At 48.0% G+C, this 143,316-nt stretch overlaps 2 protein-coding genes across 5 annotated transcripts; one reads left to right on the top strand and one right to left on the bottom strand.

Moving 5' to 3' along the window:
- The first annotated feature begins 32,427 nt into the window (after positions 1 to 32,427).
- On the top strand, positions 32,428 to 97,460 carry WDR20 (WD repeat domain 20). Its single transcript, XM_055418566.2, is given in 5 exon segments — positions 32,428 to 32,731; positions 75,888 to 76,070; positions 86,976 to 87,875; positions 87,877 to 88,236; positions 96,656 to 97,460. Coding segments are annotated over 5 exon segments (1,746 nt in total). The 5' UTR covers positions 32,428 to 32,482; the 3' UTR covers positions 96,710 to 97,460.
- Positions 97,461 to 98,858: 1,398 nt separating this feature from the next.
- MOK (MOK protein kinase) lies at positions 98,859 to 143,091 on the bottom strand. 4 transcript variants are annotated; one of them, XM_055418574.2, is made up of 12 exons: positions 142,951 to 143,091; positions 129,974 to 130,088; positions 114,819 to 114,908; positions 113,566 to 113,636; positions 106,153 to 106,231; positions 105,978 to 106,026; positions 104,283 to 104,461; positions 102,842 to 102,943; positions 101,918 to 102,091; positions 101,186 to 101,306; positions 99,846 to 100,012; positions 98,859 to 99,744 (listed from the first exon to the last, which is right to left on the bottom strand). In XM_055418574.2, exons 1-12 carry the CDS (start codon positions 142,955 to 142,957, stop codon positions 99,711 to 99,713), a joined length of 1,188 nt encoding a protein of 395 aa, XP_055274549.2. In that variant the 5' UTR covers positions 142,958 to 143,091; the 3' UTR covers positions 98,859 to 99,710. The 4 variants fall into 4 exon arrangements, with proteins under 4 accessions (XP_055274549.2, XP_055274548.2, XP_088685966.1 ...); XM_055418573.2 differs by having other exon boundaries at positions 98,860 to 99,740; positions 99,824 to 100,012; XM_088829840.1 differs by having other exon boundaries at positions 98,864 to 99,744; positions 99,824 to 100,012; positions 104,283 to 104,458.
- Positions 143,092 to 143,316: the final 225 nt, after the last annotated feature.

Raw genomic sequence — 143,316 nt, 5'->3', positions numbered from 1 at the left:
TGACCTTGGGATCAAGTCCAAACTCCTCAGCACATCTACCAGGCCCTGCCGTCACCCCCTTCCCCACTTAACCTCCTGCCAGCACCACTCTCCTCCCCAGATCCGGTCACTCCAACCTCCGCCCCGCTGCCCCTCGCCCCGCCAGCCATCCCTGCAGCTTCCCTAGTGAGCAGGTGCTCAAGGGGCCACCCAGAGCTGCTTCTTCTGGGAGCCCAGGGGGTCGCGTGACTTTCCCCTTTGCCCAGCACTCTTCTCTAGCCCTGGATTGTGGCCGAGTGCCACCTGGACTCAGGCAGGGACCTGGCACCTCTTGGGCACTGCTTGGGCCCTAGTGGCCCTCAAGGAGATGCTGGTGCAGTGAAGGAAGAATGGGCAGACAAGGGAAAACAGGTTTGCATTCTGGGACCCTCGCCCCTCACCGAGGCTGGTGTGGAGGGCTGGGGAGCTGACTAGAAATGCTTGGGATAGGAATTGTAAACCTTAGTCCCCTCACCCCTAACCATATAACTGTACAAGTGGTGGCCGCCTCATTGCAAGGGGGTCTGTCCCGAGGGAGCCCAGAGAACTGGGGAGGGGGCTATTCCCAGAGACAGACAGAATGATGGATCTAGACATACATGCCTCATACCTGGGGACAGCCGGGCCCTTTTTTTTCCCTTCTTAATATTTATTTGGTTATACCCGTCCCCTGTTGCGGTGTGTGAGATCTAGTTCCCTGACCAGGGATTGAGCCCGGGCCCCTTGCACTGGGGGTGAGGAGTCTTAGGCACTGGACCACCAGGCAAGTGGCTGGACTTTTCCTGGGTTCGAGTGACCGAGCACCCCGCTGATGACACAAACACCATGTTCCAGGCCAAACCTGCACAGTCAGCTCTCGGTAAAGGCAGAGCCCACGGGAGATCTGAGCCAGGGTTTCTCCAGGTGTCAGGAGGGAAGCTGTCTGAGCCAACACAACAGTGATGGGAGCGACATGAACACCTGGAAGCTGACCCGGGGATCAGCCATCAAGTCACCCAGACACAGGCTGGCGGGAGAGAGCAGCAGGCGAGAGAGGCTTCGCGGGGTGGAACCCCTGAATGAGGTAGAAACGCATTGAACACACACGTGCCAAGCACCTGCTTCCTGCCAGGACCTGTGGGGGGCGCAGGATGAACCTGGACCTGCCAGGTAGGACATGCTGGGCTTCCTTAGAAGCCCTGCCACTGTCTAAGGGATTAGAATACATGGTGTGTTCTTGTCCTGCTTGGAAAGCCACCGTGGGGGTCCGAAAGGCAGGACAGAGAGGACAGGGAGCTGGGCGACCTCCAAGGTCGTCAGCTCATCCCCAACTCCCATTTCCCAGGAAGGCATGTCGACTGGTGGTCGTGGACTGGGCTAGAGGGCCCGCGGGAAAACTGGAACCTGGGGCGGCTTTTCCCCAGGCTCTGAGCAACACTGTGTGGACGGTGCTGGTGAGCTGAACTGGAGCGTCTGAAGGTGGGTTGGGTGCACAGTTGGTGACCTGGGGGGCAATCCCTCTTGAAATGCCCCCCGGGAGGATGTGTGTTTGTAGATGTGTGCTATGGGTTTTGCTCCAGCCTGGAACAGGTGCTGGCTCTTCTTTAAGCACTGGATGGGGTGGTTAATGTGACTTAGGGGCCAAGTTGTATGGAAAACAAGGCACTTCACTCATTGGAATCAGGTGAGGGTACAGATGTTGGTGACCAGCTGTACAGACACAAGGGCAGGCATAATTCCTGCACTGGTTAGACGCACAGAGACAATCAGGAAGCTGTTCCCAGGGTCCAGGCAGAGAAGCGAGAGTCCCGTGAACTCGGCACCTGGCAGGCCAGGCGTTCACACCACATCCGTGCCCGGGTGTGAGCCGAGTCTGCTTTCTCCCTTACTCGCTCAATTACAGCCCTCAGATCAATTATCCTGACCTCTGAAAGTATCCACCCAAACAACTGCTCAACTGCTCCTGGAAGTTTTCTGTTTTCATTTTGGTTAAAGTATTTCATTAGCTTTTGCCTTTCAGGGAGCAGAAAGGAGCCACCCTTTAATGGAGAACCTTTAATTCTGTCAGCTAATAGCAAGTAGGGAGCTTCTTTAAAAAGCCATCCTGATTATGCAATCATGAATAATCATATGATGATCATATGAATAATAAAATGATGAAGATGAGAAGAGGTAGCCGTAGTAGAGATCAGCCTGCAAGCCCAAGCTGCCTGATGTGAGAAGATGGACAAAACACAGATGAAGGAAATACAGAGATGGGTCCTGGGAAATGACACCATGCCCGAAAAACAGCATCGGGAAGTGCTGCGGCTTGCCAAAACCCCGAGGAAGACGAGGGAAAAACGAAAAGGTCGTCAAAGTTATTCTTAGAGCAAGAATTAACCCCCCCCATGAAAGGGATGATGAGGGGACAGTTCCAAGTGGAGTGATGCTGAGAGAAGGCAGAGATGCTGACCTCCAGGGACAGAAAAGCTGCTGTCTTATGCAGTAATTTCAGCAAAGTATAGGCCATGTCCCCTGATGAAATCGGCTGGCGGTCCAGTGGCTGAGACTCCACGCTCCCCATGCAGGGGGCATGGGTTCAATCCCTGGTTGGGGAACTAAGATCCTGCAGGCTGTACAGCAGTCTAAAAACAAAACGAACAAAGAACACTTGAAAAGTCTGGGAATGGGGACTCTGAAACTCCAGTGCTGCTGGTGGGGTACGGTCGGTCACAGCACTCTCATAGTTTCATGGGAAGGACTTCAGCTTCAATAACTATACGCAGTTCTTAACCTTTGCAGGGTATGTGTGGCTGCTGAAACAAATTATCACGACTGGGGGGCATAAATCAGAAGTCTCCGGAGGCCGGGAGTCTGAGACCGAGGTGCGGGCAGGACCTCACTCCCTCCCCGCCTCGCCCCGCCTCTGCTGGCTCCAGGTGTTCTTGACTTGTGGCCACATTGCTCCAGTCTCTGCCTCCATCTCCATGTGGCTTCTCTGTGTGTCTCTTTAAGGGTACTCGTCATCGGATTTAGAATAATCCAGGATGATCTCATCTTAAAATCCTTAATTAGTCTACAGGACCTTTTTTCCAAAGGGGGTGACATTCACAGGATCCAGGGTTCAGGACATGGATATATATCTCTGGGGGTCACTATACAACCCACTGGGCTTCCCAGGTGGCACCAGCGGTAAAGAACTCAGCTGCTGATGCAGGAGATGTAAGAGACTTGTGTTCCATCCCTGGGTTGGGGAGATCCCCTGGAGGAGGAAACGGCAACCCACTCCAGTGTTCTTGTCTGGAGAATCCCGTGGACAGAGCAGCCTGGAGGACTACGGTCCATGGGGTCGCAGAGGCGGACACAACTGAAGCGACTTAGCACGCATGCGCGTACGCACACACCCTCCCCCACGCCGCTACGGGATCTTAAACCACTTTCAGAATCTGATGAGAGCTAATGAGCCTTGAACTGGGTCGAGCTCTTGGAAGCAGAGCCTGAGACAGGGGTTCTTGTACGAGTGATTTTTGGAGGGATGGCTCCAAGGAGAAAGAGACTGAGGGAAGCAGGCTCAGGCAGGGGAGGACTAAGCTGGACGGTGGTCTCAGCGGCAGGTAAGCTCGGCCTGACCTCAGGAGAGGTCCTGGAACGTGAGCTGCGCTACACGGTTGTTCCCACCTTGAGGCCAGGGGGCAGCCTTTGATGCAGTCTGTTTCCCCTCCTGTGGGCAAGTATAGCCTCTGCGGCTGGTAGCTTTATGGCCAAAGAAAATTCATCAGAGAATGGGGCCTGCATGCCTGCTAAGTCACTTCAGCCAGGTCTGACTCTTTGCAGCCCTACTGACTATAGCCCATCAGGCTCCTCTGTCCATTGGATTCTCCAGGCAAGAATACTGGAGTGGGTTGCCATTTCCTCCTCCAGGGGATCTTCCTGACCAGGGATTGAACCTGTGTCTACTTACATGTACCTGCATTGGCAGGTGGGTTCTTTACCACTAGGGCCACCTGGGAAGCCCAGAGAAGGGGGGTACCTGTGATCCCTTTAGCCCCAGGGCTGCGGTGTCTGTTGGCTGTTATCATCGAGAAGGGGGCAGCTGTGATTAACAGACGACACTCATCGCAGCCCTGGGGCGAAAGGGATCTGGTCAAGGTGCCCACAATACCTATTATAGACTATCTGGAAAAATATCACACACACAGCTCCATTTCAGGGACTTCACAGATACTCAGAAGCCATGGATGCAGGTTTAGGCCCTCTCATCCCACCTTGTACCTTTTCCTCCGCTCTCAGAGGAAATGATGGGTGATGTTTGGGAGGAGAATTGAATGCCTTCAAACCAATCCTTTTCTGATCACCTACCTGCAGGCTGCATGCCTCCTGGTTGGCTCTCTGCCCTGGGGAGGGGTCAGTTACGGTCCCACCAGACTGGGACATGGTGGGTGAAATGAATTCAAAGGGAATTTGAACTCACAGTGAAGTGCCTTGGGCCACAGATGTATAACTCAGCTTTCTAATCAGCTTTTCAGTAATAAAGCTAATAGCTTAATCTACACCCGTCCAAGAAGTCCTGTGTCTCTCAAGTAATTCTGAACTTAGGCAGGGAAGCGAGAGGTTATTTACAAACCTCCTGAGACTGTAAATCATCTCCTCAAAGATGGTGCTGCTCAAAGTATGACCTGTGGACCGGGTGCCCATTCATACACTCTTACCTGACTGCATGCCACAGGGCAGACTCAACACCCTGCTTCCTTGATAAGTGCTAGTCACTCAGTCGTGTCCAACTCTTTTTGACACCATGGACCGTAGCCCACCAGGCTCCTCTATCCATGGGATTCTCCAGGCAAGAATACTGGAGTGGGTAGCTGTCTCTTCTCCAGGGGATCTTCCTGACCCAGATATCGAACCCAGGTCTCCTGCACTGCAGGTGGGTTCTTTACCGTCTGAACCACCAGGGAAGCCCCGTGATAGAGCTTACTACAAAGGAAAGTCAGCTGAGCTCAACCGAGTGTGCAGGAGTGAAGCTGGTTTGCAAGCTCTTCTCGTAGACCGGCACCTTGACCAGCACTGATGTAACCACCGGCTGACAAACCCAGACTGATGGATAAGACAGGTGCGAACTATTGGAAGGGCTCTCATCTGAACCACGGAGAAGGCAATGGCAACCCACTCCAGTGTTCTTGCCTGGAGGATCCCAGGGACGGGGGAGTCTGGTGGGCTGCCGTCTATGGGGTCACACAGAGTCGGACACGACTGAAGTGACTTAGCAACATCTGAACCAGGAGGACAGGACGATGAGTCGAGCTTACAGAGAAGCAACATTTGACTCAAAACAGTGGAATTATTAAGGCAAAATGTTCAGAGCCTTTGCCGCTGCTGCATGGCCAGTTTGGATCCGGGAGGCCCAAACAGGGTGACGCAGCGGCTCCATCCCGGGGAAGTGGGGGTGCTTGCGGAAGGAGCTGGTGGCGCCTGTGGGAAAGAAGGAGGAGCAGAGCAGAGAGAAGGGAGGCGGTAGGAAGAGGAGTCTCCTGGGCTAGCTGTGGGAGTGGGTTCCTGATTGGGAGTCGACGGGGTCTGGCGTGTTTTCAAGAACAGCTGCCATTCACGGGGCAGAAGTTAAGCAGAGGTGGGCCCAGCACGAAGGTCCCTTGTGTGCAAGGGCCCCCTTGGATGGGCCTAGCACCATGCTCACAGTTTGGTAGGTTTTGCACACTTAAGCCACATCACCACAAATGGTTCCGACTCCTTTCTGCTCCACTTCCACTGTCGCCCTCCACCCTGTGTCTGAGCGCTACCCTTGGTTTGGGCTCCTGGGTGGCGTGGATGTGGTTGGGTCACTTCTCTGTGAAGTCAGGGGTCACTAGCTCATCCTGGGAGTCAAGGGTTCAGGACCAGCAGTTCCCACGGATCCTACAGTGCATGGCAACGTGTGGAGAAATGACGTTGGAAATACACGAAGCCGGGAGTTTGCTGGTGAAAATTCTTCCAGTTACCAGAGATGTGAGAAGTCAAAGGAGGATTCAGTTCTCATCAATACTTGGCCAGAACAGAGGTCTTCTCTGGTAGGGATACACTCTGGCATGCAGTGAAAACAATTACAAACACATCACATTTTTTTTTCCGTTTTGATAAGAAATACATGAAATAGACCTGATCAGAATTCCCGTGTCCTCTCCAAGTACTGGCCGCGATATGGCAAATAGCCAAGTCCACCCACGTGGACTGCAACGCCCTGTGTTTTCTACATCTCTGCCCTGCCAAGTTGCTCCAGTCATGTCTCCCTCTTTGCGACCCTGTGGACTGCAGCCCGCCAGGCTCCTCTGTCCATGGGATTCTCTGGGCAAGAATACTGGAGTGGGTTGCCATTTACTTCTCCAGAGGATCTTCCTGAACCAGGCATCGAACCTGCATCTCTTATATCTCCTGCATTGGCAGATGAATTCTTTACCACTAGCGCCACCTGGGAAGCCCACATCCCAGTCTGTTGGAGTGCAAATTTGCATATCTGATGCATCTTATCCTGATGAAGTGTGGTTGGCAAAACTGTGCCCGAGGCAGCAAAAGAGCCACAGAAACAAGTGTTCCTGAGGTAAGGCTCCCACACATTTCCATCGATGAGTATGGAAGTATACACCAATGTCTGAAGCATACAAACAATCTGATTATAATGATGGATGCAACACATCACAGCAGCTGAAACACATTTGAGTTGTCATTTGTATGCCTTCATTTCAGATTAATTGTATAGATTCTTTCTGAATTGTTGATCACATCAAAATTCAGATACGGTAAGGCAGTAACCTAGTGGACGTGAAATACCTAAAATGAAAGAAAGTGAAATACCTTTCTTTAGGTGCAGAAAGTTTGGAACATTAAAAGGTATCATTTTATGGTCAAAGTCATGAAGATAAAGAGAAGAATCATGACAGCCAAGAAAAACAGGTAATAAACCTTAAAGCAGTAGAGATAAGGAAGATTATGAGAACCAGGACATTCCCAGACAGAAAACAAAAAAAGCAGAAAGAAGATGATAAAGAAAGCATTCGATGGAAGGTCAGCAACAGGGATCCCCTGGTGGCTCTGAAGGTAAACAATCTGCCTGCAATGCAGGAGACCCGGGTTCTATCCCTGCATGCTAAGTGCTTCAGTCATGTCCCACTCTTTGTGACCCCGTGAACTGTAGCCCACCAGGCTCCTCTGTCCATGGGATTTTCTAGGCAAGCATACCGGAGTGGGATGCCATGCCCTCCTCTTGGGGATCTTCTCAACCCAGAGATTGAACCATGTCTCTTGCATCTCCTGCATGGGCAGGAGGGTTCTTTACCACTAGCGCCATCTGGGAAGTCCCAAGGTCGGGAAGACCCCCCCGAGGAGGAAATGGCAACCCACTCCAGTATCTTGCTTGGAGAATCCCATGGACAGAGGAGCCTGGTGGGCTACAGTCCACGGGGTCGCACAGAGTCAGACACGACTGAGTGACTAACACTTTCACTTTCAGCAACAGTGTTTTTATTTCCCCTTTGGTTGAAGCCACTCGGCATGTGGGATCTTAGTTCCCTGACCAGGGATTGAACCAGCACCCCCTGCAGTGGAAGCATGGCGTCTTAACCACTGGGCCACCAGGGAAGTTCACCAGGGCTTCACCGTGAACATCGCTTGTGTGTATACGCTTGGGCGTCCACGTGACCATTCCCCTTGGGTGAGTGCCCAGGAGCAGGATCCCTGGGTCAGAGGCTTCATGTGTTCTTCAAGTTCCTGCCTCCTTCCCATCTTTGGTAACTTCTAGTTATTCCACTAATAACTGCCTTGTACTTACATTTGCACTCCCCCCCCCAATTTTTTCCCTAAAGTCTCCAACAGGTTCTTCAAATACCTATCAATATAGTATTTTCTGGAGAAGGAAATGGCAACCCACTCCAGTGTTCTTGCCTGGAGAATCCCACGGATGGGGGAGCCTGGTGGGCTGCCATCTATGGGGTCACACAGAGTCGGACACGACTGAAGTGACTTAGCAGCATAATATTTTTAAACCACTTAAATGCAGTGGCTCCACTATTAATTTCCTGGAAGCCTCCTTCCCACAGCCTCACATCATCTTACCACACATCCTGGGAATTCCTTTCCCTGCGTTCCTGGGTTAGAATCTTTGCTTCCTAGATCCCGTGTCATCCTCTCTCTTGGTTCAGCCCCTACGTTGCAGAAGGACGTTCTCCAGGCATGTGGCAAACACTCACGAGGATGCTGGTGGGTGTGTCAGCTGGTGCAGCTGTCCCAGATGGCCATCTGGCTGTGTCAATCAAATGAAGAACACATGAAGCCTCTGACCCAGGAATCCTGCTCCTGGGCACTCACCCAAGGGGAATGGTCACGTGGACGCCCAAGAGTATACACACAAGCGATGTTCACGGTGAAGCCCTGGTGTATTTGTGTGCAGGAAGTTTTCTGACTTCAGTAGATAATTTATGCCCTATCACTTCACTGAACAGTAGCTTTTTAGTCGATTCTCTTGGGTTTTCTAAGTATTTGATTATATTATCAACAAATAGTAAAAGTGTTATGTCCTCTTTTCTAATTTCTATACATCTAATTTCTTCTTTTCTGATTGCTCTGGTCAGTACATTCAGAACCATGGTAAATGGTAGGAGAGTCAATGGCCGGTCCTGTCTTATTCTAAAAATGTAATTAGTTGATGAATTTTGGGTTTGGCTGAGTCTTTGTTGCTACGTGCAGGTTTCCCCAGTTGCGGGGCTACTAGTGGCTCCTCCCCATTGCGGTGTGCAGGCTTCTCACTGCGGCGGCTTCTCACGCGGACCACAGGCTCTAGGTGCACCGGCTGCAGTTGCTCCGAGGCATATGGAATCTTTCCGGATCAGAGTTTGAACCCACGTTCCCTGCATTGGCAAATTCTTATCCACTGTACCACCAGGAGAGTCCCCATCCTTTCTCATCCTGACTTTAGTCAGGTTATGGATGTTATGTTTTATTTTAATTAGACCATTGGATTTATTTATTTTTACTTTTTTATTAAAGTAAATGTACGGTGCTCAGATCCTAAGTGTGGAGCTTGATAAAGTTTTACAAATGTACAGATCCAGATTAAAACACGGAGTTTCCATGGCATTTCCCTGGTGGCCCAAGGGTTAAGAATCCAACTTCCAATGCAGGGGAAGAGAGTTCAATCCCTGTTCGTGGAACTAAGGTCTCACGTGTCTCGGGGCAAGTAGAGAAGCCCCCACATACCACAACTAGAGAAAGCCTGGATGCTGCAACCAAGACCCAGTGAAACTAAAATTAAAAAAAAAAAAAAGAATTTCCAGCACTCTGGAAGGGTCCATGTAGCTCCTGTTAATCATTATCTCCCTCGAAGAGAACCAGTGTTCTGATACCGTTCACTAGTTGTATTTGTTTTTGAACTTCATAGCAATGGAATTATACAATCTGTACTACAGTCAGCTCCTTCCACTCAATATTGTGTCTTGAAATCACCCATGTTGAGTATGTAGCACTGGTTATGTTTTCATTGCTATGTGGAATTCCACAGGAATATATGAATATACCACAACCCATTTAACCATCCCATGCTGATAGACGTTGGGTTATGTCCAGTTTTGGCTATTATAAATAAAGTCACTGTAAAAACGTGTGTACGCATCTTAATTAGGTCTGTATCCAGGAGTGGAACTGCTGGGTCACAGGGCAAGTGTGTCTCAAGCTCACGTGTGTGTTAGTCGCTCAGTCGTGTCCAACCCTTTGCAACCCGTAGATTGTAGCCCGCGGGGCTCCTCTGTCCATGGAATTTTCCAGGCAAGAAGACTGGCGTGGGTTGACATTCCTTCTCCAGGGTTTTAGCTCATACATGTGCTCCACTTAGCACACACTGCAGAACCATCTTCCAAAGCGGTTGTGGCCAATACGCACTTTCAGTTGTTCCAGTTCCTTCCATTTCCTCACCGACACCTGGGTTTTCAGTCCTTTCAATTTTAGCCACTCTCTTGCGAGTGCAAGAGTATTACTGTGGCTTTATTTTGTATTTCCCTGATGAGTGACAACATTTAGCACCTTTTCATATAGATTATTGGCCATTGGAATGTTACCTTTTTTAAAGTGTCTGTTCAAATCTTTTGCTCATTTAAAAAATTGGGTTGTCTTCTTCTTGTTGATTTCCTCTATATATTTAAAATTTTCATACATTATGTAACATTATACTCAAAAATGTTTAGGTCAATTTACCTTTCTATTGAAATTTAGGAAGATGCTAGTTTTGCCATACACACTCCAATGTTGAATATTATCAGACTTTTTCAGTTCAGCTCAGTCGCTCAGTTCAGTTCAGTCGCTCAGTCGTGTCCAACTCTTTGCGACCCCATGAACCACAGCACGCCAGGCCTCCCTGTCCATCACCAACTCCCGGAGTTCACTCAAACTCATGTCCATCGAGTCGGTGATGCCATCCAGCCATCTCATTCTCTGCCGTCCCCGTCTCCTCCTACCCCCAATCCCTCCTAGCATCAGACTCTTTTCCAGTGAGTCAACTCGTCGCATGAGGTGGCCAAAGTATTGGAGTTTCAGCTTTAGCATCAGTCCTTCCAATGAACACCCAGGATTGATCTCTTTTAGAATGGACTGGTTGGATTTCCTTGCAGTCCAAGGGACTCTCAAGAGTCTTCTCCAGCACCACAGTTCAAAAGCATCGATTCTTTGGCGATCAGCTTTCTTCACAGTCCAACTCTCACATCCATACATGACCATGGGAAAAACCATAGCCTTGACTAGACGGACCTTGGTTGGAAAAGTAATGTCTCTGCTTTTTAATATGCTATCTAGGCTGGTCATAACTTTCCTTCCAAGGAGTAAGTGTCTTTTAATTTCATGGCTGCAATCAGCATCCGCAGTGATTTTGGAGCCCCCAAAAATAAAGTCTGACACTGTTTCCACTGTATCCCCATCTATTTCCCATGAAGTGATGGGACCAGATGCCATGATCTTCGTTTTCTGAATGCTGAGCTTCAAGACAGCCTTTTCACTCTCCTCTTTCACTTTCATCAAAAGACCTTTGAGTTCCTCTTCACTTTCTGCCATAAGGGTGGTGTCATCTGTATATCTGAGGTTATTGATATTTCTCCCAGCAATCTTGATTCCAGCTTGTGCTTCTTCCAGCCCAGCATTCCTCATGATGTACTCTGCATATAAGTTAAATAAGCAGGGTGACAATATACAACCTTGACGTACTCCTTTTCCTATTTGCAACCAGTCTGTTGTTCCATGTCCAGTTCTAACTGTTGCTTCCTGACCTGCATACAGGTTTCTCAAGAGGCAGGTCAGGTGGTCTGGGATTCCCATCTCTTTCAGAATGTTCCACAGTTTACTGTGATCCACACAGTCAAAGGCTTTGGCATAGTCAATGAAGCAGAAATAGATGTTTTTCTGGAACTCTCTTGCTTTCTCCATGATCGAGCGGATGTTGGCAATTTGATCTCTGGTGCCTCTGCCTTTTCTAAAACCTGCTTGAACATCTGGAAGTTCACAATTCACATATTGCTGAAGCCTAGCTTGGAGAATTTTTGAGCATGACTTTACTAGCGTGTGAGAGGAGTGCAATTGTGCAGTAGTTTGAGCATTCTTTGGTATTCCCTTTATTTGGGATTGGAATGAAGACTGACCTTTTCCTTTATTTGGGATTGGAATGAAGACTGACCTTTTCCAGTCCTGTGGCCATTGCTGAGTTTTCCAAATTCCTGGCATATTGAGTGCAGCACTTTCACAGCATCATCTTTCAGGATTTGAAATAGCTCAATTGGAATTCCATCACCTCCACTAGCTTTGTTCGTAGTGATGCTTTCTAAGGCCCACTTGACTTCACATTCCAAGATGTCTGGTTCCAGGTGAGTGATCACGCCATCGTGATTATCTTCGTCGTGAAAATCTTTTTTGTACAGTTCTTCTGTGTATTCTTGCCACCTCTTCTTAATATCTTCTGCTTCTGTTAGGTCCATACCATTTCTGTCCTTTATCGAGCCCATCTTTGCATGAAATGTTCCCTTGATATCTTTAATTTTCTTGAAAAGATCTCGTTTTTCCTATTCTGTTGTTTTCCTCTATTTCTTTGCATTGATCACTGAGGAAGGCTTTCTTATCTCTCCTTGCTATTCTTTGGAACTCTGCATTCAGATGCTTATATCTTTCTTTTCCTCCTTTGCTTTTCGCTTCTCTTCTTTTCACAGCTATTTGTAAGGCCTCCTCAGACAGCCATTTTGCTTTTTTGCATTTCTTTTCTGTGGGGATGGTCTTGGTCCCTGTCTCCTGTACAGTGTCACGAACCTCCGTCCAGAGTTCATCAGGCACTCTATCTATCAGATCTAGACCTTTAAATCTATTTCTTACTTCCACTGTATAATCATAAGGGATTTGATTTAGGTCATATCTGAATGGTCTAGTGGTTTTCCCTACTTTCTTCTATTTAAGTCTGAATTTGGCAATAAGCAGTTCATGATCTGAGCCACAGTCAGCTCCTGGGCTTGTTTTTGCTAACTGTATAGAGCTTCTCCATCTTTGGCTGCAAAGAATATAATCAATCTGATTTCGGTGTTGACCATCTGGTGATGTCCATGTGTAGAGTCTTCTCTTGTGTTGTTGGAAGAGGGTGTTTGCTATGACCAGTGTGTTCTCTTGGCAAAACTCTATTAGCCTTTGCCCTGCTTCATTCCGTGCTCCAAGGCCAAATTTGCCTGTTACTCCAGGTGTTTCTTGACTTCCTACTTTTGCATTCCAGTCCCCTATGATGAAAAGGACATCTTTTTTGGGTGTTAGTTCTAAAAGGTCTTGTAGGTCTTCATAGAACCGTTCAACTTCAGCTTCTTCAGCATTACTGGTTGGGGCATAGACTTGGATTACTGTAATATTGAATGGTTTGCCTTGGAAACGAACAGAAATCATTCTATTGTTTTTAAGATTGCATCCAAGTACTGCATTTTGGACTCTTTTGTTGACCGTGATGGCTACTCCATTTCTTCTAAGGGATTCCTGCCCACAGTAGTAGATATAATGGTCATCTGAGTTAAATTCACCCATTCCAGTCCATTTTAGTTCACTGATTCCTAGAATGTCTATGTTCACTCTTGCCATCTCCTGTTTGACCACTTCCAATTTGCCTTGATTCATGGACCTAACATTCCAGGTTTCTTTGCAATATTGCTCTTTACAGCACCGGACCTTGCTTCTATCATCGGTCAGATCCACAACTGGGTACTGGTTTCGCTTTGGCTCCATCCCTTCATACTGGGCAACTACCGACCTGGGGAATTCCTCTTTCAGTATCCTATCATTTTGCCTTTTCATACTGTTCATGGGGTTCTCAAGGCAAGTATACTGAAGTGGTTTGCCATTCCCTTCTCCAGTGGACCACATTCTGTCAGACCTCTCCACCATGACCTGTCTGTCTTGGGTGGCCCCACACGGCATGGCTTAGTTTCAATGAGTTAGACAGAGCTGTGGTCCATATGATCAGATCAACTAGTTTTTTGTGATTATGATTTCAGTGTGTCTGCCCTCTAATACCCCCTCCCAATACCTACCGTCTTATTTGGGTTTCACTTACCTTGGTTGTGGAGTATCTCTCCACAGCTGCTCTAAAAAAGCGCAGCCGCTGTACCTTACCTTAGAGGAGGGGTATCTCCTCAAGGCCGCCCCTCCTGACCTTGAATGTGGAGTAGCTCCTCTCGGCCCTCCTGTGCCAGCACAGCCACCGCCTCTTGGACGTAGGACAGCTCCTCTCGGCTGCTGGCCCTGACCTTGGGCGTGGGGTAGCTCCTCTCGGCCGCGCTTCTGTGCGTGGTCGGTTGTGCCAAGCCGGCGCCGCCGGGGCCAGCGTCTCTCGCATCTCAGTCACTCAGTCATGTCCAATTCTTTGCAATGCCAAGGACTGCAGCACACCAGGCTTCCCTGTCCATTACCAACTCCGGGAGCTTATTCAAACTCATGTCCATCGAGTCAGTGATACCATCCAACCAACTCATCCTCTGTCATCTGCTTCTCCCACCTTCAGTCTTTCCCAGCATCAGGGTCTTTTCCAGTGAGTCAGTTCTTCGAATCAGGTGGCCACAGTATTGGAGCTTCAGCTTCAGCATCAGTCCTTCCAATGAATATTCAGGACTGATTTCCTTTAGGATTGATTGGTTTGATCTCACAGTCCAAGGGACTCTCGAGAGTCTTCTTCAACACCACAGTTCAAAAGCATCAATTCTTCACTGCTCAGCTTTCTTTGTGGTCTAACTTGCACATCCATGTATGACTACTGGAAAAACAATAGCTTTGAGTAGATGGACCTTTGTCAGCAAAGTAATGCCTCTGCTTTTTAATATGTTGTCTAGGCTGGTCATAGCTTTTCTTCCAAGGAGCAAGCGTCTTTTAATTTCATGTCTGCAGTCACCATCTGGAGAGATTTGGGAGCCCAAGAAAATAAAGTCTGTCACTTTCCATTGTTTCCCCATCTATTTGTATGAAATGATGGGACCGGACGCCATGATCTTAGTTTTCTGAATGTTGAGTTTTAAGGCAGCTTTTTCACTTTCCTCTTTCATCTTCATCAAGAGGTCTTTAGTTCCTCTTCACTTTCTGCCATAAGGGTGGTGTCGTCTGCATATCTGAGGTTATTGATATTTCTCCCGGCAACCTCAGTTCCAGTTTGTGTTTCATCTGGCCAGCGTTTCTCATGATGTACTCTGCATATCAGTTAAATAAGCAGGGTGACAATATTCAGCCTTGACTTACTCCTTTCCCAATTTGGAACTTCATGCGACGAGTTGACTCACTGCAAAAGACTCTGATGCTGGGAAAGGCTGGGGGCGGGAGAAGAAGGGGACGACCGAGAATGAGATGGCTGGATGGCATCAACGGCTCTGTGGACATGAGTTTGAGTGAACTCCGGGAGTTGGTGATGGACAGGGAGGCCTGGCGTACTGTGATTCATGGGGTCGCGGAGAGTCGGACACGACTGAGCGACTGAACTGAACTGAATTTGGAACCAGTCTGTTGTTCCGTATCTGGTTTTAACTGTTGCTTCCTGACCCGCATACAGATTTCTCAGAAGGCAGGTAAGGTGGTCCAGTATTCCCATCTCTTTCAGAATTTTCCACAGTTTGTTGTGGTCCACACAGTCAGAGGCTTTGGCATAGTCAATAAAGCTAACACAGATGTTTTTCTGGAACTCTCTTGCTTTTTTGATGATCCAACAGATGTTGGCAATTTGATCTCTGGTTCCTCTGCCTTTTCTAAAATCAGCTTGAACATCTGGAAGTTCTCAGTTCATGTACTGTTGAAGCTTCACTTGGAGAATTTTGAGTACTACTTTGCTAGCATGTGAGATGAGTGCAATTGTGTGGTAGTTTGACCATTCTTTGGCATTGCCTTTCTTTGAGACTGGAATGATAACTGAACTTTTCCAGTCCTGTGGCCACTGCTGAGTTTTCCAAATTGGCTGGCATACTCAGTGCAGCACTTTCACAGCATCATCTTTTAGGATTTGAAATAGCTCAACTGAAATTCCATCACCTCCACTAGCTTTGTTCATAGTGATGCTTCCTAAGGTCCACTTGACTTCACATTCCAGAATGTCTGGCTCTAGGTGAGTGATCAGACTTTTTAATGTTTGCCAATATGGCAAGCTTCAAAAGGTATTTAGTTATTACTCTATTTTTAACATTTTAGAACTTTAGGTTGATTCATGCAAACATATATACATTCAAAAGAGTGTGTATTTAAAAGAATAAGAATGAAACCAGGGACTTCCCTGGTGGTTCAGTGGCTAGAACCCCATTGTGATCCCAATGCAGGGGGTTTGGGTTTGATCCCTGGTCGGGGAACTAGATCCAACACACTGCAACTAAGACTTGGTACAGCCAGATGAATAAATAAAAAATAAAAAATTTTAAAGGAATAAAACCAATCAATGCCAGCATACCCCTCACTCAGGTTAAGAAACAGTACTGTTGGATCTTAGAAGCTCCCTATGTGCCTCTCCTTGAGGTAGCTACAACCTTGTCTTCTGTGTTATCATTTTGTATTAGTTGGGGTATGGAGAGAATAAAGTGTTGAAATAAAGATATTCAACACTGCATTAAGAAATAAGTCATTGGTGTTTTTCTTTCTGGCTTACTTCACTCTGTATAATAGGCTCCAGTTTCATCCACCTCATTAGAACTGATTCAAATGTATTCTTTTTAATGGCTGAATAATACTCCATTGTGTATATGTACCATAGCTTTCTTACCAATACAGTATACTAACGCATATATATGGAATTTAGAGAGATGCAAATGATAACCCTGTATACGAGACAGCAAAAGAGACACAGATGTATAGAACAGTCTTTGGGACTCTGTGGGAGAGGGTGAGGGTGGGATGATTTGGGAGAATGGCATTGAAACATGTATGTTGTTATATGTGAAACGAATCACCAGTTCAGGATCGATGCATGTTATAGGATGCTTGGGGCTGGCGTGTGGGGATGACCCAGAGGGAGGATAAAGGGAGGAGGGAGGTGGGAGGGGGGTTCAGGAGGGGGAACTCATGTACACCTGGGGCGAATTCATGTCAATGTATGGCAAAACCAACCAATATAATATTGTAAAATAATTTGCCTCCAATAAAAAAATAAAAAGTCATTCCCATGCCAGTCCGAGGTGAACAGTTCAGGTTGGTGGGACAGCTCTTGTCTACATAATCATTTGGGAGACCTGATTCCTTACATTTTTGTTTTCCGCCAGCACCAGGGCATTTCACCATCTCTTTGGTTGAAACTGTGTCATTGATGCGTCAAGGTGACAGCCGGCAGGAATGGGGAAAAGAAATGATGGAAGAGCCACCCAAAAGTCTTAGATCCAGACCCTGAAGCAGTGCATCACTTCTACTAGGCTCCGTAAGCAAGACCACAGTCAGTACTCAACACCCCAGAAACGCAGTCCACCTGGGCAGCCGTGTCTCCAGTGTCTTCTGTTATCACAGGAGAAGGGTCTGGGTTTTGTGGTTTCAAAATCATGGCTCCCAGTCCCATCACTTCATGGCAAATAGATGGGGAAACACTGAGACTCTATTTTGGGGGGCTCCAAAATCACTGCAGATGGTGACTGCAGCCATGAAATTAAAAGACACTTGCTCCTTAGAAGAAAAGCTATGACCAACCCAGACAGCACATTAAAAAGCAGAGACATTACTTTGCCGACAAAGGTCTAAACTATGATTTTTCCAGTAGTCACGTATGGATGTGAGAATTGGACCACAAAAAAAACTGAGTGCTGAAGAATTGATGCTTTTGAACTGTGGTGCTGGAGAAGACTCTTGAGAGTTCCTTGGACTGCAAGGAGATCCAACCAGTCCATCCTAAAGGAAATCATTCCTGAGTATTCATTGGAAGGACTGATGCTGAAGCTGAAGCTCCAGTACTTTGGCCACCTGATTCGAAGAACTGACTCACTGGAAAAGACCCTGATGCTGGGAAAGATTGAAGGCGGGAGGAGAGGGGGACGACAGATGATAAGGTGGTTGGATGCCATTACTGACTCGATGGACATGAGTTTGAGTAAGCTCTGGGAGCTGGCGATGGACAGGGAAGCCTGGAGTGCTGCCGTCCATGGGGTCGCAGTCAGACACGGCTGAGCGACTGAACTGAACTACCTTGGTGTGGACCTTGCAACAAGCTGTTGTTGATGTTCAGTTGCTCAGTTGTGTCTGACTCCTTTGCAATGCTGTGGACTGTAGCCCGCCAGGCTCCTCTGCCCATGGGATTTCCCAGACAAGAATACTGGAGTAGGTTGCCATTTCCTTCTCCAGGGGATCTTCCCAAACCAGGGATAAAATATGGGTCTAATGCCTTTTCTGCACTGCAAGCAGATTCTTAACTATCTGAGCCACTGGGGAAGCCCTAGTTTCCTGAGCAGGGATCAAACCTGGGCCCTCCTGCATTGGAAGCATGGAGTCTTAGCCACTGGACCACGAGGGAAGTCCCTTTTCATTTATTTTCTTGCCTTTTCCAAACAAATATCATGTGTAAATAATGATGTTTACCTTTTTTCCCCCAATTAGCATGTTTCTCAGATCTAAAATTCACTTGTTTTTAGATATTCTGATTATCTACAGCATCTGTATTCATTTCTTAGGGCTAATGCGACAAAGTACCACAAACCAGGTGACTTAAAACATTTGCTGTCTCACAGATGCGGAAGTTCAATGTCTGACACTGAGGTACAGACAGGGTCTGCTCTTTCTGAAACTAGTAGGGAAGAATTCTTCCTGCCTCTTGCTACTTCGGGGGGTTCGCTGGCAACCCTGGGGCTCCTCCAGTCGCAGCCGCAGCACTTTGCTCACTGCCTCTGTGTTCTGTGCCTCTCTTCTTCTCACAAGGACACCAGTCATTCTGGATCAGGGCCCATCCTAATGGTGTCATCATAATTTATTAATAAGTACATTTGCAAAGCTTGTATTTCCAGAAAGATCGCTCACAACCACCGAGGGCCAGAACTGTAACATCTCTTGAGTGGGGACACGGGTCAACCCATAAAAGCACTGAATTGATTTCCTCTTTTTAAAAAATGTATTTGGCTGCACCAGGGCTCAGCTGCAGCATGTGGGATCCAGTTCCCTGACCAGGGATGGAACCCCAGGCCCTGCATTGGGAGCGAGACGTCTTAGCCATTGGACCACCAGGGAAGTCCCTGTTTTCCTCTTCTTGAGGCACCTTGAAGAGTAGGGTTAACAGCAGAAATCAATGGAATTAGTTTTTCATTTTGAAGAAGTGTCTGCTGCTGCTGCTGCTAAGTCACTTCAGTCGTGTCCGAGTCTGTGTGACCCCATAGACGGAAGCCCACCAGGCTCCCCCGTCCCTGGGATTCTCCAGGCAAGAACACTGGAGTGGGTTGCCATTTCCTTCTCCAGTGCATGAACGTGAAAAGTGAAAGTGAAGCTGCTCAGTCGTGTCCGACCCTATGAAACCCTTAAAGTTGTTCACAATCGGGTACAGGTACGCATTTGGGTTGGGGAAGGGGGTTTAAGACATCCATAGGATTTCCACAGGGTTCTTTCACCCCAAAAAACTCAAGACTTACTCATGCAGACCAAAAAGGTAATAAGCATTATGTTATTAAATCAAGTTCAAAAAATTAAACTTCTATTATACTGTAGATTACGGAAGTTATCTATGTTTAATGACATTTGACTAGCATGTACAGTGTATGGCCATTTACAGACAGCTTTTACATACATTTTGTCTTTTGAACCTCTTTACATATGTAAGAGGTACGTATATAATACTCTAGATTTAGGCACAAGAGAGTAGATTCAGAGAAGTTACTATCAAATGAAAAAGTAAATAACAAGTCAGTTCTTAAACTCAGGTCTTTAAAAATATACATATATGTATACATGTGTTTTAGCTTTTCAAATATGAAATCATATTGTGTACACTTGTCGACAACTTGTTTTTCAAGCAGTACATAACATGGGTTTATATATCTATTTTTTAACAGTTGCAATGTATAGCATTTCCATAATTTATCTAATTCCTTATTATTCATGACTATTTAGGTAATTTTCAATTTTCCACTATTAGGAACAATGCTTCAGTGAAAATCCTGATATACCTATGCTTTGTACATTTGTGCAGGAATTGGAGATTTGCTGAGTCAAATTGCGTCAGTCCATCAGGTACTTGGACAGTGATTATCAAATTTCCCTCCAAACAGTAGCACTTCACACTCATCAATGGACACTGAAAGTGCCAATTTCACACTTTTGCCAAGAAAAGTCTGAGGCGACACTACTAAGTTTTTTGGTGTTGTTTTAAAATTTTTGGCTGTGCTTCGTCTTCATTGCTGCACAGGCTTTTCTCTAGCTGCGCCCAATGGGGGCTACTGTCTAGTTGCAGTGCATGGGCCTCTCATTTCGGTGGCTTCTCTTGTGGCTGAATGCGGGCTCCAGACACACAGGCTTCCACAGTTGCAGCACATGGGCTCAGCAGTTGTGGCTCCTGGGCTCTGGAGCACAGGCTTGCTTAGTTGCTCTGAGGCATGTGGGACTTTCCTGGATCAGGGATCGAACCCTGATTGCACTGGCACCCAATTCTTAACCACTGAGCCACCAGGGAAGCCTTTTTATCAAGTTTTTATTGATAACTTATATTTTCCAATGTGACATTAAAAAAAAACCCACTTTAATTTGCATTTATTATTAGAAAAGCTGAGCATCTTAGAGTGCAGAAGTTTTTTCTAGGTATGACAAGAAACTCAGAAATCATAAAATGTCTAATAAATACAACTTTGTGAATTGTTTATGTCTTTTGCTTACATATTAAAAAAATGATTATTTTTCCTTATTGATTTAAAGCATTTTTATTTTTAGGGATAATATCCCTTTGCCATATGTGTTACGAATATTTTTTCCAAGGTTGTTATCTTTTTAAATGGTGTTTTGTGCCATGCAAAATATAGAATAAAAATAGCCTAAGGCTTCTGAGTTTGGGGCTATATTTAGAAAAGCCTTCCCTATTTCAAGATTACCAATATAAATATTTATTGAAGTAGTTTCTTTTTGGACTCTTAGGTTAATTTTTATATTTAAGTCTTCAATCCATCTGGAGCTTATTTTGGATTGAGAAAGGAATTAGGAGTCCATATTTAACTGGCTAGTTGATTATTCCAATCCCTTTTATTAAATTAACCCTGTCTTTATTATATGTCTACTTTTACTGGGGTCTGATCCTATGCTCTATTGTACTCCATTGATTTTTAAAATTAATTTAATTATTTCTGGCTATGCTGGGTCATTTTGCACAGTTGCAGCGAGTGGGGGCTACTCTCCAGTTGCAGCTCAAGAGTTTCTTGTGGAGGTGGCTTCTTGTGTTGCGGAGCACGGGCTCTAGAGCATGAGGGCCTCAGCAGTTGGCAGTTCCCAGGCTCTAGAGCACAGATCCAATAGCTGTGGCACAGGGTCTTAGCTGCTCACAGCATGTGGGCTCTTCCCACATTAGGGATCGAACCGGTGTCTCCTCCATTGGCAGGCAGATTCTTTACCAATGGGCTACCAGGGAAGTGGAATTAAAACACCACTGATGTTTTAATTAAAGAGGTTTCAAAACATGTACTAATATGCACATTAGTGCAACACAAAGTCATTCCCCAACATTACTCTTCTTTTTCAGAATTTTCCATAGTGATTCTTTCTTATTCTTTTAAGTGAAATTTAGAACAATTCTGACAAGTCCCTTTTTAAAAAAATTATTTGGCTGTGTCAGGTCTTAAGTTGCGGCACATGGGATCTTCGCTGCACCTCTGGGGATCTTTTCTTGAGCACTGACTCTAGTCGTGGCCCGAGGGCTCTGGAGTGTGCGCGCTTGTTACCCCTCAGCATGCGGGATCTTAGCTCCCCAAGCAAGGAACGAACCTGCATCCCTGCACTACTGCAAGGTGGCTTCTTAACCAACGGACAGGGTGTGAGTGAAAGTCGCTCAGTCGTGTCCGATTCTTTTCAACCTCATGGACTACGAAGTCCATGGAATTCTCCAGGTCACAATACTGGAGTGGGTAGCCTTTCCCTTCTTCAGGGGATCTTCCCAACCCAGGGATCGAACCCAGGTTTCCCGCACTGCAGGCAGATTCTTTACCACCTGAGCCACTAGGGAAGCCCAAGAATACTGGAGTGGGTAGCCTATCCCTTTTCTCCAGGGAATCTTCCCAACCCAGGAATCGAACCGGATGGACCACCCTGGAAGTCCCTAATTCTGACAAGTTCTAAAGAAAATTCTGTTGATTTAGATTGTATTCAGTACATATACTGATTCAGAAAGAACTGGCATTTTTACATTGGTGAGTCTTCTTAACGAGGAACAAGGTGTTTTCACTGAATTATTTTATTCAGTTTCTTCATAGAGTTTTATAGTATTCTTCAAGCAGTTCTGAAAACTTTCTGAATATATTCAGAGACTTTGCACAGTTCAACCCCAGGGGGCGCCATTCACATTGACGTCAATGATTGAGGTCCCTATTCACTGTCATGAGTTCCTTTCTATACCTTACTTTCTTACTGTGTGATATTTTCTTCTGCTATATTTAAATTAGTCACTATTTTGACACGAGAAAGTTACTGATGTTTGAATATTCACTTTATAACCTGCTACGCTTGTTGTTTCTTCACTTTTTCAATTGATCCTCTTAGGTTTTCAACATGTAATCATGATAACTAATGATAATTTCACCTTGGACTTCTATGTTCTGTACTGGCTAACACTTCCAATATAATATCAAGTGATGGAATCAAGTGAAGAACTCACATCAGGTCTTTTGACCCTAAGTCCTGATGCTCTTTTTCACGTACGTATTCATTAAATGGTTGCTGAGCCCCAGTCACATAAAAAGCATCATTCTATACAAGAAAGATATGTTAAAAATAAACTGTTCAGTGCTCTGGTTCATAATCTTTTCTTATCCCAATAAAGAGATCTAAGTAAATATCCAGTTGATAATTCTTATGCTGTTAAAAACCTGACAAATTCAGTATTCTATACCACTAAATAGAAATGTGACCCTCAAGAAAGATTATTCTCCAAAAACAGGACATGGTTTTGCTTTCATTTTTTGAGGTGAGGTAAGTGGCCCAAAGGGCATGACCGATATTTACATGAAAGCCATACACAGAAAGGAAACAAAGGACCAAATCCCCTTTGAGATGCTGGAAGCAGAGGTAACGGACAGCACACGCAATGAGGCCCCGAAGCAGAGTTTAACCTTGGGGGTAAGGTTTAACCTTGGGGGTAAAGAAAGCATGAATGAGCATGTTCTCAAGCACGTGAGCTGCAGTAATGTGTAGCTAACTATCTGGTGGGATGAGACTGCAGTGTAATAAATGTCATAATCAAGTTAAGTATTACCATCAGGTGCTAAAAGTTAGAGGTTGTTTCTCAAAATGGGTGAGTCATTCACTTGGCAAATCTACACGGGGTGCCTCCTGTGTGTCAGGACCCAACCTGGACACAAAATGCTGGATGAAGACAGCATCCCTGTTCTCAAAGAGCCTACAGTCTACCCGGGAGTAAACACATTAATATGTGTGGATGTATTATTAGGAATTGGGATAGGCGCTCTATAGCAGTGGTCCCAGCCTTTTTGGCACCAGGGACTGGCTTCATGGAAGATAGTCTTTCCATAGACGGGATGGGGCGGATGGTTTGGGGATGATTCAAGTGTGTTACATTTACTTCTCACTTTATTTCTATTATTATTACATCAGCTCCACCTCAGACCATCAGGCATTAGATCCCGGAGGCTGGGGATCCCTGCATCTGAAGGATGTAACGATGTGCAGAAAACGATGTGCTTGTGTGTTAGTCACTCAGTCGTGTCCAACTCTTTGCGGCCCATGGACAGTAGCCCACCAGGCTCCTCTGTCCATGGAATTTTCCAGGCAAGAATACCGGAGTGGGTTGCCATTCCCTTCTCCAGGGGATCATACCCACCCAGGGATCGAACATACATCTCCTGCATTGCAGGCAGATTCTTAACCATCTGAGCCACCTGGAAAGCCCTTCAGAAAAGAATCCGGTGCCATAATTTAAATTTGGAACATCTAGGAAGCCTCCCTGAGAAAGCAGCGTCTAAGTTGAAACCTGAGAGCATGCCAGGCAGGGGCAGTTTCCCAGCGAAGGTTCACAGGATGAGGCGGCCTTCTATCCCCTCTGAGAAGCAGAGGAGGAAGGGACTCCAGCTTGTGCAAAGGCACGAAAGCTTAGGTGTGACAGGCATGAGGAATTACAAGTATCACAGCTCAGGGAGGGAAGGTATGTAAGTGGAAACACCAGGAAAATAAAGAAAAAATAACGACAAAAATATGAGGAAGGTGGAAAAGGAGGCTTCCCTGGTGGCTCAGTGGTAAAGAACTCACCTGCCAATGGGAGATGAGAGTTTGATCCCTAGGTTGGCAAGATCTCCTGGAGAAGGAAATGGCAACCCACTCCAGTATTCTTGCCCGGAAATTTCTGTACCCTGGCAGGCTACGGCTCATAGAGTCACAAAGAGTTGGACATGACTTAGTGACTAAGCGTGCATGCATGGAGAAAGCTAGAAATTTATTGAGTCCGTGAGTCATGCTGTATGAGGGAGAGGGGATCCTCCTCATGCTAAAGAGGAAAAAGAATGGCTTGCCCTCTCAGTCAACTTGGAGTCTAACTGAATGGATAACAGGAATATCCATACTTAACAATAATCTTTCAGAGAATACTCTACCCTGTCTGAGACCAGATCTTTTTAATATAAATTGCATTTTTGCTTTCAGTTCAATCGCTCAGTCGTGTCCGACTCTTTGCGACCCCATGAATCACAGCACGCCAGGCCTCCCTGTCCATCACCAACTCCCGGAGTTCACTCAAACTCATGTCCATCGAGTAGGTGATGCCATCCAGCCATCTCATTCTCTGTTGTCCCCGTCTCCTCCCGCCCCCAATCCCTCCCAGTATCAGAGACTTTTCCAGTGAGTCAACTCGTCGCATGAGGTGGCCAAAGTATTGGAGTTTCAGCTTTAGCATCAGTCCTTCCAATGAACACCCAGGATTGATCTCCTCTAGAATGGACTGGTTGGATCTCCTTGCAGTCCAAGGGACTCTCAAGAGTCTTCTCCAGCACCACAGTTCAAAAGCATCAATTCTTCGGCAATCAGCTTTCTTCACAGTCCAACTCTCACATCCATACGTGACCATGGGAAAAACCATAGCCTTGACTAGACGGACCTTGGTTGGCAAAGTAACGGTAACTCCTAAAGTGGATTTTTAATTTAGGGCCATGCTGCTAGGCTTGTGGGATCTTAGCTCCCCAACCATAGCTTGAACCTGGGTTATTGAAGTGAAAGTGCAGTCCTGACCACTGGACCACCAGGGAATTCCCCAAAATGGATTTTTTTTTTCCAGGCCGCACTGTGAGGCATATGGGATCTTAGTTCCTTGACCGAGGATCAAACCCGTGCCCCCTGCATTGGGAACCTGAAGTCTTATCCACTGGACCACTAGGGAGGTCCCATGGATTTTTAAACCAACAAATGCATCTTACTTCCTACCATAGGCTCCCAAACACTGCTTTACAGCAGCCGATGGCTAGAAATCACTCAGCTTTGCTGGCTGTTTCTCAACAGCCTAATAAAATGTTGACAAGTCTCTCCAAAGAGTCAAGTTCTTCCAACCGTGAGTTAGCAGCATGTTAATTTTTTCTTTACAGATAGCATACCAACTCTTTTTTCAGTCTCCTTTTCTCTTTCCTGTTTAAGGTTCTCAGAAAACATCAGAAATTGTTATTGAGGCTACTAAGCTTGAACATCCTTGCTCTAATCTCTAAGAGATAAAACATGTTTGTTGGGCTGCTTGGACAGGCTGTCATTGAACCCGCTACCAGGGGAGCTTCATAATGAAAAACAAAGCCGGCACAAGCTCCAACCGCAAAAAACTGATGTTCGAATTTGGGTGCAGTTCTAAGAATGCCTTAAATCATTCCACTGGTTCTGGGTCTGTGCGTGACAGAGACAATGTCACAGCCTTGTGACAGATGACTCTCTCATTCTCTCCCTGTAGTTTTTCCTTCTTACTATGGCTTGAAACCCACATTTCTGTCTTATCCCAAGAGTCTAAGACATTTAAAATAGCATGTGTGGAATTGAATACATATATAAGGGGGGGGAGACAGCTGGGCGCTGAGAGACTGGGCATTAGATAGAGTGTTTTGTTTCTAAACAGAGAAAAAGAGCACCTCTGTTGAGTACTATTCCTTGCTCAGCAAGTTTGCGCTGCCGGGAAGGAGGCAGTGGCGGCAGCAGTGTGCCCGGGAGCCAGGGAAAGTAAGCATGCTGTCCTGAGCACACAAGAGGGACTCCCTACAAGAGCAAGCAGGAGAAATTTGTTTTGAAAAGGAGAGGCACGCACAGAGAAAAATGCAGGTACAACTTGGAGACTGGGGGAGGCTCACGCCTTATGGCAGAGATTCCCAAACTTGCTTGGTTCTCAGTCTCAGCCTATCAGCAATTTCTTTAAGTCACTTGTCACCGCTTAGAACAAAACACCTAACAGCTGTTGGTTAAGTCCAAACAGCCTAACATGTACTTATTCCTAATAAATTAGTAGCTGTTTGAAAAATAAACTGGACCCTGTGAAGGTTGCTCTAGTTTTGACTCAATAGCACACACAACTTACCCATGCAGAGGGTACACAATTCAGTGGGTTGTAGTATATTCACAACTAGGCAACTATGCAATCAATGTTAGTTTTGTCACCTTAAAAAGACGCTCCAAACCCACTAGCGGCTGGTCCTGCTTCCCCCTCCCCCTTCCAGCTTTAGGCAACCACTAACCTATTTTCTGTCTCTATAGAATTGCCTCTTCCTGACATTTCCTATAAACGCAATCATAAGACACGTAACCTTGTGTGTCAGCCTCTTCACTCGGCACGTTCTCAACGTCCGTCCATGACGTAGCACACATTGGTGCCTCATTTCTTTTTGTGGCTAAAAAAAAATCTGACTGCATGGATACACCACATTTTGTTTCTTCATGTATCAGTTAGTAGACTTCTGGACTGTTTCTAATTTTCAGCTATTATGACTAATGCTGCTATGTATGTTCATGTACAAGTTTTTGTGTGGACATGTTTTCACTCTCTTGGGTCTCATACACCTGAAAGAGTAACTACTAGGTCACTGGTAACTGTCTAAACTTTTGAGGAACACGAGATTGTTTTCCAAAGTGGCTGCGCAGTTTCCCATTCCTACCAGCAGGATACGAGGGTTTGGGTTGCTCCACATACTCATCACCTGGTATTACCTGGTATTACTGATCACAGCCATCCTAGTGGGTGTCAAGTGGGATATCACTGTGGCTTTGACTTGCATTTGTCTGATGACAGTGATGTTGAGCATCTTTTCATGTGCTTACTGGCTTTTTTGTATATCTTCTTGGAGCAATGTCTGTTCAAGTCCTTCACCCCTTTAAACACTAGGCTGTTTTTTACGTTGTAGGAGTTGTCTATACATTATACACACAATTATCTTATCAGGTACCTGATTTGCAAATATTTTCTCCCATTCTCTGGGTTGTGTTTTCCAGTTGAGTTTTTAAAAAAAATTTTTGAATTAAAAAAAAATACGTTGTTTGCTAGAGAACGGACTTCTGGTTGTCAAGGGGGAGGGCAATGAGGGAGAGATGGAATGAGCGCTTGGGATTAGCAGATGTAAACTATTTACATAGAATGGATTAACAACAAGGTCTTACTGTATGGCACAGGGAGCTATATTCAATATCCTGTGATAAACCACAGTGGAGATGAATATAAAAAGAATGTGCATATGTATACATATACATATATAACTGAATCACTGTGCTGTACAGTGGAAATTAACACAACATTGTAAATCAACCATACTTCAACTTTTTTTTAATTTAAAAATACATGTTTGCTTCATCGGAACTGCTATTCTTCCCCCTTCAGTAATGTATGGTTTAAAGATGAATATATTCTGTTACTTTACTCCAAGATGTTTCTCTTTTTAAGATCTAAATTCAAGTTTTGTTTCTGGTAACACCTAATTGCAGAGCAGTAATTTGGACAAGTCACTTCACTGCTCTCTTTTGTCACGTGTAGACAGGAGATAAGGGTGCCTCCATCACCAGGTGGTACATGAAGACCAGGGTGAGTGTGAGCACTTGGCAAAATGCCCACAGAGTATGCACGTCCTTTAGGCTGCACTGTTGCTGTTCAGTCACTAAGTCGCGTCCAACTCTTTGCCATCCCATGGATTGCAGCATGCCAGACTTCCCTGTCCTTCACCATCTCCCGGAGTTTGCTCAATTTAAGTCCATTGAGTCAGTGATGCCATCTAACCATCTCATCCTCTGTCACCACCTTCTCCTTCTGCCCTCAGCCTTTTTCAGCATCAGGGTCTTTTCCAATGAGTCAGCTCAAGTGGCCAAAGTATTGGAGTTTCAGCACGTCCTTCCAGTGAGTATTCAGGGTTGATTTCCTTTAGGACTGACTGGTTTGACCTCTTTGCAGTTCAAGGGACTCTCAAGAGTCTTCTTCACCACCTTCTCCAGGGGATCTTCCCAACCTAGGGACTGAATTTGAGTCTCCTACATTGTAGGCAGATTCTCTAACATCTGAGCCACGAGGGAAGACCCTTAACTATATTAGAAAATGCTACAAGAGCTCTTTAAAAAGTAATTTTACTGCAAAGCATGTGTGAAATATTAAGTACTGCATCCACTTGATAATGGTTATTTAGAGAAGAATAAGATGCTTTACACAAGATCAATTTGTACATACCATAATTGAACAATTCCAATGGTGTGTCAGTTTAACCAGTCTACACATCTGAAATACAAAGCTGGAGTGGTGTATTAGGGACACACGTTACGTGATGTTTTCCCAAAATTTTTTCCCCATAATAGTGTTATAAGGAAGTACCAAATTATGATGTAATAATAAAATAAGCTCACCAACAAGATAAATTTGAGATTGGCAACTGTATATAATGAGTCAGTAAAGAATTCCAGTGTAGTTTCTAAAGACACTTGTCTGTGCCCATTTTTCTTTATAAGGTCACTGAGCATGCATGCTCAGTCATGTCCGACTCTTTGCAACCCCATGGACTAGTCGCAGCCTGCCAGGCACCTCTGTCCATGGAATTTTCTAGGCAAAAATACTGGTGTGGGTTGCCATTTCCTCCTCCAGGGAATCTTCCTGACCCAGGGATTGAACCCGCATCTCTCGGGACTCCTGCACTGGCAAACAGGTTCTTTACCTGGGCAATCTGGGAAGCCCAAGGTCACTGTGGCAAACACTGCTTCTCTTCAATGTTAAAAAAAAAACACTGCTTTTCAGCGTCTTAATGAACCAATCTCTGAATTGGAAAAAAAAAAAGTTTGGTCTAAATCCTATGTATTAAGTTGAAAAAAACACAGCATGCTCTTTTTCATCAACAAATATTCCTCTTCTCTTTCACCTCCTAGATTGTCCCGCTGTCCCCATTCACTCCCTTGGTGACAGGATCCAGGCTTTGGAGGCCATCTATCAGCTAAGGACTGCTGAATACATGCACTTGCCAGTGGGCTAGACTTCTATCCAGACCCGATCATTCAGCAGCCTCTTGGACATTTCCTATTAATGCCTCACAGATATCCCACACCCAACATGCTCAAAACTGAGCTCCTGGTCCTTCTCTCATTTATTTTAGAATTTTATTTTCCGTTGTACCGGGTCTTCGTCACTGCCCGGGCTTTTCTTTGGTCGCGGTCAGCAGAGGCTCCTCTCTAGCTGCTGTGCTCAGGCTTCTCACTGCAGTAGCTTCTCTTGTTGCAGAGCTCAGGCTCTAGGTGTGTGGGCTTTAGTAGTTTTGTTGCTCAGGCAGTAGCTTCGGCTTGTGGACTCTGGAGCGCAGGCTTGATAGTTGTGGCTTACGGGCTTAGTTTTTCTGTAGCATGTGGGATCTTCCTGGATCAGGGATTGAACCTTTGTCTCCTGCACCAGCAAGAGAATTCTTTACCACTGATTCGCCAGGGAAACCCTAATTCTCCTTTCCAAACCTGCTCTTCACCAGCCTTTTCATCTCAGTTCATGGTACTTCCATCCTCCAACTGCCTATCATGGGGTCATTCTTGACTCTTTCATTTCTCCCACAAGTCACCTCTTATCTGCTGGGAAATTCCGTTGAATTTACCTTCAGAATGTAACTAGGATTCTCTAGTCTTTCTTAACCTCAACTGCCACCACTCCTCATCCAAGCCTCCATCGTCCTTGGCCTGGATTACTACTGTTAGCCTCTGAAGTGGCCTCCCTGTCCACTCATGTCTCCCTGAGTCTACTCTCAAACCAGCAAGTAAATGGATTCTTTTGAGTTTTGTTAATTAAAAACAATTTTTTTTGGCCATGTCACGCGGGACCTTAGTTCTTCGACCAGGGATTGAACCCAGGTCCCCTCCATTGGGAGTGCAGAGTCCTAACCACTGGCCATGAAGGAAGTTCCCAAACGGCTTCTTAAAGCCTGCAGTGGCCTCCTCACTCACTTGCTCTGGCCACACTGTCTTGCGACTCCTTGCACATGCTATGCACACTCCTGCCTTGGGTACCCTGTGGGGGCTTTTTCCTCTGCTTGGTCAGCTCTACCTAGATCTTCCCACGGTAGGGCAAAGACCTAAGGGTGATGGCAGAAGAGTTTGATTGGAATGGAGGAGTCATGCAAAACAGAATAGTATGGATAATCAAAGTCATTGAGAGTTCTGGGGGCAAAATAATGTAATATCTAAAACATTGTTTTAAGAAAATTAACTTGGCAGTTGTCTATTCGAGGAAAGTTCAGAGGAAAAAAAGTGAAATGAAGGAAAGGTATATTGCTAAGGAAAGCTATATTCAAGAAGCTATAATGACTCAACTTTAAGATGTGGATAAGATTTAGAGGCTAACGATTCTGAGGCACAAATCCCTGTAAAAATGCCTGGTTTGAAACCGAAAATCAGTCAGGTCCAGTTATATAAATTTGGTGTTATTTACTGAATTCAGTGTGTAGCAGGGTAAATGAAAAGAAGAAAACTATTAAAATTTTCAAAGGACTTGGATGGGACAAAGTGAACAACCTATTATTACTGTGATCACAATCAAAAGTTAAATTTATATAGCATAAAACCTTAATAGAAGACTAAGGTTATAGGTATTATTGGTAATCAAAAGTTGTGGTTAATTTGAGGATTAATTTCTGCTAGCTTAGGTTTTGTTTTTTTTTCTCCAAGAAGTATTATTATGTTTTCCCTCCTTGGTAACTAAGGAACACAGCTGAATTATTTTTAGATGATTCAGGATGTCACTATCCTTCAAGGAGATTATCCACATTCTCAACCTAAAATAACATGGTTACAGGAAACTGGGATAAATCCATGGGACCCAGAATACATTGTGCCGTTTATAACGACTTCTGATGCCTATTCGACTTTTAGCAGAATACATAATAACATCAAAACAATTGTTAACACAAAATTTTAGGTGTTTCAGTAATCTATTCTTTAAGTAGGATTTTATTCTAGAGCTTTTCTGCCAACATGTACATTGGATACGGGATGTCAGTGTCAAACGCATTATTACATCAGTGACACCGTCTGCACTGGCATCTGCTTGCTTTGTGATACATAAAATGTTTATGATTTAAACTCCTCTTTACAACTTACCTCCCTCTACTTCTTTCGTGACCCTCCATCTATGATTTGTACTGAGGAACAGAACATTGTCGATGTTACAAATAGCCTCGCACTCCAACTCCGCGAAATTCTATCAGAATGTTTATCACTTGAGAACTCTCACTCTTAGCAATATGCTAAGAAACCCAGAGATAAAAGGGTGATGGTTTAGTCCGCGTGCCTGCTTTACAATCGAGACCTACTACAGCACATCCCCACAACTACGCGAACCATTCTGCAGATTCCACTTGAGCCTGATTAAAAAATCAACAGCCTCCAACTTTATGGAGAGCTCTTAATAAACTGTGACGCAAGAGAAGGGAATCTTGCTTCGATTCAGTATCTGGTTCCCCAAGTCATTTCCCCGACCCGACGCCGCCCCTTTTCTCTAAACACCTGGTGGAGACAAAATTAAGAAACAGAAGCGCCGACACAACCTGCTTTCCTGCAATTAGCCAATGCTCACCACAGACAGGTATGCAGATATCTGACTAGCAAGCACTGATGCTACGTATCTGTACGTCCTCTCCCCGCCAATCCGTCTAAAAAAAAAGAAAAAGATGAAGCGGCAGGCCGAGGTGCTTCAGGACCTCGTCGGAAACGGCCTCTGGGACGCGCAGAGGGGCTTCCTGACTCGCGCTCCAGCCGGTCGCGCGGGGCAGCCTAGCGCAGGCTCAGGACAGGGGCCCGCCCCCGCCAGCCTCGGGGCTGCCCCGCGCCCTCCTCTGGGTCACAGCCCTGGGGCTTCCGCGCTCGTTCGCCGCACCCCACGCGCCGACCCCGACTCGCCGGCTGCCGAAGCGGCTCCCGCCTCAGCCCCTAAAGGTCTCGGGACCGCTCAGGGCACGGCCCGCGGCAACTGAGGAGGCCGTCCCGAGTTTCCCTCGGCGCCGCCGACCGAAGCCCGGCCGCGGCTCCCGCTCGCCAGCCCGGTCCAGTCAGCCCGGCCGCCCCGCCACCCGCCCGTCGGCCCCCGCACCGCAACACCTGCGCGGCTCCGGGGTCGCGCCGAGGCCGCGCCCGGCGGGGGGCGGAGCCTGCGGACGCCCCGCCGCGTGCAGCGCGCCGGGGGAGCACGCGTGCGCAGTCCGGCCGTAAACAAGCCCGCCCCTTCTCCTCGCCGGCCTCCGCGGGGCCGCCGCGCGGGTGGGCGGGGCCAGGAGGAAGGGGCGGGGGCGGGGGGGCAGGGAGGAAAGAGCGAGGGCCCCGCGACGGCGCCTGCGCGGTGGGCGTGATCCGGGCACTTGGGGCAGGATGAACGCTGCTTTCCAAGATGGCGACGGAGGGAGGAGGGAAGGAGATGAACGAGATTAAGACCCAGTTCACCACCCGGGAAGGTCTGTACAAGCTGCTGCCGCACTCGGAGTACAGCCGGCCCAACCGGGTGCCCTTCAACTCGCAGGGCTCCAACCCCGTCCGCGTCTCCTTCGTAAACCTCAACGACCAGTCTGGCAACGGCGACCGCCTCTGCTTCAATGTGGGCCGGGAGCTCTACTTCTATATCTACAAGGGGGTCCGCAAGGTACCGACCGGGGCGTCGGCGGGACTTCGCCCCGGCGTGGGCCGAGGCCGGGGGCAGGGCGCTGGCAGCGGGGCCCGGGCTGGCCGCCGCTCTCACTCTGGAGCGGGCCGGTAACTCCACCGGAGTGCTCCTGAGGACGCGGGGATTCGGGAGCAGGAGGCTGGCGGCGGCGGCGAGGGCCCGCGGGGCCCCGCGGACGTGCGCGGCCGGCTGCCGCCCCTCCGGCAGGGTCTGTCAGGTCCTGACACGGCCGGGCGGCCGGGCCTGCGAGTCCCCGGAAGAGGCGGGCTGGCCGTCTGGTGGCGGCTCGGCCGCCTCGCCTCCCGGTGAGGGTTGCGAGTCCGGCTCTGGGTGAGAGACCAGCGGCGGCCGGGGGCAGGTCTGTAAGGCGGAACCCGGCCGGGAGGCGCAGGACTCGGTCAGAAATGGACCGGCTCGGCCCCAAGGGCCACCTCACCTGCTGCCGCACCGCCACTCACTAGGAGCCTCTTCTGCTGTGAACACTTGGCCGTTTCCAAAAAAAAAAATCATCCGAGGGAGGCCGGCTGTCACTTGTCTCCGCGGAGGGAACCTCCTCCTCAGAGGTTAAGGGAGGGCTCATCTTGCCCCTTACAGTAAGGAAAGGGCTGAGGACCACACTTGGGAGCGGAGATGTTTTCAGTGGACTGAGCTGGTTCCTAGGGATGCTGTGTGAGCGTGCCCAGATCCATCCTCGTCCAACAAGTCAGACTGTATGTGCCCAGCAAGGGAGAGGGATATGCCTTAAAAGCTGCTTCACAAGAACCATTATTCTGGCCGGGCGATTTTAACAGTAATTCTGGCAAGCATATAATCATCCTCTTAAAGTATCTCTTTGAAAGAAGCAACTTACTAGAACTTTTCTTTCATTGGCTACGTAACTGTGTTCTCATTGAGAACTGCTTGCTTTTGAGGTACGCCGTCTGGGAGTTGACTCTTGGAAAAATGAGGAAATTAATGCCCCCCCCCCCAGCACCTGGGCGTGGGAAGAGGTGTTAACAGATTAATTTATAAATGGTCAGTTAGTGTGAAAATAAATGGTATGTATTGAAGGGTGAACGTTTCTCCGGATGTACTGTATCCAGAAGCAGTGGGTTTTTGCTTGGTTACAAGATCTAGGAATGTGGCATCTAGATGGAGCAGGAGCAGGTTGTCTCATTTGTTCCAGGTGAGCCTTTCTGTTAGTGTTCGCGCGAAGTGTACTACTGTGTTTGAGGTATCCTGTTATAAATTACTGCAGGTAAATCGCTTGACTTTGTTCTCTTGCAGAATTGGAAAAGTCAGAATTAGTTAGTAGTCTAGGAGTTGAAGTTTTTAAATCCTAACCTCAACTTTGTCACTGACTTGTTGGGTGACCTTTGACGAGTTACTTAACTTCTATCTGCAGCTCTTTAAAAGAGTATTGCAGTACTGCTGTTGTGATTTTTAGCATTATGACGATAATGAACTTGAAAGGCCGGAAACATTCAGTAGATGTAAAATACAGTTCAAATAAGCGTTAAGAGCATCTGTCAAACAGGAGCGTTTATCTTGACATTGATATAGTGACTGAAAGGATCAGCTTTTTCTCTGAAAATAAGTTTAGAATTTTAAGTTATTAAGTTGATTTACAGAAAAGTTTAAAAGTGCCTAAAAGCTAAATATATTAAGTTACTAGTGTAGACATTACCTTTAAAATTTTTTTTTCTTTCGAAGTATAGTATTTCTGAAGCATTCTAGTGGCAAACTGTATCTATGCCTGGTAGCTCTGGTTTGCATCATAAAAATAGGTCTCTTGCCTGGAAGTATCATAATGGTGCCTACTTTTAGTTCTACTCAATGAAGGATGAATTAGGAGACCTTTTAAAAACTACACCAAAAGATTATTTTAAACAAGACAAATCTTAAACATGTAAGTTTGCCTTCAGCTGTATGATTTACTTGAGCACATTAACCTTTCTGTAAAATTTCATTTTCATGTGGTAATATCTTGTAGATACATTTGCATTATATCTTGGACATTTAAGCTCTTTTCTAGCCATTGTAATTTTTTAAAAAAAAGCATGTCCATGAATGAGTTTGCATTTATTTTTTATTTCTGAGTATAAGTGATTGTTTTTATGACTCTGTTTTCTGATTTTAAAACAAGCAGATATTTTTCCTTAATTAAAAAACCTTAATTAAAGTTGGATTAAACCTTAATTTAAAAACTTCAAAGTTTACTTTTTGGGGTTAGAAGTTATAAATCTGTTTTTGACATTTCGTCTTTTTGACTCTTTAAAATTTTTTCCTTTGGGGCATATAAAGTTTTACAATTAATCAGATCATTTACATCATTTAGAAGATTTAAATTGGATGAATACATTCAACTTAAATCTGATTGTGGATCTTTTATACTATTATAGTTCGTTTGTAGTATAATATTAGTTTCAGGTGTAAGGCATAGTGATTCAGTATTTTTACAGATTATACTCCATTAAAAGTATAAGATAATGGCTATAATTCCCTGTACCATACAGTATATCCTTGTTTCTTATTTATTTTATACATCGTTTGTATCTAACATCCTGTACCCGTAACTCGCCCCTTCCGCCTTCCCTCTTCCCTTTGGTAACTGCTAGTTTGTTTTATCTGTGAGTCTGTTTATGTTTTACATAGATATTCATTTGTATTATTTTTTAGATTCCACATATAATATGTGATGTCATACAGTATTTGTCTTTTTCTGACTTATGTCACCAAGTGTAATATTCCCTAGGTCCATGCACACTGCTGCAAAACTGGGTCTTTTAAAACCTTAAATTGTGAGCTCTGTGCTGTCATTCCTGAAAGCAGGTGTGGAGTCCTGGGGAAACAGAGTAGATGAGGAGGTAGGCAAAGACCTAGGCTGAGGAGTGTTGTCTTGGCCCCTTGAAAATACAGGTCAGTTGCTCGAGCTGAAAGGGACCTTCAGTTTATGGAGTCTCACCCCTTCGGAGAAAGCCGAGGCTAGAGAGGATGTGCAAACTGTGAATCAGTTTTTTTCTCGAGGTAAAGAATTCATGACAAAGAAGCACAACTGAGTCTAAACAGCTGTCTTAGTGAGAAGAGACTGATCTAGCTTTTTGGTTGCACAGATAACCGTATACTTCAAGCTCTTCAGAATTTACCCCAGCATCTTGCCCTGTGTAAGTTTATTGAATCTTGCAATCCTGTTAGGTAGATGAAAGCATCATTTCTTTTTGGAACCAAAGTTCCGAGTAGTGTTTTTTGTGAAACCTTAGATGAAAACATCTAGTTTTATAAATTTATTTTGCTGAACTAAAAATGATGTGGACACTGATTTAATACTGAGGGTAAACTCATTGTTTCAGCAAAGATTTAAGTGACTACTATGATAATTCTACTCAGCAAGGTAATGTGGGATACTCAAAGACGAGTGAGACCCTACCCTTCTCCCCAAGAACTTTCAGCTACTAGCTTTCTTTATGGCATACTTTGGTTTCCTTTTTTTAAAAAAGAGGTTTTAGGATAAAGATGCCAAGGTGCTGGTCTTGTTGTACCAACTCTTTGATTTTATGGAGATCTGTTTTAGCGTAAATGTGAATGCCGCCACTCAGATCCCTGCTTAAGCATCACTTCTCAGCATATCCTTCTTTGAATTCCCGGTCTAGATTAGTTTTCCCCACCATATGTTTTTCATAGCATCCTATACTTTGCCTTTCTAGAACTTTTCTCAATTTGTAATTCTCTATCTCTTCCAGAAACAAAGCTCCCTTAGAATAGGATATGTTTTCTGTTTTCTTTGTCTTCCTACATGGAGTAGACCCCTACAGTTAAATTTGTTGAGTGAATGACTGGGTAAAGCGTCCATGTCCATCTGTGTCCTACTTTAAAAAGATGTTTAGGGACTTCCCTAGTAGTCAAGTGGTTAAGAATATGCCTGGCAATGCAGGGGCCCTGGGTTCAATCCCTGGGCCAGGAACTAAGATCCCACATGAACTGGAGCAGCTTAGCCCTCGTGCCACAACTAGAGAGAAGCCCGTGCACAGCAACAGAAGATCCTGCATGTGGCGGCTGAGACCTGATGCAGCCACAGCCACATACGTTAGTTTAAAGGAAGATCTTTTGGTGCTGGAAGATGTATTCAGTTTTTGGCCCCAAATTACCAGGTATCTTTAGTAGCTCATATCTTTTAAAAGACACTTTTATTTTATTTTTTTTTTAATTAAAAAAAATTTTTGTTGTTGTTGGACTACACATCTTACAGGTTCTTAGTACCCTGATCAGGGATTGAACTCAGGTTTCTGGCAGTGAAAGAACCGAGTCCTAATCACTGGACTGCCAAGGGATTCCCAAAAGACATTTTATTAAAAACTGAAAGTACTTTTTCATATTTCTGTTTTATTATTTATTTGGCCATACAGGTTTTAGTTGCAGCAGACCAGGTCTTCCATCTTCACTGTGGCATGTGGGATCTTTAGTCGCAACTTGTGAGCTCTCAGTTGGAGCAAGTGGGATCTAGTTCCCTGACCAGGGATCACATCTCGGCCCCCTACATTGAGAGCCACCAGTGTTAGCCACTGAGCCACCAAGGAAGTCACCTCAAAAGATGTTTTAAATCATTGTTAGTTGGTAACAAATTTACCTCTTTATAACTGGGAAATGATGTAGCAAGAGACAGTGAAGTGGTGGAAAGGAGCCAAATGGTGCAGGTTACTTTTGATCTGCTTCTGTTAAACCATGTTGCTTACTAGACCTATGTGCTGTCAAACTTTTCAGATTTTTAAAAATTATTTTATTGAAACATTGATTTGCAGTGTTGTTTTAGTTTCTGGTGCTTAGCAAAGTGATTTGGTTATACATATATGTCTATATGCTTTTTCATATCTTTTTCCCTTATGGCTTATTATAGGCTATTGAGTATAGTTCTCTGTGGAGGGCCTTGTTTACCCTAATTTATGCCTTCCTGACCCCCCTGTAAACTATTGGTTTGTTCATGGTTGCTCTGGGTCTCCGTTGCTGTGCGTGAACTCTCTCTAGCCGCTTTAAGCAGGGCTGCTCTCTGGCTGCGGTGCTCTGGCCTCTCCTCCTCTTTCTGCAGAGCTCAGACTGTAGGTGCCCAGGCTTTAGTAGCTGCGGCTTGGAGGCTTACAGCACGCGGAATCTTCCCAGACCAGGGAGGGGACCCACGTCTCTGTCCTGCATTGGCAAGCAGATGCTTAACCACTTGGCCACCAGGGAAGTCCTCCTTCTTTTTAAATTGAATCAAACAAGTTTATAAAGCTACACTCAGAATTACTTAACATTCAAAGCAAAAAGCCTTTACATTTTGCCCACCATCTTAAGATTCTGGGCCATAGATGTACTGCCCAGAGATTGAAGCAATTCCTACAAGAGATGAAAAGTAGAATTAGATGGTGTCCAAGGCCTTTTCGGTAAAGAATCTGCCTGCAATTCAGGAGGCCAGGGTTTGATCCTTGGTTCGGGAAGATTCCCCTGGAGAAGGAAATGGCAACCCACTCCAGTGTTCTTGCCTGGAGAATTCTATGGACAGAGAAAACTGGCAGGCTACATACAGTCCGTGGGGTCGCAAAGAGTCGGACTAAGCGACTAACACCCATACAAGGCCTTTTCAGTTCTTAAGATTGTATGATTCTGTGCTCAGTGATTTTTAAATGTAAATTTATCTTTGTATTGGGGAAATGTCTTCCTGACTTGGATTCATTGCCTACTTTTTGAATGGGAATTGGGAAGAGTGGGGTGTGTACTGAAAACTGGTTGAATGTATAGTGATTCTAGGTCTTTATTGCTAGAAAAAGCTTGGGGTACTCACCGTGCTGAGATGAAGCTGGGGTCAGAAGATCAGTTAATAGCCAAAATGTTTTTTGAGATGGAGTTATCCAGGAGAGTTATGGGTTGACTTGAGAGACAACGAGTGTTCCGTAGGAAATATCAAAGTCTCTTTGTTAAAGACTGCAGGACCACCTGTTGGTGACCGGGGGGATTCATGCTTCATGTGGGAGGGTGAACTACATGCCTTTTAAAGCTTTTTATCCACAGACTAGTTTTAGATACTAGATTGCTCTAAAGAAGGTCATGTTCACACCCTTCTCCCCATTTGTATTTTTACACCACTCTGCCCCCCATTTATTATTTAGAAGAGGCTTAGAAGTTCAGAATTTTTTTTATATCAAATTCACTTTGAGAAATTTTGTACTTAATTTAGTAGAGCACATATGGAATTGGATGGAAATCTTTTCTTCCCCCCATTAAGGGCCACTTAATGACTTCTGAAGTATTCATATTAAGGTTAATTTATTTGACTATAGAATCATCTATACTGAGGGGGAAGCATGTTAGTTTATCGCCTAAAACAGGCTTGAGAAACTTGCATGTGATACCTTGGTTCCCTTGGCCTTGAAGAGGAGGATGGTGCTGATACTTGGAGAGGCTCCATGGGTGGATGTGAGCCGTGGTGAGACGATCGCAGAGCGAGTCAGTGAGAGCCAGGAGCAAGGATGATTGTCATTCTTTCAGCAAATATTTGTGGGGCGCACCTCCCAGATACGTGGTGCTAGATCTGTTTTTGTTGTCGTTCAGTCGCTAAGTCACGTCCAACTCTTTGCGACCCCGTGAACTGCAACACGCCAGGCTTCCCTGTCCTTCACTCTAAGAGTTTGTTCAAACTCATGTCCATTGAGTCAGTGCTGAGTGTAGACAAAGTCTATGCCCTCAAGAAACTTATATCACCTATATGTATTATCATTGAGTTAATCATCTAGTAACTCTAAGTATTTATTGTACCCTGGTAAAAAACTTGAGCAACAATCAAAATGTAGTGGATTTTGTCACTGACTAGTTTGGCTATAGGCCTAAAGAACCTCATTTTTAAAATAAATGTACAGATTTTCATAGTCTGGTGTTGTCTTAGAGACCATTTTAATTTATGTCTCAGCTAGTTTAGTTTGTGCAGAAATATGAAATGTGGTCCTGTTTGTTATTTAGGAATAGACATCAAAAATGGAAATAACTTTATTTGGTAGACAGTCTCAATTTTAATTTTCAGGTGCATTTAAAATTGAGAGTATCAATGACAGGTTATCCTCTGAACATTTGGCATCTGTTTTTCATAATAGAGTTCAGGATATGTCTTGTTTTGAAAAAATAATCCTCATTTAGCAAGCGTTTTTTGCTGAATTGCTATATACAAGTTACTGCTATCTCTCGTGGTGACGTGAAGGTAAATTAAGATACTTCCTATCTGTACGGAGCTTGTATTTTTGTCTTGATAATTGTAATAAAAGTAGAAAGTGTGTGCTCGGCACATGGCATAAGCAATACACGAATCAGATGAAATTAAGGGGTAAGGGTGAAGTGGAGAAGTGTTTCTCTGCCTAGTGGAAGAATTCTGGGTTGGATTTCAAATAGATGATTTGTCCTGAAATGTTGTGTACAGATCACATTTTTGTAAATTTCAAAATGGGTAGCCTTGTTTTTCTAATTTCAGAAATGCTTTGTCTTCATTTCTGATTGACCCTTAGTTGGCAGTTACTCTTACCTTTTCTAACCCTTTCCACTTATTTATTATTATTACTTTAAATTTTTTATTGGACTATAGTTGACTTACAGTACTTTGTTTCAGGTATTCAGCAAAGTGAATGTGTTACACATGTATCCACTCTTTTTTAGATTCTTTTCCCAGATCAGCCAGTACAGAGTATTGAGTAGAGTTCCCTGTGCTATATAAAAGGTCCTTAATTAGCTGTGTTATATTTGGTAGTGTGTATATGTCAATCGCAATCTCCCAGTTTATCCTGCCCCCCAGTCTTACCTTTCAGCATTTTTACCAACTTCACTGCTTCTTTGACAGTTGGTAATTTGTTAACTGAGTAATGTCAGTTCTGTAGTATGGAATTTTAAACAGTAGGGTAGATTGTATTAATACTAAAAACAAGTCAAATCAGCCTGTGCTACATTAAAAAACTTATACTGTTTTATTTTGTTTTTTATATAGTATAGTTGCTTTACAATGTTGTCTTTTTGTTTTTTATTTTAATTTTTTTGGCTCTGCTGGGTCTCTGTTGCTCTTGCGAGGGCACTCTCTTCCTGCCCTGAGCAGGGGCTGTTCTTTGGTGTGTGCTCAGGCTTCTCCTGTTGCAGAGCACAGGCTCAGTCGTGCTGCGCGGGCGTAGTTGCTCCGCGGCATGTGGAATCTTCCGGGATCAGGGATCCAACCTGTGTCCTCGGCATTGCGGGTTCTTATCCACTGCACCACCAGGGAAGTCTTGTGCTACATTTTATCTTGTTTCGTAGCAGCAGGAGAATGTACTTGAAACTGTGGATTTTTATGAGAAAGAAGCAAGAACCATTCATGAGGAAGGAATATGTAAGGTTTTTGTATTTTTAAATGAAGAATGGGAATATTTTTAACATATTTTCCAGTACCCACATTGTAGTTTATCCCTGTGACATTAAGCTGTTTTTCCGTTGGTCGGTTCATAGCCCAGCTCACCATTGCAGGGGGTGGGGTGGGATAGTGTGTGTGTGGGTGTGTGTGTGTGTGTGTGTGTGTATGTGTGTTCCTGCTACAATAAAACTGGTCCAGGTGCTCATTCTCTACTTTAATTTTTGTTTCAGAGGCTCTGTCTTGTCTTAACGTTTCATTTAATAAATGTTTGAGTGGTTTGGGGGGCTTTCTTGGTGGGTCCAGTGGTTAAGACTCTTGAGTTTGCACTGCAGAGGGTGTGGGTTTGATCCCTGGTTGGGAAACAAAGATTCCACATGCCACATGGTGCTGTCAAAAAAAATTTTTTTTGAGTGGTTTTATGTGAGAAGCAGTATACTGGACTCTGGGAAATCAAAGACGTGTGAGTTGATCCCTGAGCCCAGGAGGATTATCATCTAACCAAGGAGACAAGATATTCACACGCTTACTCTTTCAAGATTCCAGTGCCTGCTGTCCATTGTTGTTGAGACCGAACCTCTGTGGTCAGGGCGCTCACAGTCCGGTAGGATGATAGACTGCTTGTTCATTCATCTAGTATGTGTTGGACCTGTAAGCCCAAAGACAACTAAGACATGGTCATCTGTACCCAGGTGTTAAGATTGAAGAACTAGTAGTGGCGAGACGTGCGGTGTCTGCTGTTTTAGACAATACTCACTTCCTGGGGCTTTTCTTTATGGCTACAGTGTGAGGCTTGCAGGGTCTTAGTTCCCTGGCCAGGGACTGAACCCCTGGCCCTTGGCACTGAGAACGCAGAGTCCTAACCACTGGACTGGCAGGGAATTCCCTGGGGTTTCTTACTCTGATTAGAATTTAGGAGGTATGTCAACCTAGATGGGAAGAAATATTTTACATCTTTATTTTTAACTGAACTTCTGAGGTTTTTTTTTTTTTCCTAACTGAGTTTTAATGTGTTCTTCAATTATGAGCATGGGCAACAAATCACACAGTAACAGACGTGTGACTTTATCACCAGTGAAAATCACAGGTGTTTGCATCACATTATGGTTGTTGCAGACATATCAAATATCATTTATACCCATCACTGCTTTGAAGTTACAGTAGTTAGTGGATCTAGAACCTGTTATTCAGTGTGAAATAAACTTTAAAAAAACCTAAATTTATGTAGTATTACTATTTTAATATAATCCATCTCCTTGTAATCTTTTTTGTTTGGATCTTCGTTGCAGTGCACAGGCTCTTTGTTGCCGCATGTGGACTTCGCTCTGGTTGTGGTGTGTGGGCTTCTCGTTGCAGTGGCGTCTCTTGTGGAGCATGGGGTTTAGAGCTTGTGGACCTGGTAGTTGTGGCTCACGGGTTTAGTTGCCATGGGGCGTATGGGATCTTAGTTCCCAGATCAGGGATCGAATCCATGTCGCCTGTGTCACAGGCAGATTCTTAACCTCTGGACCACCAGGGAAGTCCCTCCTTTATACTCTTTTGTATTAAAAACATTATTATGAGGAGTCCATGGTACAGAAAGTTTAAGCATCCTGATTAGATCATCTTGGCTTGCCTTCTTCAAAGAGTATTGTATGTGCTTCACTGTGAGGAGGGTAGCTGGTCTCTTCTGTTCGGTGGAACTCTTCTCTCCTGAGGAGGTCTCTGTGGCGCCTGTGGTGGCTGCTGTTTTGCTCAGCAGTTGAGCGTCCAGGATTCTGAGTTGGCAGTGTTGTGTGCTGCTTTTCCTTGTCCTCCTCCTGGTTCTGTGCCCTTACTGCCCTAAATGAGGGAGAGGCACAGGAACTGCTCCACAAGATGGACTGTTTCTTTTGGTTTCTGGAGTAGCAGATTGCAATGTTTCCTTGTCTCAAATGCAGTGGGAACTTAGGTTTTAACAGGTTACATTTGAACTGAATTCTGATGGGTGGGCGGGCTGAAGATGGAGAAGATCCTGAACAAGGGACCTGGGAGCCCAGCGCCAAAGGATGTGGCATTTGATGGCTCCTCCTGAAAGTGGTGAGCGGCTCCTGAGGGTTGAAGCTTGTGCAGTCTTGGGAGGACGGGATTATCTTCCTTAGTGAGTGATGGTTTAAATGTTGGATATATCCTAGCTTCTAGAACTTTCAGTATGACTTTTTGAAAGTTTTTTTTTTTACTGTATTTTCATTCTTTTAACACTGCTTCTGCCGGAACGGATTCGTCCTGTTTTAGTCAGTCCTTCTTACAGTTCCTGGAGTGTTATCCTCTTCCAGGACTCGAGCCATCAGATCATGTCATGCCAGCCCTCATTTGCCCACTTTGCTTCAGTTCTCAGCGATTCTAAGTCCTGCCGCCCTGCTGCTCTCCCCAGCACACTCCTGTCTTAAATGCTGTGACTAATAGTTTTAACTCCCTTTGCCCACACTCTCCGTTCTAGCCCTGATTGAATCAAATTCTACAGCAATCATGTTGTTATTCCCGCCATCTTGAAAAAGGAAGGGAGAACCCTTTCTGGCCCCTACCCACTCCCTACAGGTTCTTTGCCTGGGGCAGCTTGTTGTTCAGTCACTCAGTCCTGTCCAACTCTTCGTGACCCCATGGATGGCAGCACACCAGGCTTCCCTGTCCTTCAGTATCTCCCAGAGTTTGCTCAGACTCATGTCCATTGAGTCAGTGGCAGCATCCAGCCACTTTATCATCTGTCGTCCCCTTCTCCTCCTGCCTTCAATCTTTCCCAGCATCAGGGTCTTTTCCAGTGACTCAGTTCTTCACATCAGGTGGCCAAAGTATTGGAGCTTTAGCTTCAGCATCAGTCCTTCTGGTGAATATTCAGGCTTGATTTCCTTTAGGATTGACTGGTTTGATCTCCTAGCAGCCCAAGGGACTCTCAAGAGTCTTCTCCAACACCACAGTTAAGAAGCGTTAGTTCTTCAGCTTTCTCTACGGTCCAGCTCTCACATCTGTACATGACTACTGGAAAACCATGGTTTGGACTATACTGACCTTTGTCGACAAAGTAGTGTCTCTGCTTTTAATACACTGTCTAGGTTTGTCATAGCTTTTCTTCCAAGGAGCAGGCATCTTTTAATTTCATGGCTGCAGTAATTTTGGAGCCCCAAAAAATAAAGTCTGTCACTGTTTCCATTGTTTCCCCATCTATTTGCTATGAAGTGATGGGACCTGATGCCATGATTTTAGTTTTTTGAATGTTTAGCTTTAAACCAGCTTTTTCACTCTCCTCTTTCATCTTCATCAAGAGGCTCTTTAGTTCCCCTTCAGTCTCTGCAATAAGGGTGGTGTCATCATACCTGAGGTTATTAGTATTTCTTCCGGCAATCTTGATTCCAGCTTGTGCTTCATCCAGCCCGGCATTTCGCATGATGTGCTCTGCATAGAAATTAAATAAGCAGGGTGACAATATACAGCCTTGACGTACTCCTTTCCCAGTTTTGAACCAGGCTTGTTCCATGTCCGATTCTAACTGTTGCTTCTTGACCTGTCTACAAGTTTCTCAGGCGACAGAGATAAGGTGTCTGATATTCCTATCTCTTTTAAGAATTTCCCACAGTTTGTTGTGACCCATACTGTCAAAGGCTTTAGCGTAGTCAGTGAAGCAGAAGTAGATGTTTTTCTGTAACTCTTGCTGCTTCTATGATTCAATGGATGTTGGCAATTTGATCTCTGGTTCCTCTGCCTTTTCTAAATCCAGATTGAACACCTGGACATTCTCAGTTCAGGTACTGTTGAAGCCTTGCTTGGAGAATTTTGAACATTACTTTGCCAGCATGTGAGATGAATGCAGTTGTATGGCAGTTTGAACATTCTTTGGCATTGCCTTCTTTGGGATTGGAGTGAAAACTGACCTTTTCCAGTCCTATGGCCACTGCTGAGTTTTCCAAATTTCCTGACATATTGAGTGCAGCACTTTCACAGCATCATCTTTTAGGATTTGAAATAGCTCACCTGGAATTCCATCACCTCCACTAGCTTTGTTCGTAGTGATGCTTCCTAAGGTCCACTTAACATCACACTCCAGGGTGTCTGGCTCTAGGTGAGTGATCACAGCATCATGGTTATCTGGGTCATTCAGATCATTTTTGTATAGTTCTTCTGTGTATTCTTGCCACCTCTTCTTAACATCTTCTGTTCCTGTTAGGTCCATACCATTTCTGCTCTTTATTGAGCCCATCTTTGCATGAAACGTACCCTTGGTATCTCTGATTTTCTTGACGCGATCTCAGCCCCATTTCTCAGCTACTTCTTGGGCTTCCCTGGTGGCTCAGATGGTAAAGAATCTGTCTGCAATGCAGGAGACCTGAGTTCAATCCTTGGTTTGGGAAGATCCTTTGCAAGGAGGACATGGCAATCCACTCCAGTATTCTTGCCTGGAGAATCCTGGTGGACAGAGGAGCCTGGTGGGCATAGTCCATGGGGTCACATAGAGACTGAGCGACTAAGCCCAGCTTCCTGCAAAGCTGCTTTGAGTTGTCTGGACCCTTCAAAGTGTGGTCCGCAGACCAGTACCATCAGTGTTTTCACCCGGGAACTTGTTGGGCTCAGAATTGTGTCCCGCTCCAGACTTACTGAGTCAAAATCCGCCTTTTACAAGAGTCCCTAGGTGACTCAAGGGCTTTTCTGCTGACTCAGTTGGTAGAGAATTCACCTTCAGTGCAAGAGATGCAGGTTTGATCCCTGGGTCAGGAAAATCCCCTGGAGAAGGAAATGGCAACCCACTCCAGTATTCTTGCCTGGGAAATTCCATGGACACCAGAGCCTGACAGGCTACAGTCTACGGGGTCACGAGTCGGACACGACCGAGTAACTAAACCACCAGGTGATTCGTGTGCTCAGTAAAGTTGGAGAGGTGGCGGTGGTTACAGCTTTCTCCAATTCTTCCACTGTCTCTTCACACTTAATCCAGTCAGATTATTGTATCTTCCTGCGACGGGGGAGCCTGATGGGCTTCCGTCTATGGGGTCACACAGAGTCGGACACGACTGAAGTGACTTAGCAGCAGCAGCAGCCCTCTATTGTAAGTGTCCAATTCACTGGGATTTTTTTTTTTTTTAGTAAATTTACTAAGTTATACAACTATTACTCTAATCCACTTTCAGTACCTCAGGGATTGTTTTAAATTTTAATTTTGTGTAAGTTTCAGTTGGGGCTTCCCAGGTGGTGCAGTGGTAAAGAATCTGCCTGCTGATGCAGGAAACTCAGGTTTGATCCCTGGCTCAGGAAGATCCCCTGGAGTAAGAAATGGCAAGCCATTCCAGTATTCTTGCCTGGAAAATTCCATGGCTGGAGGAGCCTGGCAGGCTGCAATTCAAATGGGGTTGCAAAAAGTTGGACAGGACTGAGCACACACGTAGTTAGTATTAAAGCCTCAGTCATGCTTGATGAATGAATTCTGGAGGTCTGCTGCACAGCACAGTGACTGCAGTTAGCAGTCCAGTGTCGTGTGCATCAGCGTCTGTTAAGAGAGTAGATCTCGTGTTAAGTGTTCTTACTCAAAAACAAAAGTGAAGTGACAGAAGGAAACGTTGAGATGTGTTAGGTTTGTCTGTTACCTCGATTGTGGTCACAGTATTATGGGTTCTTGCATGCGTCCCTGCAGGAAACCCCAGTTCAATTCCTGGGTCAGGAAGATCCACTGGAGAATATTCTTGGGCTTCCCTTGTGGCTCAGCTGGTAAAGAATCTGCCTGCAACGCAGGAGACCTGGGTTCAATCCCCTGGAGAAGGCTACCCAAGCTCATCAAATTGTAAATGTTTAACACGTGTAGTTCTTTGTATGTCAATTATACCTTTATAAAGCTGTCAGAAATACATTTATTTTTATATTTTAATTATGTAAAACATTTACTGGCTCTAATATTAAAACTATAAAACACGATTATGTTCAGAACCCTCTAGCTTCCGATCCTTTGTGACCCCTTACTCCATTTCCTTCCCCTCCCTGTAATCATTTTATTCATTTCTGACTTATCCTTCTGTTATCATAAGAAGAAGATGACATTTGAGCAGAGATCTGAAGGAATTAAGGGAAACTACTATGTATGGTATTTTGCATCTTTGTTTGTTTTTTTGCTTAACGATATATACTGGAGATCTTTCCATATTAGTAAATCGAGAGCTTCACTCTTGTCATTGCTTTATACTCCATGCTGTGGGTGTACCCTAATTTATTTAACCAGATGACTCTCGACTGTTAATGTTTTTTAAATTACAAATCAGGCTGCAGTGAATAAGTTTGCATCTGTATTATTTTGCATGGAGGCAGGTATATTTGTAGTGTGTATTTCCAGAAGAGATACTTCTGAGTCAGAGGGTAAATCTGTGCATGTTTTTAATAGATGTGCATGTTTTTAATAGATGTCGTCAAGCCTTTGTCGGAAGGGCCTGCTCTGATTTATACTGTACCACAGCCTCACCAGCAGTGTGTCCCCAGACTTCTGCATTTGATATGATAGGTGAGAAATTAGTATGTTTCTTTTCTCCTTGTAGCAAGTGAGGTTGAGCATCTTTCTATATATGTAGGGTGAAATAGGTTTCCTTTTCTATGACTGTTTCATATCCCTTACCCAAGTCTCTTTTGGGTTTTTGAACATCTTGATTTTTCTAAAAGCGGAGTTCCTTATACATTAAGGAGGTTAGTCCTTTGTCTATGATAATAAAAGGTATTTTTTTCTTCTCAGTTTGTCATCTGTCTTGTAACTTTGCTTAAGGGTGTGTTTGTGTTTGTTTTTGCCATAAAGAATTTTCATATTTTTGCAGTTAAGTTTATAAATCTGTAAACTTCCTTTTATAATTTTGAGCCACAGCTTTTTTATTTAGGTGTTAATCAGTTGCTGTTCTGCAAGGTTTAAATAAGAGGGAAATTTTACATTTTAAAATTTAGGTTTAACAAGACTATGCTGGAAGCAAGAGATGAACATCAGAGTGTATTTTACAAGAAACTGATGTAGATAGTGGTTCACCAGTGATTTTAGGATTTAGCATACCTTGAATATATTATAAGGTTAGGTGTGTTTTGTTTTGCGAGTAACAGGAAGCCAGACTCAAGTTTAAACTTTAAAGGGGGATGTATTGGCTTATGATACTAAAAATTCCAGAAGTAAGGTGGATTTCAGATGTGGGTTGACTGGGACACCAGCTCTGTTTTGCTGAACATCTGTGTATTTTGCTTTCTACTGTGTGTCGTCCTGGCTTCGGTGGCAGAATAGTGATAGGGGTTCTAGGCTTCAGATTTCTCTACCGCATGGCCCACAATGACAGCCAACATCCAGGACAAGAATAAACAATTTTAAGCACTTTCTCAGAATAAGGACTATTGTTTCGTAGAAGCCCCCAGCAAACCTCCTTTGTCTCCTTGCCCCAAACTGGGTTACCAGCTCATTCTTGAGGCCAAGAAAATATGCAGTGTTCAATTGGGAGTCCTGACTGACTCACGACTTTGTTAAGGGGATTGGATTATATGATATCCTGATTGCTCTGGAGCTGCAGTATGAGTAGATTCCAGACAGGAGAATAGGTCTGTAGATAGATACAGGGTGGGCAGCCACGAGATGCAGGCCACACTGAAGTCAAGGTGGCCCAGATGTAGTACACACAGCTCTTTGCTCTGGAGAAGAGCTCACAGTGAGATGAATCAGTAAAGCAAGGAACACAACACACTGTAGTTGCACGCTGAGCACGGCTTGGGCTGTGCAGTATTTCTGCATGCTCTCGAAACCTCTGTTTCCCTTGCTCTCACTGTTTGACTGCTATGACTGTCCTCCCACCTTTTCACAGTCTTGGAGATTTTTGTATGAATCTTTGTTTTCTCCACCGGACGGTGAATCTTGAGGACAGAAATCATCTTTTTCAACTTAGATCCATTGCAGTGTCTGTAATTGTTGTTCAGCCACTCACTCGTGTTTGACTCTTCGTGACCCCATGGACTGTGGTATGCCAGCCTTCCCTGTCCGTCAGTATCTCCCAGAGTTTGCTCAAACTCATGTCCATGAAGTTGGTGATGCCATCCAACCATCTCATCCTCTGTCGTCCCCTTCTCCTGCCTTCAACCTTTCCCAGCATCAGTATCTTTTTCAGTGAGTTGGCTCTTCTCATTAGCTGGTCAAAGTATTAGAGCTTTGGCTTCAGCATCAGTCCTTCCAGTGAATATTCAGGGTTGGTTTTCTTTAGGATTGACTGGTTTGACCTCCTTGTAGTCCAGGGGACTCTCAAGAGCCTTCTCCACCACCATAATTTGAAAACATCAATTCTTCGGTACTTAGCCTTCTTTATGGTCCAACTCACATCCATACAGGACTACTGGAAAAACCATAGCTTTGCCTATGTGAATCTTTGTTGGCAAAGTGACGTCTCTGCTTTTTAATACGCTGTCTAGGTTTGTCATAGCTTTTCTTCCAAGGAGCAAACATCTTTTAATTTCGTGGCTGCAGTCACCATCCACAGTGATTTTGGAGCCCAAGAAAATGAAGTCTCTCACTGTTTGCAGTTTTTCCCTGTTTACCATGAAGTGATGGGACCAGATACCACCATCTTAGTTTTTTGAATGTCAAATTTTAAGCCAGCTTTTTCACTGTCCTTTAATCTTCATCAAGAGGCTCTTTAGTTCTTCCTCGTTTTCTGCCATTAGGGCAGTGTCATCTGCATATCTGAGGTCATTGGTATTTCTTCTGGAAATGTTGATTCCAGCTTGTGCTTTTTCCAGCCCAGCGTTTCTCATGGTGTACTCTGCATATAAGTTAAATAAGCAGGGTGACAATATACAGCCTTGACGTATTCCTTTCCCAGTTTTGGACCAGTCAGTTGTTCCATGTGTGGTTCTAACTGTTGCTTCTTGTCCTGCCTACAGCTTTCTCAGGAGGCAGATAAGGTTGTCTGGTAGTTCCATCTCTAAGAATTTTCCGTGGTTTGTTGTGACCCACACAAAGGCTTTAGTGTAGTCAATTAAGCAGAAGTAGATGTTTTTCTGGAAGCCTATACATGGTAGGCACATTGTGTTCAATTTTAAATGAATGAGTTGGTTGAAATTGCCCTCTGCTAAGGACTTACTGGAGTAATTCAGTAATCTCTCAAAATCCCTGTCACAAGACAGGCCTGGTTCGTGTTTGTTGCCAAAGCTCACAGAGGTAGGCCTGCCAACCCCATTTGCATTGGTTGAGAGGCTCTTAGAAATCAGTCACAGCCTCGGATCTTGTGCTGTTAGAGTTCCTCCAGGCTAACCCAGGAGGCAGTTGTCTGGTGTCTTGATTGCCTGGAGCTTGCGTTGTGTTCGGAAGCAACCACTTCCTTGTCCTGGTGTCGTGAAGGAGTGCTCACCCTCTCCCTTCCGTCCCTTCTTATGTCCCATTTACTTCTAGGAATTACACAACTCCTTACATTTTTTCCCCCCTTCTGGATTTTGGAATAGGTAGGTGTACAGGTAGCTAGCAAAACTGAGGGTAATATTAGCTCAGCTATTAAAAAAAAATGGGGGTTGTTCTTGGGACTTCCCTTGGTGTGGCTGCAGTTTGCAATCCGAGACATCTCAGAGGGCGCGGCACAGGTTGAGCTGGAAAGGCTCTGTCAAATCCCTGCACAACAGGCTCTGGATTAGGCCTCCGTCCAGTTGCCATCCCTCCTGGCGTCCCTCTGGAGTCTCTGCTCTTGGATTCAGGCCACCTTTCTCTGTCTTCCTCGTGGCCACGAGCTGACTGCCTGCTGTCTGCTCATTGAACGCCTTGGTACCTGCCTCACAGCCTCCCTTTCCCCTCCAGTTCTGGCCGCCATCCTGGGTGGTTTCCTGTCCACTGCGTAACCCATCAGGCACCGCGGTGCCTCGGTTTCTTGCCTTTCGTGTCCACCTCCTGTCACCTTCTGTAGTCCACTCTGGCACTCCCTTCCAAAGTGACACTCCAAGTCTTGCCATCAGCTGAAACAGCTTTAGCTCCAGAATCACTAGTCCAGGTGGAAACAGTTGTTCTTCTGCCCCAGTGTGACCTTGGCTCCCACTTCTTTGATTTCTCCAGCGTATAGGTTACTCCGCGTCACACTGCCAAAACCGTCGAGCGCCACGGAGCCTGAAGCTTCGTTGACCTCTCAGCAGCACTGGACACAGTTGATCGTCTTCTCTTCATTGAAGCCCTCCTTGTCACGCGTGACACTTTTAGCCGTGACTTTCTTTCTCCTTCTCTGGACCACGTCTGTCTGGCCACTCTGCGTCACCTTTGTCTGTCCCTTCTGTTCCTCCTAGTCTTTAACTGGGTTTCCCTGTGGCTCAGTCCTGTTCCTGTTCCTTTACTTGCTCCCATGATATGGACTACAGATCCTTCTCTGTACCTTTTGTTCCTAAAATTGTTTATGCCTTTTCTCACCACCCCCAAAGGAAAAAGTGTTTACTGCAACAGGTTAATCCAGTGGGTATTCCCCCGGGAGCACAGATATGTTGAAGGCAGTTAAACAGATGGGGCTTCCTTGGTGTGGCCTGCGCGGCAGCAGAGCGGCATCTTTGTCGCTGAACTCTCTGGAGCCTCCTTGTAGTGGCTTCTGCCAGTCCCTCCTCCTGCTCTGCTGTCTTCAGCTCTCCAGACCGTCTGTCAGCCATCATGCATGGAACCGTGGGTGGAACTGTGGCCCCTCTGCAGAGCAGGGACCTGCCCTGGAGGTGCTGGGGTACCTGTGTTTCTGCCATTCTTAGGGAGTCCCTGGCCGTAGTCACCAGCTGGAGCTGCATCCCTCATTCATATTTTACTTTTTTCTTGAACAAACTTGTAAGAGTTTGTCAAATTTTGTTTCACAGAATCAGGTATTTCTTTGCTTTCTATTTTTTATTAATAAGATCTATCTTTACCTCTGTTTTCTTTGTTCTTTCTTTATATTTCTGGCTTGAAGACATAGGTTATTAGCCTTTCTTGCTTTTTATGATGTGTTCAAACTGTGGAATTCCCTCCTAGGCGTCACCTTGTCACCCATGCGTGTCATCGTCGTTGTGCTCAGCCTCTCGGTCGTGTCCGACTCTCTGCCACCCACAGACTACAGCCCCCAGGCTCCGCTGTCCATGGGACTCTCCAGGCAAGGATCCTGGAGTGGTTGCCGTGCCTTCCTCATCATTGTCATTAAGATCTAAATATTTTGTTATTTCCATTTTTATTTCCTTTTTAACCCTGAATTTCTAAACGTGCATTTTAAAGTTTCTATTTGTGGTGTTTAGTTTTGTTATTAATTAACTTATTCTCATGATATCATCATAGAATTTTTTTTTAATATCAGTTACTTGAAAGGTAATGTATCTTTTTTCCTTGTAACCTAGTTAAAATGTTTCATGTATTTTTAAAAGAATGTATATCCTCTATTTGTTAGGCTCAGGGTGACATATCTCTGTATGTATGTTTGATAAAGGTTTTAATGCTATTCACATTGCCCATATCTTTACAGTTCTTACAACTGCCTTATTTATCAATTTTTGGTAGGTGTGCGTTAAACATCTCACTGTGATATTCTGCTTTCAGGGTTGGAAATTCTGTTTCCAAAATTCTGTTTTGAGGGTTGGAAAATCAGTTTATTTTTGTTAATATTGGCATGGAATGTTTCCCTATCCCTTATCTTCCTCTTTAGTGTGTAGCTTTGTTTTTGATGTTTTGGTCCTTTGAAATGTTTCTTGTTTCGTGGTTATCTGTGACGCTTTCTTCTCGGCCTCTCTTCCTCCTCCACCTGCTCTGTCAGGAATTTTTTGGTTTTATCTCCAGAACAGGTCTTGAGTGCGTCTGCTCTTGTTTCCACTGCCCTCGCTCGTCTCACCCGGGCACGTGCAGCCTCTGACGGGTCTATTCTGAGGCAGGGCTGCCTTGCCAGGGCTCGCAGGGTCGCAGTTGTGACCTGCACCCCGCAGTGCTCGCGAGGCATGCTAACCACCGGCCTGGGCAGCCCCTGGCTGGGCTTTTGCTTGGCTCTGGCTCCCCTCATTTATTCTCTGTACAGTAGCCTGAGTGATCTTTAAAAATGTAAATCTGATTGTTGCTCCCTGGCTTAACGTCTTTCAGTGTTAAAATGTGTTCACTGGTTCTTGTTGCTTTTAGCATGAAAAACAAACCTATTAACATGGCCCACTGGGCCCTGCTTGAGCCAGCTCTGGCTTCTTCATCACCCTCTCTCCCCTTTACTGGGTCTTTCTGACTCAGTGGCGTGCTTTTTAATTCTTATGGCCAGCTTTACCTTCTTGCCACAGATTCTTATATGCCAGCTTCCTTTGCACGGAATGCTTCCACTCCCTGCCCCTTCACCTGTTTAATTCCTCCTCCTCAAATCTTAACTTTCATGTCCTTTTCTTCCAAGCTTCTTACCCTGACAGCTGACTAGGCCAGGTCTCCTGTTATACTCTACCAGGTCTTTCATCTTTCTAGCACATGTCACAATCATTTAAAGAAAAATTGATTTTGAAATTTAATGTCACTCTTCTTCCCACCACGTAAACTAGATTGTGAACTCAGCAGGGCTGACTTCATCCAGTTCTTTCCTAAACCCCCATGTTTAACTCAGTGCCTTTGATGCGTTAAAGGCACTTTACAAATACTTGAATGATTTGGATAAATGTATAATGACTGTCATGTGTGTATTGACAGTGGGTAGACTGTGGTAAGCATGTTGTCTTGTGTGCAGTTGGCACTTGGTTAAACACTCTGATCTCCCTCATCGTGTTTTGTGAGAGATATCTGAGGAACAGCAAGCTGTGCCCATCTCACTTTCACTTCGTGCTGTCTTTTCCCCCTCGTCCCCGCACACCTTACCTGAGCACGGGCAACGGGTAAAGGCAGGAAAGAGACTTGAGGATCCTGTTCAGTGTAAAGGGTTTTGTTTTTAAACTGTGTTTTATTTGCTTGTCTTGGCTGCGTTGGGTCTTCACTGCATACTGGCGCTTCTCTAGTTGCAGTGAGTGGGTCCCTCCTCTCAGTGGCGTCTCTTGTGGAGCACGGGTTCGAAGCACGTGGCCGTAGTAGCTGCGGTGCATGGAGTTAGTTGCTCCACAGCACGTGGGATCTTCCCGGACCAGGGATTGAACCCATGTTCCCTGCACTGGCAGGTGGACCACTGGACCACAGGGAAATCCCTGAAAGGTTTTCCTAGAAGGAAAGTCTGTTGATCGTTCAAATTACTAATGAGTTTGTCCTGTAGGAGTTTTTCCTTCAGCAGCAGTAAAAAGGAATGATTTTTTTCCTCCCTTTAAAGTTAAAAGTAAGAGGTGTTTACGGTGGAAATTTTGAGAGTATCATGGAAGGAAAGCAGCCCTCACCCACCTGTGACACTTCGGTGTTCCTCCAGTCCTGCTTCAGGTGCTCAGTTATGTGCTTTAAGCACAACTGAGGCCCTTGGTCCCTAACACTGTGCCTGGCGCGGCGTAAATACTCATTAAGTATTCAGAGAACGTACCCAGGTGTCTGTTCTGTTTGGTATGTAGCTACGGATTGCTTCTTGTTGATGGTATTTATAACCCATTTTAGAGTAGTTGAGCTTTGTGTGAGTGTGAGACTTTTTAAAAAAATGATCCTGTTAAGATCATGGTAGAAAGTTGCTTGGGCTGAATACTTTGGAGTCATCTGTGACTTCTTTCTCTTAGTCTACTTCCACCTCTTCAGTGAAGTCTACTGGCTCTGCCTTAAATTAATATCCAGAACCTGATCACTTCCCATCTGCACGACTGCCCTCCTGGTTTCAGGAAACAGCATCTATCATCTGGACCGTTGCAGTGGGCTCCCTGCGTCTACCCTTGCCTCTAACAGTCTCTTCTCCCAGTGGCAGCCAGAGCAGGCTTTGAAACAGTATCGGTCAGAAGACATTTCTCCTGTTTAAAATGTCTGATGCTTTTCCATATCCCTTAGAGTAAGACCTTCATTCTTTATTATGATCTGGTACCGCCTCCCCCCACACACACCCGTGAGGCTTTCCGCCACTCTCTCTATCACTCCTTCCATTCATTCTGCTCCTTGAATAGGAGCCCTTTCCCCCTCTGAGCCATTGTGTGTGCTGTTCCTTCTGACAGGAGTCCTTTGGGTTCCTTCTGCCCACCCTGTGCAGCCACTGGGCTCCCTCACTTCCTCACGTCTCCGCCCAGGTGTCTTCCTGTCAGCTTTCTGTTACCTCTACCCAGAAGGGCTCTGTAATCACCCTTCCCCCTCAGTCCCACCTCTCCCCTTTCCTGACTGGACTTTCCACATAGCCTTTTCCACTCTCATACTCGTTTTGATTATTTGTTTACTGGTGGTATCCCTCCTAAGTAGACGAGAGGAGGAGTTTATTCTCTCTTCTTTGCTGAGACTCGGTGCCTGAAACAGTGCTTGGCGCATGTAGAACTCAGTAAATATTAACTGGATAATGAAAGGAATTTATTTCCTCAAGTAACTCAGTGAGAAAATCTTCATTGACAACATAGGTCCTTCATTTAGGACATAAGTACATTTAGAACATCACCCCAGTGCTATTTACAGTTGCCAGGACATGGAATCAACCTAAATGTTGGTCGACAGATGCGTGGATAGAGCTGTGATATATGTGAATCCGTGTGTGCAGTGGAGCAGCGCCCAGCTGTAAAGCAGAGTGAAGTGATGCCACTCGCAGCAACATGGAAGCACCGCGAAATGAGCGCCAAGTGAAGTCAGTCGGAGAGACAAAGACGCCATGTGATACCGCTTACTCATTTACAAAACAGAAACATACTCACAGACTTAGAAAGGAGAGTTGTGGTTGCCAAAGGGTAGAGGTGCGGTGGGTGATAAATCAGGAGTTTGGGATTAACACATACACATGCTGTGCTTAGTCACTCAGGCCTGTCCGACTCTGTGACCCCATGGACTGTATTCCGCCAGGGCCTCTGCCTGTGGGATTTCCCAGGCAAGAATACTGGAATGGGTTGCCATTCCCTTCTCTAGGGGGTCTTCCTGACCCAGGGATCAAACCTGGGTCTCCTGCGTTGCAAACGGATTCTTTACCATCTGAGCCACCAAGGAACGCCACTATGTGTAAAATAATCAACAGGGACCTGTATAGCACAGGGAACTCTGCTATTTTATAGTAGTCTAAATGGAAAAGAACCTGGAAAAGAATAGATGTGTGTGTGTATATATATGTATGTATATACATAAACTGAATCATTTTGCTCTACACCTGAAACTAACATATTGTAAATCAGTTATACTCCAATATAAAGTAAAAATAAAAAACATAGGTATTATGACTTCTCGTAGGCATATTTTATCTTTTATATAGGTAATGCATGCACATGATTCAAAGTTCACATGGCACACAATGAGAAGTCTCTCATACCCTGTCCCCTAGCCACCTTGTCCCCAGGCTCAGAAGTAACCAGTGTTAAGTTCATTTGTATATTTCCAGAGACAGCCTGTGGTTCTACATGTAAAATCACGGTATATTCCTCCCTCCTTAAAAGAAAAATGTAACTTTTAGCATCTGTGCTGTTGGGTACCTTCTTTCTGTTTGGTTTGTTTTATAAAATGTATTTTGGAGATTATTCTTTGTCAGCATGTAAAAAGCTCTTTATTTGTGAACAGCTGCACAGTATCCCATTGTATGACTGTATTGTATGTAATTCCTTCTTTGATGAACACTGAAGTTGTTTCCAGTCTTTAGCTGTTACAAACTATGCTGCAGTAAATATTGATAACCTTGTGTGTCTATCATTTGCCATGTTGCTAGTATTTGAGGAATACGATCCTGTGAGTGGAATTGCTGGGTCAAAGGAATGGGTTTGTACTTTTTACAGACACAGCTTGTCTTCCGCAGGTTATGCCGATTTACACCTCTGGCACAGTATGCTGTTACTTGATCATTGACAATTTGACAGGTGAAAAGTGATGTAAGTGTCATCATATATTTAAGTCAGTTTGTATTTTCTGTGAGTTGTCCATGTCCTGTGCCCATTTTTCTACTAGGACTTTTGGTCTTTCTTTTGTTAAAAATTGACTAGTAGGAGCTTTCTTTTATGTAAAATTGGCCTTTAATTTGTGATCTCAGTTGCAAACATTTGGTTCCATTGGCCAGTTGTTTTCTGATTTTGCTCATGGTGGTTTTTCCTAGGTAGAAATTTATCTTTTATAGGAAAACATACTGATCTTTTCCTTTTTATGGGTTTGGAGTCATACTTAGCCCTTATAATTTTATTTTTTTAAAAGCATCATGTTGTCTTCTTATACTTCTGAGGTTTCATTATTTACATTTGCTATCTCTTTAGTACTGCTCAAATTTTTTCTGGAATAAGATGTGAGATGGAATTTTAATCCGTTTTATTTATTTTAAAATCTTAGGATTTTTAGAATTTCATATATCTTACTTGAGAAATAATCTGTCAGCAGTTTTCTGCTGAACTCTGAATGGATCATGTTGAGCTGTGTAATTTTTCGTTATGAATTGTAGTTATTATTATTTTTGGCTATACCATGCAACTTGGTTCCCTTACCAGGGATTGCACCTGGGCCCTCAGCCGTGAAAGCACGGAGTCCTAACTGCTGGACCTCCAGGGAATTCCCAAGTTGTAGTTATCTTTGTCTTACCAGTGTGGACCTGAAATAATGATTGAGATTCAGTCTGTTGGTGAGCATTGTTTTGAGATAAATTTTGTAGAATTTTCAATTGATAAGTAAAGATTAAGATTAGTAATAATAGATGCAGTGAAGCTAATTAATATGTACTACACCTGAGGAACATATGTTCAGTAAATGACGTAAAACTGAAGAAATCAGAGAGTTTACCCCCTCCTCTGAGTGAATCATGCTTGAGGTCTCTTGGCTCCCTTGATGAATGCCTGGCTCTGCCAAGTTAATAAGAGTTTACTGGGGCTTGATTCTCGTGTCTCGTTGACCGCCTTTGTGGGCCGCCATCGTGCGGAATGGCAGTCCAGAAGACCCTGGCTGTGGTGCCAGGGGAGGCTCTGGGTTACCGGTGCAGAAGTGAGGCCTTCACACTTCTGCTCTCCGCTGTCTCCATGCTGCTTGGCCTGACCTCTTGTTGCGTCTCTGCGGGCAGCTGGCATTTTCACCATGTGGTTAACTTTCTCAAGGTTTGTAACAGCTCGCTTTTCTAAACTGTCAAAAAATCCAAGCTGGGCCTAGTGAAAAAGTTAGCCTGCCCACAGCCTCTTCAGACTCTTTCTGTTGGTTCTGACAGTGAGACACGTAACTGGCCAAGCTGACCCCTTGTTGCCCCCGTACCCTTGTTTGGTGTATCACGGTCTCGATCTTTCCTTAAGCACCATCCCACACCTTTCTGCTCAGCCATGCCATTGCCTAAATATTCGACTTCTCACATTCTCCAAAACTGTCGGGTTCCTGTTCCTTCCCTCCTCCCTTATATAGAGGTTCTCCTGGATGTGGTCCTCAAGCAGCAGCAGCAGCTCCTCAGAACTGGTGAAAATGTAGGTTTCCAAGCACACATCTTGACCAGCTGAAACAGGAACTCCAGGGGTGTAGCCCAGCACGGTGTTTAGCTCACTGGGTTTTATCTGCCTGCTCTTCTGTCCTTGGAATTCTCCAGGCCAGGGTACTGAAGTGGGTAGCCATTCCCTTCTCCAGGGGATCTTCCCAACCCAGGTCTCCTGCATGGCAGGCGGATTCTTGACCATCTGAGCCACCAGGGAAACCCGTAATTAATACTCATGTGCTGAAGTTTGAGAACCACTGCTTTATGGGGTCTAATTCAGAGCTCTCCTCATAGTAAACAGTCCCTGAAAGCTTATTGGCCATTTAATTTGTGGATTATATTAATAGCCATTGATGAATGTGTCTGTCATCACAGTTACCGTTTAATGAACATCTACTCAGTGCTGGGTACTAAACGAGGTGCTTTCACACACATTGTCTCATTCTGACAAACACTCGCACAGTAGGGAGTGGTGTTTCCCATTTGGTATACAGATGAGAACGGGGAGGCTTGGAGGATGCAGTAACTTGTCAGGGCGGCGCATAGCTGTGAGTGGCAACGGGAGGCCTCAGTGGGCCCATCAGATGCTCAGCCGACCCCAGTGTCCTTTCTGGCCCGTGACACTGCTTTTCGGATGAACCTTGTTCCCACAGAGTGCCTGCGAGTCCGTGGGTGTCCTGCGGTCATACAGTGGCTGTAGTGCCCACCTTTCTGGACCTCCCGCTCACTTTCTTAACCCCATCTACTAAGCGACAGCCTTCCAGCTTTTTTTTTTTAAGGTAGAGACAGACAGTTTTCTTAATGCTCCTCTGCTGACAGTGTATCAGAGAATTGGGAGGTCAGGGAGGCTGAGAGCACAGTCCAGCCTCTGCATACTTGCATATCTAGCCGCTACACTGTGTGTGTTATTTTTTGTCTCAGAAATCAACTTGTATTTTTGTTGCAGTATAAACTGGTATATGCCACGACTCTGGCCCCTGCACTTAACGTTATTTTGACAACTTTAAAAAATCATGCTACATCAAATTTAGAAAAATTTTAATTGGTCAGAAAAAGTATTTTTGCTGGCTTTGCCTTAGTCCAGCTGTGCTAGGAAAGTGTCTTGAGCATGTGTTAGATTGCATGCTGCCGTGACCCGGGGGGACAGCTGCTGTCTCAGGGAAGGGCATGTTGTTTAGGCCTTCTTCACTCCCCCTTGCTTCTTAGCCCGCCCATCCCTCTCCCTCTCAAACCCCTACCCCTCCACGCACATTTTGGGACAGGCAATTAAATAGGGAAATCTGTTTATTTTTTAAAATTTTTACACAGAATTAAGTGTTTATTTCTTACTCTCACTATGTAAGTGCTTAGTCTCATGATATTTCTTGGTTTGAATGCATTTAACAAATGTGAATTGATGTTATTTATTTAATAATGATAATAGCTAATACTTAGGTAGCTCTTTTTGTGGGCACTACTCCAGTCACTTTATGTATTTTAACTCCTTAATCCTCCGACGCTGTGTTCTCTGTGATGTGTCACTTTGCATTTTTGAAATGGTACCCTATTTAGCGTTTGAGTTTTCCTGTTAGAACCTGTGTGGAGGATGGAATCAATGTGTGAATTTCCATAGACAAATAGATTCAGTTCAGCTCAGTCGTGTCCGACTGTTTGTGACCCCATGAACCGCAGCACGCCAGGCCTCCCTGTCCATCACCAAATGCCGGAGTCCACCCAAACCCATGTCCATTGAGTCGGTGATGCCATCCAACCATCTCATCCTCTGTCGTCCCCTTCTCCTCCTGCCCTCAATCTTTCCTAGCATCACAATCTTTTCAAATGAGTCAGCTCTTCACATCAGGTGGCCAAAGTATTAGAGTTTCAGCTTCAAAATCAGTCCTACCAGTGAACACCCAGGACTGATCTCCTTTAAGATGGACTAGCTGGATCTCCTGGCAGTCCAAGGGACTTTCAAGAGACTTCTCCAACACCGCAGTTCAAAAGCATCAATTCTTCGGTGCTCAGCTTTCTTTATAGTCCAACTCTCACATCCATACATGACCACTGGAAAAACCATAGCCTTGACTAGACAGACCTTTGTTGACAAAGTAATGTCTCTGCTTTTTAATATGCTGTCTAGGCCTTTAAAAATGTCAAATAATCGAGTAGTGTGCTGGGGACACAGGCCTAAGCCCTGTGATGAAGGCAGGTGGTGTCCAGAATAGGACATCCCAGGCTTGAACACAGGCTCGGGCCTCCTGGCTCAGCCTCGTCCCGCTCAGGACAGGCCCTGGCCGGCTCCGTGCTTGGGCCGGGCTCATCCTCCTCTGAGGTCCTGAGTATGCCATGCTTTCTCACCACTCAGCATGCATGTTTGTGCTTGAGGTCCAAGAACTTTGGGATTCGAGCACAAACACTTAGGTTTGCTGTGGACAAGAAAATTTGGGGACATTGTTATTGTGTGTCTCTTGCATTTTAAAGACAAAGCAGCAGTACTGTACATGGAGGAGAGATGAGACCTTCGCATACCTCCCTGAAGACTGCCTTCTAGTTTATGGCCACTTCATTTCAGTTCAGTCGCTCAGTGGTGTCTGACTCTTTGTGACCCCATGGACTGCAGCACCCCAGGCTTCTCTGTCCATCCCCAACTCCCGGAGCTTGCTCAAACTCATGTCCATCCAGTTGGTGATGCCATCCAGCCATCTCATCCTCTGTCATCCCCTTCTTTTCCTGCCCTCAATCTTTCCCAGCGTCAGGGTCTTTTCTACTGAGTCAGTTCTTAGCATCAGGTGGCCAAAATATTGGAGCTTCAGCTCCAGTTATGGCCACTTACTTAAAAATGATGCTGATGGGATCTGCTGGTATTTGGAGCCTCAGCCTTTGTCAGAACCGTATGTACTACCACCAAGCTGAGCTGCTCGCCTGCCCTTCTCAGCTTTCAGTAGCTCTGCAGCCTTGCTTAAAATCGCTGCCTATTTCTACCATCCTTCTGCATTTGCATACAAAATTTCAATACATCCCTGCTGGCCAGAATTTTATTAGTGGACATTAGCCTTAGCTACAGAGGGAAGATTTTCTGAAAGGCAGTCAGGAGCTCTGGAGAGCGCTGTGGGCGTGGGCCTTCGTTGCTCAGGACCCGCAGCTCCAGAACTCGGACTTGTCAGGAGGTGAGCAGCGCCCTTCTGCCTCCTCCGTCCACGCTTCTCACTGCTCAGCCTGGAGAAGGCATGCAGCAGTTGGGACTTGGTGCCAACTAAATGAGTGTCACTTGGTTTATGCTAAGCTTAACAAGTTTTGCAGTCTTCTGTATTTCTTCACTCTATGTTATATGTGATATAATTTCAGGTTCTGACAAGTAGTTGTTATTGTCTGATGTAGAAACCAGAAGACCACAGGTGAAGGACGGATATGGACATGAGGGCTTTGGCTTACGCTCCTCTGGTCCTTTTCCCCGCGTTTACTGGGTGTAGAGCTCCAAGTGTAGCTGCGGTATGAATGGATTTTGTGATTGTAGGCAGTTTACTTCCTTGGTCTTAAGTTGCAGGGTTTTTAGAGCACATGTGACTTTTTAAAAGGTCTGCTCTGGCTTCTGATTCTGTGAACGTGAGACCTAGATTACCTCTCTTCAGGTAAGACCAGTGTAGGTAGAGATATGTTACAGAATTATGCTGGGAAACCAGTTGCTTCTTCAGTCCATATCTTTGTGAATAGCTTTATGTTTAGCTTTTTAAGCTAGTAGTTGCAAGTTCTTAATTATGTTTGTTTTATTATGTGAGACAGTGAAGAGTGCTTAGAGTAAAGCGAATGTGCAGTTGTTGCCAAGTGTTAACTTTTGGATTATGGTTGATTTCAACCTTGAGTTTGAAACTGCTTATTCGGTTGGTTGGCCTGCTAACCTACATTTAAAATGCAGTATTGTCCCCATGGAGACTTCAAATACAATACTGTCTCTCTTGAGCCTAATAGTTTTATTTCAGACCTCCAGATTTTCAGTGTTAAAATGCTGCTGAATACCAGAGGACAGATTCCACTGTGTAACTTTTTAGCTATTTCTTCTGGATTGAGGATAATCCAGGGCCTACAATCTCTAGAAAAGCATGGGATTGATGATAAATTTGCAGTTCAGTTTTTGTGAGAAAGAGGGGGTTTCAATTTTAGATCCACATTAGAAGAAAAATTGGAAGGTAAATGTGGAACAGATTGAATTCCCCAAAGAGGACTCTGGGAGAAGTTATCTCTGTTGGCCACTGTAGCAAATTAGGAGGCCCAGCGAATGCTTCTCACATGGTAGCACTGTTGGAAGAGGGAAACAGCGAGCCAGCCACGGCCTCCTTATCTGTCCGCTGAGTGGCTGGCTCTGGAAAGAGTTTTCCTGTTTGACCTCATCGAGGAACGTCACTGGTGCCACAGAATCATTTGTAACAGACACCAGCAGTCCTGATGGGTGTGAAACTTCTGATTTGGCCAGTTCCAAGTAGTCCCATCGCCTGCAGGTGATATATCACCCCTGCTCACACGTTTACCTGGTGGAGCTGCAGGCTTCCTTTTATGGTGAATTTTCCTTGTTTGTTCACAGGCATGTATTTGCCCGTGACCCTGTGCTAGACCATGACATGCTTTTAAACCGCTAGAATAATTTTCAAATAGTTTCAGTTTTTTGGCCTGTATTTCCTTCTGTTTCTATTTAAAAAATTATACAAGTAGTATAATAATTATTGAGAAAAAGTTAGAAATTAAGATAGGAAAAAAAAGTCATTTAAATGCTACCCCTGCTTTTAACATTTTTAATAGTTTGCTAAGTATCTTTTCAACTTGTTCTCTTTGCAAACATATATATCTCAAACAGAATGAAACTTTTTTAATTATGGAACATTTCTGACGCAGTAGCAGAGAGGGTGTCTCCCAGCTTCACCGTTTGTCAGCGTGCGGCTAGTCTCATTTCATCTACTGTGTCACCCATCCTGTATTATTTTAAAACAAACCCCAGGTATCATGTATTTCTATTTTTTCTACAGTACATATAGGGAAATAAAGCCATATTTTTACATGTGTTTGGGGAAATAAAGCCATATTTTTACATGTGAAAAAGTTTACATTTGATCAACGTCTGTTCTTTGACAGATTCATAAATATTTTTATAGTTGGTTTGTTGATATATAAGGATCTTTTTCTTATTTTATTTATTTCTTACTTCACCTAGTGTCCCCCAGTGGTGCTGAGTTGCCTAACGGTGGTATAGTCGGAGACCAGGGAATTGGCATTGGTGCAGTCTGGCTTTCACTAGGCTCACCCGGGCGTGTGTCTGTGTCTCTGTGTTCTCTGCAGCGTCATCCCACTTGCAGATTCACAGGACCACTACCACAACAAGTGTTTTATAGTCAGTTTGTTCAAATTCATTTTGTACTTGGTTTATTTAAGCTTACTTCCAAACATGGACCACACATTGTGTATAGTGTGCATGCCTTTTAAGTCTCCTTTTAATAAAAACATTATTTTGTTGTCATTTCACACTTGCAGAAAAGGACGGTAACAGCACAGAGCGCCCCGGGCGCCTGTTGAAAATGTGCCCGTTTGTCTCATCGTGTGTTTCCGGCCCCTGCCTCCTTGTTCTCCCTCCCGTCTTCCCATATGTGTGTGGGCCCATGGATAATATAAATCGCTGGGGAATAGTTTGTAGACATCATGCCCGTTTATTCATGTAGACCTCAGTTGCTATTTCCCAAGAGCAAGATTTTCTCATGCATTCCCACAGTGCTTTTATCAAACTCGAAACTATGCCGTTGGTCTGCTCTGAAGCTCAGGCTAAACTGTCAGTGGTTTCCTGCGTGTTGTCCTTGAAGAGCCGTCTGCCCCTGGTTTGGGAGCCAGTCCAGGGGCACAAACTACAGTCAGTTGCAGGCTCTCCAATTCCATCCAGTCTGGACTGATTCCTTAGTTTTTTTTGTTTTCATGGCTTTGACATCTTGAAGAGTTCAGACCAGTTGTTTGTAGGATCTTTCAGTTTGACTTTGTCTGGTATTTTTGTGATTAGATTCATAGTCAGCTTCACAGTTCTAGATCACAGTTGGGGCACCACAGAACTGCTGCTGTGTTTTTCTCAGGGCAGCAGCAGAAGAGAAAGAGGAGGCTGCCTTGCCTTGTTCGCTGCAGTGATGTAAACACTGATTAAGGTTGTGTTTGCTACATTAATCCATTGTCAGGTTCCACTTTTCTCTTTGTAATCGCTACATAATTTTTGAAGGGATACTTTGGGGCTACATAAATATCCTTTTACTCATCAGACCTTCATCCACTAGTTTTAGCATGCATTGATGGTTTTTGGCTGAATCGGTTATTACTGTATTACTGTGATGCTTATAAAATGGTGATTTTGAAACTCTATTTTTCTTTCCTTCTACATTTATTAAGTGTTAGTTTACTGTAAGGGAAAGCCTTTTCTCCTCTCCCCATTTATTAATATTAATATGAACTCAGATTCTTATTTTATTCCTTGAAAATTCTGGAGTATTGTTTTTATGTTTAAATGGTCCCCTCTTTGACCAATGGTAGTTACTCTGCTTTGCCCCCGCAGTCTTTTGGACCCAGCCTCAGAGGTCTTTCATAGTTTTCTTGCTCAGCAGTACAGAAAGGTGTTCCACGTTCATCTTGTCCATTTCTTGCCCCGTACCTGGTATCAAGTATATAGGCACCTTGGTGACTTTAAGTGACAGCATTTGTGACAAATCGCTTTTGCCCAGGCTGGGCCCCAGGACTTCCTGTTGCCGTTTGGTCATTGCTTCTATACATTTCTACCTTCCGTGTGGAGAATCTGAATTCCTAATGACATTCACATGATTTTTTGTTTTATTTTACAAGACATTAAGAATCACAATATACTGTTACTACTAACAGTATGATTACAGTATGAATACCATTTTAAAACTTCATACTTCTTTTTGTCTTTAGAATCCTATTTTTTAATTGCATTTTTCCCTTAATGATATATATAGCATGTAATATCCTTCTTCTTTGCTGGTACGTAAATGTCTTCATTTTAAATGGCTACATGATGTATTTACCCATTTCATTTTTAGAACACAGGATGTTAATAATGTTTTGTTAGAAACAAAGCTGAGGAGACTATCTTTGTACATCTGTGTGATCATTAAAATTATTTTTAAATTTATGATTAGCATCCAAACAGAAATGTGTATAAATGTAAAGTTCTATTAATTTTTCACAAAGTAGGTCAACCCCAGATTAAGAAACTACATTCCTGGCCTCCCCGGGACCTCCCCACACTCAGCACAGGATGACCACCGTCTTCACGGCCAGCATCACAGACTAGTTTTACTTACTTTTTGAATTTTAAGTAAATAGAATTATTTCATATATCCTATGCTGCTTTTGTGTCTGGCTCCTTTCATTCAAGATTATTTCGTGAGGTTTTTCCATGTTTTTTCTCAGTGCATGGTCTTCCATGGGTAGTATTGTGTGGGTAGTCTAGTATGGATGCACATTTGTGCTTGGGCCAGCCCTGGGCTGCATTGTTTACCCACTTGGAAAATATTTTCTAAGGATAAATTCCTGGGAGTTGAATTTGTGTTTAAAGGATAGGAGACTTTTGCTCCGTGTTGCCAAATTGCCCGGCGTAAAGACTGGTATACATTCCCGTCAGAGTCAGGCGAGGCCTGTCCCTCCGCATTCCTGCGTGTGCTGGTCTTACTGGTCCATTTTGAAATGGGATGGTATTGCATTGCCACCGCTGTACCAGTGCAGAATACACTTCAGGTGCCTAAAAAGGCATGGGGGAAAAACATCAGAAATGTCTGAGTGGCTGTTGCTGAGGTCGCCTATAAGGCAGTTATGTCTTAAAAAGGTTTGGCTTAGTTGGGGAGATAGAGATAAGACATACAACAGATGACAGTAGAAGTGCCAAGGGAGCAGCAGTCCCAGTGATCCTGTGAAGCTTTAGAGGAAGCAGAGAGCGGGACTCCCTTCACGGCCGTGTATAGAATGGCTCCGCTTTCTTAACTGCCGTGGGTTTGAGGCTGCGTCCTTCACCTGGGGCCTGGCTGGACTAGAGAATGACTATTTGAATTACAGAGGCCAAGTCCGGGGTTCTGCCCATTGATCAGTGGCCAGTCGCCTTTCATGTAAGATAAGTTTAATGTTCTCTCTAGCTCTCTTGCTTCCTATTTGAAAAGCCAGCCATATATGGACTCCAGAATACTGTCATTTGGTATAAAATTAGTGGTACACATCATTGCCATTTTTTGAAATTCCATATGTTGCAGATTCAGTAGTTCATTGTTCCAACTGAGGTTGGGTGATCGAAAAGATGGCAGCTTGGTGTGATTGAAATCACAGTTCTAAGCTCTGTGAAACCTTGAGCAGATCACCACCTTTCTCTGGGTTTAGGTTCAGTGTAGGATGAGGAAGTGGGGGGTCAGAAACTTGGCAGGGCCTCTACACAGTTGGCCCTCTAATTGAGGGCATTTCTCGATTGGAATAGGAGCTCCTCTGCAGAGTGCTGCTTGTGTTTCTTAGCGTCTTGAATCAGAAAATTAAGAAATGATTGGTGTGCTCTGCCGAGCATAAGCTTGTGGACTGTGTGTGTGTCAGGGAGACAGCAGTGTGGTGTTAAGCAGCACACAGAAGCCGCCCCTGGCTTGGAGTGGGCTTTCAGTCCACCAGTGTCGTCACAGCACTTCAGATGGCCAGAGATTCTCCCCACCCCCACCCCTGTTAGCAGAAACTTTAAAAATGTTTATTTTCCAAGTATTTGAAGTGAGTATCTTTTGCAGAAATGAAAACATCTTCCCTTACCTTCCATTTGAGATGTTGGTATTCCCTTGGGAATAGATATGCATATTTCTATGCATGTTTAACAGAAGGGTTTAATAAAAATAGGGCATTTGAATATGTCAGCATTTTAATGTGATGAGATCTGGTGTTAGAATGTGTGCAGATTGATTTTGCCTAATGTTTATTCATAGTTTTTCTTTAATGAAGAAATCAATATTTTATTAGCCTAAATGAAGCACCAGGACAACCATTTGTATTGTTTCACATTGTGAGAAGAGACTCAGCCTGAACGTGGAGTGCAGCGTGCGGAAAGGAAGAGATGGTGGAGGTGTCGCAGTTCACCGGCTTACTAAGTTCATTTTTCAAAAACCACTCTGGGGGAAGAGGAGTCAAGTTTACATACCTGCCCTGGGGAAAATGGCATGTGATGACAGCAGAAGCTTATTTTTTCAGCAGACACGTGACGGACAGTGCTGGCCCGGGAGGAGCCCTGGCCTCTGGGGGACTGCTCTGACCCGCCTGAAGCAGGAGCCTGCCTGGCTCCAGGGGAACATCTGTCTCTGGGGACCAGTAAGCAGTTCCCCAGGTGGTCCTGTGAAAATGGCACCAACACACGCCTCTTCTGACTGTGCGTCTCCCCACATTGGAAGGGCCTGCAGGCGGCGCCCCTCACGTTTCCTGATGGTGGGAGGTGCTGTCCTTCTCTCCCCCTCCCTCCGTGGAGCTCCCTGCCCCACTCACTGCTCAAGGCCCCGCTGCTTCTGGCCCAGGGGAGGACCAGGACGGGCAGGAGCCTGCGAGCAGGCGACATGCCAGCTGTTCTCAGTGGGGGGAGTGGGTCTGGTGTGCCAGTGCAACTGTGGGCGTGTACGCGTGTGTCTGACAATGGAGGAGTGGGAACCAAGAAAGGGAAGGTACTGTCTTGTAGGAAATTATATTGGAAGGAAAATATGCCCCTAAACTTGGCTTCTGCTGTTTTTCTCCAGGAAATTTAGAGTAGAAAGAAATATCCCTGTTTTTCCTTATTTATATTTCTTTGAAAGTATTAATGAATGATGAGAGATTTCAAAGCCTCTCTGATAAGCATCAAGTCCTTCTGTATTCAAAAGGAGAAATACGAGTTTCAGTGAGAGGAACTAACTTTTCTAAAGTGCCTTTTAAGTGTCAGGTGTGACGCTTCAGATGGGCTCCGTTTTAGTAAAACAGCCCGGCGAGGGACATGCTTTGAGAGGGTGGGTCTGAGGTTTGGGCCAGCCTGAGCGAGGCCCAAGTGCTTGAGTCCCACTTCAGCAAGCCCAGGAACATGCAGTCACACAGGGACAGAATTTTAGGGTAGGTGCGACCTCCAATGGTGTCTCATCAGCTTCCCGACAGAGCAGCGGAGGGAGCACTGGGCCTGGAATTCAGCAGCCCGAACCCCACCACTTGCTTCTCCCTAACAGCTGTTTCTGTTCCTCTGTTTGGAAAGTGGGAGTGGCCATAGTTTCTCAGGGCACAGGTCTATAACGACCGCCAGAGGAACAGATGCTTGAGGGTGCTCTGTAAGCCGTCAGGTGGCCTTCTGGTATGTGCCAACGAGGGTGGTTCTCCTTCACAGATAGGCGCCCGAGGCAGCGTTAGTTGCTGGCTGGGCTTTTGGTCAGCAGAAGGGTTATGTTTGTCTGTGTGTGTGTCTGTGTGTCCTTCTGGCTCTGGGTCTCTTCTGGTTCCTGCCGTTCCTTTATTTTCTTCCCTCCATTTTCAAAAACGTGTCATCGCTACGGCAGAAACTTAAGGATACTTTCTGTGTGCCAGCCCTTTATTAGGCATTGGAGGCAGAGTGGTGAATAAAACAGCTACGTTTTTGTCCTTTTCGAAACACTGACACTGTACAGCTGACTACCCGTTTTTGTTCCCCTGTTGGTGTAAGTTACCCCAGGCTGACTCCCTAACCCCTGGTGTCTTTATTTTTAATGTGTTAGACCCTGAGTGCCATTAACGCCGCTTGTGCAGCCGCTTGGATGCGCCTGTTGGTCTGAGGAAAGCCTGCAGAAACTGGGCCGTGGGCTGTCCCACAGCAGGAGCCTGCTTAGTGTCTCCTTCTTGGGCCAGCGGCTCTGACCATGGGCGCGGCCTCGGGGCGGCACCTCACAGCTGACTTACCTGAGTCTCAGGCTGCTCACCTGCTCTGGTGTGGGCGGCGAGCGTGTTTGAAAATCCCTGATTGGTACTTTTGTCATTAGGGCCCAGGTTATTTTCCACTCTCTTGGAGAAGATTTGTGTTAAATAGTACATTGATCTTTGTTCACGAAGCAAGTGTGCCTCAGCTCGGAGTGGTCTGCATCTCCTTTCTCTAGTCCTGTGACCGGGAGGCATTTCCTCAGGATGACCAGCTGGGTGTGGTCCCGCCGCAGACTCTGGACTAAGCCCTCACAGGCACGAGACCCCCAAGCCTAACTAGGCTATAAGTCTTCCCCAGGAAACACTGGGGAGCAGTCTGTAATGTGGTTTATTTCGAATCCCCAGTCTGGAGATAGGATTCTGCAACTCGGTAATCCTCTGTGGCCCCAGGAAGTCACCCCTGGTCCACTTCTGGCTCCTGGTTTGCTTGTCTGAGGTGTGGTCAGGAGTGGTGACAGCGCCACGGCACTTCTTTGATTTTCAAAAGGCAGAATGGAGATCTTTGATGTCACTGGGGCGGCTCCAGCTATTTTGGATTAATCTATTCAGGCTGTCAGTGAGTCAGCAGCCTCCTGACTTTTTTGTTGTTTTTAAAAGGACTGTCACTGTGTATGGAATACAGTGCCCATGTTAGCGCTAATAATCGTGGCACATAGGGATAGGCACGCAGTGACGGTCCAGCAAGAGAATGCCTCTCAGGGTGGGCTCGGGGGGAAATGGCACTGGCCCTGTTGTGGGCAGCATTTGTGTGATGGGAGGAGGGGGGAGCGTTCTGAGTGAGAAGAGGAAGGCATGGGAGGTAGGAGGGTGTGGAGAGGCCAGACGGCGTGTGAGCACGTGCCTTTGCAGGTGTGTGTGTCGCGGCCCATCATGGATAGCCCGTGCCCGGCCTGTGGATGCCAGCTAACGAGTTTAGCTGCTCGTACACCGAGCAGGGCTTCAGAGGTTCTGACTGGGAGAGCAACGTGAATCTCGCGAGGATTAATCTGGCAAGTGTGGGGGACAACCTGGAGGTGTGGGGAGGAGCCCGGGGCCGAGCCGTGGGAGCGAGCTGCCCCTGGGCTTGGGTGGCCTGGCAGAGGGCGCAGAGCTGGCGTGGGGGTGCCGGGCAGGGGGCACCTCGGAGGCAGCAGGCCTGATGCTCGGGAGAGGGGCCTCAGGGGGAGGGGAGCTATTTCTGGTGTAGACAGGGTGGGCGTCTGGTCGGGGGCATCAGACAGTGTTTAGGTACGCCATAACTGGACTCTTCTCGGCCAGTTCTGTGATACTAGTTCTCTCTGAGGCGGTTCTCAAGGGCAAGGAAAATGGGACATTTTTTAATCTTTATCACCTGCACGCCCTGCCCCCCCCCCCCACCGTGTACCATCATCTGGTGTGCCTGTTTTGGAAGAGGTCTTTCTGAGATTATTTTCCACACCACATCAAGTGCTTCTGGGCACTGAGGAGTACAAAGTAGCAGGCTCCCGTGAGGAGGGCTTGGCTGGGCACCCGCGCCTTCCCTGAGCTCCTGGACTGGCACGTCGGGCGCCCGCCCGTGGGAGGCCTTGCCTTGCTGGGTTTCTCCCTCCACCGCATTCCTCTCAGCCCCGCAGCCTTCCTGTGGACCAGGGAGGAGTCTGGGGGAAGATGTGAGTTGGAACTGTTAATTTTGCAGACCTCTGTGGTTCTGGAAAGATAAATGCTTATTAGTGCCTTGCTGAACTGACCCAGCTGACTTCATATTTTGACAGTATTCATCATGAAGAGAATTCCAAGGATTTTTAAAGGATCAAAAGTCCAAGGAGAAAAGAAACAAAACGTTTTAAAGTTTGTACTTACTGACCAAGGATTTTGGTTAACCAGCTGTTTCTGTAGTAGGAATTGTTTAAACCATCATGTAAATGTCTTCTGTTGAGAATGAGACACTGGTAAATGTAGTCTGTAACTCCTTATGCAGAAACTGATGAGCATAATGATGAAATTCAATCTTGACTGTTGAAAAATCGCAGTTCCATTCATTAAACAGATACTGACCTTTTGTGACAAATACTATATTAGAGCTGAATAACCAAATATTCTTATCAGTTCTTAGAATTCTTGCCAGTTCTTAAAATTGGTAAGACTTTTAAATAATTGGTTCTGCTGTAAATTGACATTTAAAAACTTAGATAATTGGTAATAATTAGGATGCAGAAGCACCAAAAAAAAAAAAAAAAGTATATGTAACCTGTCTATGAAGGATTTACCAGAAAGCTGAAAAACAGAAGTAATTTTGTGGAATAATACAGTGGTAACTGTTTAATAAAGTAGTTCTGCTTTTTAAGGGAGTTTTTATTAGGATTCGTAATTGTAATTGATACAGACTTGAAGTAACACTGTGATCATGGAAGTGATTAAATACTAAATTTTGTGTAATGAACTAAGTACTTGAGAGTTGAGATAAAGGAGTCAACTTGGGAAGTGGTAGTTGGGAAAATGCTTGCTGGAGGTGGTGGGACTTGTACAGATGCTGCAAACAGGGGTAAACGAGACTATCCCTACCAAGAGGGCAACTCAAACCAGGAAAGAGGGGACATCTGCCCACCCCAGACTCCATGTGGGTGGATGGCAGGACAGCTAAGTGGTGTGACACAGCCCTCGACCCTCCCTTCCTTCCCAGGTTCCTCAGTGGTAAAATGCGGTTGATATAAGCGTGGACTCTGGGGGCGACTGTGAGATGAAATGCGATGCTAAGAGTCAAGTTCCTGGTGACAGCAAGTGTTCAGTGCACCGAAGTTGCTGTGGCTGTTAGAGAGGATGGAAGGGCAAGACTGCTGGGTAGGCGTCATGTTCTGATGTGATGGGAATTAGGAAGCCCCTGCAGCACCGCCCCCAGGTAGGATGTGACCAGGATAAACCAAGAATGGTAGCGACTGTTTGAGTGCTCATGTGTGCTGGGTCCTTTATCTCCGTTATCTGTGTGCCTCTCCTTGGCCCTGCGGGGAGCTGGGGGGCCTCGTTCTCTGTGGCTGTGAGAGAGGTGACGAGCACCTCCCCAGAGCCACCCGGCCACCTCTTGGGAAGGCAAGGTTTGAACCCAGGCCTGCCTGCTTCCAAAGTGTAGGCTCTTTCTCCTTCTGTTAAACTGTCTTGGCCTGGGAAACCATCTATCGGGCTGATGACCCCATGGGGAAGCGGTGGCTGGCTCAGGTCATGGGCACTGTTACTGAAAGGTGGGTGGGTTCTGACCCCACTTGCCAGAACAAAGGAGGGGGAAGAAGAGGAAAGAAGGTAGTAACCCAGCAGTGTGGAAACAGAACTCGGTGACTGGCTGTCAGAGGGAAGAGGATGTGGTGAGCTGGAGGTGACGGTGCAGCTGAAAATGAAGGCAGGAACTGGGGGTCCCAACGTTCCCCTCACTTGGGTTCAGGTTTCAGAAAGCTCAGGCACCATGGCTGGAGTCCCCAGGTTTCTCGGAAGGATATTTTCCTGTAGTTGGGCACCTTGCTGTCACTTCGGGGCTCACAGGGGTCTTGCTGGTCTGAGTGACATGTTGCCTGGCTAGTGTCTGCTCTTCTGGTGCCGTCATTGCCTTTGGGGGCTTGAGGGGGAGTGACCTTGGGGAAGAGAGATGCTTGCTTATGTTCCTTGGGCCTCGGTCTGCGTTTATGGCTTCTGGGACAGTGCCGCTCCCACCAGTGTTGAAAGACCAGTTTTAGAAATTGCAGCGAGTAGGGGCTCCTCTTTGTTTTCCATCGCACTGCACAGGCTTCTCATCGCGGTGGCTGGCTGTTGAGCAGGGGCTCCAGGGGCACAGGGGTCAGTAGCCACCGCAGGTAGGCTGAGGACTCTAGAGCACTCAGCAGTTGTGGTGCACAGGCTTGGTTGCTCCGTGGCATGTGGGAGCTTCCTGAATCAGAGATTGAACTCGTGTTCCCAGCATTGGCAAGCAGATTCTTAACCACTAGACCACCAGGAAAACCCTGGACTGATACTTTTGTAAAATAAAATAAAGGGTTACTAGGAAAGGAAATTGAAAAAGACACTTAGGAAGCAAACTTGGATTTTTTGTTATTAGATTCAGTGGGTATAAAATCACTATGTCACATTGCCATTCTAAATGCTTATTCTCAGTCTCTACTTAATTTTGACTGCAGACTAGCAGACTGCTCATGGTCTGGTACACTTTGAGAGCAATAATCTAGGAAGAAACTTTGTTAAGCAAATTAGTAAACAGGACGCTTTTGGAATATTTACATCGTTTGAGAGTAAAAATTGTCTATCAGTTGGCATTTAAAATTTTTAGATATGTGTGTGTGTGTGTGCCCTAATGACAGACAGCGTCTTTCAGTAAGGTTCCCTATTAGGGCAGGGAGGCAAAAGACCTATTCCAAGAACAGGCTGACATTGTGAGGGGTCCATGAGTTTAAAGCTAGCAGCAATATTTGGAAATAGTGGTGCTTTAAATTTCCTCTGTTCTTCTGAGAATCACTGTTTCTTTTGCTCATTTAATTTGTAGTTAGTTTGTTTTCTCTGTTAATATTTGGCTTGCCTCTGAATTGTTTTTTATGTTTTGGTGCTTAATTTTATGTGTAGTCTTTCATGGGGTAGTTTCTTCAACAAACTGAAAAAAAGAAGTCTCAATCGTTGCATATGCCGATGTAGAGATCATGTGATAATTTAGCGGTTCTAATTTCAGATTTGATTTTTGACTCTCACCGTCAGTGTAGCTTATATTTTGAGCTGTCTTTACTTTTGCTGCTGTTTCCTTTCCCTGAGGTCATTTGCCGAGTTGCTCCCTTAGGCTCGACTTCTCTTTCCCTCTTTTGGGCTGACGCAGGAGCTGCTTACCCCGGCTGGCCTCTCGTGTCCACGGTGAAGGGACTTCTGTCTGGACCCCCCCGCCGCCCCGCCGTGCACCCATCTCATCACCCGTCACAGGATTCTCAGGCCCCGCGCACGGCCCTGCTTCTGCTTGCTCCAGGGTCGGGGCTTCCTTCTGTAGACCACACTCTGCTTGCCTCACCCTCCAGACAGCCCCCTGGGGTTGGGAAGAGAGGTGCTGTCCCCACTCCAGCTGCGGGGAGGCAGGGAGAGCCCTTCATGTGCGTCTTCACTCCTTTGCCCTGGGCTCCCAGGGTCACTCAGCTCCAGACTGCCCGGTGCTCAGGTTTTGAGCCTGTCATCGTGAGGGCCTCTTTTTCACACACTGTTTGTAATCTGACAGACCTGGGATATTCAGTCACTGTCCCAGGCCTCTTTGGAAGAACGAGATCTTCAGACCCCCCACTCGGGGTGGTCCGTGGGAACCAGAGCTGTGAGCCCCAGAACCGCACACAGGGCCAAAGAGGGTGTCTCAAGGAGACGGTCGGTTGTCTGCACCGGTGATTCTCTGATGGCAGGGAAGGGGTGGGTCACCTTCATTTCAGCAGCATACTGGATTGCACAGAGGGTGTCTCATGAAGATAAAGGTCCTGCTTTTAAAGAGGGGAGGCACTTTGAAAAATCACGTTTAGCCCAAGTCAGAAGTCAGACTTTGGAGTGTGCTGTGTGTTTTCTCCCTGCCCCCTTTATGGTAAAACAGGCTTGGGCTCCATATCCGGCCCTTCCTCTTCGGTAGGTAGGTACGGGGACCTCGGCTGGGTTATTTACCTTCCCTGAACTTGTTTTCTCGTTTGTAAAATGGGGGGAAACGTGGTCTCTTTTGAAGCGTTATGATAAGGATTAAGATGATGCCTGTACCAGACTTGGAGTTGTGGGTTTGATGAGTGAAAGTCACTTGAAAGCTAACGCAGAGGAGGCTGGGACCCAGTGCAGGAGTCAGGAGCCACTGCCTCTGTGTAACTGGCTGCAGCCCTGGTTCACAGCCGAGCAGGCGTCAGGGTCACCTGGAAGACTGCTGTGTCTACAGCTGGGCCCGCCCGCCCGCCCTGCTGGTTTGATGCGTTTGGTCTGGGGCGGGGCGGGGGAAGGTGCGTCTCTGAGTTTGCAGGTGACGCTGCTGCTGCCTCTGCTGGTCTGGGGACCACACTTTGAGAACGACTGGGCTGCAGGTAAACTCACCAATGAGCTTGTGGGTGCTGGAGCTGTATTTGAAAGCCAAGCTTTTATGTGGTTAGAAAATGCTTGAATACGTTTTACAAACACTGAATTTAGTATCTCGAGGATTTTTACCTCCTGAGGTCCAGGAGTCTTCATTAAATATATGTGAAGAGGAAGAAGTTGCCAGAGTAACAGCTGTAAACATGTTATGGATAGTCTGAGAGTATCAGATTGGCTGAGGTATGTGAAAGTGCTTTTATAAAACGCTGCAAACTGCAAAACAATTTTATAAAAATTAAAATATTTCACTATTTTAATTTTTAAGATTGAGCATCGTAATGGAGTATAAAATAGTGTGACTTAGTGTTCTCATCTCAATGTGCTGTTTACCGTATGTATTTTTCTCTTTCTCCTCCAGGCTGCTGACTTGAGTAAACCAATAGATAAAAGGATATACAAAGGAACACAGCCTACTTGTCATGACTTCAACCACCTAACAGCCACAGCAGAAAGTGTCTCTCTCCTAGTGGGCTTTTCCGCAGGCCAAGTCCAGCTTATAGACCCAATCAAAAAAGAAACTAGCAAACTATTTAATGAGGAAGTAAGTAGCACCCTGTCTTAGCTGTTAAGAACCCCTATAAGAATGTATACGTTCTTACCGAGGGTATGGGCCTTATAATTCTACTCTGTGAGTGAAGCCCATTTTCCATCCTCAGCTGTCCTACCTAGTATTACCCAAGTTTAAATGCGGTGCGTCAATTTGTTGACTTTTACCTGTTCTTTATTGGGCTAACTGTTTTTTGTGCATTTTTTTATGTTCAGGTGTCTATAGCAGGTGTTTTAAGAAAAATTGTTTTTATAATGGAGATAAGGACAAGACTAATAGCTTGATCTTTATAATTTAAATAAGAAGATAAAGAGTTCTAGACTGTATTCACATCGCCAGAAAATTTCATGGAGATCAAAGAACTTGCTAATATTTCCTTAGTTTTCGCAAACAGTAAAAAGTTTTGATGTGTATGTTTGACAGGTATACATCTGAGAATTTGCTCTCTTGCTCTTGAAAGCGTTTGCTCTAAAATCACCTCTGATGTGGTTAGAAGTCTTGGCACTTGAGACTGGCTGGCATGGCACAGCTCCTGCCTGTGTTGTGCTGTGTCCTGGGATTCCTGGTGTCTCCAGTCTCATTCTTGAAGGAGCCTGAGAGATCTGAGCTGTCTGTTTAGGAACATGTCAGAACCTTTAAACCTGGGCAGATGGAAGTTGCCAGATAGACTATATCTTTAAAAGCTATTGGAGTAGCTTCTCAGTCCCAAGTATAGCCATTACATATTTGACACACTTCCTCCGTTGTTTCAGTGTGACTTTCCTAGTAAATGGAAGGGACGAGGTCGGCTTGCTGAGTTAAGAGGCCCTGGCTGCAGTCTCCTTGTAACCTCAGCCCTGGGGTGATGAGGGTCAGGTCACCTGAACCCCTGTCAGGAAGGGCGGGAGGTTTTGCATTGTTGCATGGTCTTAAAGTTATTAACTTGAAACAGAAGTACATTATAGATTCTGGTTTTTAAGAAATAATTTTGTTTGGGAAAGAGTGCCCCACTTGAGAAATCGCGGTTGCACCTCTGACTCTCTTGCAGTCCTGTGGTATACGCTGCCCGTGTGTACGCAGTGCCTGTCCATAGTGCTCCTGCTGGGCTTTGCCAGTGGGTTTGGTGGAGCCTTTTGAGCCATGCCATCTCCTCTTCTAATTTCATCTGGGTTGACTGGGGCAAAACTTGCCATCTGGATTGACAAACTGGAGAGGAAAAGTATTTAATCCCATTTTCTGTTAAAAAAAAATCCTAAGCAGAAAATTATTCTGTTTACCTAAACATTTTATTAACAGCATCTGAGGGAGTGATTTCTAAGTAGTTGGATGATTTTGGGGGGAGGGTGGTGGTGGGGAGAGTGGGGACACAAAACTATACTTCTCTGCATTCTTAATAGAAATGGTGAATTTGGCATCCTTGAGGGGTTCTGTTTGTGTTTAGGTGGGGATGTGCTTTCGGTGAGGAAGGGATTGGAGCCATGTAAAGGGTGGTTGGTAAACAAGGTCGGGAGGCCGCCCGGCTGTGGATGGCACAGAATGCCTCTTGGAGAACAAGAAGGATTTGTGTGCCATCGCTTGGCGGGGGGTGGGGGGGGTGTGATGCAGCAGAGGTCCTAGGGCCCTGAGAGCGCTGGGACGTGTCAGTTTGCCCCATTCCTTACTTAGGACAGCCAAGTGCCACGGGCTAGAAATCTGCTCCCCACCCTCAGGGAGTGAAGCGGAGTTACCTCCTACTCTTTGTACATTTTATTTGGAAAGTGGCTGTTCAAAGGGAGAGGATTCTGTGTGGTTTAATGCCAACTTGGCATTTACAGCTTGAGGCTGAAATTGATTGCCCTTCACAGTGAGGGTGTTGTTTCGCCGTATGGATAGCATTCTCATCAGATTTTGGCCAGGATGTCTCAGAGACAGGGTCATTGGAGGTTTGTTTCTCAGAGGGTGCCAGGGATGGTGATCGAAGCGGTTGTTAGGCCATGCTTTGGATTCGTGTGAGACTTGGAGGTTTCCGAGTATTTTACCTGCTTTCTCTGCCTGGGAGGGCAGGCTCCACTGTGCAGACAAGGAATTAGAGGGTAAGTGAGTTGTCCAGACCTGGTAGCAATTTGATGATATGCTTAGATCCAGAAATTAATTCCACGTGCCCTCACTGGCCATAGATTGTAAGCCCTGTCATAGCTGGTTGCCATGTGGGCCTTGTCGCCTCCGAGCTTACTGTTCTGTGCAATGGACGGGGAGGATGTGGAGCCTGAGTTATGACAAAGCAGCAAGGGAGGTGGGTGCTCACTGCGCTCTTCAGGACGCGCCAGACAGCAGGAGAGAGAAACACAAATCCAGCGGGGGTGTGAGAAAGCTCCCAGAAGGGGACATTCGACCTGGGTGTGAAAGGTGCAGAGGAGCTGGAGGAGGAGGAGAAGGGCCTTCGAAGTGGGAGAAAACAGCTTAGCATGCAGAGGAACATGAGGCCAACAAAGGGGTCCAGACCTCAGTGCGTGGACCTTGGCGTGGCTAGAGGTGAAGCTGGACAGGTGAAACGGAACCAGATTGTAAAAGCCTTTCGTGACATGCTGAGAATTTGGATCTGACACTGGAGGCTGTGGGGCAACCTCTGGGGTTTTACTTAATGAGGGGAGTGACAGGATCAAGTGTGTTTTTTCAGAACTCTTGTCAGCACTTGGGGAAGGTGGATTGAATGAAGATAGCAAGACAAGTGTGGAGGCTCTAGTGACTGTCCAGGTGAGAGCTGGAGACTTGACCTGAAGTTGGGACCATTTCCTCACTCATTCTGCAGACCTTGGTGGCTGACCGCACGCGGGCACGCGCGCGCGCACACACACACACACGGCACGTGGTGGTGACTTGTGATGTCAGAGGAGGCAGTGGCCTGAGGGAGAGAGAGAGAGACAGACACGGCGCCTGATGGACAGGGGCATGGGGTGCGTCTCGGAGGAAGTGGTATGCTTTGAGCCTCACCGCATGTGAGAAGGCCCCCCAGGTGCGGAGCTGGAGCTGGAGTGTTCCCGCAGGAGGGAGAGCAGGGGCAGGCCCCTGTGGGAATGAGCCTGGGACCAGGAGCCCTGCGAGAGGGGTGTGGAGTGAGGGCCTGGCCGGGGTTGCTGCTTGGCCTGCATGCAGGGATCTCGCACAGGGGAGCAAGAGGTGGTCTGCTAGGTGTTTTTGAAAATTACTCTGGCTCCGACATGGAGACGGAGTTGGAGAGATGGATGAGCAGATGCTGGGTTTCTGGCTCACTTAGTGCACTGGGCAAGAGGGGAAGGAGCAGGTGCTAGAGCAGAGCGGAAGGTCAGAGTTCCTGCTTGTCAAGCTTGAGAGGCCAGGGGTGGTTGGGTACGTGGATCTGGAGCTTCAGACTAGAGGTAAATTCTGGGAGTGGTCAGCATATAGATAGTAATCACGTCCCTGAGATTAGATGGCAGGTGAGCGGAAAAAGCACAGTAAGAGCACAGACAGGTCTGCTGCAGCCTGGACGTGTCTAGGACTGAGCCCTGTTTATACTCCAAGGCTCCAGCCGTCTGTTCACTGCCTGCAAAGGGACATTTACAACAGTCAGTTTATTACCATGAAGTTTATAGACGCAGAGTACAGTGGCTAAGAACATAGGCTTTTGAACCTGAGTGCCCAGAGCACAGACAGCAGCCCTGCCCCTTCCCGCCCGCAGGGTGTGGGTCTGTTTCGTAGTCCCTCCTCAGCCGGAAGGTGGATAGATGCACTCCCCAGCTGGAGGGGTGGTGAGGATGGGAGGTAGCAGTGGGCCTGGAGCACCAGCCCTGGGGAGAGCTCGGGAAAGTTGTGCCCACGGGGGAAACCGGAGGTTCCTTTCACTGGGGGTTGCAAGAAAAGCTGCTTGGGAGGTGAGGTAGCAGCAGTTTTGAAGGAGAAGCACAAATAAGTTTCCAGGACCAGAGGGTGAGAGCAGGGCAGCACGGTCAGAGAATGAGCACTCAGACAGGCGATGGGGGCCGTTCATCCCGACTGCGGCATCCGGCCGGCTGGCCGGCTCCTCTCAGGGCTGCTCAGCCTCCCGTGACGCACAGGCATACGCGTGCACGCTGCAGTACTGACTCTCCAACCTTTGCCTCCTCTCTGAGGGTGTCTGCTGTGTGAGAGGAGAGCAGATGTTTGGGGTGGACGGATTGGTGGGTGGATGAGTGGAAATGAAGTTCTGGAAATCCACATTAGACCAAAGATGGATGAAAATTTCTGTCTGAGAATAGAGTGTATCTTAAAAGGTGATTTTTGCACCCATTGAATAAAAAGTTTTAAATACTTGTTTATACAAAAAATTGGGACAGAGAGAAGTACAAAAAAGATAGGAAAACATGACCTGTGAATCCCAGGGCTCACTGGCAGCTTGACCACGTTTGTAGTTTTTATGTTTTCTAGGAGGTGAACTTGTCAGACTCACCTTCTGTTAGAGATGCAGGCAGCCTTCACCGCCCAGTCTGGCCCTCAGTCCACCCAGTCCTCTCCGGGCCGTCATGGCCACGAGACCCTGGCTGCTATGCCAGTGGAGCCCAGCTCAGGAGGAGGGCAGGACCCTGCCCTTCTGGCCTCGCTTCAGGAGTGCTAGCCTGAGACTGCTTTCTGCAGTCCTTCAGGGCGGACTTTGGGCTTCTCCTTGCAGTGTCACCCCTGTGTCTGAAGGGACTTGGAGTCTAATGGGCTCTGTTGAGTGTCTTGGCACTTCTGACGAGCTCCCAGACTGTGCCACCTCCTTCATAGTAAGAGCTGCTGGTGGGAGGGGGTCACCCAGGTCAGCATTCAGCCTTGTGTGAAGCACCCCAGAGGGGTGTGGATCCGCTTTTTCATTACTAATGATTACAGTGTATTGGGAAAGAAGAGACGTAAAGTGGCAGTGTCTGTGTGGTGATGAACTCAGTCCTATTCGTCTTTGTAAAAGTTCTGATTATATCGGGACTGTGTCCACCGAATAGTAACTTGAGAGGATTTTCAGGTGTGTCCCATTGCTGGATTAGATGGAAAATCTCAAAAGACCTGGTCCTCTCAGCTGCTGGCGCCCCTGGCGCGTGATGAAAGCGCCTGCTGTTGACTGTCTCCTCTCTTGCAGGCTGTGGCCAGGGCAGCAGGGCACAGGCTGTGGTCTCCATGGTGGGCACCCAGCCTGCTGCTGCCCCCAGGGCAGGGAGGAGAGGGGCCCAGTTTCGCAGTATTCTGTCTAGTTACCCTACAAAAGAGTGGCTCTGGGCACTTTGTTAGTCTTGTTTCTGTTGCTTTTTTTAATCAAAGGAAGGAAATGGGCATGTAATGATCTGCTCCTTAAAGTCTTAGCATTGATAAAAGTGACATTTGATCCTCTTTCCCAGGCTTTGAAGTCCCCTATCCTGTTGGAGGAGCCTGGTAGGCTGCAGTCCGTGGGGTCACTAACTGAGCGACTTCACTTTCACTTTTCACTTTCATCCATTGGAGAAGGAAGTGGCAGCCCACTCCAGTGTTCTTACCTGGAGAATCCCAGGGACGGGGGAGCCTGGTGGGCTGCCGTCCATGGGGTCGCACAGAGTCGGACACGACTGAAGTGACTCAGCAGCAGCAGCAGCAGCTCCTGATAGTAGTCCTTCCTGAGGGAGCAGCGGCTGTAAGCGCCTTCACAGAATCAGAGCTCTTGGTCACCGGTTTTGCTTGTGGCTACATTGTGGCTTTTCCAGTAGCTGCTGGGGCTTTTGAATTGTTTGTTTTTAGTGTTTTTGTTATAAATTAATATCTGCATTGTAAAATGCATACGCATCCTTCCCCAGTAATTGTTTTCCTGCTTATCATGTTGATAGCGGTGAAAAATAAAGAGTGTGTGCTTGAGAAAGCATCATTTTAGCAGTGGCAGCTTTAATATGGCTACAGGTTGATTTTTATTGTTTCCTTTATTCTAGTTTCGTGTAGTTAGAAAATCTTGTTTGTGAATGCCATTGATGATGGTAGTTCTGATGCTTGTTGGGTTTCTTCACTGGGTTAATTTTAGAAATGAGATGGTTTTTTCTGCATCTAGAATGAGTGATTACCAGGGGGAGAGTGGGTGAGGGAGCCCACTTCCTGGGCAGGTGTTTTGGCGTGTAGACCTGGCATACTAATGCCCAGATTATGGACATTATGGGATTTTATGGGAGTGATCATGGCAGTAGACCTCGGAACGTTTTGGTGTTTTCCTGTTTAATGGAGAGCCTGTCTCACCCTGAGACCTGCCATGTCCTTCCCGCTGGGGCAGCCCCGCTCAGCCTCTCCTCTGCAGCTCTGGAGCAGGAGCTTGCTTCTCCTGCCCCCCCGCCGACCCTGTGCCGAGAGGGGGACATGGGGGGCGGTGAGCAGGGCCCCTGGCCTGGCCCATGCTCACGCAGCGGCAGTTCTTCCTCTCTCCGTGGGACTTCCGGCTTGTTTCTCTGCTTGCCTGAGTTTGGTCCCACGTGCTGTAAGGAGCTTGTCCCCGAGTTCGCACCCTGCTCCTCTTGGATGCCTCCTGCCTTGGCCGTCTTGCGTGTCACGTGTCCGGCGGTCGCTGTCCACAGCCGATCTCCCTGTCCTCCCCGGTCATTTTCCTCAGCTCCTTACTCAGTGGGTACACGTGGACTTCTGCCCAGCATGGCCGCCCTCCGCTCCTTTCAGTCACACCCTTCCCAGGCGCTGCCCCTCAGCTCCTCGGAGTCTGCTCACACGCCTCCCCTGCTCTGCCCAGCCTCACCCACTGGGAAACCGTCCGTCCTGCCCCCACTTCTGTTCGAGTTTAAGAGCTTCTTGTCAGGGGACAGTTGTCACAGGCTCTGGAGCAGTCTCTCTCCACCCGCACTGTTCTGTACCTCCTGACGGGGGATTCCGCTTGGTTCTGTGACTTCCCTTTTCAGAAATCTTGGGTGCCACCACTGTCTGCAGCAGCATTGCCAGTGTGAGCCGCAAATTCAATTTAAAATTTTCTAATAGCCACAGTAAACCATTTAAAAAATAGATGAAGTTGATATTTTATCTAATACATCCAAATATTATTTTAGCATGTAATCAGTATAAAATTGTGAATGAGGTGGTCTTCATAGTTTTCCAGGTCTTCAGAGTTCAGGGTGAACTGTGCCCTTGCAGCATGTCTCCCTCCCTCTGGGCCAGTCACTGCAAGGGCTCGGGGCTGGTCAGCACTGGGCTTCAAGGTTCCAGCCCGGAGCCCTCAGCCTGGGACTCCAGCCTTGAGTCCCAGCTCACAATTCCGCACCTGATTTCCGGCCCTTGCTCAGGTGCGCCAGTGGAGAGGGGTGCCAAGCACGCCCCGAGCTGCCTGCCCCCGGCCTGGGCGCCTGCCTCTCCCCGGCTGCCTCGCGCCTCCTCTGCCCAGGAGCTCCTCACAGGGGACCTCGGGTTTTGCCAAGAGTTTTTCCAACATAAGCATGTGCTCCTCCAGCTCAAGGTCTCACTGAAACTGGAGAATTGAAGCACAGCAGGGAAATCCCGTTCCTTAACTCTGTTTACTAGACATTTTCTAGAACAAAAGTATACCCTTATGGTCCCGAGACTGGGCTGCATTCGTTATAGCTATTGAACAGGGTATTCTAGGTATTTGTTTCTTGATTTCTGTTCTCTTTTTGTTAAACCCAAACCAAGAACAGTATGAAATAATAGCCCAGAGCAACTTGGTTCAGTGACTCCCAGCCAGCCTGGGCCGCGGGTCCCGCACCTCACCCAGGGTGGCGGCCTGGCCTGGCCTGTGGTTCGGGGCTGAGAGGCCTGTGCTGGGAGTCACCTGGCGCGTCTCCAGGACGACAGCGCGTGGTTTGCTTCCCGTGCGCGCCCTCGCTGCCCTCCTGTGTGGACGCCCTGCCGCCTCCAGCTGCTGTGCGCTGCCCGTGCCTGCTCAGCTCGGTGCACCCCCACGCCAGGGCAGAGGCCTCCCTGGCACCCATGTGAGGCTGAGTCCCTCCTCCCCGCCCCCGTCCCATGCCTGCTCGGTGTTCACGCACAGCAGACTCCTTTTCATCCCTCGCGAACGCAAGCTCCCCACGGGAAGTGACGGCTGTCGGTGGCGTGCCAGTGTCGGCTTGTCGTCTGCGCTCAGGGCAGGAGTGACTGAACGGGAGTGGGTGGAAAAGCGGGAGGGCCTGCAGGGAGCCTCGCAGAGCCTGTCCCTCGGGGATGGCAGGGCGCTCATGCCTGCCTTCCTGTGGGGAGCAGGACACCTGCACCCTGCTGGTGGGAGTAGATGTTGTCGCGTCCTCCATGGGTGGTAACTTGGCGGTCCTGTAGATAGTCAGCAGAGGCGTGCCTGCTGACCCAGCTGCTCTCCCAGGGCTGCACCCTGCGGCTGCGTCTGCAGGTGAACGCTGCAGCGCGCACCGGTCAGTCTTTGCCATGTAAGTGTCTGTCAGCGTGGACGACTCAGGTGCAGCTCAGCACGTCCGTGGTGTTGAGCCCTCGGCACTGTGGGAAGGCGGCAAGAGGCTGTCTTCAGACAAGTGCCGACCGATGCTCGTGACGTGTGACTGGGTGAGAAAGCAGGGGTGCAGACGGTGCCAAAGAGGAAGCTGGGTCCACCTGCACCTGTGCTTGCCTTGTCCCCACAGGGAGGCCCTGGGAGACACAGGGGGGAAGCCAGCGACAGTGATTCTGCGGTGGGAAGAGGCTGCGAGTGAGGCTTTTGGCTGGACACTTTTACATGTGAATTATGACTGTGTCACCTATTTAAAAAACAAAAGCTTATGTCGCGGGGTCAGTGTGTGCAGAGCCTCGTGCTCAGGGCCTAGCCGGAGAGCAGATCCTCGGGTCGGAGGTCAGCACTGCTGTCCCAACATGCCCACCACGCGCCCAGACGCACACGCCCCGAGACGAAGAGGAGCTTTTCCCTGTGCTTGCGCGCAGGCTGGTGGCAGACTGACGGTGCAGAGCACAGGAGAAGCCCTTTCTATGTTGGAGTTGGAACTGTGGGCCGTTGATTTGGTTGGTTTGCAGGTGGTGAGGTGTGACGTGTCTGGTGCCCCAGAAGGGCGCAGAGGTGGGCTCGGGTTTCAGTCCCTAGGTTATGTCCACGTGTGTACTTACAGCAGCCCCAGTGCACCTTTTCACCATGGAAAGCTCTGTCAATGTGCTTTGGCGCCGCAGTGACACGTATTTCAGTAACGGTGCTGTGATTCTTTATCTCCGTACCTCACAGCTGCAGAGAAATGCCATTCTTATATGATAGCATTATAATTTTGAGTTCTAATGGGGTCGTTTTTGCTGTGTCTTTTTAAGCCAGAAATAAAATTTTCTAACCATAGTGCTAGATATTTTTGTGTCCATCCTTAAATGGAGAGATGTTGGAAAGATTCAGACGAGGTTTGGTTGTGGTGAGATATGAGGGGCAGAAGTTGAGGCCACACACAGCTGGGCAGGGGAGAGGTTGCTTCTGCAGCTGCCCTGCAAGGCCCTGGCTGGGAGGTGAGCCGCACGGCCCTGAGACCCTCGGCCTCCAGGCAGGTCACTGTCAGAGAGGCAGCTTGGCCCACTGGGTACAGCAAGGCCTGGGGGCTCGTGAGGTGCCCCCGGCCTCCTGTGGAAGCCCTGGCAGAGCTGCCTGGGCCTGCAGGTTGTTGGCTTTGGTGCAGGTCAGCTGCTGGACCGGTGGGTCCCGGGCAGGAGATGAAGGACGCGAGGGTGACTGTGGCTATGCAGTTTCTGTGACAGTGAGGCCTCCTGCTGCTTGCAGCCCTCGCCCGGCCCGCTGGCCCCAGCCCCTGGCCCTGCACCTCGTGGGGTTGGGCCTCCCCACCCTTCCCTGGCTGGGGACAGGTTGACTGCCTCCCTTCTGTGGCCTCATTTTCTGTGACTTTCTGTAGAGATGCAGCAGACGCACAGTGCAAAGCCCACTAGGCAGGAGGCCCTGTGTCTTGGCAAGCTTCCCGTCCCTGTGGCCCGTGGCCCTCCGAGGCGCGAGTCAGGGAATCCCAACCACGTGGGGGAAGTGGGAGTGTGTATTGCCCCCCCAAGCCCGAGGGCTCCCAAGGAAGGCACCAGTTATGGGGGTGGCAGCAGGACTTGCTGGGAGCTTGGGGGTCCTGGGAACTCCCAGTGGTTTCTGGTGCCATGATTTGGGGGCCGGTGAGCCCCATGCAAGGTCTGCAAGCAGGGGCACGTACGTGGGGGTTATCCTTCAGGGAGTTTCTGCTTTTGCCTTTTATTCTTTTGGTTTTAAAGGCAAAACTCCCGATCTGTGTCCGTTAAAATTGGTCAGTGGGTCAAAAATAAGCATGGGGTAGAATGGCAGTGATTAGGTGTTAATCATCTGATAATGTTCTTAAACACCGCCTTGTTCCGAAGAAGTGGGGGGATGGCCTGTAAGGATACACGCAAGACAGGGATGGTGAGTGAGGCGGTCAGTGAATCAGCACTGAGGTCAGAGCCCAGGGAGGTGTGCGTTCCTGTCCTGGGTGTTGCTGGCTGCACGTGGACCATGTCCCGACCCCCGGGAGTCCGAAGGGGCGGGTGCAGTGAGGATGGGCCGCAGGGGCCGTGAGGGCACAAAACAGCAGAGCGGAGCGCCTGGGGCGGCCCGGCGCTCGCCGTGGGGCCCGCGAGGCTTGCCCAGGGGCTGCATAGCACGGACGCTGTGTAGGTGCTGGAGTCCCAGACCCTGGGCTCCTGGCAGTTGGAATGTGACGCGCCCAGGGCTGCCCCCCCCGGTGCGTACTGCGCCTGGCACAGTGTCACGCGGGCACAGACTGGGCTCCCAGCAGGGTTTGCTGAACGACTGACACCCTCAGTGCAGTCCTAGAAAGCGATTCCACGAGGGGCCAAATGCCCTTCGCTGGCCTGCCCCAGGCTGCGGCGTGGAATGCCTGGACGGACGTGTCCCTTCTCACTGAGAAGCAGACAAGGTTTCTTGCTGGAAAAGTAGACCTTGAAAACTTCTCCATTGTGATAACTTGTTCTCCTTTGTCTTCACAGAGACTAATAGACAAGTCACGAGTAACCTGTGTCAAATGGGTTCCTGGTTCGGAAAGCCTTTTCCTAGTAGCCCACTCGAGTGGGAGCATGTACTTGTATAATGTGGAGCACACTTGTGGCGCCACGGCCCCCCACTACCAGCTCCTGAAGCAGGGGGAGAGCTTTGCCGTGCACACTTGCAAGAGCAAATCCACGAGGAACCCTCTCCTCAAATGGACGGTGGGCGAGGGGGCCCTCAACGAGTTTGCTTTCTCCCCAGATGGCAAGTTCTTGGCGTGTGTGAGCCAGGACGGCTTCCTGCGGGTGTTCAACTTTGACTCGGTGGAGCTGCACGGCACCATGAAAAGCTACTTTGGAGGCTTGCTGTGCGTGTGCTGGAGCCCCGACGGCAAGTACGTCGTGACGGGCGGAGAGGACGACCTGGTGACCGTCTGGTCCTTTGGAGACTGCCGCGTGATCGCGCGGGGCCATGGGCACAAGTCCTGGGTCAGCGTGGTGGCCTTTGACCCCTACACCAGCAGCGTGGAAGAGAGCGACCCCATGGAGCTCAGCGGCAGCGACGAGGACCTCCAGGACCTTCTTCACTTCGGGAGGGACCGGGCGAACAGCACCCAGTCCCGGCTGTCCAAGCGGAACTCGGCCGAGAGCCGGCCCGTCAGCGTCACCTACCGGTTCGGCTCCGTGGGCCAGGACACGCAGCTGTGCCTGTGGGACCTCACGGAAGACATCCTCTTCCCCCACCAGCCCCTGTCGCGCGCGCGGACACACACGAACGTCATGAACGCCACCAGCCCCGCTGTGGGCAGCACCGGGAACAGCGTGTCCACGCCCGGCAGCGCCGCGCCGCCCCCGCTGCCGCGGTCCAACAGCCTCCCGCACGCCGCCGTCTCCAGCGCCGGCAGAAAAGGGCAGCGTGGCGGACGGCGCCGTCGCCGCCGGGGTCAGCAAGTTCGCCACGCTCTCGCTGCACGAGCGCAAGGACAGGCACCACGACAAGGAGCACAAGCGGAACCACAGCGTGGGGCACGTCTCCAGCAAGAGCAGCGACAGACTGAACCTCGTCCCGAAAGCCAGGGCCGACCCGGCCAAAGCGCTGGGCACGCCCCTGTGTCCTCGCCTGGGAGACGTTCCCTTGCTCGAGCCGCTCATCTGTAAAAAGATAGCGCATGAGAGACTGGCGGTGTTGATTTTTCTTGAAGACTGTATAGTCACTGCTTGTCAGGAGGGATTTATTTGCACATGGGGAAGGCCTGGTAAAGTGGTAAGTTTTAACCCTTAACGCTGCGCCAGAGCTAGGACTTGAATAGGTAGTGATTGTTTTCTTGCGGGAGGGGTGGGGTGTACAACGAATGTGAATGACACTTCTTATTCTTAATGTAAATCTAAATGCATCAGAGCCATAATTTTGGATACTGCATGCCATATAATTCCGAATCATTTGATAATTCACCTTAGAACGTTTAAAAAATATAATCAAACTAATTGCCAGCCAAGTCAGTCACCCTCCTGCGAGTATAGAGTCCCACGGTTAGCCTTCCTGTATTAGACTATTTCGATTTTAGGAAAATCATGCCAGTGTGGGGAAACAATGACTTTAAAATGCTAAAATTAAAATTTCTGCTTTAACTGGAATATTTTTGCTTAACTATTCAATTAGAATATTGTACACCTGATCAGAGTGTATGTCCAATACAGACGGCCATTAATTGTCATTTATAGTCCAATTTTTTATCTTAATCATAGGAATCTATGAAATTTAACTTTAGGAACAAAGTGTTCAGCAGGGTTGATTGATATTATTTTTACATTGTTCTGGCAATCCACAGAAAGAGAAGAGCCTTAATTTTTAAAACCCATTTTAGTCATTTTATGACAATTAAAATTGTTTAATAAACATCTTTTTTCAAAGAAGCAGTTTGTAGCACTTTGATTGAGACTCTGTGCACTGAATGCAGTACCCACGTCTCTCAGCGCCTGGACGGTTGCTGTGGACTGCGGGCCAGGGGCGCCAGCCGTGCCGTCAGAAGTGCCTCTTGCCACACAGCCAGGGTCTCACATGCTGGATGTGTCTTGCTTATGTTTTTTACAGCAAGGGGAAGGAGCTTTTCTTTTCTTTCTTGGTTTTTTTTTTGCGTGTGGGGGTTTTGGTTGGGTTTTTTGGCTTGCATTTTGTTCAGCGAGGCACATGACCACAGGCCCTCATAAGCCTCCTCAGCTCTGTTTTGTACAGGCCCCAGGGTTCAGAGAGCTTCCTGCCTCTCCCCTGTTTGGGTTTCAGGTTCCCACAAGAGGCGAAGGGCAGGTGCAGCGTGTCCGTCTTCTGGATCATTCTTGGAAGATGCCCCACGTCTGTGTCAGCGGCTCCCCTAGCATCCCCCCAGCTTGGCTGCGCCCACTTCCAGGGGAAGCTGCTCTGTTTGACTGATTCCTTAGCACAAGGATGAGCTGGGGGCGCAGTCGCTTTTCGGTTCACTGTGGACGAGGTGGCTCTTGGAGCTGTATGTTCCATGTCAAGATGATGATGATCTTAGTAACTTATTGTGGTCACTTGGGTTTGTATTTCTGTTGTGTACACCTTTGTGATTAAATACAGAGACCCTGATCGTTTACACTGGTTTGAGTAGTGAATATAATGCAGCAAAGTGGAGGTTTGGTTTCTCTGTGGCTCAAGACTTTGGTTAATGTAGCAGCAGCTCTGGGTCCCCAGGGTCCCCACTGGCCCCCGCTGCATGTGGTCAGGGCTGGAGCCCCGCACTGTTTGCCCGGTACTCCCTCGTGTGGCGGTGTCTGTGACCTGTGACAGCAGAGGCAGTGTTCTTCTGCATGAGAGCCACGGTCCGTGGGAATGCTAGTGTCCTGTCTGCCTTTAAGAGATGGCCTTTTGTTCTTAAATGTTAACTGAAGTCAGGTGGCAAAGGCAGCTGTCCTTGCGGAGCATTTCAGTTTTGAGGCTGTCAGATGGAGAGAGAGCCCACATCCCGTGTGCGATTCTGTGTACCTGCATCGTATTAGAAATTCAGTGTCAGATGCTTCTGAGGCATTGAGTATGCAGCTTCAAAATTCAGGACTTGACACTGGGCCCAAGTGAAGAGTGACTGATGCAGGTAAGTGGCCTTTGGGGTGGGGGGGTGGGGAGAGCGCGTCCTGCGGGACCGCTTTGTGGGCAGCCCGTGTTGCTGAAGCCCGTGCTCTGGGGCTCTTTCCATCAGGGTCTGCTGGGTGCTCACCCAGGGCTGGGCTGTGGATGGGAGCAATAGAAGGATGTTGTCAGTTCCTTAAAAACCAAGCTGTGACGCGGCTGCCGGAAGCCTGTGTCCATCTCCTCCACCCCGAGCTTACAAAACGTCGTCCCTGCGCGGTTTGGGGTTGGGGACTTGGTCATAGACTCGCTCTTGCAGTGTCTGTGGGTGAGTGTGCCCTTGATGTCTGTCCGTACCCCGTCCCGGGCCCCGGCCGGGTGTCAGGAGCTGGGGAGGGGCTGGAAGGCCCAGGCCGGCTCTGGACGGGGCAGGGCCCTTCTGAGGCCTGCCCTGCGCCTGGACGGCCGGCAGAACCCTGCTGCTGTCAGGAGGATGGTGCCGGGGCCTCTCCGAGACCAAGACGAAAGTTGCTGGCGCTTCAGGACAGGCCGGGGGCACGCAACGCCTCCCCACTGCCCCGGGTTTGTTTTCAGGGTCCCGGCTCCTGTGGCCTGGGGTCAGGAGGTGTTTCTTCAACTTCGAGGGGTTCCATTTGCAGGTGTATAAGGAGCAGTGGCCTACTGAGGGGGTTCTAGGGAGTGACCTTTGCAACTTTTCTCCCCAGACTTTGAGCTTCTTCACTGAAACTCTTCTGTTTTTCAGCTTAAACATTATCCTGAGCAAAACTTTCTTGTCTAATTTCACCACTGGAATAAAACAGCTTTAGACAGAATCTGTGATGGCTCAGTCGGCACAATTTTCCATCATGCTTTGAGACGCATCGATGAAAAAGCACAGAAATAAAGCACTCAGGGCAGTCCATAAGCCAAGACCCCTGAGTGTGGGGGGCTCTTCTCTTCTTGCCCTGCTCGGGCTCCCTCTTTTCAACCTTCCAGGAAACCCAGGAGCTAGGGTCGCACTGTGGCTTGGGTGATTCTCGCTTCTGAACCCCCGGGCCGCCCCACCCTGGCCCTTCTCTGCGTTTCTCCTCCCTGGGAGGACTGGAGAAGAAAGCCTTGGGAAAACCTTGCCTTCTTTTAAAAGCAAATGTGTAAGAGGGAGGAGGCAGACTCTTCAACAATAATCCGGAGCTTTGGGTTCTGTTGACTCACGTCGGTGAAGAATCTTAACTTTCAGCTCTGTGCCGGACCTTCTGGCGCTTGTGAAGGGTTCTCCTGTGAGCCCTTGACTTGGGACTGAGAATGGAACCTTAATGGAAGAACACTGGAGGAGTGGAAATACAGGAATAAGGCACCACAGTGACGCTGTCCCAGACACCCAGAAGCAAGGAGGAACAGAGTGCCGTGAAGCCTCCTCAGCTCCTCCGGCGTGCGCGCATCCTAAGCGTTCTGGCCCCTCGGGGCCCGCAGCTGGTTCTCCCCAGTCCCTCCACTTCCTGTGGGAAAGAAGCTGTCGAGTATCGCATTTGCTCTGGAGTTGGCGAAGCTGTTTTATCGATGTCCACCGGTGGGCGAGGTTCTCGTCACCTCCTGTCAGAGGGAGGCCTTTGATTTCTTTGGTGCAGAAGCTCAAAGTGTAGGGGACGCTAAGGGGCCAGTGGGGGGCTCCGGGGAAGGAGTCCTGTGAACACCCAAAGGCCACGTGGGTGGAATTGAGTGTCCGAGGAGGAACTGGTGGGAGAGGTCGACTGGATTTCCCAGGAAGGATGCACGTGGGGTCCCATCCTGTGCAGAGGACCCGGCCCAGGGGGCTCTTGGATAGATCTTGGGGGTGGCCAGCCACTGGGCCCTGGATAGATCATGGGGGGCCCCTGGATAGATCATGGTGGGGGGGGCCGGCTGCTGGCGCCTGGATAGATCTTGGGAGGGGCCTGGCTGCTGGCGCCTGGATAGATCTTGGGAGGGGCCCAGCCGCTGGGCCCTGGATAGATCATGGGGGTGCCTGGATAGATCATGGGTGGCCCCTGGATAGATCATGGGGGGCCCGGCTGCTGGCCTCTGGATAGATCATGGGGGGGGGGTCTGGCCACTGGGCCCTGGATAGAGCATGGGGGGGGCCTGGCTGCTGGGCCCTGTGCCTGGGGCCTGAGGGCAGGCATTTGGCTCCTCTGCACGGGGCCAGAGGGGAGGTGGTTAGCTCCCTGCACAGGTGGTCCTGCTGTACCAGGGTGTCCACTCCGGGGCTTTCCTTCCACCACGTTTGCGTGTAGGGCTCACGAGTGACCGGAGATGTCTACTCAGGGCCCACAAGCAGGGTGCTGTCGGCCAGGCCGTCTCCTCGCACAGCGCACGCACCTGTCAGGCTAGGCTGCTTGGGACTGTCCCGTTTGGGTCGTCACGGGCTCAGCCCCATGCCCCTAGTGCTGGCCGGTGAGAAGGACAGTGAAGGGGGCGGGGGGTCCGGGCTCACCTCCAGAAGCACTGGTACCAGCAGTTCCACAAGCTCAGAGCCAAGTTCATGGGTTCCCTCCGGAGAGGGAAGCGGCCCCACTGGTACTGACTTTATTCACTGCTGCATCTGTTACGTGGACTTTGTGTCACAGTCAATGTCGCTGTCTCTCAGTTTAAATGTGTAAAAGCTTTTTCTGCATCTTTGGTTTCTGTATACCTAAGTTTATTAAAGGTTACTGTGTTAGGTGACACTGTATAAAATTGTATGAATATTTTACCTTTAACAACAACAAAAAAACTCATATGTATTTCTTTTTTTTACATTTTCATCTGATTTCTTGAAAACTTGAATAAATTTCATAACGAACTTTCCTAACACGAAATGTTGGTAAATTAACTGTTGCAATAATTAATGAAGCTTTAATATCAGCATTGTTTCTTTGTAATTTTAAGAAAATCATGCTTTTGTTTCATTGCCCTGGTTTTCAGCTGTTCCCTTGCCACTGTCACAGCTAGAGACTTACACCATTCTTGATATTCTGAAGAACTTTGGGGTTGTCCTCTGTATAATGACATTAAATAAACGTGTGAATGAATTGTACATGTAGATAATTTTCAATAGTTGTTTTCACATCTAAGCTTACAAAAAAAAATCTCAGTGAATCAAAAAATGAAAAGCTTTCAAATACTGTAACATTAAGGGCTCTGTTCATGTTTAGAGAACAAATAGCCCCAGGAATTGCTACCTCTTATTACTGGATACTGAGTTTTTCCTAATTCAAAGCTTACTAAATGAAATGTTTGTTCTGACCATCGGAGGTATTCGTTGTTTTCTGTGACCTTCCTCTCGGTCGAGTCCCCCGTGGGGAAGGATGCGGCCTGACTTTGTGGCGAGCTGGTGGTCTTTGCGGACGCTGGGAGGCTGCCTGCCAGCCGGAGCTTCAGGTGGCGGCAGGCAGGCTTCTGCAGCGGCTCTGCCCCGGCAGACTTGTCGGCTTCCTCCTCCGAGTCTCGAACTGTTTGTGGGGGGCTCTGTCAGTGCCGTTGGGGCCCCAGAGGCCCCCGGTGCAGAGGGAGTGCTGTGAGCGGGTGGGGAGGAGGGGGCGGCCCCTCACCCTGCACACTGGTACCTCTGTCTCTGGAAGCTTCTCAACAAGAATTCTGGGCCAGGACCTGCACATCCCTCCCGGAGCTTGCCCTCGTCGGGCCCTGGGAATCCCCACTCAGCTGGTGATCCCTGCTGTCTCTTGAGATGCCCGGGCCTGGAATGCGGGGCGGGCGAAGCCTCTGGACGCTCCCTTCTGGCCCTCTCCTCAGGGTGGGCGGCCGGCCTCCCTCCAGAACCCGCCCGATGGTGCAGCCTCCTGAGAGTGGGGTCCTCGCCCGCCTTTGACTCGGAGCTGCTGGAGTGGGAGAGAAGTCAGGTCCTCCGCCCTCAGCGTGACCCTCCCCTGCAGAAGCCAGACGCCGTCTCCTCGGCCCTGGAGTAGGTTTTAGGCCCTGAATTCTAGTAGATTGACGGAAGTTTAAAAAGACACAGGTGCAACATTTTGATCTTTTAAAAACCACTAGTTTTTACCTTGAAAAAATAAGTCCCATTTTTTTCTCCTGGGTATGGCTGCCTGTTGAAACAGGCGATTCTGGACCAGCGGGCCTCTTTCTGAAAAGGGACAGGAAACCTAGGGGCGCTCAGCCCCACCCCGTCTAGTGTCGGCAGCCTCTGCAGCCTTTAGGTGGAGGCTGCATGACTTCACTCGCGCTTGGAGCCTCCTGGAAGACGCGGAGGTCCGCAGACCAGAGAAGGTTTCAGAGCTGCAGCGGGTCACCAGGCGGGAGCCTGCAGGCCACGGGAGGGCCTCCCTTCCCCAGCACAGCTCTCACCGGAGCCCGTAACTGGATGTTCCCTCAGAATATTCCCCTTTCCCCAGATGTCTGTAAACAGCATGGTCATTTTCTCTGGGTGACTTTTTCCAGGTTGAGTGGCCTCTTTGGAGGAAGCGTGTCACCATCCATGTGACCTGGCAGCGGGCAGGTCAGGGCTGCCCAAGGGGAGTTGCCCCCTGAAGCCAAGGTCGCAGGCCTTGGTGAGTGCTGGGTCTGGGGCAGGGTGGGTCCAGGTGCCAGGGAACAGCCCGGAGGAGGCGCTGGTGGAGTGAGCCCCTCGCCACCCTGCACCCACATCCTGAATCCGGCTCGTTGAGTCCAGGACCCGAGCCTCATGCGCAGCCGCTCTGTCCAGCTTTTCTTTAGTTCTCTTATGCAACCGTCTGGGCAGCAGGAGTGGTGGGATTCTTGTGGCTGAATTAGGGAAAACGTATCCATAGCTCGAAGCTGCCCTGGGGGAAGGCAGCCGGGTGCTAGCTCTCATCGCTTTTGTGCCATCTCTGAAAGGGCCTCACTTTACGGAGACCCACCCCGAGTCTCCAAGGACGGTGGGGCAGTTCAGGGGAGCTCCCAGCAGGCTGCCTTGGACCAGAGCCCAGGGGTCGGTCTTCCGGGGCGGGTGCAGGCCCACCCCACAGGTGAGGCTGACTCGGCACCAGAGCTCCGTCCATGGCCCTTTCCTTCAGGGCTCAGGAGGCTGCTGGTCCGTCTGCAGCAGGACCCGTCCTGGGACGGTGTGCCCGTCACGGTCTGGGCAGGGAGGGCAACTCGGAGAGTTGACTGACCAAGTCTGGACCAGTGCCACCGGCCCGTCCGCTGACCACCCTCCTCTCCAGCCTAAGAGGCAAGTCCAAGGTAGCCAGGGGCGGAGGGGAGCCCTGCTGGGACCCAGGGAGGCTTCGGGATGAGGGCTGGCTCTTCTGACGGCTCCCTTCTTGCTCTCGGGGCCTGCAATCTCAGCAGCGACCCCAAAGAAAGATGTGTTCCATGGTTGTAAATCATTTTCTAGCTGAAATGTTACTTTTTCTATACATTCTTATGAAACAAGGTTTAATTCTATCAGTTTAGTATTATAATCAAACCCAAACTGCGAGCTGGGGTATTTTGATCAGTTTTCATATGAAATTGCCAGCAGGAATAAAGTGGCAACTCTGGTGAGACCAGATCCTGACCTCCTAAATGTTAGACTCAGGAGTTGCCGCTGCTCCTGAAGCCGGCTTCTTTCCTGGGGACTGGTAGGATGGCTCGTGGATTCTGGGCTGGAGAGAGCTGGTGCTTTGGGGTGTTAGTAAAGCCCTTCCTTGCCAGCTGTCCAGTGTCTGGGGGACAGACTGGCAGCTACCCGGCTGTCTGGAAGCTGGATGCCAGCAGGGGCTCTGAGGCCAGATGCTCGGTCCTCCTGAGAAAATCCTCAGGGAGGAGGTGAGCGGGCCCTCCGAACCGTGCTCTTGCTCACACGCCCAGCCGGCCTCCCCTGGGGAGTGGTCTGGAGTCTCTGACGGAGGCCACAGTGTGTTTTCCCTTTTTCTGTGTCGCCCAGTAACTCACTTCTAGACTGAAGCACAGGCTTACGGAAATAAGGTGACTTTCCACATCTTCTTTGGAATGGTGTTCACAGACCTGGAAATGTGTAGCTTCAGTGTTGCAATATTGTAACCTTAAGATTATCAGTAAATGAATGCCAGACTGTGACGGGCATCCCGGCGAGTGTGAGGAAACGGGAGTGCTGGTGGTTGCATGAGGCTCAGCCCGCTCGGGTTCGTCGAGCTCGGAGGGCCTCCTGCCCCCTGCCAGAGGGGCGCCGCCATCCCCACCCTCAGACAGCAGCGCGAACACCTTTATAAAAAATACCTCTAGGTTCCGTTCCTAGGGAACACCAGCTCTGGGGGACGGGGCGCAGGCTCTGGGCTGCGCTGGGCGAGCTGGCCTGGGAGCCGGGGAGCCCCTCGGTGGCCCCAAGCTGCAGCCCCTGCCCCCGGGAGGTGCCCCTCGCCTTTGGGCAGCGATGCTTCAAAGCACCCAGGCCCTGAGAGACCATACTCTCGTCCTGGCCAGCCCTGCCCAAAGGGTGCCACCCAAGCAGCTCAGCGGCCTCCCCCGGGTTAGGGACTAAATACACAGACACAGCGGGTCTGTGAGAAACCCTGGCTCCCAAACCCACATGAGACCGGGCGTGACCCGGGACGCTGCTGGAAGGGCTGAGTGACTGTGGCTGTCTGCGCCGCCCCGTGTTTTGCTGGATTAATGGAAACTGCTTTGTTTGCAGGGTTTACTGTCAGCCCCAAACCAGGCCACTTCTCCAGGTGGAACTGTAGTGTAGTGAGCCCACGCCTGCTCGGACGTCCTCACCCTGGCCCATCTCGAGGGAGCAGCCGCTGCGCAGCACCAGCCGCCTGGGACCTTAAGCAGCGCCACGTGGAGGGCAGGCCGCAAGGAGGAGCTCGGCGGGGCGCGGTGCCGTGCACCCCAACAGGTTTCCAGTTTTAAACCGTTTTTTGGGGCTGCAGTAAAAACTGAGAAATGAGGTTTTCTTGCTTTTTACTCTTAAAATTCAATGTAATTAAAATGTTATATAGATATATATATAAAATGATACAGATATACATAGTGTAAAATAAAAATGTTTCTTGGACAAGAAATCCCCTTAAATCCAACTGTTTATAAATAGTACTTCACTGTTTGTGCACTATTTTTAATACTTTCGGTGGTCAGGAGACAACCTGGACTGCGCTCATAAAAGTTGTTACAAGTTGTTTCTTGCAATTCAGGAAGACAAATGCTGCAATCATAGATTTTAAAAAATTGTTTGCACTTAAAATAGCTTAATGCTGTTACAGTTATTTTGAATATGGGTGTAGTGGCCCGCCAAGGTGTGGCACAAACATGCCCTTTTTTAATCTGTTAACATTTAATACTTTCATTCCAATGCAGTCAGCTCTGTATTATATGTATAAATAGTGTAAGTCTGCAGTTGGGGAAAGAGTCACTTCAGTAATAATTTTCTTCATCTAAGAGGGATATTTCTAATTCACACACAGTTAATATTAAAGCTCTTGAATATACCACTCGTCTGTCTTCTGTTAAACTGACTCTAGCTTCACTGCATTTTTGTTGAGTGCTCAGGCCACGTCCCTCGAGGCCCTCCGGCAGTTGAGATCGACTTCAGGCAGCTCTTGAGCCTGTGGCTCATCTGGGGAGAGCTCTGCTTCTCTGGCCGCTTCTTGCCGTGTCTCCATCTTCGGCCTTGGCGGGCCGTGGCAGTGTGTGCCGACTGCTTTCAGAGAACCGTTTTCTCCTTACAGCTTCAAGCCCACGAGCACATCTCCTGTCGCTGAGATAGCTCACCTGCGACTCCGCGGCTGTGTGTGAAAATGCTTTGTTGCCCATGGCGGCGAAAAGGCTAATGAGATGACTTGGGACTTTGATCTGGTTGAAACCAGCTGGTGAGCAGCTCTGAGCTAGGTCAGGCCCACACCTGTGTGCAGACTCCACAGGTGACTAGAGTAACAGTGTGCAGCTGCCAAGCAGAGACCCTTTTGTCAAAATCATACACAGATGAGCCCTCTGAAGGCCTTTATTCGGTTAGGCTCTAAACCATGGTGCCTAAAACACATTTCTCAGAGATCCCAGTAAACCAGGGCACGTCCAGGTGATGTTAGGCTAGAAAAGATGCCAACACACCCCACTCACTCCCCTGCCATCATCTGTGTGAGCACACCCACAGGATCACGCTGCTGTTGCAGGAAAACTCTCATCAGCGTAGGTCTTGCTTCCTTACCGAGGAGAGGAGGAAGGTCGGGGAGCCAGCTCTCCATGGAGGGCAGCCGCCTCGCCTCACTGCCGGTCGGGTCCAGGTGCACGGAGGCCACCGGCGCTCAGGCAGCAGGGACAGGTGGCCGCCTGTGCCCCGGAGGCCTGGCCAGTGCCGGCCTAGGGGCGCAGAGCCCTGGAAGGTGGGGAGCCCCTGGGACAGCAGGACTGTGCTCCTCAAACCCGGGAGAGCGGCCCACCCGCCGACACCGAGCGGGGAGCCCCCCGGGGACCCGGGGGCCGCATGGCCGCACCCGGGAGAGCGGCCCAGCGCCACGCTGGGGGACAGGTGCACAGAGTCACTGCGAAGAGTCCTTCACGTCTCTGTATTTAAAGTGAGTTACAACGTCCCTGAACTGCCCTTACAGCTGCCCTCGCTGGGAGCTGGCTCCGAGCGGGCCTCATCCCCGGCCACTCCCTCATCTGCTGAGCCCTTGGCGCCCCCCTACCCCGGACGTGGACCCCACGCCCTCCGCCCTTCTCAGCCTGACGCCACCCCGACACGGGAGGGCCCTGAAGCCAGCCCCATTGCCATGTGAACAGCCTAGAAGGGCCCAGGCCTCCCCATGCTCCTGGGCCCCCACCCCCAGGCCCCGTGAAACGCCAGCCCCCTGCCCCAGCCCCACTGTCCGTCCCTCCGGGGCCCCCGCCTTTCCATGGCCACCGCTGCTCTGCCCTGCCCCCACCAGCAGGGGAAACGGGTGTCTTCTGTGCCCACTTACTGCCGGCACCCCAGACACGAAGCTGGGCATCCATCCCCCCAGGCCATCAAAGCAGTGCCCTATACCCACGGAGGAGGCTGGGCCCTGCGAGCTGGGCCGGTGACCTGCCCGCGGCCCGCCCCTCGCCTACCACCCCTCGCCGGGGCCCTGGGGCCATGTGCTGGCCTGGCACCCTCCTCAGGAGGCGATCAGGTGAGACAGGCGCTGCGCCCTCTCCCCAGCAGAGCCAGTGCCCCTGACGTGCCCACAGAAGTCAGGATAAAGGACGGTCAGGACACACGTTCAACTCGGCAAACAGGAGGATCCAACACCGTGAGGGCAGCTTACTCTTTAATAAAATCAGGGGTCTCCGGTGGTATAATCCAGAAGCTGAACTGTGCTAAACACTAGCGCAGATGGACTACAGGAGTGCCAAACCCGCGGTGAAGCCAGCCTAAATGCGTAATAACGGTATAATCTCTCTTCTGATTCGTATAAAAATTACAAAATATCCCTGCCCCACACCCTTACGTTATGGAAATGAAATAAAACCCTAGAAGGAAGTGGTTTTACAGATGTATTAGACTGGAACACACAGTAAAGCTGCCCTCTGGACACGGCTGTCCCGGCCAGCGGCTCCAGGCCGAGGCGGTGGTGCAGGTCTGGGGGCGGCTCCCCCGGGACAGGATGCCCGGCCCTGGGAGCCCCCGCCCGCTCGCTGGCGCAGCGGCAGGGAGCCAGCCCGAGCAGGGGGCCGCGGCACTCAGTAGCCCCCACCTCTGCGCTCCATCGTGGGCAGGCGGTACTGTTTCAGGCTGGGCTTGATGTCCTTCTGCGTGTCTGTCTGTCAGAGAGAGGGATAGACGCTCAGTGGGGGCCAGGATGGGCGGGAGCACAGGGCGGGGGGGACGCAGGATGCCCACCTTCTGGGCCACACCAACGCACTTCAGGGGTCTCAGCAGCGGCACCTTCGGGAGGAGCACCGACTTCAGGGCTGGGCTGGAGTAGGAGGCCAGCTTGGCCGCGCCCGACAGCTTCAGCCTGGGCAGCTCCATCAGGTAGGCCGGCCCCGGCCTCCGGGGGTGGTTCTCCCCTGGCCTCGGGGGCTGTTTCTAGAAACAGGGGAAGGCCAGGTGAGTGCAGGATGCCAAGCCCCTTGAGGGAATTAGGCAGGGCAACGGAGGCCTCTTACTGCTCCTGCCTCACACAATTCTGGACCGGGAGCTGTGACCACACGGTGACCAGACAACACGCCGTGTCCCAGGCAGAAACTCGGGGGGCTGCTCCCTGGCCAGGCCTGCGCTGACAGCGGTGGGGGGGTGGCACGATCTCGGTTCCTGCTCTGACCCAGGGGGTTGGCCGCGCGGCCTGCAGCCTGCTTCTGTGTGGCCAGTGAGCTAATGGGATTCACAGCTTTTAACGGCTGAAGAAAATTTCACGGCTTGCAAAAACTATCAGATTCCAACGCGTTTCATCAAACTCCATCTGCACCCCGCGTTCACGCGAGGTCCAGGCGCCGCCAGCCGGGCGCGGGCCTCGGCTCTGCCTGCAGTGGGCGCCCTGGGCAGGTGTCGGCAAGGAAAACACGCGCACCCGACCAGGAGGCGGGCGGCTGGGGGCAGCGATCACCCGGGCCAAGTGAGCGGCTCAGGCTGGCAGAGCGGGGTGTCCACGGCCGGGGCTGGGCAACTGCGCCCACCCCCCGGAAGATGGACGGAGGGCAGGCTGCGGGAGAGAGCGGTCGCCTCCTGGGCGAGCACACCGGCCGGACCCGGGCTCACGCTCTCTGGAGGGCAGCCTGGCCGCAGGGACATCTGCATCCTCGGCCCTCAGCAGACGGACCCTCGATAAACATTGGGCTGAGTGATGAGCGGCGGACAGGCAGTCACCACAGAGCTCGGTGCCTGCCCACAGCTGTGAAGGGGACTTGGGGCCTGAAGGGAAAGGTGCCGCTCTCACCAGGAGAAGCCACAGCCGCTAAAAGCGTGTGCAGCAACCACCGGGGGCCTGCTGTTCCTGCAGGGCTCAGCGGCCAAGGGGTCACCTGGCCAGAGGTGGCTTCCCTGCGCCCCCGGCCAGGGTGGGCTGAGGGATACGACAAGGTGACCGGCGCTGGGCCTGGGTGCAGCCTGGCCCTGGGGGTGGGAGGACCCGCCCCACGAGGCTGTGGACGGAGCTGGTGCCCACCCCCGGTGTGTGCAGACGGTGTCTGGCTTGGCGGCAGGTCACTGATGGCCCCTCTGGGCAGGTGGGGGCCCGCTGTCAGCTCCCCGGATCACACAGACCTGCTTCCAGCCCTCCTGCGCCATCTGCCAGGTGCTGCTGAGCTCTGGAGCCATGGGGCGCTCGGGGAAGGGAGCGAGGGCTTTCCGCCTGGCCCTGGCCAGCGCTTGCTTCTCCGCCGCCCTGTGGGAAGCACAGAAAGGCACCTCTCTTGAAAACCCACCGTGACATCCGCTGCCTCCGCTCCCCTGCCTCCGCTCCCCTGCCTCGCTCGCACGCATCCCCCCCACTGACCACCGGGGAGCTGACCCCTTCTCTGCCTCAGCCCGACAACCTCTGGGCTCTGCGCTCCGGGACTCGAGGCAGGAGGGGACAGAGGGGTGGCCAGGTGCCCCAGGGCAGGCACTCCCCACATCGGGCACCACCCAGCTCACTGTGGAGCCTCACAGCGAGCAGGCTCACCCCACTAGCCGTTTCTGCTGACTCTCTGGGCTCAACATTGGAGCCTTGACCTTGACTGGAAGGTGGCCACAGGCCCTCCTTCTACCCTCCCTGACGCCACTGCCTCCTTTTGGAAAAAAGTGCCAGAGAGGAGCGAGGGGTGGGTTCCCAGAAGTATGGGCACTGTTCCCGGGACCACCTGCCCATCCGCGCGCCCTCCCCTGACCCCTCCGCGCGCGCCCGGGCCCCTCCGCGCGCCCCCTCCCCTCGGCCCCTCTGCGCACCCCCCTGCCCTGCCGCGGGCACGCCCCCCAACCCCTCCGTGTGCCCCTCGGCCCCAGTAGGGCGCCCACCTCTGCTCCTGGAAGTAAGGGTGCTGCAGGGCCTGGTGGGCAGTGATTCTCTCGTCAGGATCATAGGCCACCATGGCGTGTAGGAGGGAGAGGCATTGCGGGGACAGACTGGTGGTCAGTACAGGTATCCCTGATCCCTTTTTAAAAGGAAAATCAAAACTCATAGCTCTCGACCTGCATTAAAAGCCCAATGATAATAAACGGTCACGCCGCCATTTAGAGCACGTGGCCAGTCCAGCATCAAGACTGCACAGAGACCTGCGCTGAAGGAACAGTTTACGACCTAACAGTGGGGCGGGAGGCACACAGGCGTCCAGACTCCTAGAGCAGAGAGGACCCTCAGGGAGCCGCGGCCTGGGCTCTGTTACAACCCACGTGCTCCCAGGCTGGTGCAGGCACCAGGAGAGGGGAGGTCTCTGGGCTTCCACGCAGCTTTCCTGTGGACCTAAAACTTCTCCAAAACATTAAATCTGTTTTTAAAACGTGTGTGTGTGTGTGTGTATGTGGAATCTCACGCTCTAAATATAAGAAGACTTTTCCTCGTAAAGACTATTATCACATTCCCACCCATGAAGAGTGAAATAAAATTCAAAGAAGAGCAAGAGGCCAACATAGGTGTCGTCTCCTAACCTTCCTAGGGTCTGGGAGCTGCTGGGTGCTGCCCGCCCCTCATGTCCCTGGGGGCCCCGAAGAGCCCGGCTCCCCCAAGTCCCCGCCCAGGGGTCAGTGTGGCAGGGCACCGGGCGGAGCGGCCCCGGGCCAGGCGTGCAGCCTGTGCTGGGAGCCGTCCTCACCCGAGGCTCCGAGGTCTGAGTGAACCCCCGGGGACACCTCCCGACTGCCCCGGCCGAGCGGGCTGTGCTGAGGCCTTGGGGAGCAGCAGCGGGGTGAGCCCTGGGGTAGGGGCCCGGGGCCTGCACTCACTGCTTAAACTTGGTGAGGGTCTTCTCAGCAGGCGTGCCCATGATGTCGTGGATCCTAGAGATCTGGTCCAGCTCATTGGCTCCAGGGAAGAGCGGCTGCAGGCTGGGCAGGGATCAAGGCTGCCGTCAGGGCCCCGACCCTCCCTGCAGCAGCAGAGGGACCTCCAGCACGCTCCCCTGCCCACCCCCGCCCCGGGCCTTCCTCCTCCACAGTCCCCATGTCGGGGCCCTTCTAAGGCACAGAGCCCGCTCCCCAATCTGCACAGCCGGTTCTCCACCAACTGCGAGAGGAAACCCCCAGTGCCTCGCACCTCTGGGGGAGCGCCATCAACAGCGTTCAGGCCGGGTCAGGCCAGACTGCTTGGACAAACGAGGTCCACGGAGCGCTTCAGTTTCGGAGCCTTCACAGATTTGGGACTCCTGGATAAAAGGGCTCTGGCGCCTCTCACCTCCCTCCAAACTGACTCAAGCGACTTTGCGCTGTGCTGTGCTCAGTCCCACAGTTGTGTCCAACTCTTCGGGACCCCATGAACTGTAGCCCACCAGGCTCCTCTGTCCACGGGATTCTCCTGGCAAGAATACTGGAGTGGGTTGCCATGCCCTCCTCCAGGGGATCTTCCTGATCCAAGGATTGAACCCGGGTCTCCCACATTACAGGCAGATTCTTTACCGTCTGAGCCACCCCAGGGAAGCCAAGGGACTTAAGTACATGAGAAAAGACTGTCTGTTGTAACTTTAGCATCAGTGAAACCACAAGTCTCCTTTCCAAAAATAACAGTTACTTATCAATAGGGAAGATTTAGAGTCAGAAGCTGCACCCTGAAGGGCCTGTGCATTTCTCAAGGGGTCAGTGGAGCAGGTGGGCATGGGTGCCCTGGGGCCTCCTGCCTTGCTGGGCTGTTCTTACCGTGCCACTCTGACAGAAATCGCCCCTCCCATGCCCCAGCCCCATCCTTCCTGACCCATTGGGGAGGAGGGCACGCTCCCATCCTCCCTTCCCGGCCTCTGCTGTGGCCTCGCTCCATCCAGCGGTGGAGCCCAGGGTGGGGTGGGGGCAGCACGTTGAGGGTCGGAGTGCTCTAGACTCCAGCTGCTCCTCACCCCGGGGCCTGAGCGCCCATGGGAATGACTGAACTCTGAGGGCAGACTAGAGGGCACTGCCCCCGCTCCCACGGCAGGCCCCACGTGGCGCAGGGAGCACGCCCTGGCTCCGTTCCTCCACGGGCTTCAGCGGTTCTACCGCTGATGAGGCCACACAGACAGGCCCGGCCGCCCAGGGCCCGGCGCTCCTCCCTCCATGCTGGGCGAGCAAGGAGAGCGCTCCACCCGCTTCCTGTGAGGTTCAGGAGCAGCCACGACACCATGGCTGTTCCAGGCACACAGGACAGGGTGCAGGGTGGCCTGGCGGGAAGCCACTGGATGCTCCCGCAGGCCCAGCGCACCTGGCCATCTCGTAGAGCACGCAGCCTGCGCTCCACAGGTCCATCTTGAAGCCGTAGAAGCCATCGGTGAGGAGGCACTCTGGGGCCCGGTACCAGCGGGTGGAGATGTACTCAGTGTGCGGCTGCTTCGAGTAGACGCTCCGGCACGACCCGAAGTCCCCGAGCTTCAGGACATCCTGCTGCGGGCGGGGACACACAGGGACAAGCAACGTCACCAAGCAGCGACCCTCACACAGGCCATTCCAGGTACTGGCACGCTAACACGAGGACGCCTGGCAAATAAACGAGCTTGTAGACCACAGAGTGCTGGCTTTGTAAGCATCTGCAGTCGCCTCTAACCCAGGAGGAAGCGGGGTCTCTGTCCAGTGGATCACATTTACAAATATTCTGGCTGTGTTTTATAGACATTTCAAAATGTCTGCAAAACGTCTACGGGGCGTGCAAATGTGTAAGTCCCAGTGTAAGTCTACAGACGAGCTCGACAGCCTGGTCAGATGCCCCAGGACGCCTCAAGCAGGTTTCAAGGCGTCTCTTCCATCTTCTTTCTCTCGCGAACTCAAGTCGTAAAATGCAAGCTGTCAATAAACACGAAGCCTCTGGCAGGGACCTGCAGCTACAGCCCACGTTAAACAGCACTTCTCTCGGCCAGATGATGAAGAACCCTACACTGACAGCCTCGGACCTCTGTTCCCATCCCCGCTACATTCCACAAAAATGAAGGCACAGAAAAAGGCAAGAAACAGCCGTCTGAGGGGGCAAAGCATGCATCAAAGCCAGACTCATATGGCACAGATCTGAGAATTTCAGAATCACCAGACAGGAAATTAAAAAAAACCAACTATGATTCATTTAAGGGTTCCAGGGGAAAAAGAAGACAGCATGCAAGTTCAGATGGGAAGCATAAGAAGAGAGAAGGAAACCCTAGGAAAAAATCAAAATAAAACATCAGAAATAAAAAACACTGGCTTTGATAGGTTCATCAATACACTCAACAGCGAAGGAAAGAGGCAGTGAGCTTGAACACATGCCAACAGAAACTTCCCAAACTGAAATACAGAGCAACAAAGAACATCAAAAACAGAACCAAACATCCGGGAACTGTGGGACGATTGTGGACAAATCTCAGGAAAACGACGCTGAAAGAAGTCAGACCACAGAAGGGTACAGACCATGTAATTCCATTTACAGAACATTCTAGAAGACACGCATTAATTCTATTATGACAGAGAGTCAGCGTGTCTTTCCTGGGGACAACGGACAGGAAGGCAAAGGTTACCAAAGGCAAGAGGAAGCTTTTGGGAGCAGTGGCTTTGTTTGTCAACTGGGATGATTGTTTCATGGGTATATACAAATGCCCAAACCTAACAAATTGTACACTTCACACATGTACAGTTTAACGGCTTTTGAGTGAGACAGATGTGAGCTCAAATCCTGCCTCTTCCCCTTTCATATTTACAGCGTTTAGAATAATTTATCAATAAATGGGCTTATTTTTATACACAGTATATAAGAAGGGTGCCTTTTTCCAGACACGCAGTTATGTCGATGGCATTTATTAACGATTTTTTTCCCCAAACTGGACGGGAAAAAAAAAATAACAAACATGACATCCATTGGGATTGAAAGCATATCCAGTGAAAAGTCTTTATATTCTATCTTCATTCTAATATCAATTTTTCATATAAAAGTTCTTACCTTTACTAATATATTTTCTGGTTTTACATCTCTGTGAAATATTCCATTTCTGCATTCAACATGAAAAGAAGGACAGAATTAATTGTACCTCATTCAAATTCTTTCACACTGCATTTTCTAATGAATGGTAACACATTTTATTAATCTGAAAGCCTCCAAGTCTCCACATGCGTACCTGTGCATGTGGTCCAGGGACTTACACAGCTGGTACATATAGTGCGTAATTTTTTTCTCTGATAATGGGTGTCTTCTTCCTGTGCAATCAAGGAAACAGCCAAATATGGTTACCAATATCCCCATTTTTGAAATAAAACAAAAGTTCATAATGTGCAAGAATTTCTAATTTTCTCAGTGATAAACAGAATGGAATAGTTCTGGGAAATATGGAGTCCATCTACAAAATATGCCAAGTAGAATTCTATATACTGACATGATTTCATTCAGAACCGCACGGCACCAGGCCTTCTCTGCAATGAGAAGGGTGCTGAGCGATCACCAAGGGGCACTCGGTCTGGGAGCCTCCATGCAGCCTCAGGCAGGCCTACAGGGCACACTCCTCCACACTGTGACTCGAGATGGCAGGCCACGCGCGTGCGTGCGCGCTCAGTCGTGTCCGACTCTTTGCAACCCCATGGACTGAAGCCCTCCAGGCTCCTCTGTCCACGGAATTTACCAAGCAAGAATACTGGAGTGGGGTGCCATTTCCTGCTTCAGGAGATCTTCCTGACCCAGGGATTGAACCCGCGTCTCCTGTGTCTCCTGCACTGGCAGCTGGGTTCTTTACCACTGAGCCACCTGGGAAGCCCAAGATGGCAGGCGTCACCTGCAAATCCAGCATTTTCCTCAGCTTCCTGTCTAGATGGAGATTTCCGTCTTTAAGGGAATAGATCACAGTTTCTTTCTTTTTTTTGCTGCTGTACTGCCCGGCACAGGGATCTTAAGTTTCCTGACCAGGGATTGAACCCACACCCCTTGCAGTGGAAGCGTGACGTCTTAACCACTGGACCACCAGGGAAGTCCCAGAAGTACGTGCTCTTAATCGGAGACCAATGACTGAATCTCACAGCCCACACGCTCCTCTCACAAAAGGGAGCAGTCACTGGCACCGCCACCCATGCCCTGCAGCACGCCGGGTGCCCATCCACACAGCCTGCAACCTACACCTTCCTCACTCCTGCAGAGTTCGTGATGTTCTAGAACCCCGCACACCACACTCCAGCACCACGGAGTACTGCAGGCCACGGGGTCCCAAAGAGTCGGACTCGACTTAGTGACTGAATGACGACCAGTAGCACAGACCCCCAGACACCCGCATTCTTGAAGATGTCACATTTTATTTGACTTTAATCTCAGAGGCCTGTGTTTCTAGGTTATTAGGCTTTAAATATAAGAAACACACACTCTCACCTAACATTTCAGAGCACCAACACAAGCACATGGCCCACTTGACATTTTTGGTCCTAAGTTTGCAATTTCTGTTGAAAAATTAATGTTTTCTTTTTCTCGCATAACAAGAATGTTTATGGTTAATCATAGAAAGTAACAATTTACAAAATGTCTAAGTGGAGTGAATTTTTCCATGTCATACTATAATCTTTTTATTCTATTTCACATCAGTTTTCCACAATTTAAAAGAATTAAAACTAAGACTGTTGGCTTCCCACAGCTTGAGGAATTCTGTAATTTTACCGATTATCTGTACAAAGGTGAGAAGAAAACAAAATTTCCACTGTCTCCCATGAGGCTGGCTGAAGCACTGTGAGGCTCTGTCCTCACTGCCCATGGACGAGGCGGGCTCCCCAGACCCTGGTGGCAGACTGCCCCCCAGCTCAGGGCTCTCAGGACCAGGGCCCCAAGGCCCCTGGGGCTCGTGAAGACACAGGCTGCTCCCCATCCTCTCCCTGCATGTCCGGATCAGCAGGTCTGCGCTGGGGCCCTGAAAGCTGCCTTTCCAACGAGTTCCCAGACTGGCTGCAGGGCCTGGCTCTGCGCCTCGGGAGCCACGTCCCACACCTCCCTCTCGCTGATGGGATGCTCCAGCCCCATCCCCTTCTCCCACTTCCCGGTTGTACTCATGCTGCTCTGTCCCTAGAAGCACCCTTCCCACCCACATCCACACAGTCACATCCTAATTACAGAATAAAGTAGTCCTTACATTCATCTGAACCTGAACTCAGGGAAGGTGGACTCTTTGAGGAAAAGTCTAATGCATCCAATCTTCATAATCGCCTAGAGATCTTTCTTAAAGCAGATTCCAAGGCCCAGGCCTAGCCCGAGTGAATTGCAAGCAGGCGGGGGCCAGGAGTCTGACCTTTCAAACCTGCCTTCTGCCCCCAGTGCAGGAGGCCTCTCTCCCTTCCTCCCAGGAAGGCCGTGACTCCTTCCCTTCTCTCCATGGGACTCCCTGTCTGCACACAGGGGCTCCCGGGGAACAAGGGGCCCGCCTGAGCCATGGGCACCACTGGTCTGAGCAATCAGAGTCCACTCCCTCGACAAGGAGGATGGACTATCGACTTTCACAGTATTTCCCCCAAAACAAGATCCTAACTTTCCGGGCGCAAGATGGTATCTGGTTCCCACCAGATTCTCGCTTACAAACATCTTGAAGCAGACAAAATACTGTTAATAAAATGCCCTGAGGTTCCTTGTATGACCCTATACTGAAGCCAGCAGACTCCAAACAGTATTTCCCTGGCTAATTGAGCCAAATTAATTATTCCAGACAATTTTTTACCAAATATTCTCATTAAGAAGGCACTTAATGAATGTCACACATAACACCAGCAATGTAAAAAATCTAAAGTGAACACAATGATTAGCTGTGGCCTCCAGTGTAGCCCGCGCTGAACCAGGAAATCTAGCACACACACCCCTCCCACAAGAGGCTCTGTCCCCAGGCTACGCCTGGCTCTCCTGGTCAGGTTCCGAGGTGCCTGCCAGGCCCACCATGGCGTGGCCAAATGGCCCACAGTCTAAGCCTGGGCCCAGGGGCTGGGCCCTGAGGCAGCATGAGAGCACGTGTCTGCCATCAGTGTTTTCCAAGACAGAGCCCTGCAGGACAGCATGCGGTTCTCAGAGAGCCTGGAGGTCCCGACCGGCAGAGGGTAGCAGGTGGGGTGTCAGACTCAGCATGGAGCTGGAGCCATCACCAGCACCCTTCTCTCAACAAGACCACATTCAAGGAGGGCCTCCCAGCTCTGCTCTTTGTCTTCTGCTTTCTTATTTATTTTTTGGCCATACTATGTGGTATATGGGATCTTAGTTCCCTGACCAGGGGTGGAACCCACACCCCCGGCATTGAAGCACAGTCTTAACCACTGGACGGCCAGGGAAGTTCCCCAGCTCTGCTCTCTGAAGCTGGCTCATCTCAGGCAAGTGTTCTGACTTCTTGGAAGCGCTTTTCTCCGCTCTAGAGTGGAGCTGAGCTCCCAGCACGGGGACGAGCCAGTGCAGGTATCCAGAGGCGGCACACACCAGCTGGGTGTAGCGTGATGGTGGTGGTGGTGGTGGTAATGACAGCAGCCCATGCTGATTAAAGACCACGCCAGCCGGGCGCCGCTGCACACACCTCACACCTGTCAGTTACCCCTCAAACTACCCTGAGAGCCAGACACCAAGATTACCCCCATTTTCCAAACCAGGACCTGCCACCATGAGATGCGCATGGCACTGTGCGTGCTCTGGCCTGGAGTGCGACTGGGGACACCTGTGTTCCATCGACACAGACCTGGAGGGCACTTCCCAGAAGCACCAGCACTAACCTAACAGGATAGTGCCATCACGTTCAGAAAATTCAGCGAAAACAATGCTGCATCACTCACACCCTGAATGGCACAGATGGACAATGTGAGGAAGACGCTCAGCGCTCACGCCACATCAGAATGTTCCAAGGAAGAGTTAGGAATGCCGGAACGGGTTTATGTCATGTCTCTTTCCTTTTTATATATGTACAAAAGTGACGTGGGTGGAAACTGTCTCAATAGTTCTGAACGAGTTAATTTAATAAGGACAGAACTAAAATTGCTAAGTGATAAGAAAGGTATGTGTCAGAGCGGCAATGGCAACGTTTTTCTTCCTTTTTGTTGGTACATAAAAAATACTGCATCTTACAATTCAGTGGCTCATATTTGATCAAATATAAAAATATAATTGAATTCATCTGACACAGTAATGTCATGCAAAATTGTTACGTTGCAGAATGACTGGAACATGAACCCTGATTTCAGAGTTGCCTTAGCATTGAGGACACACAGTCATCCCTCGGGGTCTGCAGGGCACTGGCTCCAGGAGCCCCGCTGGCACCATAATGCGTGGATGCGCAAGCCCCTCGCGTGAAATGCTCCACAGCTCAGACACACCGCCTCAGCTCCTCAGGGAGACAAGCTGAGATGCTGTGCTTACAGTCAAACAAAGCTTGGTTTGCTTCTTCCTACCTGGCTCACCGCCCAGAGTCATGGATTTGTTTTAGGATGCCTGGTTCACTCACAGGCTCTAAATGGTATAACCCTAGGTGACAAGACGAGCCCCCGGACCCGGAACAGCCTGTGCTCCAGAAGGCGGCCCATGTGCTGCCGGGGAGTGTCTCGGGATCTGGGTGGCCGAGTCTGTCAAGGAGGACAGGCAGAGGAGCCACGGCAGGAGACTACGTGGCCCGAAAGTGGTCGGTGGTGGCCTTCTGGGTCCACTTGGGGCTGTCCAGAGGGCCATGCAGGGTGGGCAAGAGCAGGCGCTGCCCAAGTCCCAACCCCAGACCATTCCGGACGAGGCCCACGGCCGTGGACGGGTCCGTCTCTCCATGCCTCCCTTTCACCATCCGGAACATGTGATCATGACAGAATCCGCCCGCAGGCTCTCAGGGTGAAATAAGCTGACTCCTCTCAAGAGCCAGGGGCAGCGCCGGGCTTGTGATGAGCACTCACGTCAGCCATCACTGTCATCGCCGCACAGTCAGCGCCCCCAAACCCCCGGGGCTCTGTCCGCAGGTCCCGCATCCGAGGTTTCTGAGGCTGGCTGAATCCCTGAGTCGTTTTATATACAAGGGGCTTGAGCATCCATGGATTTTGGTACCTGCGGAGCTCCTGGAACCAGTACCCTGCAGACACCGAGGGATGACTCCATGTCCTCAATGCGAAGGCAACTCTGAAATCAGGGTTCATGTTCCAACAGTGAGTGTCTTACAATCACTGTCAACTGTTTTCCGCACATTTTAACATCTCTGACACTTAGAGGCCCCTTAGCACCGACAGCACCTGATCCCATGCTCAGAGCATAGCCCCTGGCCTGTGAAGCCACTCGGCATCCACGGGATGAACCAGTGGCCGCTGAGCTTGTAATACAACAGTCTGCTTTCTGCAGTCTCTGCAGACAGATACTGAAAGTGACAGATTCGCTTCCTCCAATTACACAACTCCCCTACTACTGGAAATTAAAATATTGACTTCTAAACAAAGTTTTCTCCAATCTAAACACAAAAAAACTTGCCAGAAATTATCCCCTCCCCTTGAGTTTTAATATATCACACTCTAACAATCAAAATTCTAACGTAAGATATGTATCTTATACCAAGAGAATTGTTATTATACTAAAAGGAAGTGATTCTGTAGATTCATTAAGAACAAAATGTCGGTTTACTGGTAACAAGATCATTGCAAATTACAGTAAAATTTACCGGTTGTTTCTCTTGGTTGCGTTGATACCAACTGTCCTGATTCAGTTAAAATGTGTATCACACAGAGACTATCAAAGTGAAGAATCTAAGTCGGTTAGTGTATCTGAAAGTTAATCATAGAGTAACACCTTATTTATCCAACTCGTCTGGAATAAGACCTCAAGTGAGATTTCCAGTAAGTGAGGCTTACTCCTCAGATACAAAACTCTTTTCTATTTGGAGGTACTTTACATGGGAATCTTTTAAAAACATTTCACTTTCCCATCAGCATTTCATAACCCAGTACATGACTGTGTTCCCTCTGACCTCTCTTGGGGAACCTGGTAGCTTACAGCTGTTTTCCCAGACCACTCCTGATCTGGTTTATATTTTCAGTCTCCTCCCCCATTACTGGATGGTCACCTGTCACTTTCTGTTGGTGTGTAAAGTTCTAGAAGCTGCTTTTAAGAGCTCTTATTTTTAATAGGTTTCAGGCCAAGAAACCAGATGACTAAGTTTATTTTAAATTGTACTTAAAGCAAGACAGCTGAGTGAGAGGCTTGTCTACGAATAAAATACACAAGGTTCATAACTTAAAAGAAATACCATATATTCCCAGATACAAGGCAATCTCCTACTCTCCTCAAAAGGTGTAAAAGTTTCTGGATCCAAAAGTTTTATATCAACTTTCACAGATGTAAAACTTGTCTACTCAAGCTATTTATTAATTTACTAAGCCACATATTTTAAATCACATATAAAATATGTCCATTTGACATAATACTTCTTTCCACGCTCCCACTTCATAAACATAATTTTATCTGAACTCTTCACATGCACCTTTAACATGTTAAAGGCCCCCTTTGTTGCACGAACAGCTTCTCGATCCAAAACTTTTCTACAGCACATCATCTGCCCTTTGGCCTAACCTGCTTGAGGTAACATAGCAGTTTTTAAAATCATCTATGATACTGTCGCTAAGATTCTATTTCAGACATACAGTCCCTCATATAACATAAGGCAGTGGGTTTATTCATTTTTTCGGTAAGAATAATATGATCCATAAAGTCTAACACATTGCTGTGTGATATTTACAAGGCTCATTTGTCCTGACATCTAACACAACTGGGAGGTCAGACCCAGGGCTATTCAATAAATGTGGGCCAATCTTCTGCCTCCTTCTCTCTGCTTCCCTCAGGTGACCTCTGTCGGCCTCCAAAACCAGCCGTGACTGAGGTCAGCCCAGGCAAGCGTGCTTCCCTGAACAGTGCTGTATTGTTCAAAAGATGGGGAATGAATGAGCGCTCAGCGGTACAGGGCACCACGTGAGGGTCCAAACCCGAGGAGGAAGGAGAGTCCCTCTCAGGGGATTATTTGTGGGGGAAGCCCTGCCTTATTCCGAAGCCTAGAGTAGAATGCCGAGCAACGGCAGAGCCCGGAACGGACCCTCGAAGGGCACGAGCCTGCAGAAGGCCTGAGCTGGGCCTCCTGCTGCGCTACCCTCACCCGCGTCACCCCGCCAGCCTGAGCGCCGTGTGGCATCACTTCCTGTCTACAGCCATGTTCTGAGCAGACAAGACTGCCCCCAAAATACCTCCCACACCCAGGTGGCGCTAGTGGTAAAGAACCCACCTGCCAATGCATGAGACATTCCCTGGCACGAGTTCAATCCCTGAGTTGGGAAGATCCCCTGGAGGAGGAAATGGCAACCCACTCCAGTATTCATGCCTGGGGAATCCCACGGACAGAGAAGCCTGATGGGCTACAGTCCGTTGGGTCACAAAGAGTCGGACACAATTGAAGCGACTTAGCACACACACACTGTATACTTGTATACAACTACTGAACTGTGGTGACTGATGATTTTGAGAATTAAGACAAATATATGGGAACTATAAGCTTCAAAAGATCTTAGATGCTCTTTCAAATTATTCAACATACCTCGTATTAGCTCATAAATATTCATGTCCATAAGTTCACATATTAGGGCAAGAGAACCAGATTTTCTGTCGCTGAAGAAAAAAGCAGGTTTTTAAAATAGTTTTTTCCTTATATTAATCAGAAAAAAAGCATCAGATATTTAACTCATTTGTAAACATTTCTGATAAACATAAAACACTCCCACAGCAAAGACCAAAGTGTAACGACCGAAACAGCAAAAGTTTTGATTTTCAATCAGTATTTTAGGTAAAAATAATTTTAAATAATAATAAAACGACTTTAGGCAAAAATTCTAAACACTGGCCACCCACAATTTTGAGAAAAAAACATCTTGAGATTATAAAAGTAACTATTATATCTTTAGACAAAAGAAACAGGTTGAGGAGTTGGAGAAGCAAAACAAAGAAAGTAGCACTTAATTCCGGGCTGCAAATTCAGCTTTAATTTACCTAAATTACTTCCATGTCACTGAGATACATCACATGTGGGGAGTGAAATACAAAACCCGGCCAGGGTAGGAGGAGGAAGATGCCTCTCCCCAGCCCCTGCAGGGTCGCCCTGGGGCCCCTCAGGGTGCCTGTGGAGGCGCTGGACGGGCCGCGCTGTCCTCGGGCTGCCGCAGGAGCGTTTGCCCAAGTGTCGGCACAGGCAGCACTGTGGCCTCCTGTGCAGGCTGCAGTCTCCGGACCAGCCGAGCACGAGCCTCAGAGCATGCGGGCCAGGAGGCCACACGGCCAGGACGAGGCACTGCGTTTCGAGTTCAGAACTGGTCAGCTCTCTGATGAAAACAAACCCCCATGGTCAGAGACCAATGGCGCCACCCCCGGGCCCGGGGCCCTTCCCGCTGAGGGGCGCATTCTCGGAGCTTCAGGCCAGATCCCAGCCCCAGCCCCTGGCAGACAAGCCCTTCCAGACGAGCTGCACTCTGCCTTCTTGATTAGAACAGAATTCGCTGAAGTTATGTCGAATACAGTGAAAATGGCTGCATGAAGTCATTCCAAGATGGCAACTGCAGGCGTGACCTAAGTGCAGCCCCCGAGAGAGGACAACAGGGCTCACAGGCGGGTGTCCTGAGCCTCCGCCACCTCAACGAAGGCCTTTCCACTTCAGGACTCGGATGCAGACGCTGGCCCGAATACGTGTCTGAGCTACAAAGCCAGTATTTAAAATGTCTACCACGGTTTTCTTGCTTAAAAAGAGAGCTAACAATTGTCATCGAGCTTAGATCATTTTTAAAGCCCCGATGTACTTACAAAACCACTTCGTGCAGCGTGAGGATGTTGGGGTGCGGGTTCAGGCGCCTCAGTGCCTGTATCTCTCGTAGGTCGCTCACTTGCTCAATGCTGTCGTGCAGGTAAAAATAAAAATGAGTTTATTATCCAGGTCAACTTTAAAGTCAGGGTCATCAGATCACTGTTTATTATCCATGATCACAAGGTACAAACTCACAAATACCGTCAAGCAAGTTTATCAGGTTTTATTTCTCCCATCAGCAGCTGATCATAAGCAGATCTCATTTCTACATTATCTTATGAAAATCGAGGCTCTTACAGCTTTGGACATGCATTCAAACTCTTCCCATCTAAACTCCTGAAAGAATACTTTGGTGGTTTCTCTTACAACTAATAAAATATAGAAACAGAGACAAACTTTCCATTAGTCAGTTTATAGGAACTAACTGAGCAATGTAAGCAACATCTGAAAATAAGCATCTCACGTTCAGACCGGCCTTCCTTCTCATCTTTAATGCAGGCTGCACAGGTTTTCACGGTCATTCATTGGGGAAAGGCGTTCTCTCAGCAGGTGTGTCTTTACTGAGGCTTTTCTTTATGGAGCCTGCTCTGCCTGCCACTGTTTGTTCACATCCCAGACCACAACAATACAACAGAGGCCAACTGCCTGAAGCTGGCTGTCCCACCCTCCAGACTGACCCTTACCAGGGCACTCTCCCTATGGCTGGGCCCGTGGGGTCATCCCAGCTGAATGACTCCGTCCACCAGAGACTCCATCTCAGCAGCTCCAAAAGAAACTGATTCTGGAAATATTCTTTCTCTGAACTGGCAAAACTGTGTCACCAACTTCTTTTTTCTTTTTTTTTCCTGGCCTTACCACGTAGCTCGTGGACTTCTTGTTCCTAGACCAAGGATTGAACCTGGGCCCCAAGGTTGAACTGAGTCCTAACCACTGGACACAGCCAGGGAATTCCCAACCAACTTTCAACATGTAGAGTAAAGCTCAGCATTTTGTTTGGTTATTAAAAGAGTGGTTAGACCCAATAGTATATTATTACTGCTGGTTTAAATCAACACGGCTGGATATTTCCAGTCTCTCTCATGCCAGGCAACAAATGGGAGCCTGACACAAGAACCTGGGCAGTCTGAGCAGGACACTCCTGACAAAAGGCTTTAGGCCCCCGTTTAACTATTATCCCCGATTTCCTCCCTCATATCCAGGACGATACTCAAAATATTAGCAACTTACACACCCTGGTCCACAACCGGCCAGAAAAGACACAGCTCACTTTGCTGGCGCAGTAGCCTTAAGGAGGAGCTGGGACTGCAACCCTTCAGTTGCTGAAGAGAGTGGGGGATCCCACGACTGCTAGGTAAGGGGCCAAGCATGCTGCGTAGGGGGGTGGGGGGGGGGCCGCACCCCAGAGGCTCAGGATAGCAGCTCCTTCCCGCCTAAGAACCACTACAGACAGGCTATCCTGGGGCGCGCAGGGACCAGACCACGACCCTGTCCGTCCACTCCGCAGCTCAGCGCCCAGCCCACCACCTGCTCCTCCCCGCACCCTGGCCTTCTAGGTGACTCTAGAACAGTAATTACCAAAACTTGTCCCATAGAATTTCATTTCTCTGGAAAACGCTTTGTGCGTAAACTGCGTGTTGAGGAAATGTGAGAGAGGGCCAATCTAGTTTCTTTCGGAGACTGACAATTTACAGTTGATGCTAGAAACTTTCAAAAATCCTACAAAATAAGGAAAACACTTTACCTTCATTCAAACCAACATTTTCCAGACGTTCTGGGGGCACAGGGTCCTCTCTTACATGCTATTAAGTCACCGTCCCTTAGAACTAAGGTTCTGGAGAACACACCACTCCAGACCGTCCTCTGAGTGACATGGCAAATACAGATTATTTTCCTTAGGGCAGAGGAGATGCACACGGACACCGACAAGGCAAAAGGAAGAAGAAAAGGTCAAGCAGAGCATTCTTGGGGGGTGCTGATGCAGACGGCTGCCATGCAACGGGTGCGCGCTGGAAGGGCATCCATGGTTCGCCCACAGTCCCACACTGCAGAGTCCCTGACCCAGGACCAGGCCACTGAAGACCCCCCCACCGGTGCCTGCCACGCCTCTGCCCAGGGCATGCTGTAAGTCAGTGGTTATCAACCAAAGGGACCTTGCCCCCCTAAGGGACACAGGACAATACTAGAGACACTTTCAGCTGTCACTGCTCCAATGCTCAATATCCTACGGTGCACAGGACAGGACCTGGAACAAAGATGGACCCAGGCCCAAACGCCGATGGCACCAAGAAGCCCAGCCTTAGGTGGAAATGGCAAGAAACCAATTGGAGCTAGCAACAGTTCCAAATTTGAACTATACACCCAATCTAAAAAAAAAAAAAAATCAATCAGTCTTTTAGGATCAGTTAGTCAAACAGCTGTGTCATTTAGACAAACATTCACTCATTCTTCTCATCTTAAATATGAAAACCAGCTATGATACCCGGAAACACATTTTGTTATTGCAGACAGAATCGTTTTATGCCTCCCAGGCACTCACTCAGAACTAAGGAGCGAGTGCAAACATCAGACGGGCACCCTGACTGGGTTCTGCACACCTCAGTTCAAGCAACAGTGTGCGCTCAGACGCAAATCAACTCTGTCCTGCTTTTAAACATCTTGGGCGGGAGAGGGAAAAAACTAAAAATCTGCAAAGTAACCACTTTTCTTTGCCTTGGAGTTGCTTTGAATTTTGTGGTCAAGTGACATTCAGGTTTTTTCTGTGTGTTTGTCTTCTTACTGCCGAGCTGGAAACAGAAAACATCATGGAGTGGAACACAGAGGAATGGAGGCAAGCCTCTGCTTCGCAAAGAACCAGCTGGGGAACTGCCCAGTGGTTAAGACTCCAAGCTCCCAATGCAGGGGGTGAGGGTTCAGTCCCTGGTCCGGCAATTAAGATCCTACATGCTACGGAGCAGTCAAGCCCGTGGGCCAAAACTGCTGAGCCGCACCGCAGCCACAGAGCCCGCGTGCAGTCCGCACCACAGTCAAAGACCCCCGGACGCGAGGAAGGCCCCGAGCTCCGTGACTAAGACCCAGAGCAACCAGACAAATACTCCAGCACGCACACAATGAAGCGGCCGGACGCGCTCACCGGAATGGCTGGAATTTAAAGGACGAACCACCAAATGCTGACAAGGACATGAAGCAACTAGAACTCTCGGGTTCTTTGCTGGTGGAAGTGGAAAAAGGTATAGTCATTTCAGAAAAAGGCTGGGCTGTTTCTTGTAAAGTTAAACATACATCTACCCTGTGACCCAGAGATTCTGTTTCTAGGTAATGACCTAAAAAAAAAAAAATATATATATATATATATATATAACCATAAAAAGTCTCGTATGAGGTTTTACAGAAGCTTTATTCATAGTGGTCCAAAGCCAGAAACAACCTGAAAGCTCCTCAACGAGAGACGAGATCAACAAGGCGCTCTGCAGGCACAGGCTGGGATGGACGCCACTCAGTGGTGAGAAGACGCCAACTGCCGATGCGGCAGCAGCGACAGGCCTCAGAGACGGCATGCACGCTGCACTAAAGGGCTGCAGAGATTCCATTCAACAGGGGCGTCTAGAAGACGGTAAAGAGAAACAGAACAAAACCCAGAAGAGTGGCCACCTGGGACAGGGAGGGCGGACTAAACAAGCAACGTGCAGGAACTCCTGACGGTGAAAGAAATGCTCTATGCTGGGATTACACAGAGATAGCCACCTGCAAAAATTATGTAGTTCAAAAATGTGCATTTCAATGAATGCAAATTTTGCCTTAAAAAAAGAACTGTATAATAATAACCAAGTGGAATGCAAAAGTAGGAAGTCAAATATCTGAAGTAACAGGCTTGTTTGGCCTTGGAGTACAAAACGAAGCAGGGCAAAGGCTAACAGAGCTTTGTCAAGAGAACATGCTGGTCATAGCAAACACCCTCTTCCAATAACATAAGAGACGACTCTATACATGAACATCACCAAATGGTTAGTGCCAAAATCAGACTGACTATATCCTTTGCAGCCGAAGGTAGAGAAGCTCTATACAGTCAGCAAAAATAAGAGTAGGATCTGACGGTGGCTCAGATCACGAACTCCTTATTGCAAAATTCAGACTTAAATTGAAGAAAGTAGGAAAAACCAGTAGGCCATTATGTATGACCTAAATCAAATCCCTTATGATTATACAGTGGATATGATGAATAGATTCAAAGGACTAAGTCTGGTAGATGGAATGCCTGAAGAACTATGGACAGATGTTCGTAAAACTGTATAGGAGGTGGTGATCAAAACCATCCCCAAGAAAAAGAAATGCAAGAAGGCAAAGTGGTTGTCTGAGGAGGCCTTACAAACAGTTGAGAAAAGAAAAGATGCAAAAGGCAAAGAAGAAAAGGAAAGATACCCAACTGAATGCAGAGTTCCAGAGAATAGCAAGGAGAGGTAAGAAAGCCTTCTTAAGTGAACAGTGCAGAGAAGTAGAGGAAAACAATAGACTGGGAAAGACTAGAGATCTCTTCAAGAAAATTAGAGATACCAAGGGAACATTTCATGCAAAGATGGGCACAGTGAAGGACAGAAATGGCAAGGACCTAACAGAAGCAGAAGAGATTAAGAAGAGGTGGCAAGAATACACAGAAGAACTGTACAAAGAAGATCTTCACAACCAAAATAATCATGATGGTGTGATCACTCACCTAGAGCCAGACATCCTGGAATGTGAAGTCAAGTGGGCCTTAGGAAGCATCACTACAAACAAAGCAAGTGGAGGTGATGGAATTCCAGTTGAGTTATTTGAATTCCTAAAAGATGGTGCTGTTAAAAAGTGCCGCACTCACTATGCCAGCAAATGTGGAAAACTTAGCAGTGGCCACAGGACTAGAAAAGGTCAGTTTTCATTCCAATCCCAAAGAAAGGCAATGCCAAAGCATGTTCAAATTACCATACAATTGCGCTCATTTCACACACCAGCAAGATTATCTCAAAATCTTTCAAGCCAGGCTTCAACAGTACATGAACCCAGAACTTCCAGATGTCAAGCTGGATTTAGAAAAGGCAGAGGAACCAGAGATCAAATTGCCAACAAACGATGAATCACAGAAAAAGTAAGGGAATTCCAAAAAACATCTACTTGTGCTTCACTGGACTACGCTAAAGCCTCTGACTGTGTGGATCACAACACACTGTGGAATATTCCTAAAGAGATGGGAATATCAGGCCACATTATCTGCCCCCTGAGAAACCTGTATGCAGAACAAGAAGCAACAGTTATAACTGGACATGGAACAACAGACTGGTTCAAAATTGGGAAAGTACATCAAGGCTGTACATTGTCACCCTGCTTATTTAACTTATATGCAGAATACACCATACGAAATGCTGGGCTGGATGACTCACAAGCTGGAATCAAGATTGCCAGGAGAAATATCATTAACCTCAGATATGCAGGTGATGGAGAAGGCAATGGCAAGCCACTCCAGTACTCTTGCCTAGAAAATCCCATGGACGGAGGAGCCTGGTGGGCTGCAGTCCGTGGGGTCGCTAAGGGTCGGACACGACTGAGCGACTTCACTTCCACTTTTCACTTTCACACATTGGAGAAGGAAATGGCAACCCACTCCAGTGTTCTTGCCTGGAGAATCCCAGGGATGGGGGAACCTGGTGGGCTTCTGTCTATGGGGTCACACAGAGTCGGACACGACTGAAGTGACTAAGCAGCAGCAGCAGCATGCAGATGATACCACTTTAATGGCAGAAAGCATAGAGGCACTAAAGAGCCTCTTGATGAAGGTAAAAGAGGAGAGTGAAAACTCAGCATTCAAAAAACAAAGATCATGGGTTCCAGTCCCATCATTTCATGCCAACGAGATGGGGAAAAAGTGGAAACAGTGTCAGATTTCATTTTCTTGGGCTACAAAATCAACGCGGACAGTGACTGCAGCCACGAAATTAAAAGACGCTTGTTCCTTGAAACAAAAGCTATGACAAACCCAGACAGTGCTTTTCAACTGTGGTGTTGGAGAAGACTCTTGAGAGTCCCTTGGACAGCAAGGAGATCCAACCAGTCCATCCTAAAGGAAACCAGTCCTGAATATTCATTATAAGGACTGATGCTGAAGCTCCAATACTCTGGCCACCTGATGCGAAGAACTGACTCACTGGAAAAGACCCTGATGCTGGAAAAGACTGAAGGCAGGAGAAGAAGGGACCACAGAGGATGAGATGGTTGGATGGCACCACCAACTCAATGGACTTGAGTTTTAGCAAACTCTGGGAGATGGTGAAGGACAGAGAAGCCTGGCGTGCTGCAGTCCATGGAGACGCAGAGAGCTGGACACAACTCAGTGACTGAATCATGACAGCAACCAGGCGGGGTGGGAGGCCAGATGGAGTTATACAGAGTGATTAAAAATCACAGGCTGGAAAACTCAATGTCCAGGAGAGACGCCCGGCTCCCGGCGGCGCAGACGCGAGAGACGCCCGGCTCCCGGCGGCGCAGACGCGAGAGACGCCCGGCTCCCGGCGGCGCAGACGCGAGAGACGCCCGGCTCCCGGCGGCGCAGACGCGAGAGACGCCCGGCTCCCGGCGGCGCAGACGCGAGAGACGCCCGGCTCCCGGCGGCGCAGACGCGAGAGACGCCCGGCTCCCGGCGGCGCAGACGCGAGAGACGCCCGGCTCCCGGCGGCGCAGACGCGAGAGACGCCCGGCTCCCGGCGGCGCAGACGCGAGAGACGCCCGGCTCCCGGCGGCGCAGACGCGAGAGACGCCCGGCTCCCGGCGGCGCAGACGCGAGAGACGCCCGGCTCCCGGCGGCGCAGACGCGAGAGACGCCCGGCTCCCGGCGGCGCAGACGCGAGAGACGCCCGGCTCCCGGCGGCGCAGACGCGAGAGACGCCCGGCTCCCGGCGGCGCAGACGCGAGAGACGCCCGGCTCCCGGCGGCGCAGACGCGAGAGACGCCCGGCTCCCGGCGGCGCAGACGCGAGAGACGCCCGGCTCCCGGCGCAACCGACCACGTGCAGAATCGTGGCTGAGAGGAGCTGCCCCGCACCCAGGGTTAGGGCGGTGGCCGAGAGGAGCTGTACCACGTCCAGGAGGCGGTGGCTGCTTGGGCACCGGAGGGCCGAGAGGAGCTGATCCACATTCAAAGCAGGAGGGGCGGCCTTGAGGAGATACCCCTCGTCCAAGGTAAGGTACAGCGGCTGCGCCTTGCTGGAGCAGCTGGGAAGAGGTACTCCACGACCAAGTGGAATATAAGAATCCAGTGTTCTGGGGAGGAAGGAACAAGATGGCGGAGGGATAAGACGGCGAGACCACTTTCTTCCCCACAAATTCATCAAAAGAACATTTGAATGCGGAGTAAAGACCACAAAACAACTTCTGAATATTGGCAGAGGACATCAGGCTCCCAGAAAAGCAGCCATTGTCTTCTAAAGGAAAGAGAAGAAATCAAGCTCCACCCACCAGAACACTGACACATGCCTCCCTAACCAGGGAACCCGGACAAGTCACCCGTCCAACCCCACACACAGCGAAGAAACTACATAATAAAGAGAACTCCACAAACTGCAAGAAGAGGGAAAGGCCACCCCAAGCAAAGCAATATAAGCAAGATGAAGGGGCAGAGAAATACCCAGCAAGTAAAGGAACAAGATAATTGCCCACCAACACAAACAAAAGAAGAAGATATAGGGAATCTACCTGATAAAGAATTTCAAATTTTGATGGTGAAAATGATTCAAAATCTTGAAAGCAAAATGGAGTTACAGATAAATAACCTGGAGAAAAGGATTGAGAAGATGGAAGAAAGATTTAATAAGGACTTAGAAGAAATAAAAAAGAGTCAATATACAATGAATAATGCAATAGATGAGATCAGAAACACTCTGGAGGGAACAAACAATAGAATAACAGAGGCAGAAGACAGGATTAGTGAACTAGAAGATAAAATTGTAGAAATAAATGAAACAGAGAGGAAAAAAGAAAAACGAATTAAAAGAAATGAGGACAATATTAGAGATCTCTGGGACAATGTTAAACGCTCCAACATTCGAATCATGAGTCCCAGAAGAAGAAGACAAAAAGAAAGACCATGAGAGAATACTTGAGGAGATAATAGTTGAAAACTTCCCTAAAATAGGGAAAGAAATAATCACCCAAGTCCAAGAAACCCAGAGAGTCCCCAACAGGATAAACCCAAGGCGAAATACTCCAAGACACATATTAATCAAATTAACAAAGATCAAACACAAAGAACAAATATTAAAAGCAGCAAGGGAAAAGCAGCAAATAACACATAAGGGGATTCCCATAAGGATAACAGCTGATCTTTCAACAGAAACTCTTCAGGCCAGAAGGGAGTGGCAAGACATACTTAAAGTGATGAAAGAAAATACCCTACAGCCCAGATTATTATACCCAGCAAGGATCTCATTCAAATATGAAGGAGAAATCAAAAGCTTTACAGACAAGCAAAAGCTGAGGGAATTCAGCATCACCAAACCAGCTCTCCAACAAATGCTAAAGGATCTTCTCTAGACAGGAAACACAGAAAGAGTGTATAAACTTGAACCCAAAGTAATAAGGAAAATGGCTACGGGATCGTAGTTATCAATAATTACCTTAAACGTAAATGGGTTGAAATTTTCAAAAAGGCTAGGAAACAATTCTCATAGCCATCAATAGTTCAGTGTTGAGTTCATGAATAGTTTTTAAAGTTTGGGACAAACTGTAGTATTTGCTATTTGAAGTACTATTTGTAATTGGCATATTACGATGTAACATTGGTCTTCATTTCCAACTTAAAACGCCTAAAAATGCCTAACAGGTTTTTAGATTTGTGAATTTTAGTTGAAATGTATTTTACGATGTTACTAAACCTGCAGAAATATTGAAATATTTCAGAGAACTTATTCACTGTACATTTAATTTATTTTATTTATAAAAGTTATGAACTGTAGAAAGTTTTACTTGTTGGGTCAAATGCTTGTTGCTTCAAATGCTTGTTGCATTTGAAGTGCTAGTTACAAGAAAATCAAATACCTTCAATGTATAAATGCTATTAAGTTTTTAAAGGACTCTGGAGTATAAGTAAGTTTGTTTAAAGAAATTTAGTCTATTCAACCTGAATCAGCTCTGTCAAACATTAATTAAAAGCCTCATTTTAAATAAATAAATAAATAAATAAATAATGGTGGTGGGAGGGAGGGTTGGGAAGCTGGCTGGAGGTAGAGGTGGTGAAGTTTATAAATCTAATTAAAAATGAAGTTGCATTTCCATTTTCCAAATCCACCCATCCACCAGCGTACTGTGTCACTAGACATTATGTACGATTTTACTTTGCGACAGAAACCATTACATTTAAAAATTCATTACAGCAAGGTGAGTTAGACACATGATGGATGCAGCTTTAATTCTGCCATATATTATTACAGTTAAAATGTAAATGATGAAAAATATTTTGTGCTTATCAGCATTTATGTGGAAATGTGTTTTACAGTGATATATGATGTTATATTTCTATTATTGTGATGAAAAAAAAAGCAATACAAAAAGACGAAGTGTTTATTAAAACATGAAAAAAAAAAAAGAAATAAATGGTTTTGCAGCACTGAAGAGATTATAGAAAGTAAATAAGCTAGATCAGATCTGTTTTATGTAGTAATTTTATAGTTTATTTTAATTATTTCAGTTGTAAAATATTGTTATACTGTTAATTAGTTCTGATTGTTCATATTAAACTATTGTAATGCAAAAAAATAAATAAAATTAAAACAAACAAACAAAAAAAAAAATCACAGGCTGGGCGGTGGCGGCTGCGGTACCTGAGGCTCATTATACTACTGTTTACTTTGTATATACTTGAAAAGTTCTGTAATTATATCCTACTTAAGTAAAAGAGTCTTTAAAGTGACTCATGAGTTTCTTGCCTTTGTTTTTATTTAGAATCCAGACAGAAGACTTATTTTTGTAGAAGTAATCTGAGGACCACTGAGTGATGTGACTTGGGATAAAGCCGTGTTCTGAGTCAAGAACAGGCGCCGCACTGCCTCCCGCAGCAGGGCACTGAAAGGACACAGCCCCCAGCCCCACACAGACAGGGGTCCCAGCCCCGCTCTACCCCTTGGGAGCTGAGGGACGATCGGCAGTGTGGGGAGCTCACCCTTCTGGCGGAGGGTCCCTCATTTGAAGGAAGACTCTCCACTAGGGCTACTGGGAGGATTAAACGACATGTGCACACAATTCACCTGGTACTGGGCATGGCACCAGATGCTCTGGGAACAACTGTGGTAAGCTTCACTTTTTGGGGGGGCTGTGCCACAAGGCATGCAGGAGCTTAGTTCCCTGACTGGGAATTGAACCTGTGCTCTCTGCCATGGAAACACGGAGTCTTAACCAGTGGGCCACCAGGGAGGCCTGTGTAATCTTCATTTTTACTGTTGCTACTCATATTTATTATTGTACCCAATATTCCAAATAGTCTTCAAACTGTTTTGCTGAGTAACTTGCACCAACTGTTAGACGACAAGCTGACCCATTACTGTGCTCACTGTTTTCGCCTGCATCTTTAATTTTACCCTCCCAACGATCCTGCCAGGTAGACACTGTGGTGGTTCCCACTGTGTAAATAAACTGAACCACAAAGAGAGATTAATGAACTGCCCAAGGTCACACAACCAAAAGTGGAGGAGCTGTTGGTTCTGCCCTCACCTAGTAACCCCGTGCTGGCGAGGATCCACACGAGCTTCTCTTACTGCTTCGGGACAAAAAGAGAGATCCTACAAACATCAAGACTAATGACTTTTTTAATGACTCATTCCATTTCTTTACAACATTTCTAAAGGAAGAACACAGTGGTAGCAAAAAAAAGAGCATCTTATTAACAGTGTATTTCTGGTGGGCATAGGCGGGAGAACCCTCTGAAGACAGACCAAAAAACTACCAAAGCGACTGGGTCACACTGCTGGCCTTATGCAAGCAACTAACTTCATCATCCCCAGACTAAGGCTGCGAGCCACTGAGGGAAGACAGATCTCAGGAGCTGCAAACGCCCCTCCCGACACAGTACGAATGAGCTGGTCTATTCTAATACCTCACCTTGACTTCCTGTGAGCTAAGGTGACTGCCAAAGCCATCGATTTCTATTTCAGAGGAGCAGAAAGGAAGGGCTGGAAGTAACACTGGGAGGAGGTGGGTCAGAGGCTCTGAAACCAAGCTCCTTCTGGCTGCGTGACTCAGCGTGACTTGCTCTGTTCCTGACTGACTCTCCTTGCCCACACCACCCACACAACTGCGCAAGGTGACTCTGAGGTTTCACTCAACCATAAGCAGAGCAGAAATGGATTTTTAAAGGAATCTAAAATTATTCTTCAAATGAATAAGGTTAAACTGATTTATAATGATGACAGATATTATATTCCAGAGCTCTAAAAGCTGAAGATACTATTTTCATGGTTGAAAAAGAAAAATAAAACCAAAGGACAGAATAAAACTTGTGGATCAAGGATCAGTGACACTGGAATATCCAATAAATGGTCAGCAATAAAACTCCTAGAAGTGACACCAAATACAGCTGTCTTTCTTCTAGAACTTTCTTCGAGAACCTACAGTCACGTCTTCCTGTAAAACAGGAATAATAGCAATATCTTTTTCAACGTTAGAAGCCACGTGCAACATGACTCATTCTGGATCATCTATGGTTATTTTCTGTTTGGTCTGATTTGCTTTTTAATTTTGAAGTTACTTTAGACTAACAGAAGAGTTGCAACGACAGTAAAGGACGCCCCTTTCACCTGGCTTCCCCTAATGCTAACATCTCACATAACATTTGCCAAAACTGAAAATGAACACCGGTACAACTCTACTCAGTACTCTAGACACTTTATGTGGATTTGCCCAGTTCTTCCACTGATGCCTTTCCCTCTCCTGGGATCCAGCAGACCACACTGCAAGTAAGTGGCCATGTCCCCCCAACTCTGTGACAGCACCACAGTCTGTCCTCGTCATTATCTTCACTGTTTCGAGGAGGACTGGGCCGGTGTTTTGTAGAATGCCCCTCAGTGTGGGCTCTTCTGATGTATTCTCATAAATCAACTGAGATTACAGACCTTTCGAAGAGAATGCCACTGAGGGGACACGCTCTTTCCACGCCATTTATCAGAAGGTATGTGATATCAATGTCTTATTACTGATGACGCTGATATTAATGATTTAGTTAAGTAGCATCTACCAGGCTTTTCTCTGTAAAGTTAACTATCTTTCCCTTTCATTTTCTACTCTTTATAAGCAAGTCATCAAGTCCAGTCCTCAGTCGAACGGAAGAAAATTAAGCCCCACCTCCCGGAGGAAGAAACAGCAGTTTGTGGACATAAGTTAAAACCACCACGGTAATTAATAAACATTCAGGAGACCATTTGAGGCTGTGCAGAAATTCCATTCTCTTTCAAGTTTTAGCTTACTAATTTTAGCATTCATAAATTTATCTTGCCTGCAGAAATGGTTATTTATTCTAATGATGATTTTCCATTTCCCTCAGTCCTCTCTGTATCTATGAATCATAAATGAGAAAAAAATTTCCCCCTCATCCCAATTTGTTTATTCATTTGGCCATTTATTTACATCAGTATGCACTCAAGGTTATTTGAATGAAGAGAGAGAGGTTAGTGTACATATATGCTAGCTCTGTCTGCCGAGAGGACCAAAAGATGCTGACATTCCGGTAGCAAAAAAAGAGGTTTAAAAAAGATGAAAATAATGGGGTGCCACAAGGACACAGGAGCCAACCTGAAGGTGCACTCCACAGCCAGGGCTGGCTCGATTTTAGCTGGAACAATTATCAGATAAATGACGAGAGCACTGGATTATAGTCGCCTATGGTTTTCAACACACGTGGAAGAGTAAATGAGAGTTCACAAGAGAAAACGCAAAACCTGTTCCCTGCGGGTTTCGATCAACGTGTCTAAGAGCAGACGAGAACTCACAAAAGAAAAGCCAGAACCCATTCCCTGTGGGTTTGGATTCCACAGGCCAGCAGACACCTGACAGAACTAAGCTGGAGATGCCATCAGTGACTCCGGACATCAAAGAGCCACAAAACACTGCCAGTGCACAGTGTGTTTCCTTTCAAGTAAAGCCAGGATGTGAAACCGGCTGTCAATAATCCCCCTCACACACACACCCGTTAGGAAAAAACAAGGGAAGTGTAACTGATTCAGCGATACTTTATTAGAAAATCTTTACTTACTATGGGGTTTTTAAAAGAAAAATAAGTCTTCTAATCAATCACTTCTAAAGTTAGGACAACTGCTTCTGAAACAGGACAAACGATCACACATCGGTAACACGGGTCAGCGTCTCCTGAGCGTTTACCAGGGGCCTCACGTGGCGGTTCCTTCTGCTTCCCACCTTGGTCAGGCCTCCGCGCCTCACGACAAGGAAGCCAAGGGCCGGGTGGATGAGGTACTTTCAGCATCGGGACCTGGTGGGAGCCGCGTCCCTCGCGTGGCTCCACGTTCTCCCCGGGGACTGAGGTCAGCCCAAGGCACTTTTCCAGATAAACTGAGTGCTCCCTGCCTCCCCAAAGGACTGCCCTCAAACCCTTCTAACCTCCTTTCAGGGGGCGCTTCTCACACGTTACAGGTCTCTGCCTCCTGAAGGCCCATCGGCGGCCCACGTGACCTCTCCTGGCTGGCTGGTTCCCCAGGGCAGCCTTGACTCTGCGTGGTTCTGACCTGGCAACCACCGTGGGAGTCCTGGGGTCTGCAGGCGTTCTGTCCGGCCCATACTTCATGTTTATGTCTTCACCAAAATTGCAGCTGGCAAGTCCTGCCGTCTGCAGGCACGTCCGCCCCGCACCTAACAGCGAGCTGACAGGGAGCCCGGGCCTCTGACTGAGCGAATGTATCCCACCCGCCGCTCAGAGTCCTGTCCTGCTCCGCTGGGTTTGTGGAGCATTTGTCCACGGCGGCTGAGTGAGGCCGTCTGCTTGGGCGACAGGGGTAATCGGAACACTGGGCAGCAAATTCTCCACCAGGCATAGCGTAAAGGTAAAGACGGAGGTGGGGGGTGGATAAAGAAATACAGGGAATTCAGAACACCTGGAGGAGGAAGTGATAGAAAAGAGAGGCAGCAGAAGCCCCTGTAACTCAGAGTCGGTGCAGCAGGTAAACACCGTGTGTTCTGGCCTGGCTCTGCCTGCCCAGTGACCTGGGTGACCACGGTCAAGTAACTTCACATCGCTAACCACCTCTCCTCAGGGGCAAAACAGGGATGATGAGGCCTGCCCCGTGGGGACGTCACCAGGGTGACATTACTGTTGCCCATTCTCCTTGACATGGTAAAAGGCCTAAACCGCTTCCCAATTTGAAACACTATCTTTGCATCCTAAGAGTTTGAAATCAAGGCCTATACCCCAAAACACGCAGAAGGCTCCATATTTTCAGGACAGGGATTACTATGCTTTTTAAAACATTGCCTTAGATATTCAGAGGCTTCAACTCCTTTGATATTAAAAAAGGCTGAGTTTCAAACCTCTTTACTGAAAAGTAGAACAGCTGCAGTGACGCCATCACTTATTTCCTTATTCTGACAATTTCTGAATCACACGTGGTCTCTGACTCAGGATGGTCCGTGGTGAGAAGCTGTAAACGCAAGGACTCCAAGAGGCTGCTCTGTGGGAAAGGCCATGGCAGTCTGAAAGGGACGAAGCAAGAACCAAGGGCTCCCCGCACCACGAAGTTCACTGGTCCCTCCCAGGGAACACATTTCTCCAGTCTCATCTGGAAGTTATTTTTCAACACAGAAACTGATTCACAGCTGATGAAACCACAAGGCCCTCTGTATCTCTAACCTAAGGTTTCAATCATAAAAATCCAGCAAACACAACTCTTAGGAGCACACAGACGGTTTAACGTGAGCTATGCTTCTCCAGTTTAGATTTTTGTGACCATTATTTATTAGTATTACAGTAAACTGGGACATGAATAAATTCCAGTACGATAAAGATAAAATTAGCCTTTAATCCTCTCTGCCCAAAGAAATCTGACGTTACATGTTATCACATGGACACAATTTTCCCATCGAGTCGGTCCTGTCGCTTTACACTGTGTCTGTACTTAATCTCCAACAGGTCTCGGGCTGCCTACCTTTCGAAGTGCTGTTTCATTTGCTTACATGCGTAGTAGTTTCCATCTCTCAGGTTCTGCATCTTCATAACTTCAGAAAACGTTCCCTCTCCTATTTTGCCAATTGCCTTATAGTCTATAAATAAAAACAATTATAAAAATAAAAGTTTACTTATGCATCTGTTTCATACTCGCTTCCAGACAGCAGATGTCTTCATCTGTAAGATAATCCAACAGCAACACATCGAGGCTGGTTTGCTTACGTTTTCTAAGGTTCGGGGCTCCCCTCATTTTAAGAGAAGCTGGGCAACACAGTCTCTGCCCCCTCACACAGCGGGGAGTCACACGAGGCGAGGAAAGGCTCGGGACCCCACGGGACGCAAGAGCAGAGGCGCCGAGGCGGGCAGCACGGGTGGCCCTCGCAGGAGCGGCGAGCCCGGGGCCTGGCATTGGGCAGGCGTGGCCGAGCCCCAGCGGCTGGGGAGCACTCTCTTGAAAACCTCCCTCCGAGGTCCCACACAAGGCCCGGTGGGCCTGCGGCAGGCTCCAGGGGCTCTCATTCCCTGAGTTCCCAGAAGCTGACGGCACGTCTCCCTGGCTTTGCGGCCACCACCATCACCTGGGCACAGAGGGTGGTTCTATAAGCCTCCAAGTCACTACGTTAAATCCCGTGCCACCTGAAACACCCGGAGCAGTTCCTGTCTTCCTGACCGAACCTTGACAGGTGCAGACAGGAGTCTCCTGGAGCGTGCCGGGAACAAAGACCGAAACCAAGCAGTGAAGCAGCGAGGGGGCAGAGAGCAGGCCGGCCACTGGAGGGCCCGGGTCATCAGGATGGAACTGTCAGCGACGCAAGACTGCCTGCAGCGACTCTGCCTTTCACAGACCAACTGTCCACTGAGTGTGTCGGCCCAGGGACAGTAGCAGGAAGAGCCAGGATGACAGAGGGTGGTGAACACTCCTGACCACCTGACAAGGGCTCTCCAAACAGAAGTGAGCACAGGGGAAACGTGCTACTTTCCAAGCAGAAATGGAGGGCGTGAGAGAAGCCCAGAAAGCAAATGCTTCATCGGGTTGGAAAAGCTTCTGTGGTCCAAATAAGAGGAGGAGAAGACCAAAAAAGCTTCACAGAAAGCAGCTGTGAGACTTGACAGTGAACAAGCTACTCAGCCTTGCACCAAGGTCACTGGAAAGTCACAGGAAGGCAGCCAATCACCACCCTGCCCGAGCACTTGCCTTAGCAAGCAGACTACTGTCGACTGAGAAAGCAAGGCACGGCAGAAGTAAGACAGGCTTGAGAGGAACGTTTAGGAGAGAACACTGAGCGTGGAACTGAGCAGAAGCAGAAAGATCAGAAACCTACCAAACAAGCCTGCAGCGAAAAGAGCCCAGCACTTGCAGGTCCCAAACCCACATCAACAGAGAGCACGCTTTTAAAACAATCCCACTCCACAGGAGGGCCTCCTCTTTCAGACAAAGCACAGTTTTAATACCTTGCATGAATTCTGATTTGAACAAACAGAAAAAAGGCCCAGATTTTTAGAGTAATGTTTTTGAGAAATAGTGTGCTTAAAGATTTTAAAAGTGCTTATCCGTTAGCAAGAAGTGTTGATACTAAAGTATTTCCAGGTAAAATGACACAATGTTTGGATTTTCTTTAAAATCCTATACATTCCCATTCACTTCTGCTGGAAGTATAAACTAATACAGCTGACTCAGAATTCTGCTCCAGGGTATAGACTCAGGAGAAATCAAAGCATAAGTCTAAACAATAGCTGGTACACATATGTTCATGGAAACATTTTCACAATAGCCAAAAGTGGGAAGAAAAAAAATGTCCACCAGCTAAAGAATCGGTCAACAGGGACTTCCTGGTGGTCCAGTGGCTAAGCCCCTCCATTCCCAACACAAGGACCCAGGTTCGAGCCCTAATCAGGGAACTAGATCCCACATGCTGCAACTAAAGATCCCGTATGCCGCACTAAAAACTAAATAAATGAAGATTCCGAGTGCCACAACTAATACCTGGCACAGCCAAATAAATAAAACGGTTCAACAAAACATGGTCTAGCTACACCACGACAGTATTCAGCCAGACACACAGGCTGCAACACGGGCGAACCTTGAAAGCATCACACTAAGTAAGAGAAGCCAAGCACAAAAGGCTGTTTGCATGAAATGTCCAGAACAGGCAAATCCACGGACACGGAGAGTAGATTAGTGGCTGCCAAGAGTGGGCGGGGTCTGGAGGAAATGGGGAATCGATGCAAGTTGAAACCGGTTTCTTTTTGGGATGAGGATGAAAGTGCTTTAATAGATGATGATGATGGTTGGAGCACGCAGTAAAAATGCCAACAATCACCGAATCATATACTTTACCTGGGGGAACTTTACAGTATGTAAATTATATCTCAATAAAGCTGTTAAAACAGACAGCTCTGTGGTGCTCAAGTCAGAACAGTGGTTACCCTGAGGACTTCAGGACACGGTGAGCTCTGTGCCCTGACTGTGCAGCAGGTTAACGAGTATGTTCACTTTCTGAAAACTCACCAACCTGTACTCATAACTCGTGCAGCTTTCTGGACAGACATTATACTCCAATATTTAAAAACTGGAAGAAAAAAAAAGCAAGCCAAAGTTGGGAATAAGTAGCAAAGATGCACAGTGAAGCGTACATGCAGGGAAAGGCACAAAGAAAACCATGCGCAGATCATACTACTGTCGGAACAGCCATGTTCACAAAGTCCCACCGCCCAGACTCGACAAGAGCTGGCTCTCACCACGGTTCTAGTTCCCGGGAGGGCCAGGCCTTCCTGCTCCAGACGTGTCCTGTTCTCAAGCGCAGCCTTAATTAACGGTTATAATTATAATACACCTCCACACTGTGAAGTGTAGTGAGACTCACTGGTCCTCCCAACGAAAGCAGACTGAAACCGCCTCTTGAACGAGAAAAGCAGAGTTCAGGGACCACTTACACTCCTCCACAGACCCCCCAACAGGGGGACGAGATGTCCTCTTCCGTGGTTAGCGCCAGAGAGCCTCTGCTGGCTCCTCACACAGGTCTCCATCCTATTTCCCAAATGAAAACTCTCTTGGCAGGACTGCCAGCCCCAACACTAACAGTACTTGGTCCTGGCAATTTACACAAGTTGGACATAAACTACATTACCCCAAGACAAACACACAAAAAACAACAGCAAAAAAAAAAAAGATGCTTGGGACAATGCAATACGGTTTTAGTATTATGACCATTCCACTCATGAAGAAGGCTGAGCACCGAACTGATGCTTTTGAACTGTGGTGCTGGAGAAGACTCTTGAGAGTCCCTTGAATAGCAAGGAGATCAAACCAGTCCATCCTAAAGGAAATCAACCCTGAATATTCATTGGAAGGACTGATGCTGAAGCTGAAGCTACAATACTTTGGCCACCTGATGCAAAGAGCTGACTCACTGGAAAAGACCCTGATGCTGGGAAAGGCTGAAGGCAGAAGGAGAAGGGGACTACAGAGGATGAGATGGTTGGATAGTATTACTGACTCAATGGACATAAATTTGAGTAAACTCAGGGAGATGTTAAAAGGCAGGGAAGCCTGACGTGCTGCAGTTCATGGGGTTGCAAAGAGTCAGACACAACTCAGTGACTGAACAACAATTCACATGTTAAGAAAATCTGTACACTAAAAGCCACAGTCCTAAGCAAACAGCATGACCAAAGCCAAGCCTTGCGACGGCCTGTACTTTGCATGAGCAGAGGCTGGGCCATCACACCAGGAAGGGCCTCCCCAAGCATCACCTGCAGGAAAACTACCTGAGGGCGCTGATAAACTCTCAACAAGCATTTTCCAAACTGAGTTCTGCAAAACACTAGTACCCCTATGACAGTAATGGGTACTCCCCAAAAGGGGGTTCCACGAGCAACTAAACTTAGGAAACACAGGTTATGTTAAAGAGAAACAGATCTGACTATGGAATTCCTCAGTGCCTTTCCCTGAATCAGCCGTGTGTCCCCAGGAGCACACAGGGGGCTGTGCTGCACGTGAACACACAGGTCTCTCAGGAACTCCTGGGGCTGCTCTGGACCCCCAAACTGCAGACGTTTAAGCCCTACAATCCCTCTTCACCAAGTCTTCCCTGAGTAAAAAGTAACTGTCCGAGCTCCCAGCACAGCAGGAGTTTGAAGCTGTTCTGCCAGTTCTATAGTTCTTCCCGTTCGCCCTCCGAGAGCAGCTGGCCAGAGTAAGGCAGGGCTCAGCCCTGGTGGGGTCTTCAGGATACAAGCGTTAGAGTCCTTCTGACTAAACCCAGAAGCTGTAATCTGCTTGAAAACCACAGCTCCAACTAAGGCCCAGAGCCTCCCTCAAACAGGTAACCTGCCCAGTAAGTCCTGGAACCAGACCGGTAAGATTCTTGGGTGAATCCTCCCGAGAAGCTTCTTCAAAACAAACTGACCAAAATACAGGCCCTGTGTCTGGCTTACCACCAGTTTGTCCAGTTTGGAGCAACATAAAAAACCTCTAACAAATTTCTTAGGGAGCCGCCAAACTTGAAACTTTGTGGGGAAACAACAGACAGATGCTTCTACTGAGTAATACATCCTCTGGTCCTCAGGAAGACCCACCTGACCTGCCTAACCCCACTCCTACTCGTCAAGGAACAGCCAGGGAATAACTGCTGCTCTTTAAAAACACCAAACCTTTCCCTTCTCTTGGATGGACTAGACTGGAATGCCCAGAAATTTCCCTGAAAAGAGACACAGTCTATTACTGTGCAGAAAAAGCTCACATGGTGGGCCTAGAGCCACTCTCCATAGAGATATCTGCTTGCAAGGTTGGCCCTGGCTGCTGTCTGGGAACCTGGATTTGGGAAGGGCTCCCACCAGTCTCTATGCAGTAAGAGTCACTCACGATGCCGACACCGTTCGAGCAAGCAGCATAGTTCGCACTGAATCTGCAGAGGGTGCCTGTGTTCTCAGCTCCCAGTAAAAACCCCGGGCAGTGGGGCTCTCATGAGCTGCGCTTACAGAGAACAGGTCACGCATGCTGTCACAGTCTGCTGCTGGAAGAACGAAGCGCGTCCTGTGTGACCCCCCAGGAGTGGACTCGGGAGCTTGTGTCTCGTCTCGTCTCCTCTAGGCTTTGCCCCACGCCACTTTCTCCTTCGCTGCTCTGCATCCTTTCACTGAGGACATCACAGCTGTGAGTAAAAGTGTACCCTGAATCCTGTGAGTTCTCTGAGCAAATCTAGGGGTGGTCTCGGGACCCACCGCCGCCAACACAATTTCTGCTCTGCGTGCATGCTAATCGATTCAGTTGTGTCCAGCTCTCTATGACCCTATGGGCTGCAGCCCGCCTGTCCGGGGGATTCTCCAGGCAAGAATACTGGAGTAGTTTGCCACGCCCCGCTCCAGGGGATCTTCCCGACCCAGGGATCGAACCCTGACCTCTCCTGCATGGCAAGCGGGTTTTCTGTGTTACCACTAGCACCACCTGGGAAGCCTGGTGTGCACTCTACTCCAGCCTCAATGAACTGAACACCCCCGGTGGTGTGGCTACATGGCTGTGGACATCAGGGGAGCCCATGAGCACCGGCTACACATCTGGCACTGGGCCACGCACGGGAGACGCAGAGATCAGGAGGACACAAGCCTTCAGCTGGGGGACAGTGTGTTCCCGAGCCCTTTAGGTCCTTTACTTACAAGGAGAGGCAGAGGGAGAGAGGCACACTCTGTTTATATAATATTAAAGGCCAAACTAATGGATACTTGGTGTCCAAAATTGAATATGTGATGCTGTAGATTCTAATCTCCCAGGACCAACCTGGTAGGTAGGCCTCAGAGCAGATGTCTTTCCTCCTTCTGTGTGTACCCTGTGCTCTGCCACAGACCTGTTCGTGGCCCACGCTGCACCTCTCCCCACAAGGCCGTAAGCCTCTTACAGGCGAAGTCTACTAGCCTCTTTCACGCCCTGTGCATACTCAACAAGTGAATCCAAGAAGAAATGCCACGTCACATGCCCCCGATCCAATAATCCTCTAGTCCCCCAGACACACACTGCAGGAGGAACTCTGACAGCTGAATCACAAAATCATGACTACTGACGAACTGGCAACCAATCCTTTTTTATTCATCTGTGTTTAAATACCAGGTATTTCAGATCACAATGAGAGCGCTCTCCTGTCTCGAAGGTCACTTCCTTTCCCAGGTCAGACCATCCATATAAACACAACAGAGAGACCAGAAGGTAGGGAGGATAAATGACTGGAAGGATGCTCCTTAAATCACCTTCATAGTCCTTCATCAAACTGTCTTTCCAGAATACGCTTTTTCATTACTGTTAGTAGGACTCCACGGATATTTATTTTACATCCTGGGATAATGTAATGCTACTTTAGTGTGTTGCTTCAAACTGCTCCCGCTCTGGCCTGGAGGAGCTCTTTCCGTTGGCTCCTTGGTCCCTGTGACATGCCCCCATCGTCAAGGTGTGTCTGTCTAGGTTTACATTACCTGTGTTTTCAGGACTTTCTTACTTTCTGGCACTACAAAATCTTGTCTATTTCCTGTTTCAGTCCTAGGACTGCCATTTGGCCAAGGAGTCCTGGTTCCTTCTATCAGAGAAAGATATTTATCAAACACCAAGATCTGAACGCTATGCATCAGGCACCACTTTTCACTTAATCATTTCAAAAACCCCATGCAACAGGTACCTCATTAACCCATCTTACAAATGAGGAACTATGGCACCGAGAATTTAGGTATCCTGCCCAGGGTCACACCAATAAAGCAGTAGGCTTCACACGCAGGGAGTCTGACCCCAGAACAATTTCCCAACCACACTGCCACTGCTGTCTCCCATGAGCAGAACGCTGTCCAGGAGATGCAGAGGTCACACAAATGTACTCATAAGAGCGGTGACCATGGTAAAAGACCCTTTCCAAAGTAATGGCTCAGCTGACAATGCCCATGAGAAAGGCAGAGCTTGGGAACCCCACTGCCAATGATATCAAAGTGTGAAAGTGTTAGTCATGTCTGACTCTTTGCAACCCCAAGGACTGTGGTCAGCTAGGCTCCTCTGTCCATGGAATTCTCTGGGCATGAATACTGGAGTGGTTGCCATTTCCTGCTCCAGGGGATCTTCCTTCCGAGGGACTGAACCCAGGTCTCCTGCATTGCAGGCAGATTCTTTACCGTCTAAGCGACCAGGGAAGCCCGTGATATAGAGACCCACTCTTTGGTACGAGGAACAGTGCTGCGCAGACTCCAGCGGTGAGTGGCATAACCTTCACAAGTGGTGACCGCGGTTATGCTTGCTCTTCCCTTATTGGAAACTTCCGGGCCGTCTGCTCCAGGCAGTCCACCAGGCACTCCAGTCACGATATCCCCGACCACGTCTACACTGAGCCGTAACCTGTGCCTTTCACGACAGTGCTGTGTATGCTGCTGTGCTCAGCCGTGTCTGATTCTCTGCAACCCCCTGGCCTGTAGCCTGCCAGGCTGCTCTGTCCTTGGGGTTCTCCTGGCATGTCCTCCCCCAGGTGATCTTCCTGACCCAGGGATCGAACCTGGGTCTCCTGCGTTGCCTGAACTGCAGGCGGACTATTTACCGACTGAGCCATTGGGGAAGACCGTAGACAGTTGTTGAACAAATAAAATGACAACAACTAGCTCTTAAAACTCAAGTTAAAGCACATTCACTAGAATGGCTCCAATTTAAAGGGCTGAAAATACCAAGTGTTGGCTAGGATGTGGAATAAATGGATCTCTCACACATGGATGATGGTAAATTAAAAATGGTATAACCACTTTAGAAAGCAGGAAGTTTCTTATAAAAGTAAATACAAACTTCCAACCCAATCCAGCAATTCAACTCCTAGGAATCGAGAGAAATGAAAACATATGTCCACACAAAGACTTGTACATAAATGCTCACAGCAGCATTATTCACAAAATGGAACAATCCAAATGTTCACTAACTGAAAAATGAATAAACAAACGGTGACATGTCCATGGGCTAGAATACAGCAAGAAAAAGGACCAAACTACTACGATGCCACTACATGCATGGACCCAAAAAAAAAACGTGCTAAACAAAGAAGACAGATTCAGAAAACCACATACGTTGATATTTACTACATTTATAGGAAATTCTAGAAAAGGCAACACTTTAGCAATAGAAAGCATATCAATGATCTCAGGAGCCAGGAGCAGAGGAGGGGACTGACTGCAAAGGAGCACAAGACAACCTTCGGGGGTGACAGAAAAGTTTACATCTTTTTTTTTTTGGCCACATGGCTTGCTGGAGCTTCATTCCCTGATCAGGGAATGAAATACTATGTAGCCAGTAGAAACAATGAGGCACGAGCTGGAATCCAGACTGCTGGGAGAAATATCAATAACCTCAGATATGCAGATGATACCACCCTTATGGTAGGAAGCGAAGAGCAACTAAAGAGATTCTTGTTGAAAGTGAAAAAGGAGAGTGAAAACACTGGCTTAAAACTCAACGTTCAAAAAACTAAGATCATGACATCCGGTCCCATCACTTCATGGCAAAATAAATGGGGAAACAATGGAAACAGTGACAGACTTTATTTACCTGGGCTCCAAAATCACTGCAGATGGTGACTGCAGCCATGAAATTAAAAGATGCTTGCTCCTTGGGAGAAAAGCTATGACCAACCTAGACAGTATATTAGAAAGGAGAGACATTACTTTGCCAACAAAGGTCCGCCCAGTCAAAGCTAAGGTTTTTCCAGTAGTCATGTATGGATGTGAGAGTTGGACCATAAAGAAAGCTGAACGCTGAAGAATTGATGCTTTTGAACTGTGGTATTGGAGAAGACTCTTGAGAGTCCCATGGACAGCAAGGAGACCAAACCAGTCAATTCTAAAGGAAATCAGTCCTGAATATTCATTAGAAGGACAGATGGTGAAGCTGAAGCTCTGATACTCTGGCCACCTGATGGGAAGAAATGACCCATTGGAAAAGACCCTGATGCTGGTAAAGACTGAAGGGGGGAGGGGAAGGGGACGACAGAGGATGAGGTGATGGGAAGGCATCACCGACTCGATGGACATGAGCTTGAGTATGCTCCGGGAGTTGCTGAGGGACAGGGAAGCCAGGCACGCTGCAGTCCATGGGGTTGCAAAGAGTTGGACATGACTGAGCGATTGAACTGAACTGAACTAAATGAAAATGAAAAGGATCTTAGCCTTTCCACTAAAATCTGGAACAAGATAAGGATGTCCACTCTTACCACTTTTATTTAACACGGTATTAGAAGATGTAGCCACAGCACTCAGATAAGAAAAATAAAAGATAGCCAGAATGGAATGGAAGAGGTAAAGCTGTCATTATATGCAGATGACATGAGACTATAATATAGAAAACCCTAAAGACACGCAAACTACAAGAGCTGATTAAGTTCAGCAGGGCAGCAGGATACAAGATTAACATACAGAAATTGGCTGCATTTCTTTACACTAACAAAGGAATATAAACAATAAGGCCTTTTAAATCGCATCAAAAAATAATAAAAACAAGTCCTACCAATAAAGTGAAAGACTTATATGCTGAGGACTATAAACATTAATAGGACTTCTCTGGTGGCCAGTGGTTGGGAATTGCCTACCAATGCAGCAGATACATGGAGAAGGCACGCCACTCCAGTGCTCTTGCCTAGAAAATCCCATGGACGGAGGAGCCTGGTGGGCTGCAGTCCGTGGGGTCGCTAAGGGTCGGACACGACTGAGCGACTTCACTTTCACTTTTCACTTTCACACATTGGAGAAGGAAATGGCAACCCACTCCAGTGTTCTTGCCTGGAGAATCCCAGGGACGGGGGAGCCTGGTGGGCTTCCATCTATGGGGTCACACAGAGTCGGACACGACTGAAGTGACTTAGCAGCAGCAGCAGCAGCAGCAGCAGATACAGGTTTGATTCCTGGTCTGGAAAGATCCCACTTGCCTTGGAGTAACTAAGCCCATGAACCTAGAGTCCACGCTCAGCAACAAGAGAAGATACTGCAACGAGAAGCCCATGAACTGCAACTAGAGAGTAGCCCCCACTCGCTGCAACCACAGAAAGACTGCGAGTACATAGCAATGAAAACCCAGCACAGCCAAAAATAAATAATTTTTTAAAAGTTTAAATAACACAGCTATATGAAAAAGGCAGATAGAAAACGGAAGATAAATAAGTTGTTCATATTAAAATTCTATTCATTTTTACCAAACCAAGGCCTGTTTAAGTGGAATTTGAGCCTTATTTAAAGCATGAAAATGGAGTTCAAATTCACTTTTTGTGCAGTTCTAAAACTGTCACAACCAAATCCAACTATCTGGATTAAAACTGCTTCTAAAGATCTTAATCAAGGCAGGTGATAAGCATCAGAACTGTGTTGCTGTTTTAGTCACACAGTCGTGTCCTACTCTTGCAACCCTATGGACTATACTCCACCAGGGTTCTCATCCACAGGATTTTCCAAACAAGAATTCTGGACTGGGTTGCCGCTTCCTTCTCCAGTCAGAACTAAGGGGAAAGTTAATTACTAAGTGTAACTCTCAACCAGAGTTTAAAAGAGGATTCAGCTTCTAATTCCCACTCTCTCTGAGAGAGAAAATACTTCAAAGCAAATCACTAATAACAAGGTCAAGATACTTCAATAAAGAAGGCTGTACCAAATTAATTAGTCCATGCAGTGTGGGAAAAATGGTGACCTGAATTACTAAACATCATGAAAATACAGAGAGACGTAAAATTACTCATAAACTCATAACAATGGTGATCATTCTGTCATGTGTAGAGACACTATAGCTCTGCTGCACAGAGTGGCAGGTCAGTTATGCTTGAAAAGAACACAAAAGTTTAAAATTTAAACTGCAGCCTTTGGGACTTCCCTGGTGGCCCCGTGGCTAAGACTCCAAGCTCCCAATGCAGGGGCTCTGGGTTCGATCCCTGCTCAGGGAACCAGATCCCATGTGCCACAACTGAGACTTCACATTGAAGATCCCACATGCTGCAGCTAAGACCCGGTGCAGCCAGATAATAAACAAATACGTTTTATAAAACAAAAGTTTAAAAGATGCAAGTCATAAAATGCAAATATTAGCATATAGATAGTGCATATATATGCACTTATATGTACTGTGTGTGTGTGTATATATACATTTATATATATGCTAACATTTGTGATTTTTGACTGGTATCCTGGAAAAAATAAAAACACCTATCATGGATATTATTGGGATAACTGGGGAAATGTGAGATATAACTGCATATTACATAACAGTATTGTATCGGCATGCTATTTACTGTGATCATGTTCTTGTTCTTAGCAGATACTTGCTGAATTACTAATGGTAATGTAATGATGTCTACAACTAACTCTCAAAAGGTTTAGTGAAAATAAATACATAATTGAGAGAGACAGACACTGCCAGCGCGCGGTGAGACAGCACACAGACATGAGGTGAACGGCGCGTCAAGGTGAAGGGTGTGCGAATATTCAGTGCACTCTTCCTTCAACTTTTCTGTAGATTCGAAATTTTTCAACATCAACAGCTGGGAAGGAAAAAAAAGGAATACAGTAAAAAAATACCTGTATATAGGTCCACACTATACATAAAAATGGAAAGCCTTCTGTAGACCTTGTATTCTAACTACGGCTTTGGGTGCATTACTGGAAAAGATAATCACGTAAACAATATCTAACAAAAGAAAATAAGAACCTCTTGGACTTCGCTGGTGGTACAGTGGGTAAGAATCCTCCCGCCGATGTAGAGGACATGGGTTTGATCCCTGGTCAGTTCACTTGCCTGGGAGCAACTAAAGCCTGTGGGCCGCAATTACTAAGCCCGAGTGCTCCAACTATTGAAGCCAGTGCGCCAGCACCTGTGCTGGGCAAAAAGAGAAGCCACCACAATACGCCCGGGCAGCACAACAAGAGTGGTCCGCACATGATGGAACTAGAGAAAGCCTGTGAAGCAACGGAGACCCAGTGCGGGGAGAAATAAATCATATGAAGAACATAAGAGTGTCTTGGAAAGGATGAATGAGATGAATAATTGTTTTAAACATCTTTGTTACACAATTTATGCCATATACAGATCACCAACTGACAATCAGAATACAACCTAAGTTTAACATCATAACTACTGCTGCTGCTGCTGCTAAGTCACTTCAGTCGTATCCAACTCTGTGTGACCCCATAAACGGAAGCCCACCAGGCTCCCCCATCCCTGGGATTCTCCAGGCAAGAACACTGGAGTGGGTTGCCATTTCCTTCTCCAATGTGTGAAAGTGAAAAGTGAAAGTGAAGTCGCTCAGTACCCAACATAATTTAATCTTTTCAAAGCAAAACAGGTTGGAATTTTTCTGAACCGCAGGTTCACAGCATAAATGACAATTATATTTGTACAATAATGTAAAAATTAAAAAGTAGCCCATTCTAGGACTGTTCATAATCCACAAATTGAAGCACAGATAAATATGCTACCCCTCACATTTTCAAGGATGACTATCTCAATTCATAACTTCCCAGTAACGCTCTTTCACTGAAAGCCTCTTCCAAAATTTCTGTAAAGAAGTTCTGACAGAAACAGTACTACCTGACCCCAAAATAATAATGAAGTAAAATACACAGCCCAGCTTTCCTCTCAATTGTCTACTAAACCAATGACAATAAAAGGTAGGGAGCCACACTACATTATTGCCAAATGTTTTCAAGCCACCATTTAAAAGAATGAAAAACTCCCCAAACTCTAATGTAACCTCGCACCAAAATAAACCTCAGCTGGACCCGGGTCGACGTTCTGAGACCCCTCAGAGCCCGGCCAGCCCCGAACCCCTCGGGCTGCCCCCGGGACGCGGGTCCCCGACAGCCCACCGAGCTCTGGGGTCCCCACGCTGCCCCCCTCCCACGCCCACCGAGTGCCTCCCGAAGCCGGCCCCACCCGCCGCCACTCGCCCTCCGGTCCCGCCCCTCGCGGCTCCACTCAACTCTTCATCCGGGATGCGGAAGCCGGCGACAAGCCCTTGCCGATACTGGACGGAGACGAAAGGGACAGAAAGTGTGGGCCCTGGTTTCCACTCCTTAGAGGCAGGGTCCCGAACTAGGACCTCCGTGGTGGTCCCTAAACGGAGAGCGTTGGGATCCGGCCGCCATGTTGTATCCCTGTCACCCTAGCAACCGTCAGGTCCCGAATACCCAGAGGCCGGAGTCCGCGCGTGCTCAAAACGACCTATCGGCGCCCTCCGGTCCTACGGGTACGCGTGCGCAGTACGGCCCGCCTCCTCACTCTAGTTGCTAAGCAACTCTCCTTGCAGCTTTAAGCGGTTCCCGGCTTTTGAGTGTAGGCGACTTTCC

This window comes from Moschus berezovskii, chromosome 21 (genome assembly GCF_049115385.1).
Source record: "Moschus berezovskii isolate FMDL1 chromosome 21, NW_MosBer_1.0, whole genome shotgun sequence".
Lineage (NCBI taxonomy): Eukaryota > Metazoa > Chordata > Mammalia > Artiodactyla > Moschidae > Moschus > Moschus berezovskii.
This window is presented reverse-complemented; position numbering and strand designations above follow the sequence as displayed.

Bases quoted from the DNA above. Each gene is read 5' to 3' on its own strand.
- MOK (XM_055418572.2), bottom strand. The intron at 106,027-106,152 runs GTACGCATGTGG...TGTTGAATGCAG, and splicing joins TCCCTGGACCACATGCACAG to AAATGGAATATTTCACAGAG. The intron at 100,013-101,185 runs GTCTGTGTGATC...CCCTGTTTCTAG, and splicing joins CGCAGGAGGGCTGGAAGCAG to AAACAGCCCCCGAGGCCAGG.